We start from the raw sequence: 144,179 nt of genomic DNA, 5'->3' as shown, positions 1-144,179 counted from the left end.
GAACAACATTCATTTTTATTTATATAGATTATGTTCGTAATAATTTTAAAGTAAAAATAGGCGCCTAGAGCAGTACTTTTGAATTTAATGAACTTTAAAAATGAAATTAAGGTTATTTTTTATCCAAATGCCACAAATTAACCTCGCATTTGACCTTTTTCGTTGTTCTCTGAAGAAAAGTGTATTAATTAATGTGTCAGATATGTAGGTCACATGAATCGACCTGCAGCGACCACTCGCTTCATCATTTTCGTTGCTTAATAACAATCATTATACCAACTGACTACCAAGCGAAATACCTAATGAACACAGCGTAGTTTAGATTTAATGGCCCCAAACCACTTAAATGTATTATTACAACACTAGTATTAATTTAAAAAATACCTATAATTTTTTATGCAACTGTTTTCTTGAAACTTAGTCAAGTACGTGGTAATGTTTCAAAATATTGTCGACGGATGGAAAAATAGTATATTACCTTTTTGTGTTTATTTAAATACTAGCTGTGCCCGCGACTTCGTCCGCGTGGAATTTAACCAAAAGTACTTCGAGTACCTTATTGTCTTCTTAATATCTATCTTTAGACCAAAATTCATCAAAATTGTCAAATCTGTTTTTATGTAAAAATCAATTTGTTACTACCAAATGTGCATTAGAAATATATAATCAATTTTTATTGTATATATGGTTCACTGTTTTTGCGATATTGGCTTACTCATAACAGATAGATATATGCTGTCGCGGACATTTTGTAGGACTAATAAACTACACATAACATTAAACTAACACAAACATTTCTTTTATACATTACATATTTGTAAACTCTATAGTTTTTGCAGCGCACGCCAGAATAGCTCGCAGATGGCAGATTTTTTTGCGACTTGACAATTATCGTTATATTTTGGACAGTTCACACACAATCTTTAAAAATTATAGCCTATGTGTTATTCTGATGTATAAGATATATTATTGTAAACTTTCATTAAAATCCATTCGGTAGTTTTTGTATGAAAGATAGGAACAAACATCCATACATCCATACATACAAACTTTCGCGTTTATAATATTAGTAGGATTACAACCAGACACTCCAATTTTATTTATTTGTATAGATTATTTAAATATTATAAAATAATAGAATTCTACTCTACAGTATCTATATCTATACATATCTTCTGTTTGCCTCGCTCGATCATACTTTTCGTAACGCTCGTCACCCATAATTCACCAGCTTACTTCCCAAATCAAGCGTGCGTAAAGAAGTTACACTACAAAAGTCCTCTGATTAGTCTTCTAAAGATTCTATAATAATAACTATTATGTATAATGTAAAATCAACGTCTTGTTATATTATCTACATGTTTTTACGGAATAAATAAACGAGCCACACATGCGGTATTATGGTGGTGTTCATAGAATGACATTCTCCATAAACAACCGTCCGTTGAAAGCGACATGAATGCTATCAGTAAATGCGTTCCTCAATTTATATCACAGATATTACAAGGGCGTCCGATGATATCGCTATAGAAGCGAGCGTATTGTGAAGCGTGAATTGCTCTATCAATAATACAATTTAGATTTTGAATGCAGGGAGGGTATTTTAAATATATAGGGGTCGATGACTTATACGTAAGATGGTTTCCAATTTTAGAAAAATTCAGATAAAAACTTTCGTGGATTACATATGATTTTGTATTTCATAGCATATTTAAAGATATTGCTAGCGTCTTCACAAGTCTTTCTTAAGGTAACCATAAGTCCCAAAATAAATTTTCATATTTGTTATGATGAAAGTACTTAACTGTCGTGATCTGCATTATCGCCTTAAACGACAAAGTGCTTCAATTTAAGCTATATTTCGTGATAGAGTTGTGAATTACTAGGTTTCAATAGTTTGGCTCCGCGATGAAGAGCCAGCCAGTTAACAGAAAATTTTCTTTCAAGTATAGTTTAGGTAGATTTAATTCTTTTTACGAGCATTTAAATAGTAATAAAAAGTCACAAGAACTAATAAAATAAGTGTAATTCAACGAAATACTACGTATGACTTTCGATTTCAAATTCACTGTTCGTGCGTTGGAATGCGCCCACGCGGCAGCTATCGCGCCCGAATCAAAACAGATTATGTTGATAGATAACTTGATACTGACCGCAACACGCAAGCTTTCCATACATCGGAATGGAAATTACCGAGATCTTTCAAGTAAGAGAGGCGGGCTGAGGAATGAAAATTGAGAGAGATTAGGACATCAAACTGAAAGTGTTAATTTTCCAAATGACGAGACATTTTATACTTCATGAAGCTATATTTAATAGCATTAAACATGTTCGGAGTGTGTAATTATTTTATGCAACAGAAGAAAACAACTTGAAGACAATTCTAACTAGACTAGCTAAATGTAATTTCATCGATCTTATAATAGATTAAAGAAAAACTGTTCTTATAAAATATCTTAGCAGGTATCATGAAAGAATGGAATAAATGAGGTTGTTTAGTTTTTATGCTTTGAGATTATAATATAATGTAAATAATTTTATCTGTTTCTTTCTTACGATATGTTAAGACTAAAATAATACGTATCACTTAATATAGGTTGTTATTAACAACTTATGATGTGGTTGGATTGATTTCAAGGATTCGCGGTTTTACCAACACCAGGTTTTTGGGCACGAAGTTTATATAATAATTTAAGTTTATAAAGTTTATATAATTTTATAATCGAATATTTTGAAATTTTAACATTAACATGTAGGTAAGTCACAACGCCTTTGTGTTTTATTGTTTATTGCATGTAGGTACGTACATCTTCAACTACTCGTAATTGTCAGTGTCAGTTATCACAAATATATTAATTGCATCATTAGTTTTTTTTATATGAAACGTAATACAATGAGTAATATATGTGCAGTATATGAATTAAACGGCTAATTCTTCGTTACATGCGAAGTTGATGCAACAATACCCGCTTTGTTCTTCGAAATTAGCAGAAATAATTTACTTAAAGTCTTGCTCAATTCGCCGGTTCATGGAAGTCTCGGCTCGTAATATTACTCCCCTTCCTTCGTAATATCCGTTACTTTTTCGTGATTTGTAGGAGTAGATTTTATAACTCAGATTCTTTAAATTATATTGCAATTAAAGCCTTAAGTGGGCGTGCATGATATCAATAACTGCACCACAGCAGCTACTTTTCACATCATTGATACCAGTTTTTCGGGCTATTTCGTATTCGGCAGCGATATACCTCGTCCGTGGCCCGTTTAAAGGCGCCTCATTACTTTTTATCGATTTCACTTTTTATTTTGTCAATGAACACTTTTTAAAAATTTCCTTAACGAAATTGCTTCTTGAATGTCGTTAAATAATTCGTCGGAAAGACAAACCCCTCAATTACGTGACTCAGAACGATATGGAATTTTTTACTACATCGATTTTAGCTGCAAACAATCTAGAATTTCCTGGGGGGTTCGGGCGTCCCCGCAGTCTCCAGTCGAGTCCTCTTTAGTGTGGCTTCTGTACGGATCGTGGAGTCTATAGACGTAGCGCCTCGTACAACTACCATTTCCCCTCCTATTCACCCCTTGACCACAATGAAGTACAAGAATAAAAGTAAAGTTAAACAGCGGCTGCACCTCCTCTCTCTCAAAGTGCACCTCACCAACATACGAGGATTGCACTCAAATCTCGTTGCAGTCCACCATCACCTGGAGACTGAGAAGCCGCACTTACTTTTTCTTACGGAGACGCAAATCGGTAGTCCAGCAGACGTAGCGTACCTGCAGTACCCTGGGTATTCGCTTGAGTATAACTTTAAATCTCGCGCTGGCGTCTGTATGTATGCTCGTAATGATGTCTGCTGCCAGCGTCTGCGTAACTTGGAAATACCTAACCTTTCCATCATGTGGTGTTTATTGGACACGGGTGTGGAGCACATTGTGTATGCCTGTACCTATCGGTCGCACCTTGATGCTGGTAGTGCCTCACCTCCTCGACATCCACCTTCCAACTTCGCTATGTCCGATATTTGCATTCACCAAGCGGTGGTTTTGAGAGCGCTCCGCAATTTGGATACGAATAAGGCTAGTGGCCCTGACGGGATACCAGCTAGAGTTCTCAAAACATGTGCTCCTGAGTTGTCTCCGGTCCTAACGCGCTTGTACCGCCTCTCTCTAAAATCAGCTCAGGTTCCTAAAGCTTGGAAGATTGCCAATGTACAACCTGTACCTAAAAAGGGTAGTCGTGCCGACCCGGCTAACTATAGACCAATCGCTATCACCTCCATACTATGTAAAAGTTTGGAGCGCATACTGAACGATAAGCTCCTTGCATACCTCGAATTGAATGACCTCCTGTCGGACCAGCAATACGGTTTCCGCCGTAACAGGTCCACGGGGGATCTTTTAGTGTATGCCTCGCACATCTGGGGCGAAGCCTTGGATAAGCACGGAGAGGCGCTAGCCGTCTCACTTGATATCTCGAAGGCATTTGACCGGGTCTGGCATGAGAGCCTATTGAGTAAGCTTTCGACTTACGGAATACCCCCTAGCCTGTGTGGCTGGATATCAGATTTCCTGAGTGGGCGATCATTTCGGGTGGTCTTGGATGGCTCCTCGTCTGATTTGAAGGCGGTTAATGCCGGTGTCCCTCAGGGATCAGTTCTCTCCGCAACCCTCTTCTTGCTTCACAATAACGACCTCCTCAAGCCCGGTATCTTTGGATACGCGGACGACAGCACTGTTACGGAGAGATACATGTCCAGTCCCCGAGCTAGCGGGGCTGAAACTCTTGAGCATAGAGAGGCTCTGGTTGAACGCATGAATTTGGCTTTAAAAGAGGTATCCGATTGGGGTGACGCCAACCTAGTCAAATTTAATGCTCTCAAAACGCAAGCGTGTCTTTTCACCGCTAAACGGAGTCCATTTCCTTTAGCTCCGACTTTCCGGGGTGTATCTGTACCGATCACCGATAATATTGATCTTTTAGGCATAAATATTTCGTCTAATATGAACTTCAGACAATGCATAGAATCCAAGGCAAAAATCGCCGGTAAGAAACTTGGTATCCTCAATAAAGTCAGGCAGTACTTCACACCGGAACAGCTTCTCACTCTGTACCAAGCTCAAGTTCGATCGAGTATGGAGTACTGCAGTCACTTATGGGATGGCTCTGCCAAGTACCAGCTTGCTGCTTTGGAGTCTGTGGATCGACGCGCCAGAAGACTCATCGGTGACGAACCACTGGTTAACTCTAGACTACAAAGTCTTGAACATCGGCGCAAGGTTGCCTGTCTGTCTGTATTTTACAGAATATACTTCGGAGAGTGTGCCCAAGAGCTGCACAATTTGGTTCCACCATCACCATTCTACCACCGAACCGCTAGGCATCGCTTGAGTGTGCACCGCTACGTGGTTGAAATCCCACGATCTCGCACTAAGCGTTTTGCTTCCTCTTTCTTAATACGCACCGCAAAAATCTGGAATGCCCTTCCGGCTTCCGTTTTTCCAAATAATTACAACTTGGGTATTTTCAAATCAAGAGTGAATAGACATCTTCTAGGCAAGCGCGCACTATCTTAGGCTGCATCTTCACTTACCATCAGGTGAGATCGCGGTCAAGCGCTAGTCTATATATTTAAAAAAAAAAAAAAAAATAGAATAAATGTTCACTATCTAGTTATTTATTTTTACAACGGTTCGTTTTAACCCTCGATAAAAGGCAAAAAATAAATATACTCTCATACTAAATATTTTTAATTCAACTTTATATTGCATTTCAGTGAAATGGCAAAAGTTTTTATTCCGTGTTCGTTTGTTTTATGCTAGTAACGGCTATGGACGAGTTTCATTGTTCCCGAGATTGCCTCACAAGCAGCTATTGCGAAGGAACGTAAATTGTTGCTCGCCGCTCCTGGAATAGCTTATTTCATCGAACGGGTTCGATGTCCGCGCAGAGTGACCTGTAACTTCTGTTTTATTCAAATTTTATGTATAAATTATTTCTAGGAAAGTTCTTACCTAGTGTTTCTAATCTATCTCAATATACAGAATTATTTATTAGCTTACATTATACTATAAAGAATGTTAAGAATGCCGGTGTTTATTATTCCCATTATTGCAATTAGACGGATTAAAATAATCTTGACCGTCACTTATGGAGTATGCAAGACAAAACGCATATATCAAGCAAGCAAATAAGCAAAATAAGCAAGCAAATAAGAATAATTCTTTGGTTTCGCCTCTTAGCTAATAGCAGAACCAGGAAAACGATAACAGACAAGACAAGTTTGCTTAGCGCCACGATATTCTAATGTGTAGGTTAACTTATCAATTTGCTGATTCAAACCGGCAAATAGCTGTTTAATAATTATTAAACCACATCATTAATATTATTTTATTTAAATAACAAAAAAAAATAATTCATGTTATTGAATTAGTAGTCATTGTCTGTATTGGCGTAATAATTCAGATACTCATACTCAATGTTTTATATCAGCGACTCTATGTACATTGACTAGAGTTGCGAAAGTTTTAAAAAGGTACTACGCTTTCAGGATGAAATCGCATTATAAAAGTGAGAGTTCCTTGAATTAAATGTACTTGCTTAACATTCTACTTACAACTTATTAAATGTTTATAAATCACAAACGTGGCGAGTTGACGGCCCTGTTACAGTCATTGGTTTGCAATGGGGCCAAAGGAAATGCATTCAACTGGACCCAATTGAGAGTTATTTCACTTATCCTGCCTTTTAATGATGCCAACGCGATTCACGGCTAATTTCACAACGATACAAGCTGATCGATTAACTACTATTGACGTCTAGATTGCCCGTCTTAACGTTTTCTCCCTCGTTCTCGATATATTTAAATTTCGAAAGAGTTGGAAATGAAAGTACCTACGTTAATAAGAAGTTGAATTTATCCGTCGATGCCGTATTGTTTCTCACACAAATGGCGTTTAAAATATGGCTTTTGTGATAAAAAGGTGTGGCGACAGCTAGCCGTAAATGGAGAGAAATGGAAGTTCGCACTGACCAGTGACGTGACCTTTACGACATAGGTTAGGGCAACCGTCCATATACTATACTACCTATCTGCAGGATGCTTTTAAATAGCTATTTAACGCGTAACCGCACGCTTTTTCATAATCGAACATAGAAGGAATAGAGAAAGTGTAAGGAAAATGAGAAAATCAAAGTTAAGCTTTGTATATCACACTATATTTGTGTGTCACACGATGGTGGTCATATGTCCAAGATGTGTGTATTTTATTGTATGCGGTGAAAGTGAAAACCTTTTCCGTTAATGATGGAACAATAACATTCTTTACCATCTATAGTGAATATGCTTTAGTGTTTTGCATACGCGTACTTTACTTGTTTTTTTTTATCTTTAAGTGCTTTCGAATGCTTACGCTATATCGGCTTTCGAATTTTATAAGTGGCTAATAAAGTAATTTATTTTGAATGTTAAACTTGTTTATATTTTTATGATTATTATTTAAATGACGGTAATTTATGTTGATTTATTTAACAATTTTATTGTATTAAAATTAGGTAAACTGATGTTATACTGGAGGATTTGTTAGCTTGCAAGTGAAATATAAATTAAAAATGTGTAGTAGTTTCTTTTGTTTTATCGATGTGTTGACTTTTAAGTTTTTAGTTGTAAACTGCACGTTTATAAATATTTTTGTTATTAAAGTGTGTTAATTATCATTATAACAACTTATTTTTGTTTTATTCTCCTCGTGACCTTTTTGCTCAAACGTTGTTTGGAAGAGATTGCTCTTTTAAAAATAGAACCGGCTTTATATATTTATTTAGTTAGTTATATTATTTTTTATTGATAAGAATATTTGTATTGTCATTGTGTTAAGGATTCACCTATTCTTTTTGTTAAATAATAAATGTTTATGTTATGTTTACATATATCAAAACAGATATGCGATTTAGCTTACTAGCGATAAATTTTTGACATATTCCGTTTGGAGTTGATATTAAAAATCTGTCTTTATATGCAAAATCATATATAGAAGTCGATTAAAGAGATCGTTGAGAGATGCACTATAACTTCTCTTATGAGTGGAAAGCAGCTATAAACGCCTACGAATCTTAAATAAATCAAAGTGTACTATGGGTAAAACCACTCGACCCGTCTTTACGTAAATCTAAACCATCACGGTAAAATTACAGATTTCAACAGCGACGTCATACGACATTCAATTAGGAAGTTTAAGTTCTACGGGATAATATTTCCGCGGGAAGGTCTGCGGTCGGAAGTGAGTTCCTTATGCACTTTGTACAATCTAAAACACGTTGTTAACAAAATTGTGTTACTTTTAAATATACTACCATAAGAACAGATTTGCTTTCAAAAGTCGCTTACTGTATAGTAAGTCGTGATAGCAATTTATTGTTCGACTCGTTTGAATGGTTGCTCTTGAAGATATTTTGTTGTACAGAAGCACGTTTCGACCTTGATATAACTATAACTGTTTATTTAATTGGTAAAATATTATCATGTAATTGCATAGACGTGTTGTAACAACTCTTAATTATAGACTTCGATATCTGTACAACTTCCTCAACATTCAAATAACAAAATGCAATTAAAGTATAGAATATTACAGACATTTATTCGGAGAAAAATATTTATATCGGCTATTATTATTTAGAAATTCAAGGCTGGTTAAAAACTCGAAAAACAACGCAATTATAAATGATAGGTATGTTTTATTATTGTCCATAGTTAAAATATATATTTTTTTATCGAATTTTATGAAAGTAGGTAATGAATCTTGTAGGTATCGTCGCAATTTCTATTTTTGTCTATTTAATAAATGCTAAACAAATATGTTACAACTAATTCAAAAAAAAAAAAATAGTTTCTTGTACATACCACCATATATTTAAATTATATATATACCATACACTGTTATTACTCGCATGGTGGTGACCACCTTAACGGTAATGACTACTCTTCCATTATAGTGGATGGTATCGTAATTTGTTACCTGCCTCAACAGGCACATCCTCGATTTTCACACAAAACTTTTTTTTATAGTTTGATTAGACTCCGACTCTTTCGTGTTATTTTTGTATTTAATGATAAAATAATTATTAAAATTTTAAGTTTCGTTTTACTATAAATTACAACTACTATTTCAATTATGAAATAAAAATAATTCAAGTAAATAGTATGTAATAAAATATAATAAGTACATATATTAAGTCACTAAGTCATTTAAGTCTATTGGCAGTCCAGTGCTGGACGTAGGCCTCCCGAGATCGCGCCAGATATCCCGGTTTTCCGCAATCCTCATCCAGCCTACACCGGCAATCTTACGTATATCATCAGTCCAGTGGGCCAGAGGACGTCCTACACTGCGTTTACCAACACGCGGTCTTCACTCCAGGACACGTTTGCTCGACCGGCCGTCGGTTCTGCAACAGAGGTGACCAGCCCACTGCCACTTCAACTTGCTAATTCTGTGGGCTACGTCGGTTACTTTCGTTCTCTCGCGGATAGTCTCATTTCTAATCCTATCTTTGAGAAAGTTCCCAAGTTAGCTCGTTCTATTGCATGTTGAGCGATTTTAAACTTGTGTACCAGTCCCTTCGTCAGTGTCCGTGTCTCGGCACCGCGTCTTAATACAGGCAGGACGTATTGCTCGAAGAATTTTGTCTTTAAGCATTGCAACGCCGTCCAGCTCAATCGAATTCTCCTATCGGCTTAATCCTTCTCGCAGTTGTTTCGGCCTAGTTGGATGTGGTATATCCTAGGTAGATATAATCTTGATCAACTTCGAGAAGGGTACCATCGACCGATACCGGTCTCGATATGACTTGGTTTGTTAAACATAACTTACGTTTTGTCCAAATTTATACCGAGACCGACTTGGACAACGACTAATTGAGGCCAGCGTTTTGCCCAGCTCCACCAACGTCTACGCAAAGATGACGATATCGTCGGTGAAACGAAGCTGAAATGTATTCGCTGTTCACGTTGATGCCTCGTCCCCCCCCCCCCCCCCCCCAATCCAAGGTCTTAAAGACATCTCGTCGACTTTGATATCCGGGATGTCTTGCGAAAAATTTATTAAAAGAAATAAAGACATTATCCATTTTTATAATGAATATATTTTTAAGCAATATTAAAACGACTCGAATTTTAAAGATGTATATTTAAGACGAATAAATAAAAAAGAAGCGATTATTTTTTCGCAAAAACAAAAGTTTAAATATAATATACTACCTCTATTTTATTCATTTGTCTGTCGTTTGGCCTTATATTTTTTGGCGTAAATGTACCCTTGGTGTAGTGATTTAAGTTTAGCTTCTTTCTAACTCCACGTGATTACACGATGTTGTTCAAATCGCACTTGGCCCGTTTTTTTCATTATGTCACTTATTGACATATTATGATGTATCAAAATAAAATCTCGCTTGTTAAAAACCATCAGAAATAACGGTTAAAAATATACCTTTTTAGTTAAAAGTAGTAAAAGAACAAAATGTAAATCAAAATAAGATAATGTAGATATACTAGTTCTACTGTCTTGAGTATTATCGAAATATTTATTTATACTGTAGTACATTACTCTAATAACTTTTAGATAACGTTTTGCTTATCTTATATCTATAATACAATGCTGATGGCTATTGTACTCTTAAACATTCTCTATACACGCATTCCAGGATAATCTCAGAAAGTCGTTCAGATTTCCCATATGTTAAGACACTCGTTAAAAAATATATTTAGATTGAGTAAGATGTGATGTATATAGCGTTGGACGATCGCCTTAGTTCCATCGTTATGTTATCAGTGTACAAATCGCTTATCTTTACAACATATTCTCCCAAATATAGCATGGAATTGTGTGAAGGTATTATCATATTATGAAATGATAAAACAGTATGCTATTTTGATAAAAAAAATTATGCATTGCTAATGTGATGCTTTATAGCCTATATTCTCTACCTGGGGAATTGTAGTAGTAGAAGAGTTTTTATACCTGAATTCTATTCTATTTCTTTATGATTCTATTCATCTATTTGAGTCAAAGAATAGAATCATAAAAAAATGAAAAATAAAACAACCAAATACTTTAAATGCTATGAGAATATTTGGGGTAAGAAAATCGAAGACAAAACATATTCATGGTCCAATGGGAAAAATAGGGTTGTTATAATTATAAAAATGCAATCACCCGCTTTGACCCTCCTTCACCCACACCCTCCGAAAAGCCAAGACTGATACAATCGGAGAAATCGTTGAGTACAGTCATTAAGCACAGGGCCCGAGAAACAATTGAGGCGTTTATATTTGAGCTGTGATAAGCTATATATAAGCCATAAGCCTGTTTAGACGTACAAGGGAAGGATATTTGTGTTATAACACAGTACAACACGGATAGAAGGTCTGCTGCTTACACTTTTAATAATAAAACTAAATACATGAAAACGAAAACGTAGGGACTTAAAATATTCATGAGTCACCCAGCCAGGAGGATTAGAACTGTTATATAGTGTACCGTAATTAAAACTTCCCTTTGTGCTGAAGAATGTCTATTGAAAGCCGTTCGTCTTAGTAAGCGGGCTTAGTAGTTAAAAAGGTAGTTTTTTTAAGTCATATTGATCCATACCTTCGTCGTTTTTCAACATTTTGTGTTTAATAATAATTAGCCTTCCACTGCTATTGTAATAAGTAAAACATGAAATGTACGAACTTAATGTAAGTCTTTATTAATTATAATAAGTAATGTAATTTGAATAAAATAATTGTGTTTGCAGGCAAACGAAAAAAAACCGACTTCAATTATATCGACAAGTAATACAACGTAGGTAGACGAAAAAATATTCAAGTAAATACGTATTATCAAAGATTACTCCAAAAGTCTCGATCAGATCTCGATGAAATATAAATGTGACGACATGGTAAACATCGGCTTTCGATTGAATTAAAAATCATCAAAATCGGTACACCCAGTAAAAAGTTATGCGGATTTTTGAGAGTTTCCCTCGAATTCTCTGGGATCTCATCATCAGATCCTGGTTTCCTTATCATGGTACCAAACTAGGGATATCTCCTTTCCAACAAAAATTTTTTTATCAAAATTGGTACATAAACGACGGAGTTATCCACGAACACACATATAAATATATATATATATATATATACGGTCGAATTGAGTAACCTCTTCCTTTTTTTAGAGTCGGTTAAAAATATGTTGAAAAGTTGTAAATCGTAGCACAATTCAAGTAGGTAATGAAGACAATAAAAATTTGCTGCACTAAAATAATACTGGTATTTTATGTTAATTGACCAAGACGAGTCGATAAAAACAATATAAATAAATGTATATTAAAGTGAACGTTATAACAATTTGAATGATTATAAAAGTATGTAATATTTTATGAATGATGTTAAAATATTAAAGTGACTCGGCGAATTTGTCACCGAGAGTCGAACCCGGCCCATCTGGGTGGATACTAAACCATATGTCATTACTCATTAGTACGTATGTACCTACAGAAATTGGCCTAAAGGTCACGTTTATCATGATTATACTGTCATTAACACCACAATGATAACTCTACCAATTATTATATTAAGTATTTTTATACAAACGAGTAAAATGTGTTAATAATATACAAAAAAAAAAACAAGTACACGAAGTCATTGACCTGACGCTTCACGAGAATAATAATGTATTGAATGTCAGTAAGCGATTGAATAATTGTATAGAATACCGAAATATCTTAAATGCGTGAACAAATATTAAACTTAATACATGCAGTATTTACCTCGGCCTTTTTATCTGTGACCCAAAGAGATAACAGTTCGCAAACAAATAACATTTAGTGCAACTGTGTCTATCTCTTTCGTCACAGAATTAAAGTTAACTAGTTTGACAGAGACGGCTTATGTCAGTGATAAGTTATCACGCGTATGCTATGAATACTTGGTATTCCAAAAGGTAAATTGTTCGATAGGTAAGTTTTATTTTTGCGTAAAAAATTGAATTATAAACGTCAACGATATTTTAGAGTAACTCTCAAACTGTTGATGGGAGAATGCGAAACTAAATTTTCTATAATTATTTTAAATTTCATACACTAATTCTTTTGTAAGTAGGTAATAAATATTTGATTTCAATTTTTGACCTACTTTAAAAAAAACTTTTAGTATACATTTAAAACAGCCCTTATTTAATTGTGTTTGCTTGCAAACGAAAAAAAAAACCGACTTCAGTTACATCGACAAGTAATACTGTTGTATTACTACTAAGAAGACGAAAAAATAGTCAAGTAAATACGCGTAATCAAAGATTATTCAAAAAATGCTAGTCAGATCTCGTTCAAATTTAAATGGCTACATGACAAGCATTAGAGATTTAATCGAAAAATTAAAGTAAGAATCATTAAAATCGGTAAACCCAGTAAAAAGTTATACGGTTTAATATAACGCAGGTTGACAAAAAATTAGTCAAATAATACATACATACATATAATCACGCCTCTTTCCCGTAGAGGTAGGCAGAGACCACTTCTTTTCACTTGCTACGATCTTTACATACTTCTTTCGCTTCGTCCACTTTCATTATTCCCTTCATACATGCTCTTCGGCTTAGGCTACTCTTGACCTGACCTTTTTTCAAGACGTCCTTTATTTGGTCTAGGAACGTTCGTCTAGGTCTACCCCTTCCAACACTTCCATCCACACTTGCCTTATACACTTTTTTCGTCAATCGTTCTTCACTCATTCTCTCGACATGACCAAACCATCGGAGCATACCTTCCTCAATTTTTGTCACTACATCTTCTTTCAGACTATTTGATTAATCTTCTGACAAATCTGAAAGAAGATTAGTCAAATAAATACGCATTATTTAATATAACTCAAAAAATACTTTTCAGATCTCAATTCATTTAAATGGGACCAAAATGACACGCAACCCCTTTCCATTTAAAGAAAAATCATCGAAATCGGTCCAACCAGTCAAAAGTTCTGAAGTAACATACATTAAAAAAAATACAATAGAATTGAAAGAGAGAGTTGAGAGAGAATTGAGAACAAGAAAATTGAAAGGATTTTCCTTATTACATTAGTTAGTATATTAAAATAGTCTCAAAAATGATTTTAAAGACGAAAGAAGTTCGTGGATCGGATATAGTTGTAACTCCATTACTGCAGGGTAAAGGACCGTCTATTTGAAATTGTTTACGATTCGCTGTTCATGGGCAATAACGAGTTGCCTAGTACCCATTGTGACCGCATAACACTTATTATGGTTGGGACGAATGCCCTTATGTTCCGAGCTACTTAAAATAAATTATGGCGTCAGCGTTATGATCAATCGGCTTAAATACCAAACTTGATCGATATGACTATAATAATAACTAAATGTTTATACCAATTTGTATGTTTCACTTTTTGGTACCTTAATCTAAGGAACATTGATTGTATATTTCGGACTTAATGCAAAGCATTGACTTACTGCATTGTTATCTAATAAACTGTTTGTTTCATAGCAAATTCTGTGTATGATACAAACTATGTGATTTAAAAATCTATAGTTTAAATAATAAATATCATATAAAATATGTTTTTAAATAAGATTGTAATTACAAGTGCGGAACTCACTCAATTTACAGAAATAAAAAACAAAAACAAAATGTATAAATAACTGGCAAAAAAAAATATTCCGATACCGGGAATCGAACCCGAGCCTCCTGGGTGAGAGCCAGGTATCCTAGCCACTAGACCATATCGGATGATGTCAGTTGAGATGAAATACTTCATATCATAGTGATATTAATTGGCATACTGTATAAAAACATGTTAACAAAATACTTCCGTATATGTGAACATAATAGTCATGACCTAAATAATTTAAAATGTGCTACTTTGTTGGAATATTACTGTGTGAAATAACGTAGGATGTGGCAGGGACGAGAATATTTCACAACGAATTTGAGATAAACGTAGACTTCGGCATGCATTCTCATTAGTTCTAAATTTGTGTATTGATAACGTTAATACATATATATTAAACTAAAATTTCGAATTGAAAATGTATTATATTTAATTATGAAGCCTGAATCTTCAAAACTAACTAACTTGGTTAATAATAAACATCCTTATGATGCAAATTAAAAAGTATATTGAAATCGTGGTTTCATTTTAATTATCAGTGTCATATTATGTCTTTGTCATATTGTTTTAAATACGTCAACTATTTTATTTCGTTTCGTTGTGGCATTTAACCATTCGAATCCAGGTAATTATTTATTGTACGAAATAAACAACATTTTAACAGACATGCTGTTTAGATCTAACCAAATAAACAACAGACCGACTATCACGCTCGATGCTCGGATGTTACCCTAGCGTCGAACACATTGAAGAAATTCTCAAAAATAAAACAGCTTTAAATTATCCCACCTGCGTATTTCAACGGCAGAACGAATAAACAAAGTGTTACAAATTGCGCCATCTCTTAACAAAATGAATAAACAAAAGCATCGGCAACGGTGTGAAGTAGCAGCGGACGGCGCGCCCGAGCAGCGACGGAGTTCACGAACTTCACGACGTTCACTTTTAATATATAACATTCGTTGATCTTTCTCTAAGCGTTAAAAATTAAAAATTGTTTTTTTTCTTGTTAACAAAATTACTGTACAAATTTTTGAAAGATATACGTTAAAATATTTGTCTTACATCTCTTATTAATTAAATCACGAACATAATTTGGTCAATTCGATCCGGATAAAACTTTGAACCAAGCTACACGTAGCACAGAAAACGGTCTGGAAGAAAGGAAGAAGAGTCATCAGCCGGTATCGGTCAGGTCAATCGTTCCTATTTCTTCTCCTTTCATAATTTGCGTTAAAATCGTTATTCGTATTCCAGATTCGTCAGTTTCGGGCTTAAAGTAAATAATCCTGTGAGTTTTTTGGCGCATCTGGTCTTCAAGACTGTAAGTACTTACTTGTTTTCTTTTCTATAGCTTACCGAAATGAGTGAGGGTGCGAATGAATGTAAAGTGCCTACCCAAGCACAAAAGTCAGGCAGGTCAAAGTCGCCTAATCCATTAAGTTCTATTAGTGTACCTGTACCTGAATCTGAACGCATTCCACTGCTAAAAAAGCAAAGGGGTGCTGTAAAGTGTCGATTAACTTTGTTCGAAAAATATTTTAATAAGCTGTTAGAAGGGGGTAGATTAAGCTCAGAACAAACGGTCGAGTTACAATTGCGATACACCGCTTTAACTGAATTATTTAAAGAATTTAATAGTATTCAAGTTGAAGTTGAGAACATTGTTGATGAGTGTGATCTTTTACAGCATCTAGAGTACCGAGAACAGTTTGAGAGTTCATATTACCGCGTATTGGCTGCTATAAAGCAACTATTACGTGACGAAAATAAAGATATTCGGCCTCAAATGTTTTCAAATAATCCTGTGTCGATAAAATTACCCGAAATAAAACTACCTATATTTGATGGCTCCTATGACCGGTGGCTTGAGTTTCGTAATTCTTATAAGACTATGATTCATTCTCGTGATGATTTAGATTCGATTCAAAAATTCCATTATCTAAAATCATCATTGAGTGGCTCTGCCCTTCAAGTGATAAGTGCCTTAGAATTTACTGCCCCGAATTACTTTATTGCTTGGGATTTATTGGAAAATAGATTTCATAATAATCGTTTGCTCGTTCAAAATCACGTTAAGTCGCTATTTACTATACCATCGATTACTAGGGAATCACCCACTCAAATCCGTAAATTAATTGATACAACTTTACGCAATTTACGCGCATTAAATTCATTAAATGAACCTACTAACTATTGGGATACCCTCATTATTTATTTAATTGTGTCGAAGCTTGATTGTTCAACAGAACGCGAATGGGAGACACACAAGGGTACTTTTAATGTTAGTCGAGATAATAATAGTAGTTTGAAGTTGGACGATTTAATTTCATTTTTAAAAAACAGAGCTGATATGTTAGAAATGATTCAAAGTTCAAACCATAAGCCCAATAGTTTACCGATCAAATCGAGCCAAGACTATTTACGAGGTACAGATCATAAAAAACATTTAAATAAATCATTTAGTTATGTTGTGAGTAAAAATGTTAATAATCAGAGACAAAATAAAATTCCTATGCGTAATTGTTTGTTGTGCAATGATAATCATTATCTTTACACATGTCCGAAGTTTCTTACGTTATCGGTGCTAGAAAGACTTAACTTTGTAAAGGATAAATCAGTCTGTACTAATTGCCTACGTACAGGAGGTCATACGGCAGAGAGTTGCACGTTCAGTCATTGTAAAATCTGTCAAATAAAACATAATACCTTGCTTCACGTTGAGAACAGTGTAGGTAATAGTGATACTTCGGAGACGGTTCAGCAGGTGGCGTCATTTAAAACAAAAAATAATGCGAGCAACGTTACTCGCACCAGTCATGCACTCGCATCAAAAACATCGATCTGTGCGACTATACCGCAGCCGGTTCTATTATCAACGGCGCTTATAGAAATAGCCGATGCAGATTATAATTTTCAAACGGCGCGCGCACTTCTTGATAGTGGCAGCCAACATAGTATTATTACCGAAAGGTTATATAAACGTTTAAATATTACATGTATACAGTCCACTATACGCGTTAGTGGTGTAGGACAAATGATTTCACATTCTAACAATTCGTGTAAAATTAATATACGTTCAAAGACATGTTCTTTTAATACCCACGTACAATGTTTAATTTTATCTACTATTACTTCAAGCTTGCCCTCTGTAAGGTTTGATTGTAATTACTGGCAAATACCTAATAATATTAAACTTGCAGACCCTACATTTAATATTCCAGCCGATATTGATCTGTTACTAGGCGCTGACATGTTCTGGGAATTATTAAATAATAATAAAATTAAGCTTAAAAATGGCCCAATTTTACAAGATACTAAAGTAGGGTGGATAATATCGGGGCCTATTCATAATATGCGTTATACGACTAAGCAGGTTCAATGTAACACTGTCAGTATTATTGATTCCCAATTAAAAAAAATCTGGGAATTAGAAGAAATTGCGAATAAGTCAAACGTTATTTCCAGTGAAGATGAAATCTGCGAAAAAATCTTCACAGATACAACGGTACGAGACGAGCATGGCAGGTTTCACGTACGCATGCCATTACGGCAGCCGGCGAACGTCTTAGGCGACTCGTACACTAGGGCAAGAAATAGTTTTTTTTCGCTAGAAAATAAATTAGACCGTTCTCCTCAATATAAAAAATTATATATTGATTTCATGCAAGAATACGAAGAGTTAGGACATATGTCGTTATGGACAGGGGATATAAATAACATGAAAACCCCATACTATTTTTTACCCCACCATGGCATATACCGCGAGGATAGCTTGACAACAAAATTGAGAGTCGTTTTTAATGCAAGTGCTGCTACAACCTCTAATTATTCGTTGAATGACATACAATACGTTGGCCCTATTCTTCAAAACGATGTATTCTCAATATTGTTACGTTTTAGACAATATAAATACGTAGTATGTGCGGATATTCAAAAGATGTATCGCAATATCGGAATTCATTTAGATCAACGAGATTTGCAACTTATTGTGTGGAGAGCGAGTCGAAATGACCCATTACGTATTTATAAATTAAATACAGTTACGTACGGCACCGCGTCTGCGCCGTACCTTAGTATACGTTGTTTACACGAACTAGCTGCGGAGTGTAATAATAAGCGTATAGCTCAAGTCATTACCGATGATATGTATGTTGATGATGTGCTCACTGGTGATGATCAATTGGATAATTTATTGGATATTTGCAATAAGACATCGGAAGTGTTACAAAGCGGTTGTTTTTTGTTAAGAAAATGGACATTTAACTATGACGTTGATCTTGATACAATAAAACAGTTAGGCGGTGATGAGTTATGTCAGTCTAAAACTTTAGGGTTAGGCTGGTCTAATAAAAATGATGAATTTAATTATACTACTAAATTAGAAAATTGCCATTCTAAAATTACTAAACGTTTAATGTTGTCAGTTATTTCTCAAATTTATGACCCTTTAGGTTTATTAGCTCCGGCTATAATTCAGGCTAAAATTTTACTTCAGAGTCTTTGGCTATCCAAGTTGGATTGGAATGATACCGTTCCCGCTAACATTGCACAATCATGGAATAATTTCGTTACAAAACTAGAATATTTACCTAAAATTAGGATTCCGCGTCATGTTCTAATAGAAAATGCTACAATAAAGGAATTACATATTTTTACTGATGCTTCACAACACGCATACGGCGCATGTGCATATATTCGTTCATTCGTTAATAATAATTCGCCACCAAACGTTAGGTTATTATGTGCTAAGTCTAAAGTGGCCCCAATAAAATCAATAAGTATTCCCAGACTTGAACTCTGTGGAGCATTGTTAGGTGCAAAATTATATAATAAAATAAAAAATTCATTACGTTTAACATTTGACAAAATTTATTTTTGGACGGACTCCACTATTGTTTTAAGCTGGATCCGCATGTCTCCTCACTTACTTAAAACGTTTGTGCAAAATAGGGTCACACAAATAAATGAACTCACAGGAGATATGATTTGGCGGCACGTAAAAGGTGTTTTAAATCCCAGTGATATGTTAACAAGAGGAGTAGATTTAGATTCTCTTCAATACGATAAAAATAGTTTATGGTGGTGTGGTCCTCCTTTTTTGAGTGATGCGTATAATTCGAACTGGAGTTGCACTGATAATGATGAATATAATCACATAATTTGTTACGATGTACCCGATTTAAAAGTTTCTACGGTCAACCTATGTAACGTAAGTTCTAATTCATTCATTGATTTTGAAAGATTCTCGTCCTTTAATCGCTTAAAGCGAATGGGTGCATACTTATTGCGTTTTATATATAACACTCGCGTGAATAAAACTAAACGTAAAACCGGTTCTTTAAGTGTGGATGAAATCAATGAGTCACTGCAAATGTTGACGCGCATCGTTCAACAGCAATCGTTTCCCGATGAATATCACAATCTTAAACTTAATTTACCTATTAAAGTAAAGCATGATAAAAAAGTAAATAAAATATCGGGATTAAATATATTTTTAGATAATAATTCAATAATGCGAATAGGCGGTCGTTTGGATAACGCTAAATTTAATTATAATAAAAAACATCCGATATTATTGTGCGCTAAACATCGATTCGCGTGGCTTTTATTTACTTCTGAACATAAACGTTTACTTCACGCGGGGCCTCAGTTGTTGGTATCCACTACGCGCGACCTGTGGTGGACTCTGGGCGCTAGGAATTTGGCAAAAAAAGTTACGCATAGCTGTGTCACTTGTGCTCGCATGAAGGGAAAAACGTTAACACCCGTTATGGGTAATTTGCCCCCCGAACGACTGGAGGCAGGTTTCGTATTTATGAACTGCGGAGTAGACTTCGCGGGTCCTATGTATGTTTTAAATAAAAAGGGCAGGGGTGCTCGATTGATTAAAAATTATATATGTTTGTTTATATGTTTTTCAACACGCGCAATTCATTTAGAATTAGTTGGTGGTTTATCTACGCAGGATTACATTCTGGCGCTCAAAAGATTCATTTCTCGTCGTGGTAAGCCTCATCAAATATTTTCAGATAACGGAAAAAATTTTGTTGGAGCCGAAAAAGAATTATTAAGGAATGTTTTTCAAAATTCGAATGATATTATAGACTTTGCTAGTAATAATAACATAAAGTTTACATTTATTCCTCCATACGCCCCTCATTTCGGTGGGCTATGGGAAGCGGGGGTGAAGTCTTGTAAGTACCACTTGCGTCGAATTGTCGGAAATGCAAAATTAACGTACGAGGAGTTGAGCACGGTTTTAACGCAAATTGAAGCCGTCCTGAATTCCCGTCCCATGCATCCTATGTCCACAGATCCTGATGATTTCCAGGCCCTTACTCCAGGTCATTTTCTGATTGGCCGGCCTTTGACTGCGCCCATGTATGAAGATTTGACCGTGACACCTTACACACGTCTTGCTCGCTATGATCGAGTGGAGCAGCTACGTCAACACTTCTGGAAACGGTGGTCAAAAGAATATGTATCCGAATTACAAAGAAGGACAAAATGGATCGAAAATAAAGACCGTATTTCAATTGATACGCTTGTCGTAGTCAAAGACGACTATCAACCACCACTTAATTGGAAGTTGGGGAGGATTATAAGACTGTATCCAGGCAAAGATGGTATTCCCAGAGTTGTAGATATCAGGACCTCCAATGGAGTCATACAACGAGCCGTTACTAAAATCAGTCCACTTCCTGTATCGTCCGGTCACGAAGGAACGAGGAGCCCCTTGGAAACCGATCTAATATAATCAATTTATCTTATTATAAGTTCATTGAAAGCGGAGTCTTTCAAGGCGCCGGGCATGTTACAAATTGCGCCATCTCTTAACAAAATGAATAAACAAAAGCATCGGCAACGGTGTGAAGTAGCAGCGGACGGCGCGCCCGAGCAGCGACGGAGTTCACGAACTTCACGACGTTCACTTTTAATATATAACATTCGTTGATCTTTCTCTAAGCGTTAAAAATTAAAAATTGTTTTTTTTCTTGTTAACAAAATTACTGTACAAATTTTTGAAATATATACGTTAAAATATTTGTCTTACATCTCTTATTAATTAAATCACGAACACAAAGGTACAACAACGCTGTTACTCGATCGAGCTGACTTGAGGATTCGCCCTGAAACGAATTATGAGTGCGCTGTAACTCATTTAATTCTACGTTGTTTCGAATTCTTCAGTGTCGGAAAAGTTTCACAAATATTTTATAATCAGTAATGCGTTCTTGGTATTCTTAAAATACGGGGTTTCCTACTGACGAAAGAGAATTTTAGAATGCTTTATGAGCTATAAAATGTACAATGAAACAGTGTCAAAATAGATAGCTGTCGAGACTTTAACCGTAAGTCGGATTTGAAGGGAACACACCCGGAAATCAGTAGTAAAATTATTAAAGAAAACTTGACAAATAGTCAGTGGCAACCTGTAACTGGGATATCGTAATTTACTACATAAGCTAGACGAAGAGTTGTGCCAAAAAATTTACATTCCTGATTGTATCTAATTAAATTGTCTTTGTGTGAGACACTTGTCCGAGTTATTTTCAAACACACCGTTGGGCACATATTACCTTCTTTTTATTTCTTAACGGAAACCCTCTATTGTTATAATTACTACGAAATTTAATATAATGTTTGATTATTACAAATTTGAGATATTTGATTTTTTTAAAAAAGGAACGTTGGTCTCTCTTATTTTATTCAGGAACGCGCTATAAATGCGTGTTGTTTGGAATAAGAGTTCCGTATTTATTTGAAAAGTTGAATGTATTCATTATATTATTTTTAGATTCGAACTGTCAACTATGAATTACAAACATCGATGCCAAGTGAACATTATTGTAATGCTGAATACTGGTTCATGGTATACATATGTATTGACTTTTAGTGGGTAAGTCATGCACATGTACGTAAAAGTACTGTAGAAATACCTAAAAATACTTAACATACTATGTAAGAGTATTTGTATTGATTTATAATCATTTCAATAGTGTAAATAATTTTTCATAAAATATCATGATTGCTCATAACTTTTAAAGTTTTAAGCATGCTATTAAATTTTTATTTGTTAATTCCTATAAGAGACGATATTGAAATACCACCCACTTTCGAGATGATGACGTGGCAGCTGGTCGATAAGAATGATTTAAGAAATAATATCGAACACCTGTTCAGGTGGGCGGCTCTGCGAGGGACAGTTTTAATATCCAGGTAAAATATTGCTGGATTGAGTATTTGAAGAAAGCGATTACGATAAGCTAAAAAAAAAATTTTCATTCCTATTGATATCAACATTCTGGCCATCTCCACCAGCAGAAATATTATGATATTTTTTAATATCAATATTTTCAATGACAGGCTAAAATATAGTTAATAGTGATGACAAAATGATTCATCTGGGATAGCGCTAATTTTTGTTTCCGGTGCGACCTGATGCAGTCATAAGCATTGGCATGCCATACGTTGTGCGAATTCTACGACCCCCTGTCTGTAAATTTATAAATAATCCCGGTACGCCAGTGGCGGCGGCGGTGTGGCGGACCGCGGACGGCGCGGGCGCGCTACCCGTGATGGCAGACCGGGATCTACGCCTATGGTCTATATCGATATTACCTGTCAGTGCGTTCGTACAACTTAAACGTCCGTGTGTTTCGTATAAACTTTATGCGTAATTATAAATGGACCGGTTCCTATAGTGTTGTGACAGTGTTTACCTAAGTGGTTTAGTGTCTAACGGATGAATGTTTGATTTTTAAAAAGGGGATTGTTCCTTAGAAGATTTAGTTTGATGTGTTATTGTGCTTCCTTCGTTTTTAAGTTTTGGTTTCTTGTTTTCATATTCAATTTTGACGTCGTTTATCATTGACTTGTCACTACCAATGGACACAATAATCAATCGTTGTTTGACCTTTTTTTCTTGTTATAAAAGTTCATTATTCAAAAACCTATAACGCACACACATTTTTTATTTTGATTTCATTGATTAAAATTTATGTGACTGAATACTTATTTATATTTAACTCTAGTATCTAAGTTAAAAGACGGTTAGGCAGTTGTCCATAAATACATCGAGACGGTCAAGTATGTCACTAATGCTGTCTTCCGTACTGAACAAATACATCCATTATATAAATTTACATTGAAGCAGACGTGGTCTTACGTCTTGAGTTTTTCATTTCGCTACCACTGGTTCAGTGCTGGCTTATATGTTTGGCTAATTTTACTGTACCATTCACCCACGTCTCATTAGTGTCCACATTTACCTGCCCAATGTTATTGGCACGTCTATTTCGAAACAGTCATATTATGAATGGTTAGTTTAGTTTGACGCTAAAATTTCTATTAATCTAAAAATATATAGACATTTGTTGGTATGTAATAAATATTTTAATTAAGATATTAATGAAACTTATTTCAAGAGTGTCGTAGGTTGAACGTTGAGTAAGGTTTTTCTTTGACATTATGCTTTATACTTAACCAAATAAGCATTTAATGTTGCTTTGGTCGAAGGGACATCTTGTTGTAGTTTTAGTAGGTGTAGCCTTAGGGCTTTATTACCACATACACCCACATACGTAACCCTGTGAATGATATTTTATCGTTTCATTTTGCAAGTTTCTGTATGTGTGTTGTTTCACCTTTTGTTATCATCGTTTTTCATTAGTAATTTATTCTAACTGTTCGACGCTGCATTCTTCATACCCAGTGGTTTGTAAAAGTGTACGAGGTAATTGCTAACAGATAGTTACGCAAATCTGATTGATGATAACGATCCAGCTGTTTATACCGTTATTTCAATTTGGCCACCGTCTGGTTCGGCCGAAGGTCATTCAACTCCATATGCTTTTAAAGGAAGACATTTCTAGTTTTATTATTGTTTCATATTTGCAGTTTATGCTTTAATTTTTTATGAGTATATGCCGTTAAACTGTTCTTTTGATTGCGCAGGTCGTGAATTATTTACAATCGAATGTAGTTTGATGGATGAACACTTCACATTATACGGTTTATAATGCAGTTACGATGTTCATTTTGATCAAACAGTATAAGGTTTATTTTAGTCGGTTTTTGACGTCATCAAGTTTAGTGTAGTAAAAAAAAATCTTCAAAAATGATGCAAGGATTGTTGGATTCGCTGTACCGAATATATTCAGGTAATTATTATCTTAAATTATTTTGTTTGTTGCAAATATTTAAATTTTATCAAAGTGTGAAAGGAAGGCTAACATCAACAAGATGTCGATAATTTAACAGAACTTTTAGCATAAAGGTTTTAAAAATTAGTTGTAATTATGGAATAATATACGAGTATATAAAAAAATTTTAAATACAAATTTATGTAAGAAAATTTTACAATTAGTTTGTTATCATATTCCTTAGATAAATGCTTACTTATTAATCGTAACTATCTTATAGCTCTTCTTCTTATATCCAATCACTCGACAAATTAGTTGAAGTATTACAAGTTCTAATAATCACTGATTATTGTCGTCATTGTGATTTATTAATAGTTATCATTTTTGAATGAATTTTAAATCACTTGTTCTTATGAGATATTTATAGCTTCAGAGGATATTTCAAAATAGTTTCTTCAAACAAAGTTAAACGTAAACAATAGCCACATGTAATGTTTTTGTATTCCTTTAATGATTTTTATTTAGTACCATATGTACTTTACCAGTTGAATAGCAGTATTATCATATTAGATTTTGAAAAAGGAACTTGACAAATCGCTTTTTAATAAATATTTTAACTCGTTGAACTCGACAAAACGGCGTTTGTTTCTAATTACTAATCGGTTAAGATTGATGATGGTAGACCGTTGATGGTACTCGTAGGATTCAACTTTGTAATCTGTTCGAGTGTATATATACTAAACAGGTTTTATTATATTTTAGAATTCATTTAAGTAAGTTTTTAAGTCTGTTGAACTGTGATAATGTGATGAATATCTGTAGTGATTTATAGGTAGGTAATCGGCATATGTAAATGAATTTTATCTTTTCTTAGTTTTCGCTGCTATTGTAGGCGTAAACTCAGTTCAGACTCGTATATGATACTAAAAGTTTTGATTGTTGTCAAATCTCTATGTTGATTTTAACCAATATCTTTATTTAAGCCCAACCCCACCATAACCTAAAACTGTAAAACAAAAAGTAGTTGATCATTTATTTTATTTTATTTTTATGATACAAAGTAACAAATACTTTATTTTTAGTGATTTATGTGCCATTTACCTGTGTCACGCCACACCGAGTACTTATATTCGGTTTTTTATTGAAAAGTGTATAACTTATTATTGGTCGTTTTTTTTATTTATTATATTGAGATAGGTATGTATTGCACAATTCAACTGTAATATTATGTACTTGCCCCACGTCAACGTGGTGCATGAAACTGAATAATTTGTTGATCTAACGTCACAGGCAAGTGCATCTGTTCAGTGTTCTGTTGTGTTATGAAGTTTATTTCGTCACCTATATTCTTAGTTTATGATTCATTTGTTACTACCTACATATTTCTTTACACGAGTTTACAGATGTACAACTACAAAATTGTTTAAAGCTGTGCCAAAAGTTTTTATATTTTTTGATAAAATTAAAGACATAAAAAAATCACAATCCTTAACAACTTTACTATCCTATATATCATATTCCAATGTTATATTAACTTTTTTTACTACCAAAGTATTATAAAACATTACGTCACATTCCATTAAATTTTCTTTGACTTTTACGTATTCAAACTTTTTTTTTAATTTTACGGTTGATAAAAACTGATATTTTAGTATCAGTCATTTCTTTTAAGCGTTAGGTACTTTACGCAACGCTCTAATCTTTGCCAATTGACGTCACAATGGGACAGCAAATCGAAAGTTCTGATCCAAGTATTATGACTTGTAAACGCTTTATTTTCATTGATTGGTCGCCTTATAAAATACACCCACTTCAATACGCTTACATCTCTTAATCGAGGTTTTACTAGCGGTAAAATTTTTAATAGCCGATGTATTTTTAACTACATCAATTCTCATTTTAAGTAGAAATAGGATAAGGAAGTGGATTTTAAGCGAAAAAGAAATTGTATTACATTTTGTAAACAGTTTTATTTCATATCAAGTCAAGGAAATAAATTTCTTCACGTAATCGACAAGTTTGTTCAAGCGGTTTCTTTGAAATTGTAATCTGTCAAATATTTCCTTAAGCAAAGTTAAATTTTGAGGAAAAGCTTCTTATCAACGACGAATAAGGATTTAAATGCAGTAAAAAAATCGTTTTGTTGTCTTTAAGTTAAAATTACACAAGGGCCATAAGTAGGTCATAAACAATTCAAAGGTTGTTCGAACTTGATCTCAATTGTCACGAGCATCAATAAAATTATTGTCCTCTATAGTAATTTTTGGTTAGTGTTGTCGATTACTTTATGATTCATGCCACTATCAAAGTATTACGGTCTTACAAATCGATGGAATAAAGACAACGGTATTGAAACTGAAAGTGCGGACGACTGTGAATGTTATCGTTTTCAAGTATCGAGAAATCTAATCGATTGACTGTTTCTCATAAATACTTAGTTATTATATTAAATACTAGCTTCCCGTCTGCGACTACGCCTGCGTTTTTGTCTTTTCCATTTTCTCTCATTAAAATAGAGATAACTGATGTTACTGAGTAATAACGTACGAGGATATTACTGATTTTTTTTAAATCAGTCCAGTAGGCTTAGAATTTATCCATTACAAACAAACGAAATATCCAATATTTCATCTTTATAATACTAGTATAGAAGTATATACTACATAAATATTGCCTCACCAGTAAATAATTTTTAATTATTTTGAGTTAATAACAATGTACAGAATAAGTTATGATACAAAAAACAAGATTCGGGAGATTATATACAATTATAACTGTTTAAATTTATTGTTTTGTAATGAATAACATGTTACTATGTATGCAAATGACGGTTTATTCGTAGCCCGTAAACTTAATTACTATACATTTGAATCGTCTTTCTGTAAATTAGTTATTTGATTTTGAATAATACCTTACTATATAAATAACTTGTAAAATATATTCGAAATGCGTTTAAAAAATAAATTTATTTACAAGAACCCTTTGTTATTAATATTATCTTAACGCGATTATGTTTCACAGGTCAAAGAGAGGAGATAAAAAACAAAGATGCGTTGCAAATGTAAGAAAAAAATTATGAGGAATTAAAGTCATGTCAATGAACTTATAAAAGTAACACGGTACAGGAAAAGTTTCCCGTTGAATTCGAGTGAAACCTTACACAATTCCCGCCAACTTTTTTTTTATTCCGTTCGGTGGCCAAAGATCCAGTTGTGGCCAGTTTTTGTAACGTTACACGTTCGTTGTTTTAGCGATTTTGCGAGTTGTTAAGCTCCACTACACACACACACACACACACACACACATATATATATATATATATATATATATATATATATATATATATATATATATATATAGGTTTAGAGATTTAGTTGAATCATTTTCGATAGATGTACAAACTCTCATCATTTTTCCCTAACGCGTCAAAAGTAATATAAATGTCTTTATTTTAGATTTTAAATCCCGAACAGTCGATGCAAATTAGGCTTAATTGATTTTTTCTTACCTTAATCGTATCTTAATAAACATTGGTTCAATCTTATCTTTTGAATGTTAATTAAATAAATACTTTCTAATCTTAAGTGTTTTCTGATTTCCGATACTTCTTCAACATGGAGCAAGAAGCCTGTGCCCAGCAAAGGGATGTAAGATGTAGGGTATAGATGTAAGAAAGATATAGGTATCGATGCCCAGGTACACCTTGTAGCACAGATTTAAAACAGTGTATCACGTCAAGGTCGTGGTCGGTTTGAATGCGCTTACGACGGTATCCTTTCAATTTATAATTTAAATACCTAATTTATTTGCACGAAATGCAGTTTTTCACATAATTACATCCGTTTATAAAGTCGTGACGGTAACGTTTTTTTACATGTTTTATTTCACTATTAAATTTTATTATAATTACATTATATTATTGCAATATAATGTGAATTTTTCTAATAAAATCTAATTCATTATTTCGTCATGTTTTTTTTTTGTGTTTTGATTGAAATATATTTATAATAATAACATTTATATATTTTAGAGAAAATAAAAAATACGTTTTTTTAGATGTCCCGTATATGAATATTAAATATATCCATGCGTCAATAAAAAAAAAACATATTAAACATCCTAGTAGTATGTATTTTTCAAAAGTACACGTGTAGATAAACAAATTAAATTAATATTTAAAAACTATGCTCAAGATCTGCCAAGTCTTTCTGTTCAACTAGGTAGTAGTAAAATCAGAAGCCCACTCAATAGCTTTCAAGCTGACAGGCGATCTTCAAAGGCAAGCAGTCGTGACATCGGACATTCTCGTCGAATCACAGCATAAATCGTTTTTTTTTTTTCTTCACCGTTTTACCGAACGTACGTGCGTGCGGCTTTAGTAGTAAATAACATTTTTAATAAATACTCTCGACATAAAAAGTCACTTATATTTTTGTGTATAAGTAAAAATAACTAATTTTTTAACTCGTTTATACGTTTGATTTCTCAACCGATGTGGGACAGCTTATGTCGTGCTATATTTCAAGTCAAAGGGTATTTTTTCACCTTTCACACAGTCTTGCCCTCCTCGTTCGCCCCATTAAAAGGCGAATCTCAAATTTAATGCAAACTTGCCATCGTCATGTCTCTATCTAGAAATAGACTCTACTTGACAAACTATGATGGAGGATCGGTTAACCAACTTTCTTCATATATATACACGTACTTATATATATATATAGCGCAAGAGTAGCGTTTGAAACATCTAAATATAATAGATGTTGCAATAACAATATCTATATTTATAGAAATAGCAATTAAAGCGCTGCGTGTCTTGATTCTGCTTATTTAATAGGAACTGACATTTATAGTTACTATATTAAATACTCGTATTTAGGTACTATTATTCTGTGTGTAGTTCGTTAACATAATTATGGTTATTGTACAAATATGGTTGTTGTATTTTTCGTCAGTCGTCAAAACTTTTTAAAATTGGTATCGCCTTTCAAAATATTTAAAATAATGTGATTGTAATTACGCTATACACAAGTTACGGAAAACATAATGATGTAAGTAGTATAAATCGTACTGTACACCTTTGTGTTCTTTATTTCAAATAAGACATGACTTTATTGTAATGAAACTTTTTCAGATTTTATCGCGGTTTATTAAATTTTTTTACCCGACGTTGCGGATACTTTATAGTAGCCATGGTCACGGGAGATCCGACGACTGGATGTCACGATTGTGGCGCGGCGGTGGACTCTGCCCAGTCCTCGGAGGGGACTTGTCACTGACGAGCGTTATCACCGCGATGCTCGGCGACGATGAGTCCTGGAAGGCGATGGTCTCCTTCTAAGAGACAGTAATGTCCCAGAAGGAGAACGACGAGTGGATGAGGGAGGAGGCCGCCGACGAGGCCTCCGTCCGCAGGCGACGAACGGGGGTGCGTAGGAGGCGCTACTTAATGCGTTTCCATAACGCCCCTGTGCCCATGTCGGGCCAGGATTGGAACCCGGTCCTGCTAGACATGGCGTCGTCGGGATTGTTCAGAGGTGAGCCGGACAGTCCCCATGGAGGAGAAGTCTGGTCTTTCCACCGAGGCCAGCCTGTCGCTGAAGGGATCCTGTTGCCTGCAGATCCGGGACCTCCAGTTAAAGCGGCTGAAGGCTCCCGCAGGGGTTTTGGTCGGTAGTGCACCCCCAAGTGCTGAAGCCGACATACGGTCTAGGAATACCTACCCGGGCATCCTGGATATCACCCGTAAATGGGTTACCCTGCGATATCAAAAAAAAAGTTATAAAAGTATATCTCTGGATACTTAAAAAAAATTTTAATATAAAATCTGTTAAGGCCGGGCCAATAAGTACCTACATTAAATGTGTTCGTTGTAATTTCGCATATATGTAGGTACAAGTGTAGTAAGTAGTCTTGACTGCATATTTTTTATAAATATTAATTTTTTATTTTCATATTATTATTGTTAGCTAGTAAGTAGAAACACTTTTATTTATACAAATTACTTTAAGGTTACGACTAAATAAATTAATGGAATAATCGAAAGTTGCGATATTAAAGAGTCGCGCCTTTCTCACCCTTTCCCTAGATCAAGTTATTAATGCAACCTTATTTGAAATAGCGTTTCACGATCACCGCGGGCTGCTGTCTCCTGCCCCGTGTTCCGGTTCAGCTGTCCCCTACAGAATTGAGAGGTTCTGTACAATTTCCTCACAGCCTATATTTGATTTAATAGCGCAACGATTTATTTCCTATGTTGTATTTTCCTTCGACTTTGTTTGCAAAGATATTGACAAAGTTTTTCTACTGTTTAAGAATATTTTTTTTTTGATATCAAGAAAATTTAAGAAACTATCTTACTCCTCGAAGTTCTCGTTAATTTAATAAATTACAATTAATATCTGAGAATTTCTTCAGCAATCTGTCTGTATGTGTTAAAAGAAATAACGACGCTTAGGTATTTGGCGCTCGTGTACCTATTGTGCAGAGGAGAAGCGTAGCGAATTAAGCTTCTTTTTAGAAGAAGCCTGTCACGATCAAGCTGAGAAGTATTGATAAGCTGTTACTGTATTCTACTGTACAAACTTTCATTTAGAGTTGCATTTAGAGAGCTGTTTTTATTTATAATTTATCTTCTCGGCTATCTTTAAATTATAAAAATACATACATTTTTACTTTGCACTTAATCGTATTTCATAGAAAGTAATCAGGAGTCTACATTACTTTTACTTATAAGGCGTGCCGCTCGATGCAATAAACGTTTAGACCCTTAAAATCGTGAAATAACCAAATGCCACTATCTCAATTAACTCCATGCGGACAAGGTCTCTGGTAACAACTACGCCGTGATATAATTGTACATATTTCATAATATCCCATTTAAGTGAACAATTTACGTAAATATGCCATTTAAAATAGATGAAACGCCACATTTCTCAATCTCGGCGGCAACAAAGGGCCAACAATAACCAACCAATATTTCAAAGGGCTATTTAGGAGCAGAATGTTTTCGTCATTTGGCTGTCAAAGTCGCGGTCGGAACGCCTCGGGACGGCGCGTGACGGAATGCCCTAGAATCAACAGCAATTGTTGTTTGTTGTTGCCAAATAACTGTTGTTATAATGTCGTACTGCGGTTGGTTATGGCTGCATTATGTCGTAACCCGTTGTTAGACTTTGGCATCGTTTAAAGAATAAATGTTTTGTGTAATCTGGACTAACATATTTAGGTAGTATATTTCAATATCCATATTTAATTGTTTGTTAAGCTCATAATACTTTTTTTTTTTTGACAATTTTAAAAATTTAAGTATTATTTATGGAAAATATTGGGAGTTTTGACTAAGCTATATTTACTTCATAAATAATTATAAAACGTATTTTAGTTCTTAAATTTGGTTATACTTACTTTTTAATTTAATAAATATTTGTCCTTTTTCAGGTAACCGATAATTTTATTTTGAAATTGGAAGACTGGTAAGAGTTTTTTATAACAATAAAAGTTTAACTTGTACTCATTGTATACATCGTTAAAATTGATTGAAAACATATTTAATTATTAGCTACCACTTGAGTAATAGCCGTCAAAGGTCAAGGCGAGAAATTAATCATTTGATAATAATATAAACAATAAATGAAAACGGTGTGATTATGATACTATGTCACGGCTGTCGTTCCTTTGTTTTTATTCTACGAAATATTTCGTTTTTGGGATCATTTATAATAAGAATATATGAGACGAAAAATAGGACTGCAATAATAACAATTTCTAAAACTACAACAACAAAAGACGTAACTCGGAGACAGATTACTAATGAGTGCCACGTAAGTTTAGGCGTTTTATTGTTACACATACCTATCATGAATATTAAAAAATTGTAATTAAATTAAGTGAAACAAATATTTTAGACTATTTTATTATTATTCGTAAGAGGGTTAAACTCAATTCAGTTATATGCACGTAGATATCATATTAGTATAGAAGTAACGAGTATATTCGGTTATAATAGAATTACAGATGTATGTGATAGAAAAACACTGAACTGCTTAATGCCTTTGGATATACATATAATAATATATTTATTTTAGAAGCCTCACGTCTCTCATATTTGTTTTATAGCTCTCACGTGTATAATTTCAAAATATTTAATCTGTAATGAAATAAAGCTTTATATTTTTTTAACATTAATTTCACAACATATAGATAACATCAATCAGATAATTTTGTATGGATATAAATTTGATGTATGACAGTTTATAAAATGACTAGCTGTCATTTAAATACTAAATCCGCATGCTCGCTCAATAATGTTTAATCGTCGGACGTGGCCAAAAATGACGTACATTTATATTGAATAGACGCAGCGGCGTTTCTATTAGTACCGTGTCATATTACTCACTCTGTGAAGTCCACGACAAATGCATTTATATTTTAATATGACAAGGTACTTTGATTATAAGGTTATTGAATTAATATTAGTGATTGCGCTTATTAATAATAAATTAATTAATCGTTTATGTAAATGGAAATTTACAATGGCTGCACTACAAATTACTAATTATAATTATGAAACGTCAATAACTTTAACGCCATTGTGATATGAAATTATGATTTCTCTTTATATGTATTTGTGATTTCGTTGTAAGACAGTCCACTTATACTAGATAACTACTTGGTCTCATCTGCATTGAAGGTACTGACTATACTCTAGTACCCGTAAATAAGAAATAACTTCTAAAAGATCAAATGCTGTTCTATAAGTCGAGATTATTTATTTCTTTATTTATTACTTTCTTGCATAATTATAGTCAAACACTTTCACATAGTAAAAAAAGGAAAAAAAACAGAACTACATAAATAAAATTAAACAAAGGTTAAGGTTAAGTTACACTGACAACATGTAGAGGCGGTCTTATTGCTTATTGCTTTAAGCAAGCTCTTCCAGACTACCTCAGGTAAAAGGAAATTATTCGTAACAAAGTGCGAGATTGTGCAAAAGTAGATAGATATAAATATAATTATAAATATATAAAAGCATATATCCATACACATATAGAATAATAAGATAAACATACAAAAGATTATTACCGATGAAACGCACAAACTTTTTATTGTGATTAATTTTATTGTAATATTCTTATACGTATTTTATAAGAGTACGTTGTATAGCTTTGTTTCCCATCGTTACCTATAATTAAACTTAAATTAACCATCATTATCTTGTCAAGATTGATTAAATGTTGTAGTACCTCATGTACAAAGAATGAAACTATTAATTGCCAAATTTTTAAGGTTTCGTAGTGAAACAAAGCTATGGTGTAACTATTTAATATCAATTTAAATGTTTACCCCGATCAGGATCCGAACCTACGACCGGTGTTGTAAGAATCTGATCGGATATAACTTGCTCTAATTATTTTAAATTTTCTTGGAATTCGTTCCGTGTCCATACCTACTAACTAGTAGTTTTTTTTTCGTAAGAATTTGTGGCACACTATATAGTTAAACGTGCTTTTTTTGTTTTTCGTCATAACAAAAGGCATCGTATCTCGTATCCGTAATAATAGGTCATTTGTGCTCTCCACTTCGACCAACAATTCGACCGTATATATATTTTTAAATGTATGTTCGGGGATAACTTCGTCGTTTATGAAAAGATTTTGATAATTCTTTTTTTTTTTTTGTTGGAAAGGAGATATCCCTGGTGTGGTAGCATGATAAGGAATCTAGGATCTGATGATTGGATCCCAGAGAAATCGAGGGAAAGAGAAAAACCCTTGAAAATCTACACAACTTTTTACTGGGTGTACCGATTTTGATGATTTTTAATTTAATCGAAAGCCGATATTTATCATGTGGTCACATTTAAATTTAATCGATTTCTGATTACAACTTTTAGAGTAATCTTTGATGATGCGTATTTACTTGACTAATTTTTCGCCTACCTACGTTGTATTGCTTGTCGATGTAATTGAAGTCGGTTTTTTTCGTTTGCGAGCAAACACAATTATTTAATATTATGTTTTAATTCAACGAAATTTTAATATGACTTTTTGTATACATAACTTTATAGGTGTACACGAGAGCATCTAGTTGTTTGTTATATAAAGATTATGTATGCGTTATGTATTTACCTGACTATTTTTGTCGTGTTTGGTGATGATCCTCGGTAAAGGAGTCAGTCATACTTTTTTCTTCTAATTAAATTAAATGTCTTCTTTGCTATGATGGTTGCTACGTTTGTTAAATTATTCGAATAATAACGAACATTTATTTTATTATGAATTTCTGTGAGTCTGTTTCTTTGAACTCGCTAATTTCAGATAGTATCGAGACGATTTGTCAATTGTCATTATTTTTTGATTAAGAACATCAAATCAACGTTACTTATTTTTATCACTAACTAACTCATGTAAATAATAAGAGTATTTAATCGTAAATTTCAAGAAAAAGATCTGCGGTTCAGTTTGGTTTTTTTCGGTGTGTTCACCTGTAAACATATTTTTCATAAAGATTTTTTTTTTCAAACAATTACAAGTCTATATGTATTGTGAATAGTATAAATTATCCATTGTTAAATAATAATGAGGAAATATAGAAAATTCACACTACTTGAAAAACTTAGATAAGAGAGAATAATGTTAGCACCTAATGTTCTAACAAGATGAGTCTGTTCATCGAGGGGCATAATTGGTTTAGATAATACATAATTACATTTTAAACAATCGTTGAGTGAGAATTTAACACCAACGGTTTTGTCTCAACAAGATTATAAAATAATAATATCATTCGCCAATACAAATGTAATTAAAATATCTAAAACCCTTGTACTAATCTTCATAGTCGTATAAATAACGCTGTGATATGTAAAATTGAAAATTTGCCAAAATAACATCGATTGCCGCCTGTTCCCGCATTGTTCATCGGACACACAAACGCTGCTAACAATGTCGCTATCGACACATCTACTGTTCTATTATTAATTTTTGTCTGTGATTCTTTTGTCCAGTATTTTAATACGGGTCATGAAAATCGTTTCCTATTTGCCTAAATGACGTAAAATTTGTTAATTATAATATATATAGGTACCTTTTTGTGTGTCAATATATGTGTGTGTTTCATTTTCTTTTCCAGTTGGTATATGTTTATAGGCATAGAACAATATTATACATTAATTTTGGTATAGAATTGTTTTTCTTTATTATTATTTTTTTTTTTTTTGATCGAGATGGTTTGATTAGTATTTGTTGATCACTCTGCACTCTGCATAGGTACTTCCTACGCTTGATTAGGGTCGACGGGCTCGCAAGGAGCGTTCGTGAAGCGTAAGCGTAATATAATAATTACCTGACTTAAAAAATTGACCACATTTTATATCATTAATTATAACTATATTATACATGCGCGTTGGCGCAACGGTCATAGCACTGATTTGTGGCGGTTGCTGGTTCGATCCCCGCACATGGTCTGGGTGTTTTAGCAGTCCTTGTGGGCCTTCCCACCATGCATCGGAGAGCATTTTAAGCCGACGGTCCCGGTTGTTATTATGTACACCTGATAGCGACCGTTACACTCATAGTAGGGAATATATCCGCCAACGTGCATTGGAGCAGCGTGGTGGATTAAGCTCTGATCCTTCTCCTACATAGGGAAAGTGGCCTATGGACATAGATATATGGCATAGCAGTGAGATATTACAGGCTGAAGCGTATATTATACATTCTTTAAAACCAAATTGTACGGTATAAAAACAACGATATTTTTGTTCTCTTTTTACAGGTAATACAATTCTTGCTGATTTTTTTTTCTTGCTAACAATTATGCGAGTATACTGCAGTGCTCAATAATAATTTCAAAAATATTGAGACAGTAAATAGTAGTGAGTAGTAAATAGCCTCGGAATCTCTTAATAAACAGTATTTTTACTTCTAAAATAGTCCACCTCGATAGAAGTCATGTGCACAGCTGGCCGTAAACAAAAATACTTTATTTTCTTTTCAAGCTAATTATAACAACTTAAGATTAAATGACTAACACTAATAAGTTGGTAATGTAGTCTGTAAAGTGATTGGGTAATTTAATGTTAGGTACTTATAAAATAAATGTCGTGTTCTTAAAATTAAGAGAAATAATATTGAAACTATTTGTATAATACTAGTCTAATGTAATGTGTAATAACAAATAGCTTCACATAAAACTACTATAAATTGAAACACATATTTCATTGTGGCAAAAACTGACAATCTCATTATGCTTTATAATTGCCGTCTGCCATATTATTATCTGCTTACGTCATACAGTCACTCGACACCTCATTTGTCAAATTTATTTCTAACAGTAGTTTCGATTAGTTTTCCTCGTTAATTTTTAAAATTTAATGTTATTTGTTGACGTTCGTCATAATGGTGCGAAAGTTTCATTAATGGTGACGGTCGTGCTTTTTTATGTAACTAGGTCGGCAAACAAGCGTACGGCTCATCTGATGGTATGCGATTACCGTAGCTTATAGACGCCTGCAACACCAGAAGCATCGCAAACGCGTTTCCGACCCTATCCCAAATCCTCCCAGGGGCTCTGATCTTTCTCACCACAGGAACATAACACTATTTGAAAGCGTTATTATTTAGCTGTGATCTTCTGTAAGGTCGAGGTGCTACCCCAGACAGGATGCTCCATATTTTTAGTGGGAAATATTGTGCTGTGCCCTACCTTGATTTCGTGTCTAGTCAGTCTCGTGTGTCCGTACTGGCTTGAAACGGATATCGTTTTCCCTGATCATGCTTTGTAAGGCTGTTTGTCCCGACCGAACCAAGACTATGTAAAAATAGTATACCCGAGACGCAATTTAGCAGCGAAACGATTTAAACGGGCGGTTAACCCAATAGTATTTTTCAAAATCTTGTGTTTGTCGTTGTTTTGCGTATGGTTGCACTGTAGCCGAAAGTTGTTTAAAGGATACACAGTGAAGGGTGACTCTTTAAAGACGACTCGTTTAGGCGTTATTGGAATCTGGAAAGCTTATGCCTTTCTCTTGATGGATAAGACGACCATGGATAAGACGACCCAAGTCTGTCTAAGTCCTACCTGGACGAAATAGACAGTTTCGACGTTTTCTTTTGGAAGTAAAATTATAACAGTTTGTCATATCATCCTACGCATTCGCTCTGTTAGATTTATGATCTCCTTGCGCCCTAAAAGTTGCATTCAGACCGAAAAGGATGAATAGGAATCGTCGCAATTATGTGGTAGATGTTTCTTCCTCGAAGCATTCAATTTCGTAAATACGTTTGTCAACCTAAGTTCAGTTAGTTATCTTAGGTTAGTGATAAAATAAAAGATATATAATACTGTCAACATTATACATGAATAGAATAATAAATAAAAAAGCGCAAAGAATAAATAAACTAAGATTCAGTGATTACCGTCATCAATCAAGCAGAAACACAAAACTTGTCGCGTTGAATGATATTCATGACCTAAGTTATTGTGACCTTATACGGGTACGATGACTTTGACGCGGGACCATGTCAGTGTACCTCAGGTGATAATTACAAGATCATACACATTAGTTAAGACATTCCATATGTGTCGATATATTTAGATGCAGTTGTCATTGTGTGTTAATTTAAAGCTAATTATCGCTTTTAAAATGAATCATCAATGAGTACATAAACCTGTACAGGTTTGTACTTAATGCTATGATATGTAGTTATGTTTACTGCCAATTTAAATCACATAGCAGACATTGTTTTATCTAGATTGAGATGTCAATTGGACCTAGGGCAGTTTGCAGTCCAAAAGACACGCATTAAATTGCCTAGGTACTTTAAGAACAGACGACCGACTGGATATGTTAAACTTAATTATATTTACAACTATAACCAATACTAAAAACTATTAAGCTTTGAAGATAATAAAAAATACGTGACAACTGGCATTGAGCGCTAACAATACTCATTTTACTTATTATTTTACAAGACAGTGTGTAATTCACAATAACAGTTGTTACCGCGCTTTATTGTAAATTTCGCACAAATACGACCACTGCTAGACTTGCTGGACAGCTGGCCTTATGTAATTGGACGTTGATTTGTTCACTTGTTAGATGTTCTTGAGGATAATTTATTACGGTTCAGTATCATTGTGTGGATTTCATATTATTTATTTAATACATAATAAAGATTGACTTGACATCAATGTGGTTAAAGTGTTAGGGTATGAAACAATAAATGAAGCTTTTGTTGTTCTGAAGAGAGAAGGTTACGGGTAGGTGTGCATTTAAGATTAGATGACTTGTATGCTCGTTAGTTGGGTTAAGCCTACATTTAATATATTCGTAATAATTTTAAATATTCGTAAAAACTAGTAAGAACTTCTTACTTCGTTCCTCAGAAATGCAGCTTGATTTAGATACATTTAACTAAAACCAATACAAAAGAATAAAGATTTCCTCGGGATATATTTCCAGACGAACGAATTCGCGGGCAACATCTAGTATTAAATAAATTATAGTAAGCAACTCAATTATAATTATGAAACTATTGCTGATATTATCTCTATTACTACTTCAAATGATCTTTAGTAATAAAAAAAAAAAAAAACGGTTTATAGGAGACCAATAAGTATGTACTTGAGATTTGTGTGGAGATAAATATTTGAGCAACGGCAGCGAGGTCGAAGGTACAAAGAACTTTTTCAAACTCAGTTAACGAGTAGCTATTACGCACTTAGAATACTTTTGTTGCTCCAGTTAAACTTTATGTAGGGTTAGCGCTAGATAGTTTTATTTTTATTTTTAATGTACAATTTTTAATCGTACCTAATGAAGATTGATTTCCAAATTTAAATTACATACATTCCATTTTACAAGTTTGATCAATACTATTTTTATTGAATTAAACACGGAATCAGTGGAGCAGAAAAAGAGACTACCTATATTTTTTTTCCATATTTTTTTTACCCATTCTTTTAATTTTTCATATACTTAATTAATTTTAATTTTAATAGTCACTTTTGTGAGTCACACCAAAATAAGTCTACGCATCTAAAAAATATAACGAATTTTTAAACAAAAATAATCACAGAAATAGTGCCTAGATATTTCAAAAGTTAGGGGTACAACCCTGCTCGGAGATAGGATATACCTATTAATGTTTATTTAATAAAAAACGCGAACGTGACGCGAAACACATCACTCTACTTTTTGCTCCGATTGGTTTGAAGGACACATTGTTTTTAAAAAAATATATATTTTATATGTATTTACGTATTAAAATATGTTTCAGCGTTGATAACGCGATAACAATGGCTATTGTATCGATCGAAATTTCTCCAATTAAAAAAATTACAAAAATTGTACCCACTAATTGTTGCCTATTTATAATTTGTAATGCAAAAGAGCTTATAAAATATTATATGATTTATAGTGAGCCTGAATATCGTGACTATTTCACCATATTGCTGTGCGTAAAATATTTAAACGGAAGACATAACTTGAGAGACTCGTTTCAAAATATGAATAAAGTAAATTTACTTTAGCGAGTCAAGTAGGGGAAGGAAATTGGTATCATCCTTTTAAAATAAAAAAATGAATTTCTGATATTATAAACTTCTTTTTACGGCTTCTGATTAAGAATAAATATACATATGTCCTAAATGCATAATGAAATATTTTAATAAATTAAGCATAAGAATCGAAAGAAGACTTTTAGATATACTTTTAAGTTAATTTAAATTTGAATACAATTTCAAGTTTTTCAAGGTTTTCAACTGAATTAATTGAAATGTGAATTTTTCTTTTTACCGTTTCGTATATATAAATGTCGTTTAATTTGCATTCATTGCAGAAATACTTTGAAAATAAACTGACACACTTACATCTAGTGATTTTACGTATTAAATGTTGTTTGAATTTACATAAGTTGAAGTTTCACGCTCGTTAAGAAATGTGTTTATTAAACCTGTATCATTACTAATATAAGTTAGCTAAATAGTTTCAATTTGCATGTTCTAAGTATAGAAGTTTCCAATCCCATTCAGAAAATTATTTTTTGCTTTTTCCTCACTACTTTGATCATATAAGTTGTTTGATATTCTTATAATACTCGCAAATAAATTCGAATCCAACCAAATAAAAGACTAGTCACAAACAAAACATTCTGCAATATACCTACTATATTCTCAATATAAGACCGCATTGAATGAATCTTAAAAATCTTCCTCTGTTATTTATCAAAGCGGTATTAATATCAATATTTGCGTTCAACTGCATCGTACTCGAATCAAAAGCACACACACGGGACAGGTGATAAATTTGCCACTTTGAGTACACATATTTGTACAACGGTCGTTTACCTCACGAAATACGTTACACGGTAGCGAGTTATTACGATGTTATAATGATTACCTCAAATAGATTAAATAAAACCGGCTTAGATTTGAATGAAAGCTTAAATCGTTTATTTAACATGTATATCTTGTTGCGGTGAAAATTGTTCCACTGATGTCCGTATTTGTAGATGATGCATATTTCAGAATTTCCTGTGGTTAAAACTTTCAGGTTTCCTGCAGATGACTTTGAGGATAGTAAAGTATTTGAAAATTCATTTTTTCTAGACGTATTTTGTTGCGGCTAGAGTAAAAAGAAAATAACGCAAATAAATGATAAAAAAGTACAAAAAAATTGTTGAGGCAAAAAAGCCGGTTGTCGGTTTGTCATGTGTAAAACAAAAAGAAAAAAAAACATTCAGCCTGTAACATCCCTATCCATAGGCAGATATGTTCCCTACTATGAGTAACGATCGCTATTAGTTATTTATGATAACAACCGGGACCGACGGCGTAACGTGCTTTCAGAGGCACGTTGTGATGACCCACAAGGACAGACATCCAAACCGGAAAGAAATATTTGTACAAATAGAAATATCCATCCCGAGCGGGAATCAAACCCGCAAACCGTCGGTGTTTTAAGCGACTACTCGCACCACTACACCAGAGCGCGTGGGGTTAGATAAATAGAGGTTTATGTGATCATTTTACGTCTTCATCATCAAATCAACTGCTGCCAGAAAATTACATTGTCGTTGAATATTATTATTCATAGTAGTTACAACGTATTATTTGTCAACTACCATTACACTAATTTAAAACTTAAAGTAAATAACCTAATTTAAACATTAAAATTCAATTCTATTGTATTCGATTAAATTACTTCTAAATTTAAAATTATAATGATGAGTATCAAAGTTGAATTTTTGTTCTTTCCATTTTATATCTATAATTTGATAAGCATTATTACCAAAAAAATAATACTTAAGATAATAAAAATAAGTTTTTAACTGAGGTAAGGCACAAGGCGGCAAGGTTGTTTGCCGACCTAATTATATAAAAAAGTAACATGGCTTTATTGACTTTATTTTTAGGTTGCACATTTTTAAAAGGATATCATTATTTGTTTTTCCCAGTAAAAAGGCTAGGAAGAATACTACATTATATTTACATATCCACATAACAGTTTTAACAACCGAGACAAAACGGAAGGAAATGAACTCCGAAAACCTGTGACAGCGTGCGTCCACTACTATAAACTGTGTCATAAAAATGGCTATTTCCTCACAAGGCTAGAATTTATGCTTTAGAAGAGTTATATACTCGTGTACGGAACCCTATGGCTTGTTTGTTCGTTCATCTGTCGTTGGGTTGTGGCTTTTGAATGGCAACATAAAATTTGTAAAGATGTTCCTGTACAAAACATACGGCTTTTTTGGGATTAACTAAAACTATACGGGGATAAACTATACGGGGCTTTTCTTGTGCGAGTTTTTACCTATATCCAGTTCGCTAAGAAATTCGTTAAAAATTACTTAGTAGGTACAAATGTTTGTTTATGAATTACGTCGTAAGTCGTAACGTGTCAATATTTATTCAACCGCATATTCGATAAAATAACATTATGAAGACGTGAATTATTCTTTGTTTCCAAAAGGTAAACTACAGTACGATAATAATGTAAAGCGAACCGCAAGTTTGTGTTCAATGAACCTGCATGTTTAACGTATATGAATATTTTTTGAAATAAAAAGTAACTGCTGAAAATTTAAAAAATATAAAATATTCGATTTCAAAGCAATTAACAGGCAGAGCCACGTTTTAGTATGTTTTTCGGATTAAATTTATAGGTCATCTATTTATTTTTTTCATATTACGCCAATTTCTTTTAATTTTTTTTAAATATAAAAAAAATCCATTTATAGTACGTAACTTGAACTATTCGATTAAATACTAGATTCGATTAATTACTGTGTTAGGGCTCGGAGTGTTATTTCTCTTTTACTTACTTTACATAAGTTTTATGTAGTTTTTATTTCTGTAGTTTTTACCTTAGGTATTAAATAGAAAAAATCGATTTGTGACTAATTTTTTACGGTCAGTCACGTCTGCTATTAACGTCGTATAAAAATATGGACAGTGAATAAAACCTGTGTCACGATCTATATTTAAGTAAGGCAATCATTGTACAATGAATATCGCATTGCATTTCAAAAACACCAAACAAAAAATTGTGTGTATATAACATACAATTTATATGTGTTTGCGAAGTAAATAAGCGGAAAGGCATGTTTATCTAAAGTTCCAAAAAAGCGTCTTTCCGTCATATACCTAATGTTAGGCAAATCGTTGAATTTTGTTTTAAATTTGCATGTTTATTTTTCTGTACAGTAATACCCCGACTTACGCTACCTCGACTTACGCGAATTCGGAGTTACGCGATTTAATTTTGTCGTCTATTCGTTTTTTGTTTGACTCCCCCCACCCGTATTATTATTCGTTCAGTTTACAACAGGCACAGACGCGTAGTGCGGAATCGGCGCGTAGGTACATAAGTTACGATTTTGTGTTTTTTGGGAATCGACAGTCAGATCAATTACGAAAAATACCCCGCAAAACTGTACCCCGACTTACGCGAATTCGACTTACGCGGATAGCGCTCAGTCCCACCTATCGCGTAAGTCCGGGGTATTACTGTACAGTAATAATACTATAGATATAGCATGTTTCGATCTACACATACTCATAAAACTGGAATTAAACTACTATAACTGAAAGCTTGAGCTTATAAATATCCCATGTCTGAGCTAAGTCGTTGCGAGCCGGAGCGGAGCCTCTTAGATAGACCTTTATATAGGAGCAAAGTTATCAAGTAAGTAAGTTATTAAGTTATCAAGTTTCTATTAATGCACATTTATAAGTACCAATACCAAAAGTCATTTTTATACTACCAATTAACATGGACTCTTCGAAATGTTCTCCGTCCAGAGGCACGATGACATAATTGTTAAATATGGTGATGAAACCTTGCATCACCGAAAAATAAAGATAATTGTAAATTTTTGAATTTATCTACCCGTAATCAAAATCAGTATTAAATATTTTTATTATGAATTAATGTAAAAAACACAATATTTAAATAAATTTAATTATACAGGCAGTTATACTGATTGCAACATTGTTTAAAACGTTTTGTGTCGTGGTCGATGACATTTATTATGTAGCTAATGTTATAAATTTTAAACTATTATTATTATTGTAGGTGCACACGCGACAGACATTATTTCGATGAAAAAAAAAAGTTTAAACTAGTTTTAATGGCGGTCGTGCTGGTGACCTGCCTCACGTCTAGATCCTTATCGTATATAGCCACCTCCAACGGACCGAGATTTTATATAAAATTCAAGTTTTTTTTTTGTCGTAAAATAAATTTGTTCTGAACGTTGACAGTAAATTTTAAAACTTAAAAATATATAAAGGTATAAAGAAAAATGTTCGTGAATATTTTTATAGTGTTTTTTGGGTGATTAATTTTAAGTAGTGTGAAATTGATGACTTGAGTTTTTCAGGGATTTAATTAGTTACTAATTTTTTTTTATTTAAAAATCTGCTAACGAAACAAGTGTAAAGGTTTTAAATAGTGTATAAAAAATGATTTAAGGAACGCGATGGGATTATTCTTTACGATAAATAACAATAATTACGTATATCAAACCAAGCAAAATACCCCGAAGGCTACCGATTTGTGCCACGTTATCGATAAAGCTAATATTTACTTTATAAGAATCTTTAACAAACGGTCGTTTTATAAATAATTTTCATGTATCTATAGTGCACCCATTTTTTACGTTAATATACGAACATATACCACGATAGGTAGTAGTTGGTTTAAAGTTTTAATGTTCATGAATCCTTAAAAGCCACATGAAACATTTAGAATATTTGATATTCTGTTAATGTCACGCAGCACGCAACATTTGCACGACATATCTTGTAAACAAGGTGTTGATTTTGATTCGTCACATGTAGCTGTCACGTCTTGAGTCATGTCAATCTGCAGTCACATGGTCATTGATACTGCCAAATCGTTATTAGGTTTATTTATGAGCTATTCGAAACAGATCAATACATTCATACGATTACAAAATTAGAAGTTCTTATTAAGATTCAAATATGGCAGATACACAATGTTTATCGATGTAACCATTTCAAACATATATACGTGAGTTACATTTTAAAGTATACGTATGTATATGTAGTTTTATTTTTTCATATTTCTCATATATGTGAAGAAAACATCTGTAAAATGCCTTCAACCGTTTCAACTTTTAAAGGCAATACCCAACCTAGACTTATGCTTTGAACCGATAGAATGCATACTTCAGTCCGGCAGTGTTGACTTATGATTAACTCAAACGCTATCCTCATTGGTCCGTATTTGGTGAGATTGGCTCCGAGAATTTGCACGTGTTTGTAATTGCTGGTTCATTTTTTGTACAATGTCGTCATCCCACCTCGCTATAACATTATAGTTTCCATCGTTATAATCATCAAGATTATCGTTATTATTTAACAACTGTAATTTAGTATGATGTCAGTTTGTGTTATACCACGAACCGTATAAAGATCACAATAGGTTGAAAGAGTTCATTTTAACAGACCTAGATTTTTAGCTTTTCATTGATAATAGAAAGAACATTATTATTGCAGATTACTTAAAAAATATTTGTCCTTCAATCCTAATCTTACTTCCAAAACGAATAGCAATTTGTTATCGTTTAAGTTATATCAATAAAATTTTATTTTATACAATTCACGAAGCGCGTGTTAATGAAATGAATGATCCGTGTAATCATAATGCAGTTTTTATTAGTTTGTTCTATGATATCAGATTTCTGGCTACAGTTACTGTTATTTTAGATTACATCGCTATTTTTTATTATTTGCTGTTAAACGAATAAAATATTTTAACTGTTTGTAGTTGTCATTATCACAATTATCTGATTCCGATCACAAGCTCATTCTGTTTTTATCTCTAATTTTCTAGATTATTCAAACAAATTATTCCGTTTAAGGAATACACCTTAAATTTTATTAATGTAATGGTAAATTTTATAACTAAATTGATATTATTTGAACCATAAAAACGTTGGCAGAAATCGACTCATCCCGTTACTTGATGTTACAACTAGATTTGTGAGTAAATTGCGCAACTTGGCGTCTTCACAAAAAGCGTTGTGTGGAGAAAATCGTGATTTAATCAGTAAATCGATTATGGATGAAATGATAAATCAACTTGCCCAGCTGGCTGCGGGCCTGTTGAACGACGGTAGGCGGTCTATGACTCGGAACATCGTTACGTCAGATTTTGATCTCATCTTCCTACGAATTATGTGGAGCATCGATATATTATGATGCAGTGCTTATCGAATTTTCCTGGAAGTATATTTTTAGATGCGAACCAGAAAGTTTCCGATTTACCAAGCAACTTTTGCTTGAATGACGTATTCTTACAAAAACAAATATATTATTACAAATATATTACTGAGAGAATTTCGATAATGCAACGAACGTATTAAATCTGAAATATGTCTATTATTTATTTATTTTTTAATCTTTTAAACCGTTTGCGCAATGAAATACGAGATAGAATGAGTTCAAGAAAACTTTATGAAGTATTTAGAATAACATGTAAGCATCTGAACAAAAGTTAAAAGACTATACTTCAGAAAATATATTTGTTGCAATAAATAGAGGTATTTTTTATGGTTTTACACAAATAATCCTTATTACCGACATTTTCATAACTGGTTTTTGTCAACAAAGTTGACTTGAAGTGGCGGATGTGGTACGTTGGCGAGGGAAGTTGATACCGTCAGGTTTTCTCGGAATTAAGTCAGAAATACAAACGTCATTTAACATAAAATTATTTTTTACAAAAAAACCGTACTATTTGTTACTTACTACCATAATAATAAGAGCTGGATTGAAGCAGCGTGTGTACTGATCACCCTAATTCTCGTTACGTGTAGTGTCAGATTAAAGTTTAATTTTTTTTGATAATATGGACCGTGTAAAATGTTTAAGACAAGCTGCAGTAAATAGTGTTGCTGGTTGTTTTAGGTTTTTTTTTATATGGTATTACTGTTTTATTTGTCTTTGACTATGTACTTTTTCTTTTTATTTGATATATACTTACGCAATTTTTACGCCTAATTTATATTATTTTAATCATTCTTTTTCTGATGTAGACTATAAAAACTGTAAAATGTTATAACTCATCATCACAGCCTATCGCAGTGCACTGCTGGACATATGCCTTCCCAAGTACACGCCAAAAATGGCGCGAACTCATGTGTTTTGCCCATAGTCACCACGCTGAGCAGGCAGGCGGGTTGGTGACCGCAGGGCTGGTTTTGTCGAACCGAAGACGCTGCTGCCCTTCTTCGGCCTGTGTATTTGAAAGTCAGCAGTTGAATGGCTATTCCGCCATCAGTCGGCTTTATAATTTCCAAGGTGACAGTATAACTGTGTTATCCCTTAGTCGCCTCCTACGACCCCTACGGAAAGAGAGGGGGTGGCTATATTCTTTACTGCTGTAACCACACTGTAATAACCATGACTGTAACTGTAAACTGTATATAACTCATATTTGCGTTGCATCTCTTTCATCGTTCGTTGTGTTTTATATATAAAATGGGTTACAAACTTTCTTTTCACCAAATTTTTACAGAATAAACGTTCTTCAACTTTTAAACGACAATTTGTTATAGTTAACCAGTCCGTTTAAGAGAACAAATAAGTTTTTAATATAAAACATACATTATGCTTTTGAGATGGACTGTTATCAGAATACAGGCGGCATCACCAAAACTGGAGAACGGCTCGACGGATGATAGCAATTACGAATCGAGATTAAATAGATTTTGTGGTAATTAAAAACGCTTATAACACTTATTTTAAAATCGTTTTTATGTCGATTGTATAAATAGGAAACTACTGACGATGTAATTTTCTAAATATAAATAATTCATTAACATCACCAGGGAATCATGATGCTCGCCCGATACTTTCTAATACATTCTATTATAATTTTCAATTACTGGTTTATTCATTAAATCGAATAGATATTGAAAGTGAGATTAGAATTACCTATAAAGTAAAGTAACAACCTATAAAATGGTACTAAAACGTGAAGAAAATAGCAATAAATAAACGTAAATAAATTGGACGTATAGGCATATTAATTGTTATCGCAGAGCTATAACCGCTGTTGTTAAAGCTTTAGTTAAAATACAATAGATAGTTCTAGAGGGCTACTAAACACATGATAATTTTAGGTATACTTAAATGTTTCGACTATATAGGGAGTTAAATAAAATATCCCAACAGATGGAAGCTTGGATGTTGTTTCGGTTCAGTTTAGTTTTATTTTGATTATTATGGCTATTCTAGTAGTTGTAAAGTAATTTAAAAAAATTTCTTCTGATTTACCAATTTATCACATTACCCGCTATGACTTATAATAGTGAAACCGTGACAAGTAAAACCACGAAAGATTTGCAGTTAATGTACAAAATGTGTGTAGAGGTAATTGTAAAAAAAATCAGGCATACGTGTTTCTTTTCTTACTCACATACAATATGGTTTCGCAGTAAATTGTCTTGAACTGACCTTGAAGTGAGCGTAAGAAGTTTATTTTTTTATTTATTTCTCGTGTGTTTGCAAAAGGCTTCGGCACCGCTTTGTGACGTCATGCGAAATATTTATGAGTAAATACTTTTTGTCTTAACCTTTGATCATTTTATGGTTTGCACAAACTTAAACTTGAGTTTGTTTAAGATTTTATATTTAATTAGTTGTATCATATAATGATGATTGCGGAAAACCGGGATGTCTGGCGCGAACTTGGGGAGGTCTATGTTCAGCAGTGGAATGCAATAGGCTGAACTGACTGACTGATCATATGATGATAAACAGATTACGGTTTTTTACTCGCGGAAACAAGAACTTAAACATAAAGTTCAATAGTGATTTTTTTAAATATATGCGTTGCAAATCGTAAAATTTTATGGATATTATATTTATGGATAAATATATATACTCGTAGTATATATAATGGTCTTTGATGTAATTGATTTGCTAGTGGCCTATAAACAGTAAGACTGACTTTAAACTTTAGTACAAGTAGAAATCTAGAAATATTATTTTAATAATTAATGAGTAAGTAACAATGTTCAAAATAATAAATCAACGGGTTTTTTTCTTTTTTTTTGAAAAAATTTATTATAAGCACATTATACTTTGCTCTGTTTAGTTGCCAAGAGATGATTTGTAATAGTTTAATTCAAGATAAAACTGATTTCTTACATATAATTATTCTAATCAGTTACAAAGTTATGCTGCCAGTAATTAATCGTACACACTTTTTTTTAATAATTTACGTTCGACGATGAAAGAGCAACGACCTATCAAATTATAAGAAAAAGTTAATGTAATATAAATGCTACTCACATTTTTATAAAATTTACATTCAAATAAATTATGTAACACGATATTAAAACACTTACCTGAATAAAACCATTTTTTGGAATGTTGTGAGTATTTCTAAACTGATTTAAAATTTCTTCATTTTTTTTCTGTCTAAACTATAAAGACAATGCAAAAGTTTTAGACCGTACAGCCTATTCTTTGCCAATATTTTTTTATTCCTAAATTGAATTGTCGTTAAGGCATTACGCCAAGTTTTCGGCGCGTGACAAAAGTAAAGTTTAATAAGAGTTTGCAATTGCAATAAAAAAACTTTTTATTGATATAAATGGTAACGATTATTAACTAATAGTCACAGATCTTATAATAATAATAGTTCCTTTGGGTATATGTTTATCAAACTTTGTAAGAATTACAAGTAATATTTTATACATCTTATATGGTTTTATTTCAATTATTTTTTATCAATTACATTTTATAGTCAAAAATGTTATTATTGATTGATAATCTTTTTAAAAGGAACTCATTCTCTTTAGTTGTAATAATAAGTATATGTAAAAATATATTAGGATTAAAAATGTATAAAGTACCATAATCACAACGATTTCTATAAAATTCAACTGATAATTTTTTTATAGATTGTTTTTAAAAAATAATAAAATGCCATCATTGGTACTATAAATGCCTTTACCTTCTGATCAATAAAAGTGGAGCTTTCTCATCGTGACTCCGTTTCACGTAATAAGGCTTCATGTCTTAAGACGATTACTTCGTTGATTTACGCACCCCTGTTAATTAGATAACCCTCATATAAATTAACTCACTCGATGAATATGCATTTCTCTAATTCAGGGGTAGTAAGCATACCGTTAGGGTTGCTTTTTTGGGGTAGCACCCCAATATAGAGATGTCCCTTAGCACCTTTGTGGGTTAAACTACGATTACTAGAAACTGGAAAGGATATTTACATGGTGCAAATAAACTTTATATGAATTTGTTATTTGAGAACTTATAAGTATATTTACATTTAAAAAAATTGGAAGAATATATTGACTCTTATAACATTAGCTTGAAATGTACTTAAAATATAGTTTCGACAGTATTTATCTACACAAATCATTTTTCAGTAACCTTCCTCTCTAATATAATGTAATCAATACTCTTTATACACAAAGTTTTGTTTCGCTCTGTAATGAATAAACGGTGTATGACAATTTAAATAAATGTTCTTCGAAATTGTAACACAATTGAATTCTAACGTTCTTATTTAACTCATGACATACAATGTAAAATACACTCGAGAGCATAGAAATCGCACACCCCCTACATTTTCATTTTGACCGCAAGTATTTTTTAAATTTAAGGTTGTTTGCTAATACAACTTAAATTAAATTAAAATGCACATTGTTAGCTTTCTAAAAACCCATTATGAATAGCTTTGACCTTCGCAATCATTACAATAGGAACAAAACAAAAGAATGACCCAAATTCACTCGTTACAGGTAGCGTGGTTTGTAAGACTTTGAGCAGGAATAAAAGGTTAAAAAAACAATATTTTTTCGAAGACAAAAATTTGTTAATACGAGGTATTGCCCCCCCTAGCCTGAATAACCGCTTCCATTCGATTTTTCATTGTAGAAATAATTTTTTTTACAAACTCTTGCGGTATGCTGTTCCATTCTTCCTTAATTGCGGTTTGGAGTTCTCTTAGACCTGTCGGCGGTACGTTTCTTGCCCTTACTCTTTTCTTTAGTTCATCCCATAAGTGCTCAATAGGATTGAGATCAGGGCTTCGAGCAGGCCACGCCATAACGGGTATTTCAACCTCCTCCAAGTACTGGCGTACTATAGCGGCGGTGTGTGGTCTGGCGTTATCATGCATAAAAATGAAATTTGCGCCGATAAATGCGGAAAAAGGCACAACATGTTCTTCCAGGATTTCCTCGATGTAACGTCGGGAAGTCAATCCTCCCGATCGACGGTCGGTATCGGCCCCTGTGATGAACACAAGTTCGGTTTTCGCTTCCAGTGAAATGCCTCCCCAAAACATGCACGAACCACCGCCGTATGAGACCCGTTCGGAAATGCAGCACTGAGAAAAACGCTCACCAGATCTTCGATAGACTCTACTCCTTCCATCGTTACCATGGAGACATATCCTGGTTTCGTCAGAGAAGAGTATTGTCTTCCATTGATCCATTGTCCAATTTAGGTGATTTCGTGCAAACAGAATGCGCGCTTGTCTGTGTACTGGGGTCAATTTTGGGCCAGTTGCCGCTCTGTGCGCTGTCAGGCCTCCTTCGGCTAGTCTTCTTCTAACTGTCCACCGACTAACTTCCACTTCTCTAACTTCCTGGAGTTGCTGTCCGAGTTGAACTGCATTTAACCGGCGATTTCGCAGTGATGTCGTCACAAGATAACGATCATCGCGCTGAGTTGTGGCACGTTTTCGGCCTGTTCCTGGTCGCCTGGTAAAGCTACCAGTTTGTTGATATCGCTCGTATACACGTCGAACAGCATATCTGCTCAAATTTAACTGACGAGCCACTTGACTTTGGTTCTGTCCAGCTTCAATTAGTGCAACCACTTGAGATGCTGCTTCCGGTGTGGTATCCATTTTCTTGTTCAGAATGATAACGTATTCGGTAAAGGACCTTTCTGACTGCAAGTTGAAATGTAAATGATGTCATTTCAATCATCCCTTAACCTTTTATACCTGCTCAAAGTCTTACAAACCGAACTACCCGAACAAGTGAATTTGGGTAATTCTTTTGTTTTGTTGCTATTGAAATGATTTCGAAGGTCAAAGCTACACATAATGGGTTTTTAGAAAGCTAACAATGTGTACTTCAATTTAATTCAAGTTGTATTTGCAAACGACATTAAATTAAAAAAAATACTTGCGGTCAAAATGAAAATGTATGGGTGTGCGATTTCTTTGCTCTCGAGTGTAAGTTAATACCATACTTGTTATACAGTTTCAAATACTGATATGATGAGTATTACGACAGTATTCTATACTAATATTATAAAGAGGTAAAGTTTATAACTTTGTTTGTATGTAGGGGGTAATCTTCGCAAATACTTATCCGATTATAAAAATTCTTTTACTAACAAAAAGCTACACTATTCAGGAGTAACATAGGCTATATTTTATTGTAGTTGAACAAAAAATTCAGTAAATAAGAAAAAGGTTAAAATATAATATCAAAATGGTAAATAAACTAGCGCCATCTATCGCTATTAGAAAACAATTTATTAGTCTTTCGACGTTATTAATTTAGTCTTATTTTAGTCTATCGACGACGTTTTCTCGATTTTTGATAGATGGCGTTGGAGCCTAGCCTGGATAATAAATACACGGGAGCAACATATTATTTATTTAAGTGCTATAAAATTTGTTCTTTAAAGTATGTATGTTATTTGGTTAATATGATAATAATTAACGCCCAACGAAGTGGGCACGGGTCGGCTAGTTTTTTATATGACTGAAACTAATAATAAATAATTGTGTTAGTTTTTGTGGAACACCTAAAGCTTGCTAAATGTTGGCAGATTTAAAATACTGTCTATAAATCAGAATCGTTCCAAAGTTGCTTTTTTAATTTATCACCGCTTCAGAGTTTTAAAACGTAAAGATATCTTAGTGTTCAAATTCGTTTTTAAGACATTTGCCAGAATAATTGTTTATTTTCAAAGATTTAAGGAATCACAATACAAGGCACAGCAAGCAATATATAGGTACAGTTACGGTAGTTGAAGGGACCGCTGTGACGATGGAACTAAGAGAGTTTAATGTTTTTAATATTTTTTCATCTTTTCAGGCATTTCACGATTAAAAGTAGCGATTGTTTTCAGAATTACCATGTATATATCTACAAGTTTCAATCCAGAAGATTCCAAATCCCCAGTTTCTTATTACTAGTACCTACTCTTACGAAAAAAAATTTATCCATCATCATAAACATCTGTAATTTCATTACTTTACCTACATAATACGACTATTATGTAAGAACAATATAATTGTCATTTCCAGCTCATTTACATCTACAGTGCAACACGCTGTACAAGTGCATTTAATGTTCTGAATTCCGTATGATTCACTTCAGTCCTCCGCCCAAACCTGTAATGTGGGCGTTTGTGTGATTTATAACGCTATGTATTACACATCTCGCGTTTCCTATCATTATTACAAGTTTAGCGCATTTATAAGTACAATAAACACGAATGATCTGAGCATTAGTGCTTTGTTCCAATTATTTTTGACAAATTTACGAGTATTAATTTATTATTTAATTTGGCGATGTTTTATCATTTAGCTTCACATGTGTAACCAAAAAGAGGTCACATTAATCGTGTGCTTGCTTGGTTGCTAGAACGCTGATTTAAAATGATGAGAAGCTAACATTTTTTTCTTGGTATTATATGAGTACTACGAAGCGAGGATGATATTAATAAAAACTGGGAATGTAATTATTATTATTGGTAAAATATAAGTAGTGGAGAAATTTAAATTGTTAAAATAAAATACACGTTTTGTAAAGTTAAAGAGAGTAAAAACATTGTGGCTAAACGCTAAACTAATTCAGCAAGCGTGGTTCAAAAAAAGCACAGCAATATAGCAATGAATACTTCTAGATAATCTTGCAGTAAATTATATCAATTTGTGTATAATACATCAAACAATTTTTTATCAAGAAATGACAATATTTCATGATAAATTTAATATCATAAATAGTAAAAACTTAATACGTAGATACAGTTAATCATAACCAGTATTAGGGTGGATTTAGCAAGAAACTTGCGTGGGACTCGTTGAATATTCTCCTGTATATATATGATAAGAGTTTAAAATAAAATTTACTATGCCATCTCGCAGTGGCTGCAATCAAATGTGGGAGGCAATCCTTGGTGTGTATATCGGCAAGCTTAAATATGCTAAGTCGTTTGTGTAAGCGGATCTGAGTTGTGAACTTTTCTCGTATAAAAATGACAAATGACTGATTTAAAAAAATGTTTTGCGTTTCATAAAGCCTTTGTATTGAGAGAGGTATATATCTATTTATAGGCAATATTATGTTTGGTTTCAACTTAAAACTGTAAAATACACGCAGTAACAGCGTGGATGAATCCGCTTAGTTCAACAAATTGAAAAATAAAACAACAGGAATAAAATCTGTCCTATTCTGTAACATAGGTACCATTGACAAAATGAGTTATCGCAATAAAATAGCTTTAATAACATTTTATGAAATCGATTTCATAGAACGCACGTACGTTCGTTAAAATTAAATCGAATGACTCGTTTTAGGTAACAGTTACGTAAATATGTATAATCTTTGTCAGTCGAAAAATGATACTAATGTTGTATAATTATCTTTTTAGCTGCAGCCCGACGAGGAAGTAATTTGCATAATGAAAGCCTTTATAATGGTACTGTTGGAATAGAATAAAATATGTTACGCAACAGGAAACCCGGCTATTATTATTAATTACAATTTATTATAGTTGTTGTTTTAATGTAGGCGTCGAAAGAATCACAATTTTATTTTAAACTCGTACACTCAACTTAGAAATCGTTATGCTTGTTTCATATGGATTTATTTTATGTGCACGTTAAATTAATATTTCCTTAATATAATTTATAACAGTAATAAAAGTTTAACGGGACCGTACCTGTGTCCTAGCGGAGTAGTAAAACCGATCAAGTACGAGACGCACTCCCGTACAAAGGGACTATATATAATATTTAACAATACTTGTTTGTTCAGTAGACAGGTTGCTCATATCATATCATTGACCCGTTTATTTTTCATCTAATTTGTTTATATTTTTTGTCATTATGGCGCCAATGGTAATACGCTTTTTTAGAAACACGGTAAAGTATTCAAAAATGATTAAAAACAGTATACTCGTAGATGCTGTTTGGAAACAAATAAAAAGATTAAAACACTAATACAAATTTTAATAGAGAATCTGAAGACATAAAGAGTTCGAAAAAAGTATCATAATCTGATTTTGTGAGCTCCGTATCTTTGAAACATTAGCTAAATCCATATAAAAGTTCTCGAGATGTTTTTTTTACTCTGTACTTCAAACTCAATAGGTAACTTACCGCAGTCTTGTAATTATCGTCCACGTGCTACCGTAAAAGTGATCGCATATCACGTCAATCAGAGCCACCTCATGATGAGCTCATTACGGTCATTATATCAAGGGGCGGCTCACTTGTAGCTTCATTATATAATCATCACTTATATGGTAACTTGATTCATCCATAATATCAATTAATAATCGATCAATAAAATCGATATGTTCCCATTTCGATAGGAATATTACCGAAGCTTACGATATTGTAATAATATAATGAAACACATTTTTTTGAAGATTAATTGCAGAGTTCCTTTTGTTACATGTTAGCTTCACGCTTAACTATAATTATATAATTAAAACTAATGCAAGTTTAATTTACGCTTTGTGTCGGACGGCCCAAAGGGAGCCGACGACTGAATGTCACGATTGTGGCGCGGCGGTGGACTCTGCTCAGCACACCCTCGAGGTGTGCCCGAGATGGGCGGCGCTGCTTCGCGATCTGACGACAGTCCTCGAAGGAGACTTGACACTGCCGAGCGTCATCACCGCGATGCTCGGCGACGACGAGTCCTGGAAGGCGATGGTCTCCTTCTGCGATACAGTAATGTCCCAGAAGGAGAATGACGAGCGGATGAGAGAGGAGGCCGCCGACGAGGCCTCCCTCCGCAGGCGACGAACGGGGGTGCGTAGGAAGCGCTATACTTAATGCGCCTCCAGTAACGCCCCCGTGCCCGTGTTGGGCCGGTTTAGGAACTCGGTCCTGCCAGACATGGCGTCGTCAGGATTGTTGAGGTGAGCCGGACAGTCCCCATGGAGGAGAAGTCTGGCCTTTTCGCCTACGCCAGCCTGTCGCTGGAGGGTTCATGTTGCCTGCAGATCTGGGACCTTCCAATTAAAGCGGCTGAAGGCTCCTGCAGGGGCTTGGTCGGTATTGCACCCCCAAGTGCTGAAGCCGACATACGGTCTAGGACTGCCTACCCGGGGGTCCTGGATACACCCGTAAATGGGTTCGCCTGTGATACCAAAAAAAAGTTTAATTTACGCTTACGCTTCAGCCTGTAATATCTCGTAGCTGGGCATAGTCCTCTTTCTCCATGTAGGAGAAGGATCAAAGCTTTATCCACCACGAATTGCTCCATTGCGGGTTGGCGGATATATTCCCTACTATGAGTAACGATCGCCATCAGGTGTACATGATAACAACCGGGCCTGATTGGTTCACGTGCTCTCCGAGGCGCGGTGGGTTGTATTAAATAATGTTTGTAATTTATAATTAATAATGTTTCGTTGTATTGTTTGTTGCTTGTATTTTATTGCATTGTTGTTTGTTGAAATGGAGAAAATGAAAGATGGAAGAGAATAAATTGCTTGTTTAGCTTGATATGAAATAGGACCACCAATCAACCAACCGAAACTGGAATATTGTAATGTAGGCTTGTTTGCACCTAAAGAAATACGTTCATTCTTCAAGAGTTGCCAAAAAAGATCGGCTCCTATTAGTATATCAATAGGAGCTGGCTGATTGAAATCGGGGTCAGCTAAATGCAAGTGCGATGGTATGTTCAATTGTTGTATATTTATAGGTGCCTTAGGCAGATTCCCAATCAGCCTATCAAGCACAAGACAATTTAATTTAGTCTTATAATTATTATAAATGGATTTTAATTGGATCACACAGCTTTCTTTTGTTTGTTTATCTGAGTGACCGATACCAATAACATTTGTAGAAATTGGATTTGAATGAATTGCAAGTTTCTGTTGAAGAGATTTTGTGATGAAGGATGACTGGCTGCCTGAATCCAACAAGGCCCGTACCTTAAGAGGCTCTTTAGTGATTGGATTCAAAATGTATACTTGGGCAGTAGTCAATAAAACTTTATTTGAATTTTTGTTTGAAAAGTTTACTATAGTTTCAGAGACTTCGCCAGAGGCACTGTTGACCTTTGGTTCGTCAACTGGATGCAATAGAGTATTATGTTGCTTCTTGCATATTTTGCATGGCCCTAATCGACATTCGACTAAAGAGTGACCCTGCCTTAAACAATTAATACATAATTTGTACTTCGAAACATCGTTTAGTTTGTCCTTTCTGGACTTTGATTTGAATAATTGGCAATCATAAATCCTATGATTTTGATTGCAGACAACACACTTAGACAAAGTGCTATTGTCGTTTTGATTAGTAGTAATAAGTGAATTTGAAATTGGTCGATCACGCTTAATATGATGATTATAATGATAATTGACAGGCCTTGAATGTTGCATTTTACTATTATTATTTGTTGAAATGTTATTATGAAAACTAGAACCTTGATCATTCCTATTGTGACGCGTACATTCAAGAACATAAGCCCTATCAATCAAAAACTTATTGAATTCGGATAAACTAGGGACTTCACCTAAACTATTGCGTAGCTCTTCCCATTTGACAAGTGTTTGCGCATCGAGTTTAGATGAAACCAAATATATAATTAATGTGTCCCAGTGATCAGTAGGTTGACCTAGGTTAGCCAAAGCGCGTAAATTTTTTGAAACATGATCGACTAAAGAGCGTAATGAAGTGTCCGATTCGCGGTTTATTTTTTCAATATTGAATAATGATTTAATATGATAATTTACAAGTAATCTTTTGTTATTGTAACGTTCATAAAGTAATTGATAAGCGCTATTATAGTTGGCTGCGGAAACCTCAATGTTTGAAATTACCCGAGCTGCATCGCCTTCCAAATAAGAAACTAAATAATGAAACTTTTGAATTAATGAAATGCGGCTATTGTTGTGAACCAAATTATTAAAAGTATCTCGAAACTCTAACCAACGGAAGAACGAACCATCAAACTTTGCAATTTGTATTTGCGGCAAGGTTATAAAATTCTCATTATTATGATCGCGACCACATTGAGCATCTTGGAATAAGGACTCACGACGTCTCTTATCCTGTTCTAAATTCTTTAATTCATTTTGTTCTTCAATGATATTTTTTGCCATCGCGGTACATAATATGAAATCTTGCTCAATGCGTTCACGTTCATCGAGCTCTTCGTCTAAATTGTCAGAATTTATCAGTTCAATTTGAGTTTGCAGCTCATCGTATTTAGCGGACAGATTCTCAAAGCGACTGAGCTTCAGTGAAAGCTCAGCGACTTCGATACCCGTCAGTTGAGATTGCCTTGTAATCTTGTCTAAATAGTTTTTGAATTTAGTAATTTGTCCTTTTATAGAACTGCGCTTTACAATTAAAACCTTTATCCCGGATTCTTTGTTCATAGTTGATATTGAAGGTTCGGACATTGTGAAAAATATAGATAGAAAATATTTTTTGTAATTATTGAAAATAGAAAACTGTATGAACTAGAATAATACTAATATTATTTGTATATGAATATGAATAATACTAAAGTTATTTGAATTTGAATATGAACTGGATTAATGTAAACTACAATTGAATTTAAGTTAATTACAAGACACCTCAAAAAAGAAAAGAAAATAAAATGAAATGATGCAAATGTCTTAGCTGAAGCTCCTCAATCGACGACACATAGAAGACCGGCGCGTAGCGGCAAGACAAGATGGCAGAAGCCCCAACCACGTGGTGAGCCTCATGTACCGCAACGCTGAAATAGTCGGCCAAATCGTCTAAGCATCGCACAATAAATAGGATTGAGGCTTAATATTGCCTTTAGAATTGAATTAATTTTGAAATGAATTGAATTAATTTTTGAAATGAATTGAATTATGTTGTTAAGTTAATGTTGTATCAAGTAAGGGAATTATAAAAAGTTAAATGTAATTAAATTGAATTAAGTGTTGTATAAACATTTGTATTATCGTAGTTGTATAAAAAATTTGATGCTGTTGACTCGAAATCTAATATAATAAAATATTAAGTTTAATTTGTATTAAGTAATGGAATTTAGAAAAAGTTAAATGTAATTAAATTGAATGAAGTATTGAAGAAACATTTGTATTAATGTATGGAAAACATTTGTATTAGGTGTGACACACCTTGAAGTAAAGAAATAAAAATCTGAAGCGGTTAAACTAGTAATATAAGAACATTAAATTTAATTTATTTAGTAAATTTAGAATGAAAATAATATGCAAGTAAATTGAAAACTACTGTTATAAAATATTAAATTTAATGTCTTAATGAAAGAAATTTGGAATAAGAAGTTATTGTGAAATATTAATTTTAATGCATTGATGAAAGAAATTTAGAGGTTAAGTTGAAAAATATTATTGTAAATTTGTATTAAATGAAGAAATTCGAACAAGAAAATTGAATATAAGAACACATGTTTGTTTAATGTAGTGCGGCAATTAAGAAATTAAACCAAAAATCATTGTAAATTTGCAATAGCGGAATGCTAATTTTGAAATATAAATGGAAATAGGAAAAAAGGAAATATAAATTTAAGAGATTAGGATGGATTAGGATTTAGGATTGGTAATCATGATTATTAAAAATAGGATTGATTAGGATTGGGAATCATGGGTTTGGATAAATATAGGGCACTTATCTTATCATGCTGCGAGGTGCATCACTGCTCGGCAGAAGACGTCGGCCATGTGTTCCTTGGATCTTGTTTTGAAGTCTTTTGTTCGGGCGCCAAATGTTTCTTGCATTGCTTTGCTGCTTGTATTTACTAATTTGTTGTTCGTTGAAATGGTTGAAAATGAAAGATATGAGAAATTAAACAATTCTGTATTGCAAATTACAAGATTACGCAAACACTTCGCACGACGAGAAGAAGTAAGGGAAAGAGAGTTCAAATGTCAAATCACTGTCTTATATACCTAACGTTCTGTCACATCACTGATTGTCTATTGCACTCACAGTTTATAAACACTTCACACCGATGACCGATAAATTAAAGTGCGGACCACACGATGTGAACCAAGAGTTGCAACGCAAGATGTGAGACGTTCCTTAACACCACATAAACTGCACAAACACCCAGATCACAGCAAACATCTGTATGGCTAATACAAATGTTTGTCATGTGCGGGGATCAAACCCGCAACCGCCAGCGCAACAGCCACAATCCAGTGCTGTGACCGTTGCGCCTACGCATCGTCATCGTTTCATTTGTAAAGTGACAATTCACAAGTGCTTTCGAAGCCTTCTTGAACAAAGGAATTTTTAATCTGATTTGATTTACTGTATCGTACATTAGCAGTCTGTCAATGTTCCAATACTGGGCAAGAAGCCTTTCGTAGTCGTAAAAGCATTAATAATTAAATTTGCTTTCGAAATGAAATGATAATATGAGGCCACATGTACCTAACATAAGTATGTATAAACTGAGGCGAACTAAGAAAGTTTTCTTCGTGAAAATATTTTTTCAAGTGAATTATACATTCCAATATTTTCCTTAAAATCAGTCCTAAAAAAATATCTTTCTGCTTTTTTATATTAACATTAATATTATATTTTTTGTATATTTAAACTTACGAACCTCAATGTCTGACTTTTCGACAAAAAGTTATATATTTTTTTATATTGTATTAAGGACGGTTAAAAAAGTATCTATAGTGGAATAAATTTATAAAAGCAGATTTTTTTTTGTTACACAGGTTGTAATTACCAAAGATGTTGCTATATAATATTGTATGATTTGACTGTGTATGTAAAAGTCAACATAAGTATCTTGTGCAATATTCGCGCGATAATTGTTACGCGAGCTGAGCTAATGCAGCTCAAACTGAAAGTAGCTAAGCAGTAAACTAAATAGTAGTACAGTAAGTAACAATCGACAAGCTTAGCTTGTGACATTAGTCATTTATTTATTTCAAATTATTTAAAGTAACACGTCGTTTTTACTTAAGAGTACCAAATTATCTAAGATAAACAATTATACTACAATTCTTCTGCATATTAAAAAAAATTTTAACGTCATGTTGTGTGTTACAATTTTTATATTAGTAATTCATATTTAGTAATTCACATATAAGTTGTAATGTTCGTCACCTTTACGGTAATATATAGAAATGAAACATGCACGAATGACAACGCAGGCACAGCCAGTATATCTTGCAATAGAATCACTGTTAATATAAAATTGAATAAGCTTAATAACATAGTCGTGTTGCTTTTGATTTGTTAAGTCAGGTAGTTTTTTCTTGGAAGGACTAAGTACCACGGTTTTTCACGAAATTTCATTATGTATATGTACTTATTTTTTTTACACTTATATTACAAAAGTAATATGACCACTGATGTTTTAATTAATATTAGTAGATACCTTAAATGTCGATCATAAGTTTTGAAAAATTGGACATGAAAAAGCTTAAAAAAGATTTCTACGAAAAACTTCGCTATTTGCCTGTTTGCTAGCTCCAAAACGTATAAAATTATATCTTATGTAAATACACGCAGTACATAGGGTGAAAAGGTTATTTGACAAAACACCCTATAGAGAGGACAAATGCGATCGACATGCAAAATAATCGACATATACACAAGCCGTACTAATGAAAGCAACCCTTCCGATTTCCTTGTAAATCGACCCTCGTGTCAAACCTTTGTATGTTCTAATCACTTAATAGCGTAGTTGTGTTGGAGATGATTTGCAGACAAAGGGCTTCGTTCGGATCTACAATTACTGAGGTCCATTTGCAAGTTGAACAACTGAATTGAACCAACGCATATGTATTATGAAAGTAGAAAATAGTTTAAAATAAGTTATTGTTGGTTTTCAATTGTTTTTAATTATTAGGCACGTTTTTGTTTCTTTGAAAAAAATTAATATATTTCAGATGATTTAACGACGAGCTAACACAATATATATAAATATATATTTATGTAACAAACGAAAAAAAACGACTTTAATCGGCAAGTAATACAACGTATACATATACACGAAAAAATAGTCAAGTAAATACGCGTTATCGAAGATTACTCAAAACAATAATCATCAAAATCGGAATCCCAGTGAAAAGTTATGCGGTATAAATACAACGTAGGTCGACTAAAAACTAGTCAAGTAAATGCCCGTTATTAGATATAACTCGAAAAGTACTTGTTAGATCTCAATTAAAAAATAAATTGGACCACATGACATAAATAAATTGGACCACATGACATGCAACACCTATCGTTTAAAAAAATCAAAATCGGTCCACACAGTCAAAAATATATCGAAATATAATTGAATTGAGAACGTCCTCATTTTTTGAAAGTCGGATAATAAAAAGTAAACCTAATTACCGAACTAACTAACTTTTTTAACTATTAACCGAACTTAGTCACTGCACAATGTTCTTAACCTATCATCAGGTCAATATTATCGGTTACATAGTTTGGTACTAAATCCGAAAGCTACCGTTTAGATATAATAATTGCGGAATCGAAATGATTTATCCAGACACAAGTTTTACAAATGGTCGAAATCGACAAGCTCGCTTGCAAATGATCCGACAACAAAGGGACATTTTCTTCGCCAGTGAATCATCGAATTGAAATGACAGACCGTACAAAATACCTGTGATGGATTGTGTAAATTGTATTGATGTTTATGTCAACAAAGTATGATATATTTCATATATCTCCGGTGCATTGACCATAACGAACGGTTAATTGTGAGTTCAGCAACGTACCAAGAGAAGTACCAAGTGCGCAATTTGGGTTTGATCATTTTAAAACATTAATTTAACTAATTCATATCTACAAAAAAAAAAAAAAAAAAAAAAAAAAATAAATTAAAATTTCTTTGTACTGTATTACATTGAATAGTGATTCAGATTTGCAATCTATTCCTATAACGATGTTCATTTTTACAAATCTTACTTCATCATGAGTCACAACCTTTAAAATCGAATGAGCCAACGCTTTAAGCGATAATTTCTTAAATAATAGCTTTTGCATATTCAAAAATTATGGAACAATAAATAATATTTACTTATCAATATCACGTTTTTCATTGGCGTTGAAATAAATGCCAAACCAGCAAATTATCTTCGGTCGTGACTCAACTTTGAGAAATCATTTGAAACGCAACGCTCATCCAATGCCTTAGTGGATTGAGCTAGTGGCAAGCGTAGTTTAGCAATGGTGCCAATGGCGCTGATAATGGGACACATAATGGGGTACTATTGCAAAATTACGAATTTAACAAACATGCTGAAACATTTGACCGGTAACCAGACCCAAGCTGAGTTCACCAAGGTATATAATCAGAACAATGCAATTTACATATATACGTATAAATATAATACTCTCTCAGTTGTTGTAAATTTTAGATTTAGTCTTGCTTTTCATAATTTCCTGAATAATAAACCAACTATTAACTTAATGACTTTAATAACTCTAATGAATGCGCCATTAAGTTTTATTACAAGTTTAGTGCGAGTAGATCACACAAATCAGCAACACCTTCATTCGTGCCTTAAATACAAATCAAAGAAAGACGTGACCGGCATCATAGTGCATCGGATTTGAATAAATAAATCACGTCTGTTTCATCCCGGCTCATTTGTTAGCACTCGAGAGAAAGGCGTTCGATCCTTCGCCTCCGACGCAATCATAAACCGAATCTAGCTTTTACTGCCTCAATGGCTACGACGTGTATATTGCCGACTGGTCAGAAATATAACGGGCGAAACGCAGCTGCAATTCGAAGGGCAAATTTTACTTAACCTCAATCTCTCATATAATTTCTTCACGGCGTCGTATTTGCAGTGAAGAAGAACTTATTATTTTTATCTCCCAGAGAAAGCGTATTGTTATAAGGTAAGGCACTTCGTTTCCGGTTCATGCTCGTGCTTGCTCCTATCTCCGGAGCCATCGGTCGCCCGCGATACTATCTGCACGGTATTCACACCATCTCGTTGATCCGCAAGATGCTCTTCGTGACCGGATAAGTCTATTCCATTTATCTCGTGCTGATAGATTTATGGATATAACCCCTCATTAATTTGAACCAATTAGAAGCTGTTATTAACGTTTTAGCGAGATTAATAATTTATTACTTCGAAATTTATGTGAGGCTGTACGATGTTAACGATTTTAAAGGCACTAATATTATCTCGTTGTCTATCACTACCACACAGCTGCTATATTAAGATAGATATCAAACACCTGGATATTTATCTTTTAAGTAACTAGTTTTCTGTAAGCGTTGTCGCGTTGAATTGCACACATTTTTATCTTAAACTTAGTAAATATCTAAAATAGTAATGGCTGCTACAGGTATAGTATCACGTCACACATAACCTGCATCAAAGCTCGTGATGTTACGTTTTGTAATCGAAAAGGTCATCTAGATCAGACAGCTAAGTCGTTAACGCTACCGTTAAACTGCTCGATCACATACCGATATAAAATAGTTGTTCTTTATAACTTTCAGCATTTATTTAAACTTTTACTAAATATCTAATAAATGCCTTATTATTTAAGGGTTTAGCCGTTTAGACCTCTAAAGCGCTTCAGCCTGTGGGCATAGGTCCTCCTACTGGGCATAGGTCTCTTTCCCCATGTAGGAGAAGGATCAGAGCTTAATCCATCACGCTGCTCCAATGCGGGTTGGCGGATATATTCCCTACTATGAGTGTGGCTACGGCACCAAAGAATATAGCCACCCCCTCTCTTCCCGTCGGGGTCGTAAGAGGCGACTAAGGGATAACAAGGTTCCACTACCACCTTGGAACTTAAGAAGCCAACCGATGGCGGGACAGCCGTCTAACCGCTGGATTTGAAACACACAGGCCAAAGACGGGCAGCAGCGTCTTAGGTGCGACAAAGTCAGCCCTGCGGTCACCAACCCGCCTGCCCAGCGTGGTGACTATGGGCAACGCACATGAGTTCGCGCATTTTTGGCGTGAACTTGTGGAGGCCTATGTCCAGCAGTGGACTGCAATAGGCTGTAATGATGAGGAATAATTGACGCCGCCTTGGCGCAACGGTCACAGCCATGGATTGGATCTGTTGCGCTGGCGGTTGCGAGTTCGATCCCCGCACGTGACAAACATTTGTATTTGCCATACAGGTGTATGCCGTGGTCTGGGTGTATGTGCAGTCCTTGTGGGTCTCCCCACCGTGCCTCGAAGAGCAAGTTAAGCCGTCGGTCTCGGTCGTTATCATGTACACCTGATAGCGACCTCTAAAATGTTTTAGCTAAATTCTGAAACTAGAAAACCAGCCATGTGTGGAAAAATTATCATTTATAACAGGGGTCATTGCAAGTTGGTTAAATAAAGACGTAAATATTATTGTGATCTATTTCTAACAGCGTGTGTAATTTGTCTGTCACTTGGTTATTAATATTTTACCTCCAGAGCAATCACAAGTTGGCACACGAAAGTACGCGCGTACGGTACTCAGAGTAAGATGGTGTGTTTTAATGACGTACCTTACATTGAGATAAGTTGTGTCTCATTTGTATTAATGTGATGAATATTACTGACGAAATTCTACATTTGATTTCACCTGTACCTACATGTTTTGTTTGTTGAGATGAGTTTATTTAAAAAATACCGTTACTGCTTTCATGTCAATGTAAAATAGTTTAAAAAACAAAACATATTAAACTGCCTTTTAAAAATAAAAGAAAGAAGATAAATGAGATAAATTTTAACGGTCAAGAAATTGCAGACAGAATTTTTTCTTTTATTTTGATATCACTAGGTCGGCAAACAAGCGTACGGTTCACCTGATGGTAAGCGATTACCGTAGCTTATACACTGCAAGTCTGCAACAACAGAAGCATCGCAAGCGCGTTGCCGACCCTATCCCCAATTCCCCCCAGGAGTAATTTTATATTTCAGACAGATCTTATCAAAAGTTACATAATTTCGAAATTGTATAGCTAGTCGTTTTTGTTCATTAATTTCATAAAGCTTGTTTTTTTTTGACAACTTAAAAGCTGCTCTACAGTTTTTAGATAGTTATTTAGGAAGGTGTATCACTTACTTGTAAGATGTATAAAAGCAGGGAAGCAATCAAAATGTTTACAAATTTAATAATAAATTACACAGGAGAAGATTTTTGATGTAATGGAATCTCATCGTGTGAACGTTAAGACAAATTAAAATCCATACGAGCTATTCAGGAAGTCACGTCTAAGATAATTACATAATTAAACTAAAAAGTAACGATACTAACATATTCTTGGCGCCATTTTTATGACGTGCCTAACTTATGTTCTCACATGTGGTCATTACTGATTTTATTATAATGCCAATAAATTAATAATTAAGGCCAAAACTAAATTAATTTTAATTAGCTTAATAAGTTTTTTTTATGTTTATGTACATTATCTCTTCGAACTTACATTCATTACAGTATACATTTTTCTTTGTAGGTCTTAACAAAACGTTTATGTTTTGTATGAACGCTTCAGCCTGTAATATACCATTCCTGGGCATAGGCCTCTTTCCCCATGTAGGAGCTTAATCCACCACGCTGCTCAAATGTGGGTTAGTGGATATATTCCCTACTATAAGTAACGATCGCTATCAGGTGTATATGATAACAACTGCACAATGAATAATTATAATAATGTAATGAATGTTTTTGTATGTTATTGTGAAACACCGGCGACAGGAGGTCGCGACATCTGTCGCAAATATGCAGTTTAATATTCGAAGTGTGATCAACATAGGGTGACCAGCTTTCACTGCTATTTAAAGGCCTTGAGAAAAACGGCAACACATTGATAATTGATGCATCTAATCCGTTATAAGCAATAGGTATATATTAATGCATGTATCAAAACTTCTAAGCTTTTGTTCGAAAACCAATTATTCGAACTGTTTTATTTGTGTATCTGACGATGGGATTACAGAATAACAATAGTTATAGAGTAATACTTTACCACACAGCATTTCTAAGCTGTTACGTTGTCGAAATAATGCAAACAGTGTGTTTAATTGTATACTACCTTCCAGAGGTAAAAGATTGAAGATAAAGAGGCTATTAATATCTAGGATACAGAAGTTAATGAATATTAAATCTTATTTCGTTAGATATGTAAAAAGTATTGAAAAAAAAACGAGTGTGCTTTAGTAAGACCACACGACTGAAGTAAAACTTTCTATCTTCACTAACTATCTCCTAAACTTCCGTTCGCCTAGCCTGATCACACTTTTCGTGACGCTCTCGTCACGCTTTCACCAGCTTACTCGCCAAGTCAAGCGTGCGTAAAGGAGTTTTACTTCAAAAACAAATTCAAAGATTACATTATCCCGTAATTTTGTAATATCTGTACACCCGAGCTCCATATAACTGTTACGCTGCGCCGCCGACGCGATACCGCTGCTTATCCAAGCATCGTTTTCACTGGGGAAACCGTGCGTATGACATGTAAATAAACAAGCTTGCATTTATCACTTTATGTTATTTACGAACTTAAAACATATCCTACCTTCAGATACACTCCAGACGAGATATTGTACACAAGACAATTGACATCTTGTAAGAGTTAAGAGAATTTTCCGTATTTTCTGATTCCCTAACAAAAAAGAAACAATACATCCGAAGTCAAGGAATTTATTATTTTACTTAATGTTAATTTTCACTGTAGCTTTTATTTACTAAACATATTTTTATAGTATTAATAACTATTAATAATATTTAACGATATAACGAACTTAACTCATTTTGTTAAAATCGACACGTATATTTGAAAAATGTTATTTTCTCTTTAAATACAACTTTCTTGATTTGCGTCATGAATACCACGTGACATGCACCCAACGAACCCTCCAGGGTGGTCGTACCCTTGCTCCAGTTTTTGTCGTTACCTATACGTGAATACTAACGTCTTATCGTGTAATCCAACGATCGTATGCATTATTAAAAAGTTAATATCGTCATGTAGGACCTATGTGTAGGACGTGTAATAAGTATTAAGGAAATGTTGATATATTTTCATTGTTTAAAAAATAAAATTTGGCTCCGATGCAATAATTATAAGTGTAATTTAATTGTAGTTTAATTTTTTATATTAATTTTGTTTAAATGTGTTTACATCTTTATTTAATCAATCAGTTGTAGCATAACTTTGGTTTTGATTACAAAACAATAGATATTGGTATAATTCTAACTTTTATGTGTATCATCATCATCATTTCAGCTTATCACAGTACACTGCTGGACACAGGCCTCCACAAGCTCGTGGCAAAAATGGCACGAACTCATGTGGTTAGCCCATAGTCACCACGCTGGGCAGGAGGGTTGGTGACCGCAGGGCTGACGCTGCTGCCCGTCTTCGGCCTGTGTATTTTAAAGCCAGCAATTAGATGGTTATCCCGCCATCGGTCGGCTTTACAAGTTCCAAGGTGGTAGTGGAACTAGGTTATCCCTTAGTCACCTCTTACGACACCCACGGGAAGAGAGGGGGTGGCTATATTCTTTACTACCGTAGCCACACAGGGTTTTATGTGTATATCAATTCGTTTTCTTAATATTAAAAAAAAATATCCCTCCTAATATCCTAAATACAGCAGATCAGTAAAATGTAAAAAAAAATATATATTAAACAGTGCTTACTTTTTAAATGACTGTCATTTACATAAAGACATTTAATAAGAATTACATAATCACTAGGACGTAGTATAAAACAGAGTCGCTTCCCGCTGTCTATATGCTTAGATGTTTAAGAATACGCAACGGATTTTGATGGGGTTTTCTTTAGTAAATAGAGTTATTCCAGGGGAAGGTTTGTATGTAGGTATAATACATGCATAATATAGTAGAGGAAAATCGATAATTTTTGCAACCGTGCGAAGCCGGGGCGGGTCGCTAGTAATATAAATGATATTAATTTTAACCAGTTTAAATAGCCATATATATTTTAACAATTAACTAAAATATTTGGCCATTTTGGCTTCAAGAAAATAATTTTAACGCATAGAAATGTACAACGCATAGAATATACAGTTGTACACGCGATATTAAATTAATCGATATAATAATAAACTGTTATTGAGTCCGAGTAGCAATAGCTGCGGTATCATTAGAGCTTACGGGTTTGTAGTTGAAAGCTGGGTAATTGTTAGAATTTATATTTTACTTGGAAAACGTGAACGTACTTCCTACAAAATTTTAAAGAAAATCTAAACACTAACCACGTATCAAATTTATAACAACATGAAACAGGAATATTTCATGTTGTATTTGTTTAAATATTTAATTGGTTGCATAATTTTGAAGCTGTTCTATAATGCAATGTAGCATTAAGTTATGTATTGTTAACTCTGCGGCTTTGCATACGTAAGTCTAATTTTCGTGGGATATTCGTGCTGCGGCGTGATTTCTTTTGTGACTTTGTATTAATTGAGATCCATGTAAATACGTTTAGAGAGAGAGAGATATATTTAAAATTCTCGTGTCGCGGTGTTTGTTAGCAAGCTTCTCCGAAACGGCTTTAACGATTTTTATGAAATTTAGTGTGCATATTGGGTAGGTCTGGATCTTTTTTTGTTAAACTTTTTATTTTTATTTTATTATGATTTGGCATTGAAAAATACATACATCCCCAAATTTTCACCATTCTACTACTAACCCCTAATTGTTAATAACGTTTAGTGGCAAAACAACGTTTGCCGGGTTAGCTAGTTTTTATATATTTTTTGTTCGACTTTTATATATTATTTTTTTTATAGGTATTATAATATTTTAGTAAAACTATGAATAATAGATTAAGACATACTTTTCCAAACGAATTAAGTGCTCTCTAAATAGTTAAATCGTCTTTAATCTATCAAAATATGAAGAAACTTAGGAAATATAATATAATAGAAGTAGATAAAATCGTTTTTCTTGACTTATATAAATATAGCAATTTCTATAAGCAACTCCTCCTACTTTCTATCTTTCAGTTATAATCTCATTAAAAGTATTATGTTTCACTATCGCGATCGCTTTCATCCTTTCTTTCCCTTATCTTAAGGGACCGACTTAAGGAAGACGTTTCTTTTCGTTTAATACTTTTAACGAAATGCTTATTTAGATCAGATTCAGATTCTTACGAGCCCTTTTAAAGACGAGAAGTCGATACAAAGGGATATTATGTATAGATTTTTTCGTTTTTAATCATAAAATAGCGATTACATATAGGTACAGGATGGTCGACTCATAACATAAAAAATATTTTACTTTATCAACGTTTTTAATGCTAAGGAAATAGCATTGGACGTTTATGCAGAAGTACTTTACCAGAATAGCTCGTATATTAAGACGAAGTAAAATTTAAAATGGGGCTATGATTTTTTTTTTTTCGCGTGTCATATGATCTACAAAACCCTCAGAACCCCTTATATGAAGTTAGGAGTAGTTAGGAGTCGAGCAACCTATATATTTGATGCTAGCGATTTTAAACTCTATGATGATTACCTTCATAATCTTGATATTTTGACTATTTTCATTTTAATTTTCATTTTTCCTTTTTGGGCGTTCCATAGTTTTGTTAGTTTTAAGTCTAGCTGCACCAGTAGCTCAAAGTACTTATATTTGAACAATATAAAAGTAAATAATACTGTAACTCTCTTTATGCTTTTTTTTTGTAATATTTTTGTGGTGTACAATAAAGTATAAAATAAATAAATAAAAATAATACAACATTGAAAGATAAAGCATCTCAAAATATTTTATAATGCACATTTCACCCGAGCTATTCCTGTCGATCTGCGGTGAACACAATACCGGTAGTGAAATTGATATAAAAACCAATCTCGTTGCGAGAAGGAAATGAGAGAATATTCTCCCCCGCAATTACCCTTGCACATACCGAACGAAAATATAGAGCTAAAGGAAAATTGCTCCTGCAGACTATCATCACAGAGGAGCGAGTAGCGTGGGGCGAGGCACGCGACCCCACGTACACATTCGACAAAGTAACCCTTATTACAACTATCCAAAGCACATATTCCTGAATCAAATTAAAGTTTCTTAAATAGTAAGGTGTGAGCGCATGCGTTTATTTTGGAGGGAAAAGTGTAAGTCGCATCACCATAGCGACGTAAAATCAGTACAATGCGTTCTAATTTTCATCCAAGTGCAGTGCTTTACAATTATCAGCGTGTTGTGTAAATTACTCGCTTATCGACAAATAAATTGTCGGTTACACGCATTTACCGTCGGTAAACACGGCTCGTAGCAAAATATACGATAAATAAAGGCTTTGTTTGAAGTGTTTATTGTGCTGGATCTGATCTTGAGGCCTGTTTGTGTGCACTCGCCTTCATTGTCCGGTCTTTTACCTGTGTATGGGATTTACAAAGTGCATTATTGTAATGGCAGCCGACTAAGATTAGATTTGAACGACCTTGTGTCACGTAACTCACAGACCTACCTTTGTTCCGAGGATTGTTTAACGTACGATTTCAATGTTTTTATTGTTTTTGTTGTAACTTCTCAAGATTTATTGCATGTTACTTGTTAATTTGTAAGTTTCTTACAAATTAAATTAAAGTTAATTAAGTATGCTTTTATAGAATTGAGTCTTCTGTTTTATAAATATTCAACGTTTTAAAGCTAGTTTGATATTATTATGTTTTCTTTATTGTACACCAGAAAACTAATTAAAATGAAAAATATTACGTATTGGTTCACCACTTGTGGATTAAGGTTATCCTGCAAATAAGTTATTAAACTTTATTTTATATTTAATTTAAAAAATAATAAAGACTAAGAAATTAAAAATTCCCTTACCGAACCTTATACCGACCTTACCAAACAGACATAAGTCGAACATGTCCCGGACGTATTTAATTAACACATAATTGATTCCACGTCTATTCTAGCCGACCACGAAAAACTGGCCCGACCCGGCCCAAAAAAAAAACCGGCTAAATTGAGGTAGGCGTTCCTATTCCTCTATTGTATCCGAAAATTAGAACTTTTGATTTGTTTGTGTAATCCATACCTCCGTCATATTCACTTAATTAATACAAATTGAAGACAATGTACACATTTCGTGTGTACCGCGAGTCTGACGCGTAATACATGAGATCCAATAATGTTTTATAAAATATTGTGTTGATAATTGATATGCTTGAAATATTAAATGGAATATATGAAGTTAATTATTACAATTAATATTTTACCAACGAAATATTAATTGCTTTACCAAACACGCAAAGCATCTCGGAACACTATCAAGTTCGGAGAAAAATATGTAGGTATTTAGAAGTATGGTTGTAATAAAATTGTCAACATTACTTTAATTAAATATCATAAATGACATTGGTATTAGCTATGTAGACTGATATCGAAATTAACAAAAAAAAAAAAAAAAAACAATTCAGTAAATTTACAAATTTTTGAACTATCAAATATTTTTTGTGTATGTTATTGTAGTGTCAATAGATGGCGCTGGTTAATAGTGTTTCAAATAATTATTTTTATACGTCCGTTTCTATTTTTACTTTGATTGTAATCAAACATTCACATTAGGAATGTCAAAATTATAATAATAAAAAATATGTGTATTTCTATTTGTCTTTGCTTTGCAAATGATAAACATGTTTTAATTATGTTTCTCATACCATGAACGATGTAATTGTAAAACCATTTTTTAAAGACACATGGCTCACCTGGTGGTATTCAAACAATTAATTTCATAACAGTTGTTAAATACCTGGAAAGATATATTTTTTGTTCAACAGACCCACATGAGCGTAGACGCCGCGTCGCCGTACAGCGCACTCTACGTAAACAAAAGCGTTGCAACTACTAAGTTCCGCAATTATTGGGTAGATGGCGCTGAAAAGTATAATTATTTGTTTACCTTTTTATAACTATTTTTCTACTTATTTATTGCCTTTTTACTAAAACTTTCCTTTTTTTTTATTTGTTATAAAAGATTACTTACATTATATAAATTATTTGAAAATTTAAATTACAAATTACATAATAAGAATTGTTTTTGTCGCACTACAATTAAATTTCACTTGGGCTATACCATATAATAAGTTAAAAAAATTGATTCGTGACTGAATAACTAATGAAATAATTTACTTTTTTTAATCGTAACTCGCCTTAACAATAACCACATATTTTAGATAAAATAAATTATATGAGGGTTTGCGTGTTGCATCGTCGTTTCGTTGCTTCAAACTCTTGTCAATAAAGGTCTTTTTTAGAGATCCTCCAATTGTGTGACCTTTCAAATATATTTTGATAGCAAAAGTTAGCATAGTGGCAAAAAAAATCTTACATCTGTTGAGTTCATAGTAAGTTGCTATCATTAAGATAGTTTGACTAGGAATTATTTTTGTATTTTACTGAACCCTTAAAAGTCTGATCTACTCTGTCTATGAGGTTCTCAATTCGATTGTTTTTTTGTAGTAAAATTTCTTTACGTACGCTTGACTTGGGGAGTAAGCTGGTGAATGCATGACGAGAGCATTACGAAAAGTGTGATTGGGCGAGGCGAATGGAAGTTGAGAGGAAGATATAAGTTAGTGTGAGGATGGAAAGTTTTACTTTAGTCGTGTAGTCTAAAGCACACTTTTTTTTGTAATACACAATTATTTTTTATTTCAATAAAGTTATGGACAATAAAGTGATTGACGTTTGAGTTTAGTTGTGTAACATGGTCGGTTATTCGTCAATCGTGACGGCAATGATCCATAATATGCTGCGTTAATTTAATTTTATGCTAAGCTACAATAATTAATGAGCGTACCTATTACTATATATATCTTATTATTTTATGTTTAATTCTAAATATTTTGCAGTCTAACAAATAGATACCTACAATATAAACTAAAATTTATATCAGTAAACTATAGCAGTAGTCTATATTATTTGTAAATACATACTATATTTTTAATTTACTGTTACGTTTGACTTTTAATAAGTACAATTTATTTTTATTTGTAGATTGGCGCGCACCGATGACGGACGATTCGGAGGCGGGTCGGCGGGCGCGCGCTCCGCCGGCGCCGCCACCGCGCCCGAGCGTGCGCCCCGAGCCGCGCCCGCGCCTCATCCGCCCCTCCGAACACCTGGCCCTGGTGGAGCAGGCCCGGGAGCGGGAACGGCGCCCGCATCCACTCGTACCTTCGGTCACAGTGGTGCAAGGGCCTACGTCCTTTCAAAGCCCCAAAATAGTGCAAGGAGGGTCTTTACAAGGACCACCTATGGTGCAAGGGTCATTACAGCAAAGGCCGTCACTGGTGCAAGGAGAACCCTTACTACAAAGGCCGTCGATGGTGCAAGGAGGGCCTTTGTTACAAGGACCGCATGTGGTGCAAAGATCAAGGCCGTCAATGGTGCAAGGGGAGCCTTTACTACAAAGGCCGTCGACGGTGCAAGAAAGGCCTTTGTTACAAGGTCCGCCAAAGGTGCAGGGGCCCGCTTTGCCGGGTCCGAGGCCACCGCCCCCGCCTCAGGTCCCGAGGCTGTATGTACCGCCTCCCACTCGTATGCCGGCTCCGGTGTCGAAGGCGCATCCTGTTTCGAGGTTGCCGCAGCCGAAGAGAGATATTCAGGTACGTCATGTCGTCTAATGACAATGCAAATCGTAAACTAGTCGTAAAATATAAGCTAAAATCTCTTTTTGTCGTAACTTACAACTTTATATACATGATATTATGTATATCAGTATAATTCTGTCGACTTTGGGTAAAGAGATAATCTCGTATCTTTTAATTGAAAGCAGAGGGTTAGGGCTTGATCCGCTACGCTTGTCCTCTACTATACTGCTATAAATCTTTCAGACTTTCTTTCGAGTTAAATAGGTAAACGGTATCACATGAACTGTAAAGATTAACTAGTGGTGGCCCAGTGGTCGAAATTCGACCATTAATTATTTAAATTATAAGTTTGATCATTATTAAGGTTCTGTTGTCAAAGACTGTACTTCTATAAAATCTATACATATAAAAAAACTTGGAGTGTGTGTAGGTTATATTAAAATAGCCGCTTTAAATGCATATTGATTGATATATACACGGTACATATATATGTACCAAAATAACATTTTTAAAATTTTGTCTGTCTGTCTGTTTATTCCGGCTAATCTCTGAAATTGATGGACCGATTTTGACGGGACTTTCACTGGCAGATAGATGATAACATAAGGGGTTACTTAGGCTACTTTCATTTTAGAAATTTATTTATTTTATAACTGCAAAATGAACAATTAACTTTTTTGTTAAATTCCACGCGGACGAAGTCGCGGGCAAAGCTAGTAATAAATAAAAGAGTATACATGCGTGTGTGTCCAATACATGGTGTACATAGTGTGTGTAATCTTATTATTTTATTTTTTATTATTGATTCAATATATTTTATGCATAACAAAACATATTAGCATTCTGCACTCGTCTATAAAAACTATAAGTGTGCGAAATTTCATACTCCTCCGTCCGCGCAATTTTCGTAAAAAGGACTACAAAGTTTTTGCTTCACGTATTATTAATATACATACATTAGTTGTAAAATACATTAATGTAAATGTAATATCCATTAATGTAAATGTAATATACATTAATGTAATTAATATATTATACTTTAGTTAGTTCTTGAAAACACAGCGTTAGCTCGTACTGGAACTTTTAACTATCTTGTATCGCTTCAATATTTGAACTCAAGATGAATGATATCTACAGTTCCATCTCTACTCTAATGAATTTATTCAGTTAAATAAATGTATCTATAACGAGATAACGACATGCGGTTCGAAAGAATGTCGATAAAAAATCGAGCTCGTTATCCTGGAGATCTGTAAACGGTAAGGCGAGTGATAACTCCGAGAGCGCTCCTCGACGGGAGATGAAAACTTTTTCTAAAAACCACATTGTTTCGAGCGCTTCGAGTTTTAACAGCGTAACTCGGGAGCTGGTTTGATTCGTAGCGGAATACGAACTTTATAATTATACTTACTCAAACACAAAATCGGAACGAAAAACATAGTTGATAAAGTAAGATTAAAACTACACGTGTATCATTATTGTACCATAATCTTTTAGTATATTTATATGTATACTTAATAAGTGTCTTTTAGGGGATCGAAGTGTAAAGAAAAACCTAAAATAAAAACTTAAAAGCTTTTAATTTAAAAAAAATGTGTATGTGTTATCTAAAAATTAATAAATCACTTATATCTATCTATGTCTTTCAGAAAATCCAGCGCCTCTAACAGCACGCATATTTTTTAAAAATTCTCTTAATATACCGACAGTACGTAGTTAATTTTTTATCAATTTTAGTAGTCTTTTTCGCCAAAATAAATTTGAAAGTGACGACTTCATTAAGACTGCAGCTTTTTCAATTTATTTCACCATTGTTCGCTGTTACATAAATCTTCATCTACTCTTCCTCCATTAAATAAACTATTCGATTGGTAAGAGTCTATCGTAGTTTTGTGTTTAAAATCATATTGAACATAACGTCAGAGATAAAAGTAAGTTTTTAATATAATGGTCTTAATTTTTATTTATTACTTACTGACTGTCGATTAAATTTATAATTATTCGCGATGTTTAAAATTCGGTGTTCGGTGTGTTTGAAGAAATTTCGTAACTTTATCGAGTAGAACAAATTTTAATGAAGTAACCAAAAGAAACTAAAACTAATTTCGATTTTACTTTTAAATTACCATTAATATATTACTTTTATCAAAGATGGCCTAAACTTATTATTGGTTGATTTTATTTTTACTTTTTATCATATTTTTTGTATTTATATACATACCTATTTGTAATCGTTGGTTTTAACTCTAAGAATAGGCGAATGCTTTACAAGAAATCCTGTTTCAATTCTGTTAGTTTAAAGCACATAATATGTGGGCGACACTTTCCTTGTCGAAGATCAAGTATGCTAATGATTGTATTTATCAGAACGATGATACGGCATTATTCACACGAGTACACATCAGTGGAAAAGCGATAGTGATCTTAGTCAGCTATAGACAATGGGAATGTGAATATTGTTCGTGGTGCCACGTCAAATGTATTGGGTCCTCGAGTTACGTTATGTATACGTAATCTTTTGCGAAACCACAACACTTCCAGAATTCGTTTAGTGGTTTTGAATAATACACAAGCTTTGTTTGATGTATGGAGGGATAGAATTTTTTACTGATGATTTTAACCGCTATGATTGACCAGGATACTTGTATGGATTAATAATATTTAATGACTATAACGGAAATTGTCATCGAAGAAATTTAGAACGTTCTTTTAAACGTTCCGCATAAAGAAGATGGGGACTTTTGGGCCAAAATGTAATGAGTAGTAGTAAAATTGGTCATATTTTTTTATTTTAAAATATAAAATATCAACTCAATTCTGAATCTGGAAGCGGAGAAAATTGAGAAAGATAGTTATCATCAAATAATTTGGGTATCGATTCAACTATAATCGATTACAGAATTCAAAAGGAAAATGTTTGCACTATTTAATTAACTCAAGATATTTAGATACACAATTAAAGCTGTAAACAATAATGTGCATTTAAAGAAAGTTACATTAATATCGAAAATATCAATTAATATCAGATAAACCAAAATGATTATCGATTTCGTATTGATTTAAAATAAATCATATTTTTAATGACAGTTTTGACAGCTGACTAACAGTAATACTGTGTCCGTCACTCGTTTCGTGTTTACTGTTTTCCGATGCATTCTGAGTCCATTCCTGATATTTATTTATGGTTTCAAGTGTATATCAATATTTGTAATGAGTTTTCAAACAGTCTTCACTAAATATAACAAACATTAGTGCTACAAGAACTAAGTGATCGGGTTTTATTATAGACATTGTAACATAACCTCACTTTTACAAAAAGTCTAATAACTCCACTCTCAGGTAGCCAAAATATAGATAATTTTCAGCGAGGGATCAATAAGCCTAAATGCATTAATTGATACCATTTTCATTTCATTACATTTTGGCCCAAGAATGTATGGAATCGTATCCATCTCCTTTAATTACATAATTGAACAAAGTTCTATTCGTATTTTTTAATAACAGTTAAAACAATAAAAAATTTAGTAGACTTTCAAATAGGTGTATTTTTAAAATTAATAATACCTTTGTATATATATTTATATATATAGTATAGTCATACCTACAAACTAACACAACACAAACCTCGTTATCAAAAACATTTAATTATATAAATAATATGTTTACTCTTAAGAAGTTAAGAGCAAAAAAGGCCCTTTAATAAGGGAAAGTAATAATTATTGTCTCATATTTTATTTATGAAATGAAAGTACTTTCGTAATGACGTCAGTTTTACAATTCCCCATGACCCAGTTTCAACGATACGAAGCAAAGACCAGACAGGGCGGAGTAAGTCCTTGGCCTTAGGTTATTCGGTACGTTCCATACATAATCTTCCAGAACATTAAAAATTTTGTATTTAGAAATTGTGTGTGTTGAGTAGTATTTTTTTTAAATTTTCGAGACTCAGTTTCTGAAAGTATATAGTTTTTTTTATATCTATAAGACAAATAATACCCAGACTAGCAGTTTGTCTAATCCTTTCCAGACTAGCAGTTTGAATGAAATAATATGGTCGCTTTTACTAATTACAGCTAATGAGAACGTAATTGGTACTGCACTTCAACTGCACTCGACTTCATCTAGCTTCCTCTTTTTCGTACTTTTATGATGTCGAAAGGCAAGATTTTTTAAATTGTGGTAATTTTGCCGCCCCCTTAAATATGCCGCCCGGGGCCATGGCCCCGCAACGATCGCTGAACAAGAAAAGGGCAGATCGGTAGGATTTCTTCAAATGCGATCCGTTAGATAAGTCGGTCACATGTCGTGTTGTTGGTAGCTCGACAGCTATCTTAGATCTGACAGCTTACATCTAGCAGCGAAACGGCTGTACTTATACGGATTGATAGCTGCGACTTTACTGCGATTGTTTTAATAGAAAATCTCTAGAAACTCTCAACCGACTTGAGAACTTATTTTACACAAAATGCTCCTGCATATTTAAAATAAACGTTCACATGAAAAACTACAACAAGCGTAAAATCGCGTTGACAGTTTCAAATAAGGCATGAAAATAACGCCTAAATTGAGTGGACGTTGTTAGTGAAAAGTGTCTAATTCGCTGAGCTAATATATATCCAATCTCACGCCTCATTAAAATTTAGCGATCGGTTTAAACTTTGTCGAATATCGTGATATTCAATTTAGTACGCATGCACCACATTAAGGTCCCTAATGGTCTGGCCCAGTTCTATTCTTTATCCAACGTCGGATTGGCTCACTAACAGCTCGAGGAACGCGCAATCCATTGTTGTATGAAAGAGATCGTTTGTCTTGGTTTTATTGCTGTAAAATTGTTCGTCGGATGCTAAATGGCGTTCCGATACAAGAAGCTATAACGGTAGTTGAAGAGGCATGTGGAGTTTTATTGATGCTGGAATTGTTATCATTTCGAACGATGAACGTTTATACAACTTGCAAAACTTGAATGACAATCGTACTTACATTATTGTGTCCTTTACAATACATATATATATACACAAGATTCGTTTTTAATTTAAAATCTTTTTTATATTTTTTTCTATTTTGTGTTGTTTGTGTATTTAAAGAATTCGACGACGCGTTGTCGCAACGATCACAACACTGGTTGGCTGATGCGCTGGCGTTTGCGGATTCGATCCCCGCATATGACAAACATTTGTAATAGCCATGCAGATGTTTGCCGTGGTCTGGGTGTTTCTGGAGTCCTTGTGGTCCTCCCCATCGTCGAGCACGCTAAGTCGTCGGTCCCGGTTGCTATCATGTATACCTGATAGCGATCGTTCCTCATAGTATTCGTATTATATCTGCCAACCCGTATTGGAACAGCGTGGTGGATTAAGCTCTGATCCTTCTTCTACATGGGGAAAGATGCCTATGCACAGCAGTGAGATATTACAGGTTGAAGAGAGCGAAAAGTATTCGATAGAATCGTAAACGATTTTGCAATTCTTTCGTCACGTAGTTAAGGTAATGGTGACCATTTTTAGACTTAATTAAATTCGTGTTCTTCATCAAATGATAAAAAATACCTCCCTGGCGATGATTAACAACATTATAAACAGGTTGTTCCTACAACGTTGAAAAGTCGTTCAGTCGAAATTAATGTGGAAAAGAAAGGATTAACACATATACAAGTATTAATTAGCTAGAGTACTTAGGTAGTGGATGATGCAACTTCTATTCTTACTTCTATATTAATTAAATAATTCTACATTAATAATAATTATATATTATATATATATATATATATATATATATATATATATATATAATGTCATGTACTTAATTTTTTATGTGAACTCTTATGTTACAAAACCAACATTAAATGATCTTCTCTACAAGTATCTTCACGATAACTGAATATTTATTAACTTACTAAATCTTATTTGTGTTGTGCTCAAACGCGTTGTCTGTTTAATTCATCAAATCCCCTTATTACTCTTAATTTAAAAGTCATTGGATATTCAAATAATCCCATTCAATTGATTTTCGTCTTTTGAACTAATTGATATTCTCTACGAGCGTGACAAGAATGATTTAAATAAAAAAATGATTGTAATTACAAACCATCAGCAAATATATTACTTTGTCAATATATAAATTGATGTAATATGAATTCAATGGAGTCTAATAGTCGGTATTAATAAGTAACCGATCAGACCGCCTGCGGACGCGTGGGTGACAATCGATACGTTTATAAAAAATATAATCGATAGGCAGAATCGATTCGATGTAATAATAAGAAACATTTATGAATTCAAGACTTTCTCTTTTATTAGACTCGACATGTATGACTTGTCACATTTCGATTTTATACTATGTAAGAAATATATGTCGCTTAAACGTTGTAGTAATAGATGTGAAAAATGTCTTTAAAATATCAAGGTTTTTCGATATGCCTCTAAAATAATTTAAGTATAGAATTAAGCAAAGTTAAATAATAATAGAACCTTTAGTGGTGTGAAAAACATTTGTCAGAATGTATTTGAATATTGTATAATGATTTAGCTCATAATTACATTCTCAAAGTTTAACAGTGAGTTCTATTTTATATTTATATACAACTTATAACTGTGTTAGAAGTTAGACGATAATAATTTGATTACTTACAATAACTACACACTGTATTTGTTGCTTGCTTCTTTTTTATCAATTTTACTAACATTTAAAACTGCCAGTGTCTCCGTCTGTAAATATCAAAATAACTTTTAATTTTAAATGACAACTCAAACGCGATTCTAGAAACCGTGTAAGTAAAATAAAATAAGTAAAAGTTGGATTTGTTTTGATGGCAAAATTTCTCACTTCTGTAATATATATTTTTGTCGCGTGTGTGTATAAAATAAATATTTATGAGTTATGTATGTCTATTTGAAAAAAAAAACCATTTATTCAGCCAACAAAAAATCTAAAAGACCATTTTATTCGATGTACGTCTCAAAAGATTTCAAGAGACTTTACAAATTAAGGATTTGTAGTTTGTTCAACATCATAAAATGTTACTTTTTTTACTATTAAGGAGAAAAAGAACATAAAATAAAGACTTCTGATGATAATCTTATAAAATTATGTCGCCAGATCCAAAGACAAGGAAATCTTTGGAGAAGTCCTTCATCTGAGAAGGGGTCCATGTATGTAAAAATAAAAATAATAACTGGAATATTAATACTTTACCTATACTATGATATGTTTGATTTTTTCAATTTTTTCTGTAAGATACATATCCAAATCTTTTTATATTTTATATTTTTAATTTATTTTGTGTAATATTTCAAAGGAAAATAATAATAATCGAGCATGGAATTTGAAATTCAATATTGTAAATTTATTTTGTAAATGCATGGAATAAAAGGCTTTTTTATTTTTTATTTATTTTATTATTCTGACAAAATATATTTTGTTTTAAATATGTAGTCTAAAAATATTACCATTCTAGTTACTATCATATACATCATACAACTTACCATATAAAATTGTAAGTCTGTAATAAACATTTTTAAACCACATAGATCGTGAAAATATAAGAATAGGTCCAATTACTTGATATGTCGAGTAAATTCTAGAAAATTCCAAGCAACGTGATACAAAAGAAAAAGATCGTGTACTATTGGTATTGGTAACGGGAGTTTGTAAGTAAAAGCACGTTAAAAGTCGAGTGTAACGTTATCGGATTACAAGAGTTTTATCTTCGACGTTTTTAAAACCGCCTCTAGTCAAGTGGGCGTGCTTTATTGTTTCGTGTTTATGTGCCGTGTATATTGAGTGTATCAGTGCAGTCAATATTTATATCGTTGCAACCAACTGGTTGAAACAGTCGTTCAGTTCAATGACTAATTGAAAAATACGATACGACTAAACGCCTCAACTTTTATGTGTATAGGTATTCTTTGTGTAGGTATTTTTATTTATAACTAGCTTATACCCGCGGCTTCGCTCGCATTGAATTTTTTTAGTAAAAAGTAGCCTATGTTACTTCTAATACCTCCAAGAATATGTGTACAAAGTTCGATGATGATCGGCTAAGTAGTTTTCGCGTAAAAGCGCAACAAACAAACTTACATTCACCTGTACTATATATATATATATATATATATATATATATATATATATATATATATATAATGAAAGAAAAAAATAACAATAAATATAGAAAAACGTCAAACAACTGAAACTTTGAAAAAATTGGATTGGATATTGACGTGACCGTCGATAATACAGTGCAACGGTATTACAGTACTCAGGGTTGGAACTTCATTACTGGACTGCTAGATGGCGTTGAAGTAGCTAGATTTTGACATTTTTGACAAACAATTTTTTATTTTTCGTATTTTTTTTAATACAAAATATCCTATGTTACTTCTAATACCTCTAAAAAAATGTGTACAATGTTTCATGATGATCGGTTGAGTAGTTTTCGCTTAAAAGCGTAACGAACAAACTTACATTCACATTTATAATATTAGTAGAGATTTAAGTAATACTTTTTAGATACAATACGGAAAAAAATATAAAAATACAATATCCATTTCAGTTACCTAAATAACGCGCGGCGTTGTCGTAAAGCGTTACTCGGTTTTGTGATAACATGCTTACGTAGTTTGCTTGTTTGTTTGGCGCCGACTCAAAATGTGTAAATTTAATTACTTTAATATTTTATTTCTTAATATACTTTTCAGTTTTGCGTTCGCTTTGTAATCCAGCTGAGATATAAATGTCCATGATTCAAGTTCGAACTGGGCGTGTAGTTGTATTGCGTTGTTACATGACTGAGACATAACGATATCGATTTGATAACGTGTTGTCAAATTGTTTTAATGCAAACATCTTTGATTACACGCTCTTATATTTAACACCAATAGAAGCGATCACTAAATTCTTTTAGGTTACCTTTTAGCTAATACTAGTACTTAACTTCGTGAAATTTCGGTTCTAAAATCTCGCGAGATTGCTAGTCTCGCATATAATTCTGCATCACAACACGTTTCGTGTTTCATTTACTTCAAAAAATATATAATTTATCTATAGTTTGAACTAATTTAGTAGGTAATTAGATGTTTGTATCGAAATTGTGCATCAAAACCAGTTCTATATAACATACTTAAATCATGTAAGTTAAATATATAGTTAAAAACTCGAAATTTTTTGTACAATACTACAACTGACTCTTTTTCTACACGAAGAATGAAGCACTCGCCCAACACTGGCGTGTTACTGGCTAAATCAATCAATACTACAATAGTACTATGGTACATTTTTTGTTGTGACATGCTTTAGTACTTTCGATATAATCTTAAGTTATATAATACATAACAATGTATATAGTGTAGCACATTTTATTTGTATCTTCAGTATTAAGGTTAGGAGAGCGTTTTCTGATAGCAGTCATTTACCGCCCACGTCGCCTCGACACGCTGATTGACATTTGACGGCTCGTTGCAGTTCCATTGTCGTTTCACGATACGTTTTGATCTGGACGCCGATTAAAACTTGTAACTAGCTTCAAAGGAAACAAATTGTGCTTACTTAGATACATCGAAGTGGAGTGAGGAGTAACTATAACAGGGCGTTAATCATCGAGTCAGGCAGTCAGGCAGGTAAAGAAGTTTGTAGACAATTGTAAAGTAGTAAAATAATATATTTTTTCAAGTGGATTAACTATGCGTTGTCATGTGTCGTTAGACGTCGGTAAAGGGAAATGGTAATGTGTGTTCCGTATGGGCCGAATGGACCGATTATGCAAATATTGTCTCAGCGTTCGACTTGCACTGCCATATAAAGAGACAATGAAATGGGCCATTTTTAAATACACCATCGTACACTTCACATGGAAATTTTTCATCCATTTCCATAATTTGACTTCACGGTAGCTTTGTTATTAAACGTCTGACTGGAAATGCTATTATCCTGTCGTTTTGAAGAAAAAAAAAAAAAAACAATTCTGACATTAATGGACGTTCGTTTTAATACTGCGCTGTCATAAACTGTGTAATTTTTAAATTATAACCTTTTAATATCAGGAACTTTCTATTTAATCTCGAAGAAAAGAATTTATTATCTTAAAACAATTTTACTCTAAAGGATTAAACATAAATCAAAGTCTGTAATAAATTTTTCAATCAATCATCGTATTAGAAAAATGAAAGTTTATTCAAATGATATAATAAATAACATGAATTCATTATATTCTATAGATTGATATTTTCTGCGTAAGTCATATTTGTAAGTAAATAAAAATAATGTAATTAGTCAATATTATTTATATAAGTAAAACTTTTCCCAAATAAAAAATTCATATATTTGCATGTTTTACATTATTAATTGCGTCATATTTACTTCGGTTAAAGTCGTTTTTATATTATGTAGTAATATATTAATTACTTTATGTGAAAGTAATTACTATTATGTCATTTATTTATTTTCTTTTTGTGGCACTGTCGGCTTGCGATCGAATACGAATAATTATTATTTTCCATTATACTTTACTTTTTTTTTGTTTTGGCTAAACACTACTTATTATTTAAGTAGTTTATCATTTTAGACCTAAATATAGTTTAAAAGTAAAGTGAAACTCAACTGATAAATATTTAATCAACATCGTCGCACATACTTCCTGTGGTGTGTAATTTTTTTTGTATGTTAAATAATAAAATTGTTTTTGTAATATGTAGCTTTATGCCCTTATACGCGAAACAAATCGTAAATAACCATATAAAATTTTATGAAGAACCCGACCATTGTTTATATTGATTGACGTCTATTAATACTTTGAGGCATTATTTTGTATGAGCAAGAACTACTCGTAAGAAGCTTCGACATTGTTCCTCTTTTCACAATATTTTAAATCTTCCAAGAGATTTTTGTACGTCTGGGTTTCTTTTTATAGTCCTTACCTATGACCTAATAAATAATAAAATAAATAAATGTCTATAACATTCAGACATGTGTGACTTTTGATGAGATTTTTTTTTTCGATAAACGTACTTAGAAACATTACATAATTATATAAAAAATACGTATATTACACCCAGACTCGGCGTGGAAATCGAAACCACAACACCTGGACCAAAAAACAGGTCACTACAAACTACTCAAATGGGTTAATTATGCCATAATTTTTATCATTAGAATCAAATATTTATCATAAAAAAATTACGTGCTTTTGAAGACATCCTAAAAATATGATTCATAATAAATATACATGCGCTTTAGACTTAGACGTGTACCTGTACCTAGGCACTAACATAAATACCTACTTTTGAAAGCTATATGCAGTCATTTGGATAATCAATGTAGATCAGGTGATTTAAAGGAATTATTTGATCAACATAATGATGCGTTGTCTAATCGTTTATTTAAACCAGTTGGCTATGAAAAATATACCAACACATGCGGACCAGTCAATATTCAAGGCTTTAAAGTTATTTATATTTAAAAGAGTCCATTCTACGGTAACCGCTGCAATGTAAGCCTTGACCATTAGTAGTGAGGTATTTTTCAGATGCAGTTCTGTCTCGACCCCTCATACCGTAAATTTATGAAAACGATGTGATATAGACCTTGGCTATACCTATATACATAATTTCTATAAAATTTGCCTCCGAATTAAGTATACCCTGTTTATTGTAATCTGCTTTGTTCTAAGATCTTCAGTTAGTTACTTAAATTTTCATTATTATAAAACTAGCGACTCGCACCGACATCGCACTGGTGCAGTGCTGATACTAAATATAAAATATAAAATAAATATTTGCAATATAAGCGCAAAAAATATTTTCATTTACGACATCATATTAGAAACCTCTAAAACTATCAGTGTTCCTCTACTATATTATGCATGTATTATACATATAAACCTTCCTCTGGAACCACTCCATTTACTAAAAAAAATCGTATCAAAATCTGTTGCGCAGTTTTAAAGATCTAAGCATACAGACAGCGGGAAGCGACTTTGTTTTATACGATATAATGATGATACGTAGATCAATTATATATAGTTTTATTTATGACTATAGAATAGATAGCGGGTGCACTTCATCATATTTTCTAAAGCTTTACACTCTGATCACTCTATTAAATAAATGCTAAAGTGAAAATCTAATTGAAAACGGAGGAATTAGAAATTTGCATAGAAACGTGTGAATAGGTGGGTTTACATGGAAATAAATCAGTTGAGGTGATTGCATAGAGTCGTATCATTAAATGAAAAGTAGACGTAGAAAACACCGTAGACGTTCAAGATTAAGATGGTAAGGCTTTCTGCGGTTGAAAACAAATTAGTTTCGACGTAAATGGACATACGATGATGACACGCAGTTATTTCAATTATTATTTCAGCGAAATCGTATTATTAACTATGCGTTACTACTCGTGTAGTACTAATAAATCTTAGTGTGATATGTACTCTTATATTTTACGACTTCATTATAATTCAACTTATAACTTGGTACAAATAATTGAACGATTATTATTACAAATACTAGCTTTTTGGAATAATCATCATCATCATGATCATCATCATTTCAGTCTATCACAGTCCACTGCTGGACACAGGCGTCCACAAGTTCGTGCCAAAAATGGCGTTAACTCATGTGTTTTGCCCATAGTCACCACACTGGGCAGGCGGGTTGGTGACCGCAGGGCAGGCTTTGTCGCACCGAAGACGCTGCTGCCTGTCTTCGGCCTATGTATTTCAAAACCAGCAGTTTGATGGCTATCCCGCCATCGGCTGGCTTTGGAATAATAATCAAGGTCAAATAACGAATGCGCTTTTTATTTTAGTTTTTTTTTTTTTTTTCGCACATCCTAACTTATCGGAATATTTGTCAATAGGGTATCGTTTGAGGGCTATATAACTGGTAATCCATCTTTATTTAGAAATAACAATAATGTCTAAACGAAGCACTGAAAGGTTCGCTGTAATCAATATTACTGATTACTATTACAAACGAACTGGCTCTCGTACGTACGATGATATGTAATGCAACAAACGAGCTTTAAGTTGTGTAACTAGCATTACTTTAACATAATACTATAATAAATATTTCGAAAAGCCATCATTGTATATAGTTATATTTGTTAAAAATAATCTCTAAAACTACTATTCTCGAATCTTTCGTCTCTCATTACGTAAAAAAATAAGCCAGAATATAGGATCGGAAAGTAGAAGCTTAGGCTCAAAATGAGTACACTGTTTATCTTAGTTTTCAAGCTTAGTATCCGAATCCGTAGGAAAAGACCAGTTAGCTTAGCCACATATTGCTTGGCAACTGTCTAAAATACTCGTAACTTAATAAATATAGCGGTTGAAGGTACGAGTCTACTTTGTTATATTTTATGGAACATATTGTCAGTTAGAGAGATATAGTCTCCGTGATCGCAGACATGATACAACACAAACCCCATGACGCCTACATGGTAAAACGAAGAGCGACGCGAATCGTAAATCGATTCTGACGTAACGAGTAGGCGCCGACGATTCTTAAGATATGTTAGTTATTTTAAAAGTGAAAGAGGCATATCCAACTATTTTTATTTGTAAATAACCGGCGGAAGAGATCGAAATCGAACACGAAAAGTTCTTTAACACTGTAAAATACAGAACACAACTGTCAACATTTTTGCTTTTAGTTTTAAGTAACGGATTTATAACATGACGGGCTCATTGGCGCTATTGGATGTGTCTCTCCATTTCACACAGTCACTGTCGTGGTGGTTTAATTCGAGCCCCGATTCTGGATACAAATTTTATATTATACATGTTTGTTGTACCTTAAGAACTGACGATTAATTTCTCATCGTGTGTTTTCCATCTGCATCAACATTGGTAAAATAGACTGAACTAAAAACCATTAAACCCAAAAATTAACTAAGAACAGAAGTGCGCACGTCATTGTATCATTATGACTTTGTTGTTATTACTGAAACATATGCTTTTTGGTCACAGTAGTTAGTTGATCGCTCGAAATTAGGGCGTTTCAAAAAAAAAAAAGTATATTAAAAATATATAAAATTCTCGTCCCACAATGCTAGTTACCATTCCTCCGAAACGGCTGGACTGATTTTTATGAAATTTTGTGTGCACATCGGGTAGGTCTGAGAATCGGCCAACATCTATTTTTTATACCCCTAAGTTTTAAGGGGGAGGGATTAAGGGGGTTTTTAACATATATGGCAAAACAACTTTTGCGGGGTCAGCTAGAATACAGTCATATAAAATTATAATTTACTTAATTTACACGTCTGTCTAAGTTCATATTTGCGGATAAAAATATCTCATCGATACACAGAAATTCGATAGTGAAAAGGAATAATAGATCAAAAACTTTTATATGATATAGTTATCCGTCAAATAGCGTTATCTGCAACTGGTGAAACAGGCCCTCAGTCTTAGTAAATTAATAAATGGTTACAAAGAAACAAACCTTCTTTCTAATATTAGTATAAGCTCGTAATTATAACCTACTTCTTAAGTTATGCTTGTATCTAATATACCATCAGAAACTAGTTTAAAACGATGGGTTATGTTTTCCGGCGTAACGTAATAAACATCCTCAATATAGAAATTATACAAGGGGGTAACTGGGTCATAGAGGTACGTTCTACGATTGAGGAAATTGTCTGCGCTATAAAAATATCAATATCAATATATGATCTTCAATAAAAGTCATATTCTATTAACGGTTTGACTTAATTATTTCTCATGATAAGTATGTTTTAGATCGTGAGTAGATGTGCGAGTATCGAGTAATTGGTTTTAAAATTCGATTCAGAACTAATGATAAACTGATTTATGATAAACTGGGGGTTTCTTATTAATAATTAATGTATATATAAACGGAAATAAGATGCTTTCAAGATACAATTTTCAATATAAACTACAGTTTACTAAACTATATACTTATAAACTACAGTGTGTATATGACGATTTAAGGATATTACATGCATCATATACTATACTTTGTTGTAATTCATAAATTAAACAAGTCTACCGATTGTATTCGCGCTACAAAGTTTTTAGTTTCAAATTATGTTTTAATACCTCTCATAATTTATGTCCATAAACTTTAAAATAATACAAGTTCTGTATAAAACACGATTTAGGGAAGCTCAACCGTAATTTTTTCATTTCCATATTTTACCAAAGTATTTTCTATTATCATTTCATTCTTCTTTTCTCGTCTATTATTTAAATTTTATTTCAAATTTATTTTAAGTATCTAATTTTCACCAATATTAACGTGTACGTGTAACTATTATTTATGAATTATATTACACTTCAACCTTGTACTAGGTCGAAGGGATAATGTAAAGTCTTGTAACACATGTGAGAATGAAAAAAAAATATGAAATGGTATAAAAATATATTATATATTATAATTATACATGTAATTTTAAGAAATTATATGTATGTGCATCATTTTATTACTTTTTAAGTGCAAGTGATTTAATACAATGTTACCAGGAAGTCAAAGGCGGCGAAAACATCACTTCCGAAAGACTCCGCTTATTAATTAAGATATAAGACAAATTTAACAAAGCTGCGAGATATTATTGGTAATAAGCACGAACATTGTAATATTTATTCGCACTCGTATATTTACCGAATAGTATGTAATTATTTTAATGTTGGTGTGATTTTAACCAATTTTGTTAAATGTCGAATGTTCATTCTTGCTTACTATCGAGATTTAATAATATTTTTTTACTATATGATTACGATTTTTTTTTCTAACGAGATATGTGGATTTGGCTAATAACTACTTTTTGAATTATTTGTAAATCGATCGGAAATATAATGGGTCTTAACTAAGACGAATTAAATATTTTTTCATCGATTTAAATATATTAGTATTGTATTGTAATTATAAAATCAATGGGTTATTATAGCGCCATGGCAACATAAAATAATATCCTTTATTTTTAACTCGAAATATCTAACTTTGACGTTGATTATTCAACGATGTTGTTAACAAAATTTTCGGAGAGTGTCTATTAGTGGCTAATGGTCTTTTCCTTTTTTCTCCTGTTTTTCTTATACAAAATTTCTTTGTGGTAGTTTCGAGAATTGTTAAGGAATAGTTTTTAATTTAATTGCTATTAAAACTCAAATTGACGACGAAGCTATTTCTTCACTAAAATGTTCTGCGTATTGGTGTTTTACGGATACTGAGAATACCAATAAAGCCGCATTCATAATTACAATACAGCAAGATGTTAAAAGCATTACCTCCACTGACAGTTATACAATAGACATTTCATGACTACAAAAGACTTAGTCATTTGGTAGTCGGACTGTAATTATAAACTGGAATAAGGGTCATCACACAACGGTAAATGTTATTACTTCAATTTTTTACATAGCTCAGAGATTATTACAATATTTTTTTAATAATATAGTATTTTTTTTTTTGCTTTTTACCAAATCCTTCCAGAAATTTCCTGAATGTTTTGTACCTATGCTAGTAAAATAAAACTTTTCTGTTTGAGACCATCTGACTGTCATATTACTTAATATAGCAGACATCAAGAGTTGGGCGTATTTTGACGTATTGTTTATAGTAGAAAAATATTTATTAATATTTAAATGGTGAAAGTAATTAATGAGTTTCGTTAAGGCTATCTCGCTATTACTTGTTGTGGTGTTGGAGTCAAAATATAGTTTTTGTGTAAAATATGACTTAATCTAAAACCTAAATATAAACGGCGAAATGGTAAAATAATTTTAATATAAAAGCGATAAATCATTTGCAGTTAATAAAAATAAAACATAATAAAAATGGAAATTAATATAATTTTACTAGATATTTATGTAAATTATAATGGTATAGCTTTCATTTCTATACATAAAATATAATTCATTTAATTTAATTTATTAACATTCTTAATATTCATATTTTTTATAAAATATTTTTAGTCCTTAGGTGTATGTGCTATTTACATATTTTTAAAAATTACGCTAATACTAAATTAATAAATACAGTTTACGTAAATTTAAATATTATTTTATATAGTTTACTTATGTTTTATATTACAGGTGTCACACAGCCTTGATATCTGTCGGATTCATTAACATTTCATGATAATATCTTTTATATTGAAGTAGAGCACAGCAAGATATATCCTGCCCAAAATCTGGAGCAGCCTGACTTGGGAAGTACCTCAAACTTACAAAAGATCACACCTAAATAACAATGCTCTCAAATGGTGCTATGTTCCTGTGGTGCGTAAGGAGGCCTAAGCTCTCGGGGTGGGTTGAAGGTAGGGTCGTCAACTCGCTTGCAATGCTTCTGGTATTGCAGTCATCTATAGGCTACGGTAACCGCTTACCATCAGGTGAGCCGTACGCTTATTTGCCAACCTTTGCATATAAAAAAAAAATAACCTCCATCGCAGCGATCTCCATCATGTTTTTTCCATTGTATTGTATATACGTGAAATTGACGAAATGAGATGGTTTTTCGCCATTAAAACAATTAATTAAAAATAAGATGAAGGTGATGATGATGTTTACAACTTACTATCCATAACAGTCAAGGAACAAACAGTCCGATATAAAAATAAAATTAGTGTGTCAGAGATTAGTGTGTTGAGAAAATGTATAAAATCCACTATCTAGTTACCTGTTAAGTCAATTTGTAATTACGAAACGATATCACACAATACTGTGTGTTTAGTAAGCTTTAAATCAATCATTCGTCTGTCCCGGTTCCAATCAACATTTTGCCGTAATCTGTAATTTGTCGCTTGATATATTGAGTAGAATGAGAAAGTTCATGATAATCTTACGTAAGTTTGATAGAGTGAATTGAACTTTGATAAGTTCTTGTCTCATTCAGGAAGAATTCGTCTGAAATTACTTTTTACGAGCTTACGTCATATAAGGTATGAGCAAAATGTATAAAATTGAACAGACTCCAGTTATCACGTTAATAATTACAAGTACTTTGCCATCCTTATTTGTAATTATTGGCGATCTTAATTAATAATATATAGGTGATAGGAATTTGTACTAAAGCAAAACTTTACCCCATTACCTCAGCTCACATAATCAACTATCTAAAACATACAACCAATTTTGATTTGATATAAGCCGCATATATATCCAATGTTCCAAAATCTTTCGATTCGCTTTCAATATAAAATCAAATTTAAATTTTCGACAAAACAATATTTTGATCAATTATTACTTTAAAAGAGAAAGTGAAATTAAAATTTCGTTCCGTTTCAGATGAGAACAGACAAAAAAGGTTTAATTTGTTTGAGGCGTAAGATAATTGGTATCATAAACATAAGTCGATGAATAACACAGTTTTTAGGACGGTATTAAAATAACAATGCACACCTCAATTACAGATCGGTTAAGTGGAACTTAAAAATAATAATTAAAATTAAAATAACATCAAAGAAGTTGCGCTATAGGCGTAATGTTTAATTTTTATCTACTTTGATTCATTAATAGAAAAATATTTCTGAATTTGAAATCCTTTATATTTAAAAATGTCATAAATATCATAAAAATAATAGGCGTGATTCAAAGCAGTGAATGAAGCAAGTACCAATAACATAAATAAATCGGACAAAACAGCTTTTATATATAGTCTTTTACGTAGGAACATGCAGTTCATGTTTTCTCATAAGGACACACTAATACAAAATATTTTGTTAAGACCTTTCTGTATTATAGGAATGGGTAAAATATTTAGTTTGTTACGATGCAAACTTAAGCACCTGCAGTAGTTTAAAAATTATATGTGTATTTTACCTTTAGTTAAATAAATGATATTAAGTTTATTTTAATTTTATAAGCGAATGAATTTTTATTACCGTCATACTTACTACGTTGGTTGGTACTTTTAGCTTTTACGGAGCTTTACTGAATAAATAATTGGTCGCTTGTTAGTCATTAAATCGAAGGTTTTACATAACTAAAGTCAACACTAATTGTCCCCACACTTAACCTTTTATCACTGGTTTACATTTTAAATCTAGTTAAATACAGTTAATTGCTCTCGTTTTTCGTATCCTTTCAAGAATCTTTGTGTCACTTTTAATTCGTTTACATAATTGTTTAACTAGTCTGACGAAAGACAGCGATATAAAGAATCTTTTGTCTTTGCTATTATTATCTGATTTGAAACTTTCGTTTACAATTCTAAAATGGTTTTAAATGCAGTTGAAAAATGTATAATGCCAAACACCTAAAGGAGTAACGTAAAATCAGTCTAAATAAGCCCTGAGATTGCTATCGTGGAGGTCACCGATACCGATGTCAAGGAAGAAAGTAAATTGGAAACCGTGACGTTCCTCGTGCCGAGCGATTTGTAAATGTCACATTGGGTAGTTCCATTCATAACCGACCAGATCGACTGGCCTTCGGTCCTTTATCGCATCGTATACGGATGCGGACCATGTAAACTAGTCGGTAAGCTGCAGTGGCGTCTGTGTTAGGTTAATTTGCCTCAGATAGTGGCCATGATGGATGGCTTGACGCGCAGTATGCGCCTGCGCCGCACGCCCTAAGTCAAAGGTTAAACGCCCACTTTGTGCACGATTCCCCTGCTGTATTGATTTTACAGTCGATCACGATAACGATCTCTACATTTTTAATATAGGTATTTGACAACGTTTCTTTAACCCCAGCAACCTTGATTGGACATCTCAGTTTTGTTCAGGTGATGATTACTTATACAAAGAGCAAACCGCATAAGGACAGTACCCTGTATACAACTGGATAATTGCACAGCAGTCGGTCAATCATAAAATGTTTTTTTATTCACATAAATGTGTAGAACTCGGCATTCTATTTCGGATTCGTCAGACTGCTGGTGATTGAGCTGATTCAGTTTTATAATGCAATTCACAATTACATTCAACATTCATGACTCATGGATGTTGTATTCGATGTTGTTATTGTGTAAAAAACATAAAGGCTATTTTAAACAGTGACAGGGACGCCGACTACTTTAATTCTTACATATAGTTGATAATGATTGATCAACCATCAGTTCCAAAACGTAATTAAAATAAAATGAAAAATAACTGATAGAGTTTACTTTTCATTTATTATATCTTTAGTCATCAGCGTTCAAGGGTAGTGTCACGTCGATTTTATTCGATTCAAAATTAAAAAACTCTTTGGGCACGACTTTTTTGAGACAACGGTACCGCATTCCACTTTGACTTCGCCTTGGAATATTCTATTGTTTCAGGCAGCCGCAGCAGCGTAAGCGAATGTTCGCTGATAAAATGAAACTATAAATAACAGCATGATGTCGACAATGTCCCTGCTACCGATTTCAGCGTATATGTACCTCGATATTTATTACCCAGATCAATATTTCTGCGTTATAATCGTGTCGTAAATTGCATTCTCACATGTAACCGCTTTCGAATTGATATGATTTGATATGCGAATTCATATTTCATTCTATCTCATTATGTTTAAATTTATATACGTTTCCCTGTTATCTTGTTTCGGAGCTGTATCTAGGAAGTTTCTCGTTATTCCTAATCTGAGCGGTATATTGCGAGAGCTAAGTATCGCGGCCACCTTCTTAAGCATGCGCCATGCGTTATCTTACTTCCTGATGTAAATGATTACAAATGGCACTTTCGTCAGTCCGTTTCAGCTTGTAGGAAGTTGAACTACTTCTGAAAAATTAGTTTTTTAATCTTTCGGATTTACATCGCCAGATTGCGGTTAAACTGTAATACTTCAAATCTTTTTTATCGCCGCCCACCGTTTCATATTATCGCAAAAGGTAAATTGTAATTTTAAACAATGCATATTTAAAGAAAAATCATAGCAAATTAAAAAACTAAAAGTTTGGATTGAATCGGTTGTACTTAAGCTATAGTTATATAAAATATCAAAAATATCTTCCCGTATAAGTAGAAAAATATAAAAAAAATTAAATCTAATATTCTTGTAATTCTCCGGTTAGGATCGGTCGGTGGGTCTTTAACAAATTTGTGAGGAAATCGACTGAACCCTCGAAAGAAGTCCAGTAAAAATCGATTTATTTTAGTCCTTAGTTGATTGAATAAAATGCTTAAAGTGTTTTACTGTGATGTCACTAATGCATTAGGAGTGTTCTAGTTTTCAGAGACGGGATTGTAATAATGCTAGACCCACAGTAACTGCATTCATAGAGACGTCACGTAAGTGCCGTCACAACTTATCGTGATAATCTTAGACCATTATTGGTTGTGGTATAACGCATTGAATGGTCGCTAAATTTCAGTGTTGCTGTTTTTTTCGTAATATTTTTACGCTTTTTTTTTATTGCAATAGTAATTGCTGGCAAGCTTAGTGTAGCCGTAACGTAACTGCAGCCTAATTTCGTACTGAGGGAATTGACCCTATCGTTGAGTTCCCTTTCGAAATGCCCTCGATGGTATCTTCTGCTAAGTGAATGTACTCAAGTGAAACTTTTGAATTTGCTTTGACTTTAAAGTTTAGTAATGTCTAAACAAAGGTCTTAAAACAGTTAAATATAAAAATTTATTTCTATTATATATTTAACAACTTAAATGAATTAATGTTATTTTTCGATAAATTACTCAATATGATTAATGTATGATTACAGTAGCGTTCTAATAATGTTGTGCAAACCGTGCATATTGTATAACTTAGTGGTATTGTTTTAATGCAGAAAGCTTTTTTATGTACTTAGTTGTCATGCCTTTATTAAATAAACAAATAAATTACAATAAACACAATATGCATGATATATTCGATTGCCTAATTTTAAAGATGTATACGTTATGCATATCCGTTACAAATCATTACGGAGTAAACAATAAATTACCAAACAATATTGCACGAATCCACCGTAGCAATCTGCAGGCGTACCGTAGGCGTTATTGTTTCTCTGATTATTTCCTAGCTGCAAATAGTGCAAGTCAACTACTTGCAAAAAAATTCAAGTATAAACAAAAATCATTCTTCCGGAAATTTTATATTCAGCCAGAAAAAAAACGATCAAAACTGTTTGCTCATGGATTAACGCTTAAGTTTTACAATCGGCTATCTTAGACACAATTTTAATATCTACGTTGCTGTTTTAATATGTTAATTTACCTTAAATTTATTACAATATAGCTATTGTATTTATTGCATTACAAATTTGCAATTATAATTTTTTTTAACTGGTACTTTTTTGGATTACAACTAGAAATGAATATCGAGCTCTGTGGCGTATCAGTTGTGGGCGATAATATAATGTTTTGCATTCCAACAAAACAATTATTATGTGTTGAATAAAACACACAGCGTTGTATGAAGAAGAAGCAGTGTGTGAATTTCCTTCTTTATACGGTAATAAATGTTGCCACTTACCAGAAACAGTGTAGATTTACCCTTATTCAACCACCAGTGTGCGTGCGGTCTTAAAACTTCGCGCGCTGACATTTGTTATCTGTTACCTCATAGCGTCTTCATTCTCTGGTAGTTCTGGTACCAGCAAGTCCCTTACTCCAACGCTGTGTGTTTTATTCAACACATAATAATTGTTTTGTTGGAATGCAAAACATTATATTATGTGCTTTCCTAAAACACACAGCGTTGTATGAAGACCTGTTTGTTATCTGCTGGTGGTTGGTACAAATGCTATGTGATTAGTCAGATCTAAGGATGATATGAAAGAAAAGTCATTCTAAAATAATAAAGAATTTATAAATGATAACGTCCCTCTTTTCAGATTAACAGGTAATTTTGGATCATCTGAGGTTGATTAATTAAATACTAAGTAGTATTAGGTAGTAACATTAATAGTATAATCTTTCTTAGAAGTTAAGATAAAAATTTAAGGATAAAAGTAATTAAGTAACATTTAACAAGAATTAAATAGTTTAAAAACAAATCAATAATTGTCACAACTTGAAATGACTCTTGTATCGGTTTAACATTAATGTAATAACAATTACTTTTAACAATGAGATCTTTTAAACATAAGTTTGCATTGAAATTGGCTTTCCCTTATCTATATCAACAATGCTATTTAAAAGAAATTAGATATAACATCATTAGTATCTCTTATCATGAGATCTTTTAAGCATAATTTTTAATTTAAAATTGTTTACCTTATTTATTCCAACAATGTTGACGTGGCATAATTAGTATATTTTATAATGAGATCTTTATTTATATAAGTATATACATCTATGTATATACATATATATGTATAACTTTTTTTTTTTTACTTATGTAATCAAATCAAATAATTGAAAAGTTTTTATTTAGTAAATCTTCATTTCCATTTTTAATTCTTACCTTTTTACAGTAGAATTTTTTGAATGTCTGGGCACTTCTCCAATTACCTCTGTTGAGGATTTCTTCCACTGGTCTATTTTCTAACCAGCTTTTGGATGCAACTGCAGATCTGATACTACCTGGTGGGGCGTTGATTTTTGATTCTTTAAAGATAGTTCTTATCCACCCGGCAATAACTCTCCTTGATGCTGGTTTAACTGTCCCCGTTATTGTTATAAATAAGCTGCGTATATTAGTTGCTCTTCGCCTGCTTTGTGAAAATTCTCTTAGTAGATTTATATGTCCTACTGGACATAATCTGTAGTCAGGGTGTTTAAGCAGTTTCCAACCGGATTGTCTGCTCTTTTCTGAATCTGTCTTAGAGCCAAAGTTCGGCCATAGCGTTATACTTTTCTCATTGGATTCAAACTTGTCTTCAGCAAACTCTAGTAATGTCAAGTCGTGTATTCTACGGCCTGAGGCAAGTAATAGAATAAGTGCAGTTCTTCTTGAGATCTCAAAAAATGTATCTAGCTTTGGGTCTATTTTAAGCCATTCAAATAGTATTTTGGTGTCCCATATAGGAAGGTTGTGTTTTGGAGGTTTAGCTAGGCTTATGGCTTTGAGAATTTGGTTGATAAAAAATTTTTTTGAATAATTTTCATTAGTGTTTCCGCAGTATGTTAAGATGGCCGATTTATTTACTAGTATTGTTCGGTAGGCTAGATTTTCTTTTAGAAAAAGATTTGCTAAGAATCTTGCTATGTCATTACCCTCTGGGTATTTAGGGTTGATTTTGTTATCGCTGCACCAATCTAACCATCTTTTTATAGGAGCTTTATATGTGTTTAATGTTGATCTACGCCAGCTGTTATGTAGTAGTTCTTTCTCTTTTAGACTCCAGTGTGTGATTTTATCGGACCACCCCCAACTATCCAAGCTTTTAGAGATAATTTCATCACTTGTGGTGGGCACCTGCCCGTTGAGTAATCTTTTAGTGTCTTGTGTAGATCCTTTATCTGTAGTGGTTTTGATAGAGCTCTTGCTCGAAGGTCCGGTAGCCAGAAGCACTGACTCCACTCCGGTGCTATAATTATATATTTTCCTTTGGCAGTGTTTAAGTGAGTCAGGACACGAGGCATTAGGTTCGGAGGGGGGAATACCCATGCTAGTTGGTAGTCCCATGTGCGACTGAATGCGTCCCAGAATTCTGCAAATATATCTCTTGAGTCGATAGTTACATATTTGTTTACCACTCTTGTGTTTTTTGAAGCAAATAGGTCTATTATTGGAGTTCCCCACTGTTTGAATATCTCCTGTGTTGCTTTTGGACTCAAGTGCCATTCTGGCACTGGTCGACCCCTTGAGAGACGGTCTGCTATTCCATTCAGTGGTCCTGGGAGATATGACGCTGATAGAGTTATGTTGAGTTTGTCCACTAAGGTTAATAGTTTGGTTGTCAAATTCAGGAGTGGTATCGAACGTGTACCTCCTTCGTTTCTCAGATAAGCCACTAGCGTTCTGTTGTCCGATTGGACCAGGATGTGAGCTCCTTGTAATGTTCTGTTTTTCCTGCATATTGACCCGTATACTGCATACATCTCTTTTAGGTTTGAGTGCCACCTTTCTTGTTCGGGAGACCACTGGCCTGACATATAGTCGTTGTTTAGATGTGCTCCCCAGCCCGCATCCGCTGCGTCTGTTGTTAAGAAGTGGGTAATTTTTTTCTTGTGTATTGGCACCGAGTTTTGGTTTACTGTTCTTGCCCACCAATCGAGGTCTTGCAGTACAGGGATCGGTAGAACTTTTCTTTGTGATGGTTTTTGTTGGTGGAACTTTCTTAGGAATATTTGTAGCTTTCTGCAGTGTAGTCTGCCTTTTGGTACAGTTATATTTGCAAAATTGAGCATTCCCAATAGACGCTGTGTCACTCTTAGTGATAAGTGTTTTTTCTCTAAGGCCCCTGTTAAACACTCCTTTATTCTTAAAGTTTTGTTTTGAGGTAATTGAATGGTGTTTTCTTGTGTGTTCCACTCTAGCCCCAAATATTCTAGGGAGTGGGTAGGTTCTATAATTGACTTCTGATAATTTATGTGCCAGCCTAAATATTCCAGGATTCTCAGTGTCTCCGTGACCTGAGAAACCAGGGAAGAGAGGTCTTGATTCGCCAATAGGTAATCGTCTAGATATACTAGCACGCGTATACCTCGGGATCTTAGGGTTTCCGCAACCCAGTTTGAGACAGTTGCAAACATACGAGGGGCCGAACATAGGCCAAATGGGAGGGCTGTTAGCTCTAGGATCTCTTGTTTGTATACTATGCGAAGGAACCTTCTGTGTGTCTCCGAGACAGGTATGTGAAAGTAAGCTTGATGTAGGTCTATCTTTACCATCCAGTCTTGGTCTTGTAAAAAGTTTGTGACATCTATGTGGGAGATTAGTTGGAAGTGCTTCATTATTACGTACTGATTCAGTCCTCTCAGGTCGAATATCGGGCGGTAGGAACCATCTGTTTTTTTGTTTAAGAATATCTTTGAATAATAACCTGTGTTTATTTTTTGAGGCTTCACTAAAACTTGTATGTCTTTTAATTCTTCTATCATTTTTGTCATCTTTTGAGATGGTTTTGTATTGTACTTTAGTTTTATATTTCTGAATGGGTAGCAGAGTGGAGGCTTGGATCTGAAGGGTATACGGCTTTTTGTTATGAGTTTTAGTATAGTTGTATTGGCACCTAAATTTCTCCATTCGTCTATATGATTCTTTAGGCAGCCTCCTATGAACCTTCTCTGCTTGTAGTCATTTTTGTTTAAAGGAATTTGAGTTCTGGGCTTGGTTTCTACGAAAGGGCTGGTTCCTTTTAGTGATCTCTCTGCTATTCTTCTCTGTTTTAGCCGTTTTATATGTATATTTGGGATATCTTTTATATCCTTGTTGTCGATTGAATGTAGGTTTTTTGTCTCTAATTTTTCTTGGTGAGTTAAAAATAGGTATAGTACCTTTTAAGGATTGGATTACCGGTGCTAGAGTCTCCCGATTGAATAAGTAGTCTGAACTTGGGGGAATATTTTCTATTATATTTCTGACACTCTGGTTATTAATTTCTTTAAGTATTCTGTTTCGCCTTATTTCAATGCATTCACTTCTTTTTCCACAAATTACTTGCATGGTATTTTCAAAATTTTTGTAACTAGGTGTTCCTGCTCCGAAAGTGCTAACCATTTTATCGAATAGTGTATTCGGTGTGAGGTTGTTAGGTTCAGTTGAGGCCCAGTCTACTATATTCTGTAAACCAGCTTTCAGTTGCTGTCTCTGATCTAGTATTGCATTTGATAAACCCGCTAGAAAATTCTCAGTTGTAGCTAGGAAGTCTTTGTTCCTGTTCAGATAGTATAACTCCTCATTAATTTTTAAACCTATAAATCCCGGAGAGGCCAAGAATGATTGCAATACTTTTTTATATCTAATACCTTTCCAAGCCGGTGAGTCAAATTGTTGTAGTTTAGTTAATTCCTCTAGTCTTTCCTTGTTAGCTGGGCGTACAATTGCGTTTTCATCATGATTAGTATTTATGTTACCCAAATCAAGGTTGTTAATTAGGGAAAAAGGTTTTTCCATGAAATTATATTGGGGTCTTGAATTATTTGTTAAACAAGTTTTGTTATTCAATAAATTTTGCTTTGATTTGTCTATATATTGTGGTAATTTTTCTATATATTCAGATATATAACTTACTTGTTGTATCAATGCGTCGACTCTGGGGTCGTTCTTATCGTGAGCACGTGCTAATTTTTTCGTGCACCTTCTTCGCTTGCGAGGTGGGGGAGATGTGATACCTTCTTCATCCTCCGAGGAAGAAGAATTGGGGCGGGTATCGGTACCGGAATGCTCCGGTCTCTGCTCTTCCTCCGAAGCAGCAGATATGTTTGTAATGTCGTCCTCCGCGGATTCGTTCGAGTCATGATACTTTTCTTCAGTTGTTTTCATGTTGGATATAACTTTTTAATCTGTTAGATATTACGTCGAGCACTATTTTGTAAGATTCAGGTGAGCTGTGTGATTATTCAGAATGTTTTGTGAATTTTGTGATTATTACCGATGTGAAAATTGATATTTCGATGTTAACTCTATGAAATTCACAAATGCTATGAGGTAACAGATAACAAATGTCAGCGCGCGAAGTTTTAAGACCGCACGCACACTGGTGGTTGAATAAGGGTAAATCTACACTGTTTCTGGTAAGTGGCAACATTTATTACCGTATAAAGAAGGAAATTCACACACTGCTTCTTCTTCATACAACGCTGTGTGTTTTAGGAAAGCACATAATGTACGTTTTAGTTACTTAAACGCCTATGGTGTCACCGTTAGTTTATTTTTGATTTTTATCTCGTTTTATTTTTTTTTTGATTTTTGAGTTCCATAATAACAGGATGATATATATATATATATATATATATATATATATATATATATATCATTTTGAACTAATTTTAGTAATAATCATTAGTAATAATAATTAGTGTTCTTGTTCTTGGCCTTCTGCCTTACGTAAGAAATAAATTAATTGTTGCAGAGTAAAATGAAGTATAATAATATTGTTCACAAGACTTAATACCTAAAATATTTGTAAGAGGAAATTAATGCCTTTGACGCATTCCTTAATTAAATCTGAGCAAGTAAGTAATAACGTTGGTATCTTCTAAATATATCATATCAAATTTTAAAACTTTCTATAACTTTCGTATCGTTGAGTTAAATTTAGAAATTAAACTTTTTATTTACGGATGTTGAGGTGATTTGATAGTCAGTGTTAATACATAAAAGAAGATATGTGTATGGGACGTTTTATTACAACTCGCATGAACAACAAACTCCTTACAATCCGTCAAACATTTATTGAAGTACAAACGTGAAAGGTGATTTTATATTTAAATAAAATTATATAGTTTTAGTCATTGTAGCTTACTACGATCCATTTTAATAAAAAATTCATAATCATATTAGTGAGTTTATTTCTTAAAATAATTATATTCTTCTACGGATTTTAAATCGATATTAAGTAAGAATTTTTCATTTACAAGAAACACCACTCAGTGATCAGTAAATTATTTAATAAATCTTTGAACTTTTTGTTGATGTAGGTACATATTGTGTATAATAAGGAAATTAAATTTAAAAGTATTTCGAATGTAAAACTATTTACCTAATCCTTTTCCAATCCTTAAATTTATCATTGTTTAAGCCAACAATTACTGCTTTTGAATTTAAAGCTTTACCCGTAATATCCCGTGGGTGGATCGGGAAGTATTGTAACTCCCACAGCCTTTCATTGCGTCGTTATTCATATCCGTAGTGTACCCATTAGTTAAGCGACTCGTCTGCAAGCATTAGATTTAGGTACCGACGTAGCGGATTTACGGCCTTCATGTTTAACTTGAAATTGACGCCTCGTTCTGGGTCACTGAACAATTAACCCCTGAATTCGAATTAGCCTATGTATGTAGGTAAAATTGTATAACGGGTAATGTCTATTGCTTTACGTACAAGACCTAGTCATTTTAAAGTACCAGACATTTTATGTGAGTAAAGCTGGTGATGAAAAAGTTCGTCTTGAGTTTATATTTGTTGCTAATTGTTAATTAAATCTTAGAGAGATGTAGCCAATGCAAGAAAGCAATAGTCAATCAATTACCTCGTTCTCTGAAACGAGTTACCTCGTATGGAGCAATGGTTAGACATTTAAATATATAAAATAAAGAAAAAAGAAATGATCACTTGCGCACTAAACGTAATTGTACTCGCAAAATAACTAACTTGACTCTTATATTTAACTAAGCGTAGCTCAGAAAGTACGGCCCTAGGACATTTTTCACCGCGCTACTAGGAAAATTATAGGCGTTCAAGGAACATGTAATAATGGAGCGATGATAAACATCTACTTTTACATGTCCCACGTGCGTAGCGGTCGAAGGTATCGGTTACTTTGTGTACGGTTTAACGAGCTAAAATTGACATGTTGCGGCAAGTGTCAAGTTTTATATTAAAATAATAATACTCCTGTGTTTAACGACGTTTATGTACATGCAACTAGGTTAACACACACACACATATATATATATATATACTACCTTCTTGAACTTCATACTTCTTGAAATTAATTATATATATATATATATAATTAATTTCAAGAAGTGGTAATTAATGGTTTTGGGTTTGTTGTGTAAATATCATTTATGTATCACACGTTTCATAGGTGTGTGTTTTATATAGAGTTATTTGGAAGAATTTTAATTCGTATAAGTAAAGAATAATAAAATGTTGACATTAATTACACATAACACCCTTAATTATTGCATGAAAAGTATAATTGTTTTGTATCCAAAAGGTCTAAAACACGTTGTCTAATTTCCGCTTTCCGTCCTTCTCCTGCGCCGACGCACATAGGAGTGAAGACCAGTAGCGGTCTACTTTCTCCGCCCGTGTCTGGAACACGAAATTCGACTAATAGTATGAATTATTACTTTAACCATTCAGCAGTATTTATTGGAACAATCCATTTTCACGTTACTGTGTGGGTCTAGAGTACAGATGTTGACAGAAATCTATTTCCTATTTCATATATTTAATATTTTTCTCATAGATTATAATGAATAAATAAATAAATATATACACACACACGCACACACACATCATCTGTGCCTAAAGTAAGCAACTTAATGCTTCAGTTATAGTAACAGCCTACAGATATAGCTACATTTATTTTTTCGATAAACATACATATAAATACATATATTACATCCAGACTGTGTGTGTGATGAAGTGAAGTGATCCAGACTCGGGGTGTGTCACAGTCCCCGGAGCAGAAAGCAGGGTCACTACAAACTGCGCCACGGGCTAATCAAAAATTATTTAAAAACTGCTTAATAGTCCATTTAATTACTAGCTCTGTATCTGCTGCTTTATCCTTCACCGTATTCGCGTTGCCGCTGAACATTACGCAAAAACATTTTGAGATAAAAGCGTTGTAATTAACCTATGACCGTTACGAGTTGATTCGGTAAAATATCGTTAAGAGAGTAAAAATAAAATACAATGACATTTATGGCGCTGTAGCTGTATAAGTTTTTATGAAACTAACTGTGGTTCGTGAAAAGTTTATAAAAACTCCTCGTCAGATCTTTTAAGGAAAATGGCGCCATTGCGTCATCCCGTTCTGTGAACCCACAATATTTTTGTAAGTCGCAAGCAACCTTTCCGGGTTTCGGTGTTTTTTTTATTTAATATTTTCCTGACAAGATGAGACTGCCTTAAAAGACTACGGTGGACCTTTATGGTGGATTCAATTGATCAAGTTGCAACTTTTTTGTGGCATCTTAATAAATAAAAGCGGTCGCAATTTGCATTACCCATTGTTTCTACCGATCCGTAATTTTGTCGCAATGTATTGCCGAATTTCGTCTTTAAATTCCACACTTTATTTATTTCATTTGTCCTTTTCATTAACACAACTCTCTGGTGGAGTATTAATATTGCTTAATTGTCCTTTGTTCGAGAGCAATTATCTTTAATCTTTTTATAAACGATAGCTTAATAGGGCGTGCTTAACCGACACTTCGGTTTAAATTAGCAATGAGTTTATTCAATTTCTCATTTTTATTTTTTCATTGTTCTATCCTTTTAAAAATTTAATTACTACGTACAAAAAGTGGCCAAGCCAATGTCGTATCATTCACGCATTTTAAATATACCTGTTTACTTTTGCAATAACACTTATCGATTATAAAAAAGGGCTGGCAAATTAATCATTCAATACCTTTATATGTAGGTCGATTTAAAACATTTTAAGAACAGTGCAAGTATTTAGTCTTCGTCACTTTATACATTGACAACTCGCATTAAAGGGTGTATAAAAAATTACTACAGTCTGACTGGTAACATTGTTTCGATGAATATTTCAATGTACGTATCAGAAAAAAATATATGCGAATACACAAAAGTTTTCTTAATGTTTATTTAAGGGAACTGGTAAAGTTTAGCGTTTATTTTTATATGTGCTTATTAAGCGTAAAATTTTTGTTTCCTCTTCAAAGAATATTATTAGTATATTTTCTTATGTAAATGTAATGATAATGACAAAAACAAAATTAAATTTATATTTCTCAATATTGTACAAATACAAAAACATTGTTGTATTTTTTTTAATCACAAACAAAATGTATGGTTACGGGATGATGCCTATATTTGTAACTTATATAATTATGTAGGCAGCTTATAAAACGTATGGCTAACCTATTTTTTTATACAAAGAAAGGTTTGTCTTTGACCACTATTTCACCATGGAGCACGATTGCTTACCTAAAAGAAACTTATAGTTTTCCGGAAACACAGACGCTGGTAGAGAGTTCCATTCTTTGGCCGTACGCATTAAGAATGTACTAGCGATGTCTATTTCTTGCGCGTTTTCTTGTGCGTTTCTTATATTATATATATTTTAGTTTTACATGTTGGCGATATAATTCTGATAAGAAAAATCTTAAGAAAAGTGTTTTCGAAATTTAAATATATTTATTGTAAATTGAATCAAAACAATTACGAGTATTACAAGTAATTAATTACACTGTCGGAAGATATTTAAAATTATAAAACGTATTACAATTCATTAATCTTTTCAAACATAGAAACATATCGAGGAAGTCAAATGTAAATAAACATCGTCTTGTCATTTTTATGTTTTTGACTATGTTTAAACTATTCATACCGTTTTAAAAGATTTTTTAATTAATTATTTATGTTAATAACCACATAAATAGCATAAGAAATTCTGAAAAACAATATTTTATGACAGAAAATGTTTCTTTACTCTAATATGGCCAAAATAAGAAGTAGCATTTCTCATGACAACTCAGTTATGTTTATAATAACTATTTGATTCGGCAATCATAATTCAGGATTTCTGTGTAGTATTTATATTATTGAAAAAAGGTTCTTAATTGTAAAGATTCGTGCGATCGTCTGAATAATTGAAATTAAAGTAGGTATCTTTATGACGTTCTTTAAAAAGTAAATTTGGTTTGGCATACTATTTTAACAAATAAAACATCAATTTATAACACATCTTTTTATCAGTAATGTAAATTAACATTAAATATTTAAATTTTAATCCGTTGTTAGCTTTTAAACTCATAATACCTATAAAAAATAATGAAAAAATAAAATTTACAGAGAGCTGTATAGAGTGTATACGCTTTTATGAACTTTCTTATTGAGGTTTACACCCCGCTGTCTGACCTATTTCAAACTCCCACCTGTATGGTCTTGACCGCTTACTGGGATCCTTTATCGTGCCGTTAAAGTGAATAGGAAAAGCTAAGGCCTGGCGTGGTAACTTGGTGATATTCACGCTATGTTGCTTAAGTATAATATAGTAGATGACTTTCTTGGTTTCTCCCGCATTGATATTTATTGCTACAGTTCCTTTACAATGGGTCGTATGAAATTTTTTATAATATTAAGATGAACTAATAATCTAATTCAGTGCTTTATATCCTCAGAATTCTTCGATAACATTAAAACGTAAACAAAACAAAAAAATAACATTTTTTGTTTTTTACATTTTATGCAATTTGATGGGCAATTTATTTGACTCTTATCACAAAGCGGTCGAATTTCTTTTTTACAATAAAAATTTAGGACAATAGACAATTAATCACACGCAATTATTTTATAACAATAACTAAAGGTAATTGTATGTAACCAATAACAAAACTATATGAACATAACGATATAAAAGTTACGTCAAAACGTTAACATTGAATGGCAAAGGAATAAAATACCTTGGCATAGGCCTCTGTCCTTCAACCATCCTTGACCGTATTTGGCCTTGACCTCGTGTGAAAAATCATGTGCCCGGGAATAGCTACGTTTATTATCCTTCGACTAACCTTCACCGAACTTGGCCGTGAACTCGTGTGAAACGTCATATGCTGGGGATTACCTATTCTACAATAATAATTATAAAGGAAATTACATGCCTTGGTCCGCAACTGTGTATATTCTTGGGTTGGCCCTTGAAAGTACTTGGCCGTGTCCTCGTGTGAAATGTATCGAGAACTATTAAAATAAGCTATTTTATTAAATAACTAGCGACCCGCTCCGGCTTCGCACGGGTATAAAATATAATTATAGCCTATGTCATTCACTGAAAAAATGATTAAAATCGATCCAGTAGTTTTGATTTATTCATTACTGCCCGTGGCCCGCACGCGTTAACTTAGAGTAAAAGCCGGCCGGAACCGCCGCGAACGCTACGTACCGCGACTTTTAAAACTGTAATATCTTCGAAAATATTCATTTAAATCATTTGCTGTACAGGGCCATATAGATCTATATTAAATAAAAAATATATTTAAGGTATTTAATTGGATAAGGATTAATGCTGTATTGGTTAAAATCGCTTCGAAAATTAGCCATTATTTGTCGTAAAAAGTAAATGACTAAAAAATGTTATTGTGGGATATCCATAAGAGATAGGTATATACCATCGCGGAGTTTTCTGTAGACCTTTTCAATGTGTACAATACTTAGTACATTATTTTGATAAATCTCGTAGGGTTCAGCCTGCGTTTGCAATTTAAGCGAAAAAAAAAATTATTATTTACGACATAACATTAGAAAACTCAAAAATAACAGTATTTCTCCACTATTTAATGGATGTTATTATACATATAAACGTTCCTCTTGAATCAATCTATCTATTAAAAGGAACCGCATCAAAATCCGTTGCGTAGTTTTAAAGATTTAAGCGTACATACATGTGCAGGGACAGAGAAAGCGACTTTGTTTTATACTATGTAGTGATATATTAAGTAACATTAAATTAATAATATCTTTTGGGAAAAATGAGTATTTTATTTTGGAATTTAAAACGGATAACTCATATCAGTGATTATCATTCATTAGTATCAGTGATTATCATTCATTAGTGACCTAGGCTGCGCTTGGCCGTGACCTCGTGTGAAATGTATCGTGTGCTTTGAGGGTGGCTTTTTTTCTTTATTATCTTTAAGTTCAGGTATCACTTGTACGATTAGAAGTTCATTGACTTTGTAAAGAATATTAATATTTATTTTATTAAGGGGTATTTTTTCCGCGCAATTATTCTTTTTCTGTTTTTCTGTAATATCGCAAAATAAAAATGAAAAAAGAAATTACATAAAGAATCAAAATATGTTAATAATGTAATGTAATTATATCATAAGCATTAAAAAATTAATACTAATTATATTTTATTTGTTTTTGTTACAGGTATGTCAAACTATTGCGTGAGTCTATTTCAATTAAGCAGATCTAGTCGTCTTGATGCCACGGGCGATGTCGCCCGCCATACGAATATATGCGTCTGCCGATAATGATCTATAACCCCGCGGGCCACGGTTACACAACAAGCCTTGACTATCGACTATCGGTACCTTAACACTTTGTGTCACTATCCATAAATGAATCACGAAAGTGGTTCGATTGTTTGCTCGGATTCTTTCCTGTTGTTGTTTATATGGTATCATTCTAGTTTATACATCGTTACGTAACATAAACCTATGTATTTTGTTAGACAATGCTTTTTTAAAATGTTAAGGTTTTTTCTCTGTTTATAATTCACTTAAAAATCGTAAAGGGATAATATGCGATAGTATTAGTATAGTATTGGAACGTTATGCGATAAAACCGACATTTTATATTACATAGTTGACGCCTAATGGATACGTCCTAGCAGAATAGAATAATTATGAATTAGTAATATAAGGACTTAAATTATCGAACATTGACATAAGAGGTTGCCTCATTTCAATAAACACTCGATCTCGTAGTGTTCCTTGCCAACATAAATAAAAAGAGGCGGGGTCAGTCGTTCGATCATTAAATAATTATGCATGAAATCAACCCACGCTCTTCCCACGGAGGACCCCTGACCGGGTCAGAACCGAAACAATGCTTTCACCGTGTTAACATATCTGCTAATTAATGAGCGTTAGGAAACAAGCGTTATATAATTTGTAATTCGTCTTAGCGCTCACTCACTACCTAGATACTATCTACTAGATAAAAGGATCGACTTAGTTTTGAATCTGTATGTATAAAAAATATTTTATCGCAGATTTGAATGATTTAAAATGATCATTATAAATTGAAATATAGTTTTAGAGGATCATCTTTAACTGAGGTAGAGCACAGCAGGCAGGTCCGTGGTAAGGTGACCAAAACTCCTGAGGAGGGGGGGGGTTAGATGTAGGGTCGGCAACGCGCTTGCGATGCCGACTAGTATTGCAGACCTATAGGCTACGTTAATCGCTTATCATCAGGTGAGCCGTACGCTAAAAAATCTGAATTCCAAATATATTTTTTTTTAGGTTTTTGCTTATCTTGGTTAATAATAAAGTTTTGTTATTATTCTCTTTGTCAATTCAACTGTCGCAATTATATAAGGACGTGTTTTGTAAAGTGTCACTTCGCATTATTTGCATATTCCTCATTTAGTGTTTTTTCTTTCTTCATATTCGTTCTCAGAGTCAAAATATGTGAGTTGAGTTAGTAAATGTTGAGACAAATTTATTTTCGTCTAGACAAATGTCTACCTCATTCAATAGTAGCATTAATTTAATATGTTTTAAGTTTTTACAGAAATATACTTACCTACGCTTTCTGTTCAACAATGTCTATTCCTATCCTTTTCTCTTTTTTTCTCTTGTTGATTATAAAAGTTGGTCGACCGATTGACAGACATACCACTGTGCAGGTCACATACATACCGAGGCAACTAGGAAAAAGTGGCAACAATAATTACACAGTAGGATTTACGATGTAAACTATGAACCAACTATAACAATAAATATTTTTATGTTTAATTTATAACTTTGGCTATTCTAAATAGAAATGATTACCTAATATTTCTATAGAAAAACTTTGCCTACTATCACTCTTTCAAATTTTCATCTTCATTTATATTTAGATAAAATGTACCACAAGATTCGCTCCAGCTATTTTTACTCAGGTTCTGCGTAAGTGCGGCTATTCTGTTGTTTTAAAAAAAAATGCGAAATGGTCGTATTTAAAGATGCCTGTAATAATTTTACTTATAACGTATTTGGTTTAATCTTTTAAGTAAATGTTTGATATCTCTAAAGATTTTTTATTTAGTTCTAACCTATACAAATAAATAAAATTGGAGTGTCTGTTTGTAATATTAAAATAACCGCTTTTTACTAAATGCATATGGATGGTATACACGGTACATATACCAAAATAACATTTTTTACATTTTTGTCTGTCTGTTTTTTCCGGCTAATCTTTGAAACGGCTAGACAGATTTTGACGGGACTTTCACTGGCAAATAGCTGATGTAATAAGGAGCAGCTTTTATTTTAGAAATTTAGAACAATGTTTTTTTAATAGCGGACAAAATCGCGTTCACAGCTAGTATTAAAATAATATTCATATGCATAGAGGATTTATTCATACATTTTCTACAAATATAATCTCATATCACGTATATATTATACTTTTACAGTCTTCTATTAAATGATTACCGATACTATTGAAATAAAATAACAAAATTGACCATACGCTTACATTATTTCATACGTAACGACGGAAAGGTCATCTTAAAATTAATAAACTCGATAAGGCTGGAAGCAGTCGAGACATTTCAAGTTGTGTCTATAAAGGCTAATGGGGAAAGTGGATTTTATTATTTTACTACCAATCAACATTATTTTATAATCGAGTTGCTTAGGCCCTTATGGCAAAGTAATGGCTATTTCGTATGCATTTTGCGCTAATCTTTAACCCGCGAGTGGGCGCGCGTGGGTCGAAAGGACCCAGTGCCTCGATTTTTGTTCAATAACTTTTTAAATTTTAGTTACTTCTAATTGTCGCTCCCAGTACCTTCAAGTTAGTATAAAATCTGCCCACAAACCCCGCGTCAGCCAGTTTGCGCTCGGTGCTTGGAGTATAATAACGTCTAAAGTGAGTATGGGTCATTTCGACCCACGTGCGACGTCTTGCGTACGTAAATTATTTACTATTGTCATATTATTATTTATTTTATTTTTGCTTGCAAATGTTGCGAAATCGTTTAGATGACCAAAGAATAGCAGAAGTTTTGTAAGAAGATGAAATAGAGGGAGAAATTTCATCCAAAAAAGAGGACAATTTGGAAGCCTTTGAAAACGACTCGGATTTTTGCCAAAGTGGTGAAGACGATGTTCCTGAACCTGTTCCTACTAGAAGGGGAAATATGACTGACGGACATAGAAGACCTGATCTCGTTGATATACCTCTGAGTTACATCCGTCAAGGATACTTTCTAGGCAGGAACGGCACTACTTACTGGAATATTGAGGAGCCTCCAAGAAACGTAAACGAACGTTCTTTGACCCTCGTAAAACCAGACAGAAATTAGGACTTCTATAATATTTTTACCCAGATACCTCTGAAACAGAACGTTTCAAGTATTGGGCAAAGAAAATAATCCAGAGACCTCTGCAGTTCCAGGGCCTAGTGGTGTTCACGGGCGGCGTTCGATCTGCCCTACTAGAAAGAACAGAAAGTCTAAAACCCAATGCAAATATTGTCATACTTATATTTGTGGGGACCACACTTCATTTCTATGTAGTAATTGTAGTCAGAAACTAAGTACTAATTAACATTAGACTGTGATAAGATTAATTATATAATAAATAATAATTTTTTTGATTTCGATTTTTACGATAATTTGAAGCCTTATTAAAAAAAAATATTGTTATGTAAAAACTTTAATTTTATTGCTCTATTTAAGGTAATGTAGATTACTTTTTATAAAAATAAAGTATTTTTTACTATTACTGTAGCAAAAAAAAAGTTTCTCTATGATAATTGTTAGTACATGTTAAAAATCATGTATTTTTCCGAAATATTTCAACTTTTGTAAAAAATGCTGAAATTATTTATATGATAAATAAAGATTTGTATCTCAGCATTGTATTATAACATTCTTTTTTCATTAATTAAAAAAAAAACGAAAAGTCCTTTAATACATAGTAAAAAACATTTTGTAAGTACGGGTCTTTTTGACCCACGCGCGACTGTTCGTGTCACAAAAAGTTGCGCGCGCACTGGAGGGTTAAAGCACTTTAAAATAACGATAACAGATCAAATATAAAACTTCGTAATTATATATTAATTATGTTATAATTTATGAAAATTACTAGGGACACTTAAAACTGGTAAAATTCTAAATATAGAAAACTTGGATTTACGAATGCGTATGTCTCCTTAATCGTTATACGGCTTTGCAACTACTGCGACAAAATGTGTCGTCCTATGGGTTTTTTTATTCGAGCAATGTTTTCTTCGAATCCACGTTATAGGTACTCGTACATTAATTTCAGGCATATCGTACAACCGCTTATGACCGTTTGATGTTAAGGAGTGAGAAGTGGTAAAACAAATGAAGTACAAAAATTAGATAGAGACGTACTAAGAAAATTATCTGCCAGTCCTTCTCTTATTACAGGAAAAGTCTTATTCCAACAGAGAAATATTTACAGGCAGTTCAGATCAATTCAAAGACATATAAATGTACTAGATAAAAATACAATATATAACTAGATTCATTAGTATTTCACCCACACTCGCAGATAGTTTTTCTTATTTATTACATCTATATTCTTATCTTATTCGTCCATTACAAGCTAATGTACTTGTGTGCAGTTGTATTAATTAATGCAGCAGTGTTGCGCCCACGCACCGTAGAAAGTTCTTAGGCTGGTGACTCGGTTACAGGGTATAAAATGAACGTGTTGATTTTGCTAATTGATTATGCTTCTGTTATTAAATATAATAACATATTTATACATTTGAGGTTAAATACCTCTTGAGGTAAAGCAAGATATATTATTGTTTATTTATCAGTGTGAATTTTGAATAAAAGTTTCGAAAATCGTCAGAGTCTGTTTCATAATTCTAAATAAATGTCTTAATATCTTAAATATTTATTCGCTTTTTTTAATACGCGCTTAAAATATGCTTATAACATTGATTTTAATTTAAAAATTTTAAATTTGTATTGATTTTTGTGGTGATATAGAGAAGACATCAACAACCGAATTTGAAATTGACAACGTTATCGCATAATAAGCTTAGCGATAATAATTCATGAAGCCGTTTCGTGTATTTGAAAGTGGAAAGTTAGAAACTTCAACTAATCAGGATGCGGAGGTTCCTGCGCTTACTCATCGTCCGAATTATGAATCATTGTAATCTCCGCGCGAAGCTGGCCTAGGTTTGATTGTGTCCACTTACGCAAAGACAAAAGGTGGCCGCTCTTAATTCATTGCATAAAAGTATTGGTAAAGCAGACAGCCGTAGACTACTTTCTACTCTAGAGTTGATTAAGCCATTATGTTTGCTATAAAATAGCTTATTGTACTTCACCGATTATAATAACGGTCCGTGTAAGCTTTATCTTAGTGAATCACCATTATCGGTTCGATATCGATCCGATTCTATCGATAAAAGTGAAAACGATATCGGTGTTGCGGCATTGTGAGCCTGTAACGGTTTATTATCGGCGCCCTTATACGGTCACCGCTTTGATTGTATCTATCGAAAAGTTTACGTGCTACCGTTGTTCGCTTAAACGATTGAATACATTTGAATTTCATTTCAATACAGTAGAAATTGACTTGTACCCATTTACTGAAAATATATTCGATCGGTGATAATAATTTATTAAACGTTTATTAGTTGCTGAAGAATAGTTCACTTACTAGGTATCTGTTTTTGATATTTTAATACCGTCCTCTAAAAGCTTTGTTTCTGTAATGATATTATAGTATACACTATACTATCTTATAACACTTTTTAAAAAGTGAAAGCAAATGGAATAGGTATTAATCTTCTTTTTCATATAACTTAACACGAATAAATAAATAATAGCCGACATAAATTTCGTTTTAATTTACAAGCCTTATATGACCAAAACGCTTGTTTTACGAGGAATGCAGGATATAACAAATCTATCATTAGATATAAGGTTTCGGATATTCTTTTTGTATATCTTAATAAAATCTTGACCTAAAATCGAAATAACCTGACGATGTGATTTATTTGTCAAAACATCGTATACAAACTTAGTAAGTCAACGAAAACCAGTTACAGTATTAATAGGTATTTGAATTCGACGCTTCGTGACTGGACGTCAGCATTAACATATTAACGCGGGACAAATGAGGGCAGTTGACATCTACCGCCTCTGAATGGTATCGTTTATCGACAAAATCGCATCGACCCGTGGCCCACCCTACGCTCTTTGATTTTATAGCTCGTTTTATTGTTGCTTCAGCGTAATGTCTCTGTTGGAAATTGTTTTAGCATAATTTGTAACAAACTTGCTTGTTATCCACGCAACTGATAGGGCATCGATTATCAGATTTATTAGAATTTGCGCTTTGAAATACGAATACTGGCGTTGCAACTTAGTTGTGCGGTATCTCTTATTACTTAGATGTAATGCTAAATCGTTTACTAAATAAACAAGTAAAATTGCCAACTAGGAAGATAATCTGTTTGAAATACCTTTATGGATGTGTATTTCTCGTATAATACTGGTTATTACTAGTCTATTTATATTTCCACTCATATGTAATGTACTAATATAAATACTGTGTATGTAAATATTATAACTATTAAAAATTCATAATTAAAGTAACTATTCATGTCACAATTTTTGTTAGACGGTTTATTATTATATACTACGATACTGATAGCATTATCAAAATAACTCTGTTAAAAATAATTTTGAAAACATATATAATAATTATCATCATTAAAAGTAATAAAAATCGTTATTTCAACATCTTACTAACTAACAAAAATTTATCGTATTAACATTATTATTTATATGGTATTTTTGATTTTACTCTATATATAATATATTTTCTGGAAAACAGGTGGAGTTTTTGTCGCCCTTGCAGTCATAGGCTACTTAATATCTAACATGTAAGCAACGTTGCACTTTAGTTGAGTTCAAAATATGGTTCACTTTATTCTGAGTGGTTATGACACTCTGAACTGACATTGAGTCGAATGGTATTGTCAAATGGTCCCATACGAGTCGTCATCGAATCCAGAGACCAGTAGCATTCATATTCACGATTCAACTTGTAACATCTTACTGCTGGGCATAGGCCTCTTTCTCCATGTAGGAGAAATAGGCCTATGCCCAGCAGTGTAAAGTAAAATTTGGAGCTTAATCCACTACGGTGCTCCATTGCGGATGGCCGAATAATATATCCCTACTATTAGGTTTATATGATAACAACCGGGACCGACAGCTTAAGCCGTGCTCTTCGGGACAGACCCACAATGACAGACCTCCAAACCGGATAGAAATATTACGTAATATGATAATCATCATCTGTTAGTTACACTAAACGCATTAAGGTCGTACTCAAATTTTCGATTTCATTCAGAGGATTCAATCAAAATCACAACAAGGAATAGAAAGTTTCGTCCGTATCAAAATACGCCGAAACTGACGTTCGCTATTTAACGTTCTGCGCTGTATTTATTATAGTCACGTTCACAAATGCTAAGCAGCTCGTTAGCGGGTGTTCGAGACGTGCCGGTCATTTCTGTGTTGTCTGCTTAAACAGAGATATATAACTGAGATAAAATCAAGTCGAATCAGTAACTTAGGTCTGACGAACGCACTGTTATACCTAGGTTTAATTCGCAGTTAATGCTGACGCCGCTATTTTAATTCCTTTTAAATATTCCATTTCCCATGCGGTCGAGTCAGTTGCCATTTACCATCCAGCGCGTCACTAGTTATATATTTTATCCAGAAAAGGAAAGTGAGGTATTTTAGGGACAGTTACTGTTAGTGATTGGACGATATAATAAACTATATCAATATTCAACCAACTTGTGTGTTTTTTAAAAGACTACCGGGAGATGCCGCGTAACAGTACGATACGATTATTTGTGTTTTATATTTGACATGGGTACTGGGGAACTGGTAATGAAAATTGCGATTTTCTGCGCAATCACTACATAATCAAATCAACTAAAAGTTTAATCAATATATACATATATATTAATAAAATTGACACATGATCCTAAGAAAACTATTAGAGACCCTTGTTACCAGAACTCTACAAGTTAAGTCTTCTTTAATTATGTATTGTAATGGGCTGTTGCTATCCACAAGCTATAAACTCAGTCGTAAACCCTTTTTATCAAATTATCAGCTGCATCTAAAAGTAGAAATTGTTTTAGTCACAAACCTTGACCTTTCTGTTTGAACTCTGACTTTGAGATTCTGATATAAATTATGCAGTACTTTAAACATAAAATGTATCCATCGATGTGTACATCTTTTGCTAAGAGAAGTTATACGAATGTTTACGTCCATGCTCGCCTTAATTTTTCATTTGTACATTAGTAAAACGCGCCGTGATCGTGTATACAACTCGCACATTATACACAGTTTCACGATCATTAAAATACAGTATCCAATTAAATCAATTGACCATAAAGATTAATTAGTAAAATAAATTAATGCATATTTATATGAAACCTCATTATAATAATCCTCTTATATGTCCATAACAGAATAGACAGCTAATACGTTAACGTCAACTTTGTCATAAAACGTTCACCGGCAAACGAACCGTGACACCGCGCACGCGCCTCGCACGCAGTTCAAGCGACCAGCAAATAGACAATAAAAACACAAAAAATTGTTCGCAAAACATCGACTAATATTATACGCTTCAAATTTCAATTTATCATTAAAATCGGCAATGATTGCCTAACATTATAATAGTAGTGTTTTTGCTAAGATTCTTTTAATTCTGTCACTCACCCGCTCAACTGTTATGTTTTTTATGCTATGCCAGTGTCATGACTTCACTCCGTTTTCCTCCATACATATTTATTTCGCGGCATCGTGTAATCGCATCATATTATGTATGAATTGTTTACGCCCGCCCATTCCTGATGCCATTATAATATTCTGCTAATGCACTTTCTCTCCTTTTGTTCAGTTTTTTTTGCCGATAAAATAACACGTTAGATTGCTTGTCCAAGCTATCTGTCAAACGATAAACCACTTTCTTATCTTAGAATCGATACGGTATTGTTCTTTGCAAAGTTTACGAAGTTCATTGACTTGTTATCGATTGTTGAAGATATTCAATTGAATTGATGCTTCATTCGGACTATGTATTAATATATGTATCAATTGCTTAATTTTTAATCGCCTTGCGCAATAAAAACCAATCAGTAACTGTACAGATTAAATCGTCTAAGGTGGCGCCTATACGTCCTTTTGATTTTGAAGGTAATTTTTTTGGTCGGTTAAGTCTTGTAACTGATTTCATGATATAACTTTTAAAATATATTTTTGGTTAAAAATGAAAGTAAAACGCACATGTGCCTACGAATAGTAGTCATGGAAGTCTAAAACTTAATTATAATTAATAACAATATGATCCGATTTATTTTTTTCTTTTATAATTACGTAAAAAATACATTTCACATTGACACAAAACCGGCTTCTGTAGTATTAATAGCCGTCGATTTGACTTGATACTTTTTTCTCTAAAACCTGTCCAATCTCTTAATTAACGTTATATGTTACATAATATTCTCTTTTCATATTTATGCGATTAACTTGTCTATATATAGGTAATTGAACAGTTAAATGTACCTACGCAATTTTTTAAAATATTTTTGGCCTTTTAATCGCAATATATCGCTCCAGTGGGAGTAACAGATAAAATTGAAAGTAGACATATCGCGTAATTTATTCTTGTAAATTGACATTTTTACTATTAGATCATATAGTTCAACTAAACGCCTTGTTATAACTAAAATCATATTCTAAATATCACAAATAATTTATATTTTGAAAATAAGCCATTGTTCATTTCATATTTATAAAAGACGTTTTTCAATATGAATGATATTCCTTTTTGTTTCTATAGAAAATTGTTGTACGATGTCATACATTTACTCGCATACAGGTTTGGTGATTTTAAAATAAATTAAGTATTAATGTGTAAAAATAACTTCTATGCTTTAATCTGCCGTAACTTAAAAATAAACAATATACCTTTCTATGCAATATTAAGTACTTTTGGTTTCTTACCTTTAGTATTAACATTTTTAAATCTACTTTTTTTTTAGATGTAATTTCTATTTTATTATATTATTTGTCAAAAGATTCTTTTAAAAAACAGACTTCCCATTACAATTTGTTTTGCGTATAGATTACGTAAAGTAATATAATTTGGTCTTTGATTCTAAACCGGCCGTCATAATAACATTCAATGTATCACTCCTCTCTCTTCTAAGTTCGCATGCATAATTTCACTATAAACTATACTATAAGCTAATTGTGTCTTATCAAATGACTATAATTTACTTTTAAATGATCTAGATTACGTAAGTATCGAAATAATAGTATAGTGAGTATTACGGTGTGTATCTCTTGTAATATTCCTAGCTGATCTCTCTGCTTTGTTTTTTTTTTTATTTATTTTTTTATTTTTTTCTTAACGACTAGGTTATACAAAGTTTTTTTTTAAGGTTTACATTTGTTTTTAGAGTAAAAACTTCATTTCTAGACGATGTAGATTTTAAGTTAACTTCCATAATCATAATTATTTAAGCAGCATTTTTCTTGTAGCGATTTCGCGTGGTGTAGAAAAAAAAATGCAAAGGCAGACAGGAAGGTAAAAACTGTAAAATAGCTGCTTTGTTGTCTCTTACTCTCATAAATACCCAGAATTCGTCTCTTTAAAATTTCTCATGTACAGACAGACATCAACGGGTTACATTTTTATTATATATGTCGGTATAAATTTTATTAAATATAAGCTTATGATGATAGTATAATTATGATGTCTATCTGTGTACGTTACGCGATTATTCTCAAACACATTCTACTTGCTCGACCTCAACATTTTCATAAGTGAATTGTTAAATGAAGTTACTATAATCATTGTGCTAACTATTGCTTCTGGACTTACAATATTCCCAAGGCTATTCAAAAGGTGACTCGAGTGAACAATTGTTTTGTCATCACTAGCTGACATATTTTTACGCACGAAGGTGAATGCGTGACGAGAGAGGATTTAAGAGGGAGATATAAGTTAGTGAAGATAGAAAGAGTGTCAGTTACTTTTCGTAAGTTTTACTTCAGTAGTGTTGTCTAAACCGCACTCGTTATTATTATTTTTCAAACGAACCTTGTCCTGTCAATAACGAACACAAAAAATATGCTTATCCAAATAGTTGCAGTCGTTCACAAATAAGCAGTTTCGGTGATTAATTCTATGTATGCTATAAGATATTTGCTTTACAGTTTTTTCTGACTATCTCTAGTAAATTATTTATCTTTGATATTTTCGAGATAGCAAGAGTCTGGTGAGTATAAAACAATTATTACAGCTGTCAGATTTTACACTTTACGATATTGAGAAAGGTTTATAAATACAACAATAAGCTTTATTCCCATGTTTATGGTGAAAGGTAATTCCGCGGAGAATATTTATACACGGACATCTATCTATTGCGGACTTGAGTTCGTTTGTTGCACATTTATAGATTTAATCTTGAAATACGGTCAGCTAGTAGATATTTTTGCTAGGGAATAACTTTCGAGCAAACTTACAGTGATCGTTTAATGGATGATTAAATATAACGTGTAACTCTATAGTCTTTCGTATCTTCGTGTTAGGATCGAGTATAAATGAGTGCAGTCTATGATAATTTTTAACGGCTTTCTTGGGTCAGCAAAAATTTTCCTCAACGAATAGTCTTTTCAATCGGGAGGATTAATAATAATAATAATAAAAACTCTTTATTGTACACCAAGAGTGAGCAAAATTACAAAAATAAAAACGCGAGATAAGTACAAAAGGCGGCCTTATCGCTAATGAGCGATCTCTTCCAGGCAACCTTTGGGTAAAGGAAATGGTATATATGTAGACAGCTTAGGTGTACAGTTTTACCTAAACATATACAATATATTTAGATGATTCTAATTTTGAGCAAGATTATTCCTGCTTTGCCCCACGGCCCACCTCGATAAAGCCCTAAAAAGCAAATAATCATTATTAGTCAAGTGACTAAACTCTCAGACTACATTATAATGTGTGTGTGAGTGTAACTAATTTTAAAAAAATGTTGCAATACATTATGTAGATTATTATTTTTTAAACGTCATTTTTTTGCAGTTTCAAGGAAATAAGTACTTGTTAAATGTACTTTAGCCAATTCTATTTTAATTTTTTTAACTATACATTGACATTATTCTGACCTCCATAATAAGTAAAATATGTAATTACCGGATAATATTAATATGAACAGAGAAAAAACAATAAATATTCATCTTATACAAGTGTACGCCCATTTGTAATGAACGCTACCACGTTCGGAACTCCGGTTCGTTATTCATAATATGTGTTCGTTTCGTTTTCAATTTATCAACGTTAATCAGCAACGCGCGATATCCACGGACGAATGGTTTTGGTGTATGAATAAAACTAAAATAAGTAATAATATTCAGGCAGTTTTACACGGCTTTCAATATCTTCAAGTATCATTCAAGTATCTTCGGCTGTCCAATTTCAAAAAACTGTAAGGGACAACGATAATTTTTTTTAAATATATCTGTATATACATATATTCACACGACTCCATTGGAACGAAAAATGCTAAAAAATTTATTTCAAAAAATTTGTCCCTTACTGTGTTTTGGAATTGGGTAGCCGTCTTGTCTGATAGGATACTAGTTTGATTTTCGTTTCATTTATATTCATATAGGTATACCTAGTTGCTTGATGTTGATTGATGCCTTCCTGATTATTTAGGTTAATAATTACTAAAAAGGATATCATTATTAAATGAATGTTTTAATCATACTTGCTCCCATTAGAAGGAACTTTTTACATTTCATAATATTAAAAAGAAAGTTATATCAATTTTATGTTTTTTTTTTACATCGTAAATACAGCTGATCTCTACATCTATTTCAACCTTAGAAGAATCTCACGTGTAACTTTTCTTAAAAAAAAAAAAAAAACATTCTAAAAGATTTCTCTCACACAAAGCAACACCTTTAGCCTTAAATCTATAAGATTGATTCGAACAAATAGTTGGTAAGTGAAGCACGTTAATTAAATGTGATATTATCGGTATTGTCTTACTACTTTCGGACTGAACCTCGTACTGAGGTCGTCTGGCATCACTCATCCGATAGCGGAGCCAAAGTTTATAGTTTAAACGAAACGGAACCGTGGAAACAGATGGGGTTTGATGGAAAAATTCTGTTTGAATAGATACTCTTATAACTAAGTAAAAGAGAACTTGGGCAATTATGTATAAGGTAGAAATTATTATATTTCCCATAAAAAAGTGTTTGATTTAAAAACAATATTTATGACAAACCAACCAATTATTTCTTCGTTAAATTAATTGTGGTCAATGTTGATATTTTGTAGATGTACAATTTTTTGATAATAATAACTCTTTGTTTATGTATACATTTAAAAGACATTAATTATGTTCTTAGCAATATACTGCGTTGTTACGGAAATCTGGTGTCTGATCGATATTATTAAAATCTATTTGAATTGAGAAAACTGAAAATGTTATTTTTTTTTTTTACATCTTTGCAACAATTTCTTGTCGAAGTTTCATTTTATGAAACGTTTTTTTGGTAATTTAATGAAGTACGTGCCGCCATTGTAGTGAACCTTCTGTTAGTAATTTGACTTTTGGTCCAATGTTATAAGAATGGCGTAAGCGTTATCTCAAATATTTTAAGTGTCAAGGAGCTTAAAAATTTACTTGCTTAAACAATAGCTATTGTTTCAATATATTTATAATGTTAACGATTTTAGTCTTATAATAAATAAGATTAAATTTATGGATAAGAAGAATTTATACCTACATAATGTAATATTTTATCCACTAATTGTAAACTGCAACAAGCTTATTAAAAATGTTAAGAACAACCTACATCTAAGTTAAACTAACACGTTATTATCACGTTATAAGCAATGCCACAAGTGAATACTGTAGATGAGAGTTAAAGAAACTTAAAATAATACATATCAATTCTAATCAATTTGTGTGTCAGTGTTAGTTATAATGCATTTTGATAGACGGTGTTTTATATTTTAAACTGCAAGTAAAATTGGTTCAAATATGAACGTCACTAACTTCTAACACATTTTTGTAGACTTGAGGATTGAATAGGAACTCTTTGAGGTGAGCACTCAGTCCCTAATAGTTCGTCAAAGTGCGAGATAATGCAATACATACAAGATGATTCAAAATAACTTATTAGTTCAGTTGATAATAATATAATAATTCCTTTAAAATTTTAATGAAGAGAATTTGCACGAAATGTGAGTATTCAAATTTGTCATAAAAAGTTCGATATAGATCACATGCATCTGGCAGTACCAGGCATATGTAATTGATAGTTTCAAACACAATAGCGAGATATCTGGCGCGCGTCCAACACGAGTTAGCCGGTAAAAATCGCATATCGGCCTTATTGATCTATTGTGTATCGAAAGAAATGAGCTATGGCGTCCGGTGCCAAAACTGTAACAGGATTTTATTTCTAGTCGTTTGCAGAAAAACCGATATGATCGATGTAAACTAAATATAATATAATAATATAATATAATAATAATAAATTCAACGGATTTTCAAACATTGAATGGTTATTTTTAGATTTTTTGTTTTAACATGTAATTTGTGAAATACTTATCTCGCCGTTTTGTTTTGTAAATGCTAAAAGATCAATGAAATTAAAATATACAAAATTAAGGTAAAATTTCTCAAGTACTATTGCATCTTTTCTCGTCTAAATTTACTTCAAAGAATTTTTTATTTAATTTTAATTTATGCGAATTAATTTCAGTAAACAAACGTTTTAAGTAAGTTTCTTCTTCTTCTTTAGTGTTAATGGCTTTTAATTAAGTTTAATAACTGAGGTAGGGGACATAGCAGGAAATTTCTTGCTCAAAATATGGATTAGCCTGACTGGGTTCGTACCTCGATCTTACAGAAGATCTCAGCTGAATAATACTGTTTTCAAACATTTCTCTTGGTGAGTAAGGTGACCAAAGCTCCTGGGGAAATTGTGGCTATCCACAATCCGCTCGGCAATGCGCTTGCGATGCTTCTAGTGTTGCAGCATCTACAAGCTACAGTAATCGCTTACCATCAGGTGAGCCGTACGTACGCTTCTTTGCTGATCTAGTTTTATATATTTAAAAAAAAAACTTTCATTTACATTTCCCATTTATTTATTTATTTTTTTATTCTAAAACACCATACAATTATAAAAACAAATTTACAAACCCAATAAATATTACAAAAACAATTATTTCAAATGTCACGATTAACACTAGATCATTCTCAAGCAGCTACCGAATAAAATAGGATGCGTCTCTCTAGGGAACACTGGTATGCCATTAATATCGCCACATTGCTGAGAGGCGGTAGAACAATATGCATTGTCTGAGGTGCAACTTGAATTAACTAAGCGTGTCGGTGAGAGCACCTTGAATGAGTGTCCTGATTGCTTATCCATGCCGTCTTTTAGCTCCGTTTACATTACGACCTTCAATTATTAATCATCGTAGTAATATGTATGTATAACATCGTTATACTTAAAAGTAACATATGGTGTCAGCTACTTTGATGTAAACTAAAAGTTCAATCTTATATAATGTATTTAAGTTGAAGGAAAAAGTGCAATCTTAGATTTATCCAATGACTACGGAAAAAACTAAATAATTGTGTTAGCTTGCAAACGAAAAAAATCGATTTAATTTACATCGACAAGTAATATAACGTAGATAGACGAAAAAATATTCAAGTAAATATGTATTATTACAGGTAACTCAAAAGGTACTCATTTAAATTTAAATAGGACCACATGTCAAGCGCCAGCATACGAATTTACATACATTACAAGTTATAAAAAAATTAGCGAGTAAAACGTTATGAGATTAACGCACATAAAAAAAAAACATTTAAATTTAGAACCTTCTCTAATTTTGAAGTGGCTTAAAAAATCCAGCAATTACGTATAAAATAGAATTTTAGAAAAATTTTCGATTTATTTTCCAAAATTCACAATTTTTAAGTAGCGAAGCGATATTTCATATGATCTGTTGAATATTCCTCAGGCGTCCCGAAAATATAGTGTTACCAGGTAAAATTTTACTCGTTTGTCACGAGGGCTGGTATCTCGTAATGTATCCAGGATAGAGAATTTGTCGAGCCCGCAGCGAGATGAATAGACCTTGTTCAATGTCGGACGATTTATTGGTGCCTGGTAATGTTCGTATGATTTGTTGACTGCTACTGATAACATAGGTGTCTGGTGAAGTGATTTAGAAGGAGTGTCTGCTGTCAGGATCTGGTTATAAATACTGCTTTCCTTTATGTGTAATTATCGTGCTGTTGAAGTATACTGCAGTGCTTTTGGCTTGTTTCTGACTAAAGTTCGAATGTAATAAATTTAGGCTATATATATATATATATATATACATATACATAATTTGTATCAGGGTTGCATATTTTTATATTTCAAACATTCCCTTAATTGAAATAAAATTAATTACGTAGCATATATTTATCTTTGTATTCTTGTGTCTTGACGCTTTAAGCTTAACAGCTAATGAATTAAAACTATTAGTTCTCTTAAGTTTATGAGCATCAAACTATAGAGTCGACCAAAATTACCTTTAAAACCACTTGTAGCAACCCTAGATCCTGCGCATGCGCGGCTAAACGAAACCCATTTATTGCTGCCATTGTAGTTCGCCGTAATGAGAAAAAAGAACGTTTATTGTTCGCTTTACACATTGACTATGACCGTAAACAAAGTGCTGGGTTGTATTTTCACTTTTTTGTGTGAACCTTGGTACTTTGTCAAGCACGCCTTGTGCATTTTGTTTTAATGTTCGCTGTGGATCAGGATACGATAAAACACGGGTTTAATGGTGATAAAAAGCAAACTCTATTTTTTTAGTTATTACCGTTTTAAAGGCTGCATTGTTATTATAACAAAAAGACTTATATCTCGTTTATATTTACCAATGGTCCGAATTATATGGTATATTCTCTTATATATAAAACTGAATCGCAAAATGTGTTGCTAAGCGCAAAACTCGAGAACGGTTGGACCGATTTCGCTAATTCTTTTTTTAAAATGTTCCTTGAAGTACGAGGATGGTTCTTACGGAGAGAAAAATTCTAAAAAAAAAAAAATTTAATTTCCTGAAAAAGTCTAAAAACAACACTTTTCTATACTCCCATACAAAAGATTTGTGATAATACTTAAAAGTCAATTTGAACTTTAATACCATACGATAAAGTTTGTGTTAGGCGATACGAAGTTCGCCGGGTCAGCTAGTATCTTAATATATATAAATCTCGTGTCACAATGTTTGTCCGCGATGAACTCTTAAACTACTTAACCGATTTAAATCAAATTTGCACACCGTGTGCAGTTTGATCCAACTTGAAAGATAGGGTATATTTTGTTTTGATATATGTAATTATTATATTTAAGAAAAAAAAATAAGGTGATACGAAGTTTGCCAGGTCAGCTAGTATATATATATATATATATATATATATATATATATATATATATATATATATATATATATATATAACATCCACACACGATCATCTGTTCCTACTGTAATTCTTCAATTAAATCTTTTTAGTTTGGTTCTAAAAACTCAAAGTATCGTTCACACGGATAATTTAAGTAACCTGTTTTAATACGTAATCAATTCTATTTAAAAGGTACTAATAACCAATAAATTAAAAAATGAATAAGCAACTAATTTACAATTTGAACGACTTGAAAACAACATTTCACACTCAAACGAAATTGTTTAATCGAAAGAACGTTTTCTAATACTAAATTAAGTAGGAGCCGATCCGTTCACACAATTAAGACGTACATTCATATATCTTAACGTCATTAAGAACGATACAATCCACAATAATTAACAATGAATCGTGTAGGTGTCTTGAAGTATTGACTTCCGCGCGTCGAATACTATTCACGATCTCGGATCACGAATTTGCAAATGTTACTCGTACAAAAATAAAAACTGCACCCTATTTGAATATATCTAGAGTTGGTTTTTCAGTAAATTGATCGAAAAGATAACATATCATGACGCCCCGATTCGCTGCCCTCTTGATATTTAAATTAAGTTATTTTTTAAGAATTGCAGTGTCAATCATGTTTCGAGTATTTTGACATTAGTGTTTGGCTTTTTTTTTCTTTTTATCAGATCTTCCGCGTCAGATTGCTTGGGACAAAATAAAATATCCAAATCATTTTATTAAATAATCTTAGATAAATAGGCAATTAACGGAATATATAAGAATATTACTGTCTCCTTTATTCCAAAACATAGGTTATCCTTCGTGAATATTGGACAAAAATTTAGCATTCAAAATGCCTATCCGAATTTCAACGACTTGACTAACTTAGCCGAATTATCTACTGGTCAGTGGCCAAATTTCTGGCGCGGCCATAAAAAAAAAACACATTTTTTTCGATTGTTTATGTTACATTAATGGATTTGCCACACTCTTGTTGTAATTGTAAGAAATCCATGATAGTGCGAGCGGAAATAAAAGACATTTTTATGTTTTGTTGATTATGTAAAACGACTATCAATTTTGCTTGACGGATAAATGTCGACGTGTGTACGATAATAAGCAAAATTGCAATTACTAACACGCTAAAATTAAATACTAGCTGTATTATAGTTTAAAGGGAAAAGACATATTAATTTCTATATACAGGCAGTTATATTATCAACTTATGTCACAGACACGGCACGCGTTTTTTTTACAAGGGCCAGCTACTGACCGAGAATCTGAAGTACCCTGTTGTAAAACGATTTTCATTGGGATCAAAAATTACAATTAACCTCTCGGTTACTCATTTTTTTGCACATATACAGTTTGAAGAGTGATGAGAAGGCTATTTACATTTTGATTTTAAATAATTAATATAAGGACCTATTTTCTGTATTCGTGAATGAGTTCGTAAGTAAAAGTAGTATTGATTATTAGTTAGTATACTCTGTCTTGAATAAATACAAATAGGCTCAGAATTTTTTTTTGTATGATTAAAGATATTAAATATCAAGTTCCTCCTAAATTTCAAGTCACGATTATTATTAAGACCAAGCAAGTAAATATGATAATAAATAATAATACATTAATTGGTAAGTTTCTAAGTTTAATTCAAGTGAAACCATGAAATTAATCTAGTAAAATATATTTCAAGAGTATTAGATCTCTCAATAGATTACAAAGTATTACGTATTGTTGATATCATTGATGATTGGTTCACCTGTATTCTACGCCTGACCTTTACGCGGTACAGTTTCATAAATGAGAACCGCCTATGTTTATTAAAAAGCATTTCGTGATGTAATAACGATAAGAGTTGGATTTATTCTGTCTAAATGTTACGTCATGAAATAATTTGCGTATTTTAAATTATTATATGCTATGGGTCTAATTAACATTTAGCGAAGAGCACGTTAATATGTCATTTCTGGTTGTTATCATAAGCACCATAAAAGCGATCGTAAGTCTTAGTTTCCCAAGGGATATTATCAACCAAGCACCAATTCACCCCCTCTATGGGGGTATGGCCACCCCCTCTCTTCCCGTGGGTGTCGTAAGAGGCGACTGAGGGATAGCATGGTTCCGCTACCACCTTGGAACTTAAAAAGCCGACCGGTGGTGGGATAACCATCCAACTGCTGGCTTTGAAACACAGGCCGAAGACGGGCAGCAGCGTCTTCGGTGCGACAAAGCCAGTCCTGCGGTTACCAACCCGCCTGCCCAGCGTGGTGACTATGGGCAACACACATGAGTTCACGCATTTTTGGCGCGAACTTGTGGAGGCCTATGTCCAGCAGTGGACTGTATAGGCTGTAATGATGATAATGATGACCAATTCAACAGTGTCTATGATTAAGCTCCAAACCTATGGAAAAAATCTCATAAAACCTCATAAAGCAACAAATGCAGACCAAATTCTCATAGATCTCGTAACTCGGTATAAGAATTTGGTCTGCAGTTGTCCATGTTTTATGAGGTTTTATGAGATTTTTTTCCACAGAGAACCTTTCACCTATATGGAAAAGAAGCCTGTTCCCAACGGGACGTTTACGGGTTGTTTTAAATAATTTCTGGCTTAATTGGGGTCTTGCATTTATTATATAGAAATATTGTTATTAAAAATCATTGGTGTCATTCGTTATAATGCTTTCTGGAAACTTGTTATAAGAAACTCCGGTACTTTCGAATTGTGTGTCTTTACTTAAACGATAAGCACTATTTGTCATTAGTGATACGAATACTAGTAAAAGTTCAAGTATTGACTCTTGTCGATAACTGTTGCACAACTATTTATTTTAGTCAGCTCTACAAATATAACGAAAGTTGCAGAAATATATTATTAAGAAAAGATGTGCGAACTCTCTCCTTCTCATGTAGATGTCGTGTGACTCTGTAAATGCCTTTGACATAATACTCGTAAATAAAAAAGTTCGTTCATATTTAAAAAAAGTCTTTTTTGTTTTCCTTTTCTCAAATATTGTTGCAGACGGAATTATGGAATAACGGAGATCACTATTTTATTTAATTACATTTGTTATACATATACACATTGTTCTGTGGAGAGAGACTTGATAACGTGGCTGAACACTACCGCGTACAAAGATTGCGAAGTCTCCATTCCGCTCGTACAAGCCAATAAGGACGAGATGACTAGAATCGTGACATAAGTCATGCTTTAGCTTTGAATCGATGAGGTGCAATATTTTAATAGGAACGTATGATAACGTGTGAATGTTTTTGAAACTAGGAAGACGGCAAATCGCCAGCCCTTAAAGGGAGTGACATCACACGACACTACCTTCTAAGGCGGTGAAAGCGTACGCAATAAAACTATGATTGATCATATGATTGTGTCATCGTTCAACGAGAGACCGTGTATCTTAACATGTTTATGGAATTTCATTTCGACGAAGTGGATTTATTGCTTTTTAACAAACGATACCAGTTGAATTTATGAAACTAGTATTCGTTTATGTTGCTAATTTATGGGAATCGGGAACGGCTCGCGGATATCGATAATATGCAGGAATAATATTACAAGACGTTTCTATTTTGTTACTCAGCAGCTGTGCTAACTTGAAAAATGTCTTCGACACACATTTTTATATATACTAATTATGGCACGGTAAGATTTTTTTTACTCCGTTATTCTCTATTTCAAACCTACATAAATTGTCAGATGTATTAAATGTACCTATTTGATTTAATTACGAGTAGAAAGCTAGTGGAAAGTCCAAAATGTGATATTGGTAGCGCATCAGCAAACAAAAGCCGAATAAATAAAATCGTTTTCCCTCGTGTTTCCTTAACGGTAGTATCAAAACGGTAGCCATGTTGGTCACCATCACTCGTCGCGTGAGAACGGCCACCCGGCCGAAATCGAACCCGCATAATATTTACATTAGTTATCGCGGCTCAATAAATAGCTATCAGTGTTGGCTTTTTAAACATACGTGTTTTTTATTACGTTGACAAAATATAATTTATCATTATTATAGTATTTAGTGTTTATAATATTTCAATTATTAATTTTAATGAAGTTTGGATTATTTCAATTTCGAAAATGATATCTACTTAAAAAAACAAAAATGACAAAATAATATGTTTTTAGTATTGTGTATTTTAAAGTTAAAAATTCTTACATTTCTTCAACACTACTATTTATATTGTAGCATATTTATTCCTTTTAACACCGGAATGCGACGTAAATTATTTAAAATCCAAAAAAGATACAACATTTAAAAAAAAACGTGTGCTTTAGGACCACACAACTGAAGTAAAATTGTCGAGACGTAAGTTCCTTTTTTTCTATTTTCACTAACTTATACCTCCCTCTCAACTTTTTTTCATCTTGCCCGATCACACTTTTCGTAACACTCTCTTCATGTATTCACCAGCTTACTCCCCAAGTAAAGCGTCCGTAAAGAAGTTTTACTTCAAAAATGAATAAATACTTTAGGTAGCAAAGCACGAAAACCAAACGTTTCATCGTGAAACGGTACTGCGGAAGTTATTAAGGCATAGGCACGAGATAAACAGAAGACCGTTTCCAAAAAAGGGCGACGCGATGTTCGACTATTTTGTCAATATGTATTATTCATGGACACGAAATAAATAGTACGCAACTTCAATTTGAACTTACGAACGTGCACACCATGAATATTGTTGTCTAGATACGTCACGTATTGGGCACATCGATTCCTGACAAATGTACTGCCGGCCTTACAATAAAAAGCGCTAAGTCCAATACACTGATTTTGAGAAAATCGTATACAATGTTTCCACGCATTCTTCTGAAGACATTTATTATTGTTATTTAATATTTTTCGGTTTTCTTAAATCATATTAGTGTGGTACATGAAGTAAAAGATTTATAAAATTACTTTTAACTAAAAAAAATGGACTAATGTTTGGAGGTAATTGCTAAATTATTTAGAATCGATTTGATGTCTATGATACATAGTTTTGAACAATATTATTCATACTGAAATGTAAAAATGCCCAATCAGTTGTTAACGGCATTTTAGTAAGTGGCTGGCAGTGTAGGAAACACAGATGCTACCTTTAACAGAACTCATAAAAAGAATTTCGTGGAACCGTTGCGTGACCCGCAAATGATAATATTTATTGTATTGGAATTAAATGTTCGATTATGTATTTTTAAAGTACTACTATTTATCTTCATGTAGTATTAATACAACACGTAATACGTACTTCATGTTAATGAAGACTAAATCACATTTATGTGACGTGTGAACTAAATAACTTACCTATTATTTAATTCAATTTCAGAAATCCTCAAACAATATAAATAACGACACAATAATTATACAAGAACAAATAATATAGTAGTTTACGAATTAATTGTTGTAAAGAAACTAATAAAAAATTAAATATCGAGATCTTGTTGATAGAACATCACAACATAACATAACATAGAACACAATCGAGGTTAGCTGAGTATTCAAGAACTGAACGGTTATGATTTCTGCTATCTCTCGGGAGAAATTTTGTATACATTCAACTCCACAACAACCTGCAGCGAAGCGGAGAAAAGGATTTGCTTCCAAACCTTCATAATACAAGACACCTTTGATTAGCAGAGACAGTCAGTTAAAGTACAATACGCTAGAGATCGTAATGCGGTGTAGATATGCACTAAATCATTCCTATTTGAATATTCTATTGTAGAAATTACATGCAATCATAAATTTAAGCTTGAATACTCTCCTATCCACATTGGCGATCTCTACGTATAATTACTACCAGGGACACGTTTCTCTGAGCTTATTTTCCACTAACAATAAAATCAACGTATCTGTACCTCTACAAATGCTCCAACGATTTTTAACCGACTTCAAAAAAAGGAGGAGGTTACTCAATTCGACCGTATATATATTTTTTTTTTTTTTTATGTATGTTCGGGGATAACTTCTTCGTTTATGAACCGATTTTGATAATTCTTTTTTTGTTGGAAAGGAGATATTCATAGTTTGGTACCATGATAAGGAAACCAGGATCTGATGATGGGATCCCAGAGAAATCGAGAGAAACTTTCAAAAATCGTAAGGGTGACTAGTAAATTTAATCATGTTTTCATTAAGTACTATAAAGCACTACTATTTAATAAAGGTCTGGAGTCGATCTGATGATGGAGAAGAAAGATAGTAGAGGGAACTCCTCAACAATTTATAGCAATTACCTGGTTTTTGAACTTAATTCGTTTATATTGATGAGAACTTTGCACTTGTATGAGTTATAAGTGCCATTACAGTCTGATGATGGAGACAAAAGATAGTCGAGGGAACTCTTTAACGATTTATAGCAATTACCTGCTGTTTGAACTTAATTCGCTTGTATTGATGAGAACTTTGCATATGTATGAGTTATAAGTGCCATTTCAGTCTGACGATGGAGACGAAAGATAGTCGAGGGAACTCTTCAACGACTTATAGCAATTACCTGCTGTTTGAACTTAATTCGTTTCTATTGATGAGAACTTTGCATATGTATGAGTTATAAGTGCCATTTCAGTCTGATGATGGAGACGAAAGATAGTCGAGGGAACTTTTCAACGATTTATAGCAATTACCTGCTGTGTGATCATCTGTGTCGCAGGACCAGGTTTGATGATGGAGCCCATAAACACTCGAGGGAATTTCTCAACAATTTACAGCAGTTACCTTTTGCTGTTTGACGACCGCTTTGATATAATGGTGCAAGTGCCGTGTCGGCGGCGCCTAAACACCGACGGTCGCGGGTTCTATTCCCGCTCGGAGTGGATATTTATGTTTATACAAATATTTATTTTCGGTCTAGTTGTTAATCCTTGTGGTTCTCCCAACCTAGCCTCAGAGAACACGCTAGGCTGTCAGTCCCGGTTATTATTACGTACACCTGATAGCGAACTTTACTCATAGTATGTCGACGCGTTAGCGCAGCGGTCACAGCACCGGCTGTTGCGCTGGCGTTAGTGGGTTCAATCTCCGCGCACGACAGATATTTGTATTGGCCATATAGATGTTTGTCATTGTCTGGGTGTTTGTGCTTGTGTATTGTGTATGTTTCCAGTCCCCCGACACAAGAGAAAAAGCATCCTTGTTAGGTCTACTCATCACTAAAAATTGTAAAATAAAATAATTTTTAACAAAAAAAAAACCGACTTCAAACAGGAAACTAAAAAGTGAAAAATAAATTTACTTAGTACAAAGTAATTCGTATTTTGATTTAGTTAATCAGAAATGATTAAATAAATATTTTATTATTTTGAAGTTGGTGCCAAGTAAATACTACAACAACCTGTCTACGATAACAAATACAAACAACACACACAAACACAAACAAGTACAAAAAATATTATTAGATATGTCAAAACAATAACAGAATAATAACAGTATTCAACCTAATAGTCAATGAAACAAATTATGAAAGAAAACTGAATACAACTTATGAGTAGATACTAGAGTAGTTATTGTTTTACTTGGCACCGACTTCAAAATTATAAAATATTTATTTAATCATTTCTGATTAACTAAATCAAAATACGAATTACTTTGTACTAAGTAAATTTATTTTTCACTTTTTAGTTTCCTGTTTGAAGTCGGTTTTTTTTTGTTAAAAATTATTTTATGTGTTCATTGAATAATAGCCATAAATCTGCAACGTAAGTGAAACTGAAAGGGAAGGTTAGTATACACATTAAGTCATATAATTTGTGTAGATTCTAAACGCCAAAACAATATTACCTACTCGCTCGACTTGCAGGACAAAGCTTGAGTTACTTGCAAGGCTTAAGTGAAAATTACAATATCAATACTTATCAATACAAATAATAATAATCATTGATATGCAGAGCGAACTAAATACATAAATAAATTTTCACTCTCATAAAATTATGACGCAATATAATATCAAATAGACCGAGTAACGAGATAATATTTCAGTATGTATTGAGTCGGCATAATATATTCATTTTCTGGCTACAAAGTGCCAATAGATATCACACAGCGCTTAAGGTACACCAAGCTATTGATAATACTGTTATTCTAAATATAATCGTAGTAGGTGTCCCCCCTTCTTTCGCTCGCATTAAAATTCAGTATTCGTTAGAATTTTAGACGGTTTTGGAGTGTTAGAGTTTCATTATTGCCAGATATTTCATTTTATTTAAGTGTAAAATTATAAAATAATGATTACAATCAAGGAAACACGCGTACCTAATACATATTTATTTGCATTATCCTAAAAACGTGTCGATGTTTCTAGCTTCAATAACAGCTAAATGACAGAACACATTAAGTAAGAATGTAAAATTTATGTGGAAACAAAATTATATCTTTAGATCATTAAGAAACAATACTGACCTGATTTACTAGTATTTAATTTCAGTTGTTTACTCTTCGAGATGACGAATCGGTCAGTAAAGAGTTTGTTGTATAAATTAATGATGTGGATTATGACACACATCAGTTTGTTTTTTTTTTTTTACATACAAAACTATACTTTTTATAATATTTAAGCCATGCATTCGTACTATACGCGAAACCGCATTTGAGCAGCGAGGTGGATTAAGCTCTGATCCTTCTCCTACATGGACAAAGAGCCCAGCAGTGGGATATGACAGGCTGAACCGTTATTCGTTCTAATAGGTACACACTTAACTTTTTTATGCTATTTTGAAAGTTGCTTGGAATTTCCCGCCTTTATTCGTTAAAGTTTTATTGTTTCTAAATTCAAATAGACTATTGTCTAGTTGTCATCGGAAACACATGCCTTATAGAAAGAAATTAAAATACACGCGTGTCGAAGACCTAAGTCACACCAACGCTAACTCCTTATTCGGTCGAGATTCGCACCCGGTGCGGGAAAATTACATTGTTTATTTAACTATACACTATTTTGCATACAATCAGAGAGAAAGTGCTATTGATATTTTAATCATAAGAGCTATTTATTCGTCCGTGAAATCGATATCTCAATAGAGTTCGGTTGCACGCAGATTTCCCGGTTTCTATTAACATAACTTATGAGTGCTTAGTTTCAACTCGTTTGTTATTTTGTCGTAACATCGAAATATATAAAATTATTCATCGAAAAGGCGTAGCACTGTTTATTGGTGATCTAATTTCTTGTTAGCGTATCTGAATCTAGCTGTATTTAGTGCTCGAATGCTTCATACCGACATTTTCAAGACAGTAGAGTCAGGAATATTAAACTTTGCCACCGTTAATTTCTTGTTATCTTAGAAAATAAAAATTGAAAAGTAACAAATAACGACACTACTCTACCAATCTCCTTTTGTATATGACTACGAGTATACATTTTATTAATAAGCCAAACATATCAATTCGTAAAGATCGTAAACCTGAGAAAGATAATCGTACCCATAATAAAACGATCCCATCTTAATTAAGACACAGCGAAAAAGAGTAATTTAGTTTCTCATTTATGTTAACAACCCTGTTGAATATAAAATTGTAATGTAAGACAATTTGAGCATAAGCGATAATAACGGAAAAAAAAACATTAAAAAAATATTTTAAAGTCTATACTTTTACCGACTGAAGTTTGTGAGTAATATGGATTCATACAAACCGCAAAACTAGTTCATGAATAACAAAGCTCTGTTGAACTAGCTCAACTGAACAACGTATTAAAGTTGGAACTGGCTTCATAAACATTACTCAAATGAGTGCTGAAACTATGTTAATGTTACATAAACATTTTTTCATGTTGTGACCGCAATTTACTAACGACAAGTGTATATGACTACAATTAATAATTGTATTATTTTACAGACTTTAAATGTCTCACTGCTAAGTAAAATCTTCATTTAGGGATTGGTAAATAGTCTCCCACGTTGCATTATTTCAGAGCGAATATAACAGGACTCAGGATTACGTTTGGATTGTGTCCGAGAAATGAAGCGTCCTGTGAGAATATTTTTAAATACAAAGAGTGAGAAGATTTCCTGAATTTTAGCGCTTGAAATCAGCTGTCCTAGCTTAGATTTAAATCAATAGTCTAGGTTAATATTCACGGCTAAGTCATTTTTAAGTCACATATTTAATACATTTTTAATTTGTATGGACAATCGATTTAAATTTTTATAATGTAATACTAATATAGTTCTATTCTATAATGACCTCATATAATCATGTTTGTTATATAACACTAAATAGATGCGCTTCAGCCTGTAATATCCCACTACTGAGCATAGGCCTCTTTCCCATGTAGGAGAAGGATCAGAGCTTAATCCACCACGCTGCTCCAATGCGGGTTGGCGGATATATTCCCTACTATGAGTTAAGATCGCTATCACGCACGCACAAACACCCAGACCACGGCAAACACCTGCATGACCAATACAAATGTTTGTCATGTGCGGGGATCGAACCCGCAACCGCCAGCGCGACAGGTACAATCCATGGCTGCAACCGTTGCGCCAACGCGGCGTCTAAATAGATAATCCACTGTTTATTACATCGGTAATAAAGTGGCCATTTCAAGAGTTCCTTGTCCTTTTTTATACCGCATGCATAAAACAGCATTTAAAAAACTAAATAACGACCATTTGCCCTTGTAGGTATGTGCAATTTTATTAGCGTGATACCGAGATGATTTCCATTTTGAACTGATAAAACCTTTATATGACAAATGAATGAGGATTGTAGAGAAACGGGATGGTCGGCGTAAACTTCTGTAAGTATATGTCCAACAGTTGACTGCGAAGGATGGAGCGATGATTACAAAGTGTTAAATTATACTGATTGTGAATTCAATCTTTTGAAAACGGGTGAAACCGGGAAGGAAGTCTAATATATTATAGTATTATAGTATATGGTGTCAATGTTAATTATCATATAGTTATATATACTATTATAGGTGAATAATATTCGGTTAATTTATTTAGTAAGATTACTAATAAGTGAACATTATGTTTGTGTATTAACTGTTAGCATCACTCGTATTACGATCTACTATGTACCTTCTTAATTATCTAAATTTAATTTTAATCCATTCAAAATCTCGGCAAGCGGTTTGAATAAAGAAACCCTAAATTATTTACAGGTCGAATTGTAATAATCTCATTAATATAAATAACCAATATTTATAAAATAATATACAAAGGCATAAATTTTACGCCAGGTGTTTAGTTAAATGACATATTATATAAAAGCTTTGCAAAGGCATTACATATATCCAACGTATTTGAATAAATACCTTAAACCGTTCAAAAATACTTTAGCAATAGTAAGATGCCAAGAGTATTCAACAAAAGAATAGGATATAATATCAACACTTCGGTCCAGACAAGTCCAAAAACAAAAATATATTGAATAATACTCATCTAAAACGATACAAGAATTACTGAGTTACAAGTATTTATCGCGAGCGGAAGAGACCCGCTTTCCCGAGGTAAGTCGGCTACAGCTGGACTAGATAATGCTTTTACAAATTATGAATCACTGATTGAAACTGAGGGAAGTAGTTAAAATCAGTATCACAATAGTTTGTGTCCAAATAACCTAGATTTGGAAAGATTCGCCTCTGAGATGGAATTAGGAGATTTAATTACGTACACACATAAACTCTACTGTTTTATTTTTATCGATAGTTAAATTATTCCGGAAAAAATACTATATTTTAAAGGCTTTTTAAGGCTTTAATGATAAAATCTGTGATCCTTTGACTGTGTGAAGAAGCTCTTTTTATTCTCGAAGATTATTCCTGTGCGTGCGCGCATGCAATTGATATTTATTTATGATCGACCGTTGCAATGTTTCCCGAACGGGCAAACTAATGTTTTTTTACTGCTAAACTCTACATCGCTTATTATTATTAAAAAATTCAAAATATATCACTAAAAATATGTATTTCAATTTATATATTTTGCAAAATTCAATTACAAATGTCAGTTTGGATTTTTCCAAATTAAAGATCACATTCATAAATAATATTTATTGATCGTTATAAAAAAAAAATCGTTCGTTATATAAAAATAAATAAGTAAAATAACAGACAAGAAAGTTATGAACTCAAAATTCAATAACAATAAATTCATCGTTCGTGTATATATAATTAACATTTATTTTGCGAATATTGACAATTAGTACCGCTTCGTATCGTTTTATTGCCGAATTATATAACTTATTTCAATACTTTCTTTCGCGAATCACCATGTAAAGAATTCGCCCATTAGCGACTAAGACGAGTCTGAAGAAGTAAATAGAATTGTCAGCTGACGTTATTTATATTGACGTGATTAATTTATATACACGAGCTTCGCTAAACGGAGATTACGTAACTAGTTCCGAATTAACGAACGGTCACTATTAATTAATATAAGTTTTTATTATATAACGCCATCATAACGTCATAATTTACGATCGGAGCGCACTCGGAGCGACAGGTTCTGTTACCGGTTTATTTCTACTGGGATTTTATAGCAGTAGTATAATATTAGGCGACGTTTATTTGCGTGTTACAAGCAATCACGAATGTTTGGCAGGAGCTAAAGATTTCAAGTCGATTTCCTTACTGTTCTATTCGTTCTGTTAGCAAAGCGTCTGTGCGTGCTCTCTGCGACGTAAAATGTGATTTGTTTCTGTTGTAAACTAAATACTCGTTAACACGCAAAGATGCAATTCTGGTATCAATTACAGTATTATTATCAATATTACATATTTACAGAGTACAATTTTATTTGGCGGACCTTCCATTTCTCCTGAATTAATTCCTAATCCTTTTTATCAATAATCTCCTCGTCAATCATCATTAGTCCTTTATAACAACAAAACAATATTTAAGGTCGACCTCGACAAAATTCTTCAGCACTACAACCTAACATATAATATTTTTGGATCTACAAGTACGGGTGTCAAACTAACATAGGTACGGTTCGTCTCATGGTAAGCGGTTACCAGTCTATAGAGGCCAGCTACATCAGGAGCATTACTAGCAAGTTACCGACCCTATTCCCGACTCATGTAGAAGTCCTGTCTATTTTACTCGCCACAGGAACACAACACTACTCGATAGCAGTGTTATCTGGCTATGATTTCTGTAGGCATGAAGTACTTCACCTGTCAGTCTGCTCAAGATTTTGAGCAAAATATTTTATTCTGTGCTCTGCCAATATGTTATAGATAATTTGTTTCTAATTTAACTAAATTGAGTTTTTTAAATTAATTATACTCGTAAACAACCTAACAGGTAATTTCATCTTCATGTCGTGATGCTAAAATACTAAAAATACGAACAACTAACAATGACTGCATAGTTACCAGATACACACAAGTGCCAGCTATTTATTTTTCTTTGTAATTGTTAAGGGTAGCGGGAAGTGTAGATGAAGCCTACTATGTTATTATGATTCAAATATATATAACTATATAAATGCTGTGTGGCTACGGCACCAAATAATATAGCCACAACCCTCTCTTCCCGTGGGTGTCGTAAGAGGCGACTAAGGGATAACAAGGTTGCACTACCACCTTGGAACTTAAGAAGCCGACCGATGGCGGGATAACCATCATCTCACCGCTGGCTTTGAAACACACAGGCCGAAGACGGGCAGCAGCGTCTTAGGTGCGACAAAGCCAGCCCTGCGGTCACCAACCCGCCTGCCCAGCGTGGTGACTATGGGCAACACACATGAGTTCACGCATTTTTGGCGCGAATTTGTGGAGGTCTATGTCTAGCAGTGGACTGCAATAGGCTGGAATGATGATGATGATGAACTATATAAAGAAATGTAAGCCTTCTCGCGACTCCTGTCAAATATAAAAACAACTAGAAGTAAAACATTGACTTTTTTACAACCTTTTTTATTACACACGAATTTTGAAGAAGGAATGTGAAATGTGGATGCTTTTCAACGTCTAATTAATATCGACATAACAAAACTATCGTAATATTTACGTAATTAGATAAACTAATTTGACACTAATAAAAGTAAAAGTGGAGAGATCGAGATGAAAGGAACTCCAAAACGTTTTATTTGTCTCGGATAGGTGGGATCGAGGTGTGGTTTAGACATATCGATTCATCAAAATCGTGCATTCGAATAATCGATTTGTAATCGAATGGAAACGGATATATAATTGTATTTTATTAATTAGATCATTTTACAATCGTTTCGGACATGAGTGATTAGCTTCGTTTTGCATTCCTCGATTTAATCAATTCGCTTGTCTATTGATCTTTATATTAAAAAATATTTTGTATGCTGCTACTTGAAAGAAAAAGTTTGGATAACTAACAACTTGTCACTCACTCTATCGCGTCACCTACTTAACATATTGCAATGATAGTGGTACGTAGGTAGCTTGAGATTCACAATAACACATGGATCCTTGTATTCGTTTAGAATTCTAAGTAACGGGTATAACAGCGGGCTCATAAATAAATAAGTATTTTATAACATACACAAATTCATAAATAATTATATGCAAGTTCTGATGCTCTGCGTTTTATGAATTTGATTTTTTTATAAATCAATAGCTTAAGTCATTTAAATTTCGAACTTGTGCAATATTTAAGATAAAGTTTGTATCTGGCGTAAGTTCAAACGTTTATCGAACAACTTAGCGAAAAGTTTCTGTTTGGGAACTCAGTTCAAACTTCATACTATAAATAACATATTTCCGCGTTACATACATATGTGCTAAAGAATCGTCGACGTTTAAAGTTTTCGTTATATAACTTAATAACTTTCCTACTTGAGTCAACAAAGTATGTGTAAGTTAATAATGGAACTGAGAAAATACAAGTTCCCTCCAAAGACGCCAATCATTGCTCGTGTGGTTCTCATTGAAATTATTTTTAATATTTTATGGTACAGTAAAAGTAATTGACTTTTAGTGAGTTGTGCATACATATGACTATTAGATAATTACGTTAAACGAAAACAAACCGACTTCATTTACATCGACAAGTAATACAATGTAAGTAGACGAAAAAAAATAACAAACGCATTAGTCATCACTACGATTTTCGAGGGTTTGCTTCGATTCCTCTGGGATTCCATGATCAGATCCTGGTTTCCTTTTCATCGTATCACACTTGGGATATCTCCTTTACAATAAAAAAAAGAATTATCAAAATGAGTTCATGAACGACGAAGTTATTCCTGAACATAATTTAATATTAGAAAATTATATAACTGTCATTAAGCTCGAACTATAATGTTCAAGCTATATAATACACAAACTTCGTATAAAATAAATATATTGCTCAAAATCTGAAGCAGCCCGACTGGGGAAGTACCTCGACCTCACAAAATATAAAACACACAGCTAAATTGCAGTGTTGTGTTACTGTAGTTTAGTGAGTCAGGTAACCAGAGCTATTGGGGGTAGGGTCCGCAAAGCGCTTGCGATGCTTTTGGTATTGTTTATAAGCTACGGTAATCGCTTACCACCAGGTGAGCCACATGCTTGGTTGCTGACATAGTTGTATAAAAAAAATGATGGATATTCTGTGTTGTTATAATTTTTTTTTATTTATTAGTTCAACAATATTAACTGCGCTATTACGTTTTTGCACATTTAAACTAGATCAAATCATTTATTCCATGTGCTGGACTTCAGACTATAGTGTTAGTCCTTTTGTGATTTTGTAATATTGACTCTAAATAAAAAAAGTATTTGTGTATGTTACAATTTTAATAAATTTTTTATTTTTTCCCTAGTCTAACAAATGTAATATTTTTGTTTCAGGTACCTACAGTTCAAAAACCACAGGTGTTGCTGTTGTAAAGTATAGGTGTTCTTATCATATCTATCGATTTTTTACGTACATATAACACAAAGGATTTTATTTTCTTGAAAACAAGTCATACAATAAAACGAAAAAAAAAAACTGTAAATATAAATCGTCGTTTATTCTCAAAGTAAAGTTTTAAATTATTTATAAAAATACCCTAACAACCAAAAAAATTTGGCTTCACTCAAAGATTATAAAAACCTACATTATTTATTTTTTGAGAAGCGTGTTCCAAAATTGTTTTCGTTTATGAGTTCTTTAATATTTACTTTTTCATTTAAATATATTGTACATTATGCATAAAACAATTATATCTATATTTTAATATACCTACGTATATTGTACATTGACAGTTATGACACAGTTACGAAGCGCAGTGGGAAATAACTGTTCTCAATAAGGGAAGCGTTTTGTCGTACTGGTAGGAAAACTAATTTGAACGATTTCCTGCCATATTGTTTTGTTTACATATTAAACATTACCGACTATAAATATAGTAACATAAAATATAATACGTAGCTATAAATAGGTACTATAATTAACTCGGTGAGCGATCACACCCGCTCGGAAACGTAAGTCACGCGACAATTTTGAAAGAAACGAGACTGATTTCGAAATTGCAAAAAGAACAGTTACAACATAACAAATCAATATTATTCAATATAATAATTTTGGTTACTTTTACAAATAAAAGTGAATATAAAAGTCGGTTTCGCGGTTTGTTCGTAGTCGTAATAAGTAATGGCGGTATCGTTGCTCCCGAACGATTTCACCACGCAATGCGAGCCAGCACCGAACTACCATTAATTCAATTTACCAGGATCGACTTTCTAAATGATGCACAAAGCTCATTTGTGGAATGACAAGTGAAATTGAAGCTGCCATTTTGCTTTCACGGACTGAACGGTGACATTTCGTTCTGAATCTAGATGGGGTCCAGATTATCTCGTATTACCATCTGTACTGCACCGGACATCATTTTACCTCCTGATTTAATACGTGGTAAACCCTTAATGGGTATAACTATGTTTAATGTGCGATAAGAGCTAAGCTGCGGTGTAAGTGCTTTACTCGCAATTTCGTAATAAACTGATTTCGCTGGATACAAAGATAGACAAAGTGTTCGATTTTATAATCTCGTCGATACGATTAGAGTAGAACAAGATTCACGTAATTTTGGGTAATATAGTTTGAATGTATTCTTAAAAATACTATTAAATATTTTATGAAATATGTATCAAAAAAAAA

The 144,179-nt window shown here is 33.1% G+C and overlaps 2 protein-coding genes, 1 long non-coding RNA gene and 1 other non-coding gene across 7 annotated transcripts; 3 read left to right on the top strand and 1 right to left on the bottom strand.

Moving 5' to 3' along the window:
• Positions 1–14,710: 14,710 nt before the first annotated feature.
• On the bottom strand, positions 14,711–14,782 carry Trnae-cuc. The gene has a single exon. It is a non-coding gene; the product is annotated as a tRNA-Glu (tRNA).
• A 1,244-nt stretch (positions 14,783–16,026) lies between these two features.
• LOC123653874 lies at positions 16,027–21,434 on the top strand. Its single transcript, XM_045589852.1, has 2 exons — positions 16,027–19,516; positions 20,981–21,434. Exons 1-2 carry the CDS (start codon positions 16,027–16,029, stop codon positions 21,421–21,423), a joined length of 3,933 nt encoding a protein of 1,310 aa, XP_045445808.1. The 3' UTR covers positions 21,424–21,434.
• A 1,745-nt stretch (positions 21,435–23,179) lies between these two features.
• LOC123654073 lies at positions 23,180–24,816 on the top strand. Of its 4 annotated transcripts, none has more exons than XR_006743184.1 (2): positions 23,180–23,315; positions 24,624–24,816. It is a non-coding gene; the product is annotated as an uncharacterized LOC123654073 (long non-coding RNA). The 4 variants fall into 4 exon arrangements; XR_006743187.1 differs by having other exon boundaries at positions 23,180–23,319; XR_006743186.1 differs by having other exon boundaries at positions 23,180–23,343.
• Positions 24,817–63,767: 38,951 nt separating this feature from the next.
• Positions 63,768–143,059, top strand: LOC123653873 (proline-rich protein 2-like). Its single transcript, XM_045589851.1, has 3 exons — positions 63,768–63,855; positions 74,544–75,154; positions 142,886–143,059. Exons 1-3 carry the CDS (start codon positions 63,768–63,770, stop codon positions 142,922–142,924), a joined length of 738 nt encoding a protein of 245 aa, XP_045445807.1. The 3' UTR covers positions 142,925–143,059.
• Positions 143,060–144,179: the final 1,120 nt, after the last annotated feature.

The sequence above is a fragment of the Melitaea cinxia genome, chromosome 5, assembly GCF_905220565.1.
Source record: "Melitaea cinxia chromosome 5, ilMelCinx1.1, whole genome shotgun sequence".
Classification (NCBI taxonomy): Eukaryota; Metazoa; Arthropoda; class Insecta; order Lepidoptera; family Nymphalidae; genus Melitaea; species Melitaea cinxia.
This window is presented reverse-complemented; position numbering and strand designations above follow the sequence as displayed.

Bases quoted from the DNA above. Each gene is read 5' to 3' on its own strand.
- LOC123653873 (XM_045589851.1), top strand. From the start codon at position 63,768: ATGGTGCCAATGGCGCTGATAATGGGACACATAATGGGGTACTATTGC. The intron at 63,856-74,543 runs GTAACCAGACCC...TTTTATTTGTAG, and splicing joins CATGCTGAAACATTTGACCG to ATTGGCGCGCACCGATGACG. The intron at 75,155-142,885 runs GTACGTCATGTC...TTTTTGTTTCAG, and splicing joins AGCCGAAGAGAGATATTCAG to GTACCTACAGTTCAAAAACC.
- LOC123653874 (XM_045589852.1), top strand. From the start codon at position 16,027: ATGAGTGAGGGTGCGAATGAATGTAAAGTGCCTACCCAAGCACAAAAG. The intron at 19,517-20,980 runs GTTTAACATTTG...CTATGTCCACAG, and splicing joins TAAAATAAAAAATTCATTAC to ATCCTGATGATTTCCAGGCC.